The 122,362-nt window shown below is 42.2% G+C and overlaps 2 protein-coding genes across 5 annotated transcripts; one reads left to right on the forward strand and one right to left on the reverse strand.

Moving 5' to 3' along the window:
* Window positions 1–3,223: 3,223 nt before the first annotated feature.
* On the reverse strand, window positions 3,224–77,856 carry DCAF5 (DDB1 and CUL4 associated factor 5). The gene is made up of 9 exons (XM_065635799.1): window positions 77,643–77,856; window positions 66,332–66,475; window positions 62,132–62,168; window positions 59,482–59,621; window positions 55,061–55,190; window positions 35,704–35,917; window positions 22,617–22,683; window positions 11,380–11,507; window positions 3,224–5,577 (listed from the first exon to the last, which is right to left on the reverse strand). Exons 1-9 carry the CDS (start codon window positions 77,854–77,856, stop codon window positions 3,769–3,771), a joined length of 2,883 nt encoding a protein of 960 aa, XP_065491871.1. The 3' UTR covers window positions 3,224–3,768.
* Window positions 77,857–85,658: 7,802 nt separating this feature from the next.
* EXD2 (exonuclease 3'-5' domain containing 2) lies at window positions 85,659–109,558 on the forward strand. Of its 4 annotated transcripts, XR_010606333.1 has the most exons (11): window positions 86,125–86,243; window positions 87,048–87,454; window positions 89,227–89,483; window positions 90,559–90,685; window positions 91,481–91,800; window positions 94,042–94,148; window positions 94,357–94,492; window positions 95,251–95,607; window positions 96,760–99,578; window positions 109,094–109,220; window positions 109,510–109,558. XR_010606333.1 is itself a non-coding variant. In XM_065636814.1 (9 exons), the coding sequence occupies exons 2-9, from the start codon at window positions 87,116–87,118 to the stop codon at window positions 96,974–96,976; spliced, it is 1,860 nt and encodes a 619-aa protein (XP_065492886.1). In that variant the 5' UTR covers window positions 85,659–85,748; window positions 87,048–87,115; the 3' UTR covers window positions 96,977–100,830. The 4 variants fall into 4 exon arrangements, 2 of the variants coding, with proteins under 2 accessions (XP_065492886.1, XP_065492884.1); XR_010606334.1 differs by lacking the exons at window positions 109,094–109,220; window positions 109,510–109,558 and adding an exon at window positions 103,690–103,721; XM_065636814.1 differs by lacking the exons at window positions 86,125–86,243; window positions 109,094–109,220; window positions 109,510–109,558 and adding an exon at window positions 85,659–85,748 and having other exon boundaries at window positions 96,760–100,830.
* Window positions 109,559–122,362: the final 12,804 nt, after the last annotated feature.

Consider the following 122,362-nt stretch of genomic DNA (forward strand, 5'->3'; position numbering starts at 1 on the left):
GTGGGTGAAAATGAGAGAAAGCATCAGGTGTAAAGGGTCCCTCTCTCCACAGCACTGACTGTAAAAAGAGATGAAAGCTCATTAACATCGAGCATTTTAACTCAATGAAGAAATAACAAAGATCCTGCCTTGCTCTTGTCCACTAACAGCAAAATAAATTATAACTGCAAATGAAAGCATCCAAGGCCGTAGTAATATCAAGCCACATCCATTTCTGATGGCTGCAGTAAGAGATCTGTCAGTTCACTAGGATGTGACAACGCAGGAAAGTACAAGACCTGAGAAGCAGACCTAGCTGCATTTATTTCATTGAAATTTCACTTTTCCAGCTACCAGGTGACATGGCTTTATAAACAGAAATTAGGTCCAGGTTTCAACCACTAAGAGAGTGGTTCTATTATGACACTTAGGGAAAAAAAAATCCACTGCAATTTTTTGAGAAGATTCTGAAATAAGTTGTTCTCAATTATTCCTCCAGCTGGGACAGGCTGGATTTCAGAACACATTGCAATCGACTGGTGCACCCATGGTCAAAACCCCGTGCTCTTCCCAAGGCAGCTGTATCTTCCTGTATGCGCTTTGTCTGCGAGAGCCACTCAACAGCAAAGCGTCATCTCCACTGGCTGACTCACCTCAGGGAAGACTCACCAGCTTTGGTAAGAGGATCACTTGAGAGCTGAGAAACCCCAGCAGTACTTTGGGTGATAGATCTCTTATCCTCCTGCGTCTTTGAAAGTAGTTAACATCCCAGCCCAGAGAAGCTTGCCTGCTTCAGAGGAAAAGTCTCAGTTTAGTTAAGATGCCAAATATATTGGTTTGGTGTTAATGCTTTAAACAGAGAAAGCTGAAATACTCAAATATGTAGCTTGTGAGCTTATAGGAACATCAAAAAGTATTTCTTTAAAGATCAGTCTGTCTCTGTCCAAAGTGTTACGAAGACACATCAGGGAGAGTTTTTCTTTCGCACTGCTAAGGTTTGCTGGAGACGAACTGTACAACCTGGCCCAGCAAAGGCCTGGCCAGCGACGATCCCAAACACACAGCAACACTGGGATCGCGCAGCCCAGGGCGCTGCCGGCACATGGCGGGGGCAGGAGCCCCATGCAGGGGAGCGCCGGTGGATGAGCGGGATCGATGACAAGCAAAGCAACCCACAAAGAGCAGCTCCTGGCATTGCTGGCTGCCTGCAGCAGACACGCTGCTGCTTGCTTGCTTTTTTTATTTTGGTCTTTTCCAGATAATGTAGCTGCCTGGTGCTGGAAACATTTATTTACGTGAGAAGGTGAACTCACTGATTCAGAAGCTATGGTTCTGTGCAGGGAAATTTCCTGTGAACAAAAGGTTAAGATCACAGCCCACCTTCCTCCTCCTCCTGCTTGACAGACACTAGAAATCACAAGCATACAGACAGCACGGGAGCAAACCTTTCTGCCTAGAGCCTGCAGAGAGCATTAACACCAAGCCCAGGATCTTTTATTCTGCCTTTGGAAACAAACAAAAGAACCAGAAAGTGAGACCACAAGGCATTTGAGGAAATACTGAGAAAAGATGGCCATGTCAAAGGAGAGTGGAGATGCTCATTCACCAGCAATCCAGGCTTTCTTCAGAGGAGGGCAGAAGTCACAGCTGAGAAAATATTTCCAATGTAAAGAACTCTTAAAAAATAAAATTAAAAAAAATATAAAAAATTAAAATAAAATAAAGTAGTTTTGACTCAGCAACCTCATGATTTTGGCTAAAAATCAGCATTTACAATAAGATGTTTACACAACCAAGGAGAACACTCCTATAGTGATCTTGATTGCAGTGGTCTAAAATCAGATCAGTACAGAACAATTTTTTCAATAAGGTAACAATATATCAGCTTGTTCTTATGCCCCTTTTGCTTGTGTTCGAAAACATCCCTTTCCATTTTAGCCATCTTATATGCTTCTGAATTACAACATCATATCTTATTCCATAAGTTCTCACTTAGCAAAGCTGATCAAGCATGGGCAAATAGCTTATGGAACCAGTAATGGTAAGAAAATTTTTCTGCTTGTGTTCTTCACTTTCCCTTCCATCACCCCTTCCGCAGTGCTCCTTGCTTCTTTTCTTTCATCATGTTTTAACAGGGCATCTTGCTCCTTTCCCCAGGTACCATGTAGCTGTGCGTGTGAGATAATTACTGTGACAGCAGCGCTCTATAGCAGCGTACTGCCAGAGTCACATCGAAAGCAAAAATCTCCTATGGCTTAACATAATCTTACCCTTCCTCAGCACAGGGCTTGAGAGCCCATGACAATTACTGGTGTCAAAAGAACCCTCTTTTTCCGTTGTCAGCACCGCAAGGCACAAACACATAGCCTTCCTGTTCTTTATAGGTGTTTCTTTTCCTTTCACAAACTGACTTCTCCTTTCTTGTTGTGAGGGAAGTCAAGTGCAATTCTGCCAATTCCAGCATGTCAGAACTGAGAGGACTCACTAGATACTCCATTAAAACCAGAGCCAGGCAAGAGAGGCCACCGTCCACCTGAACAGTCACCAGTTCGTGGCAGCCAGAGCCACGTGCCAGCTCGAGTTCCGCCTGCCAGACTCAGAGTCCCAGCATCCCCACACGTGGGGACGTCTCTCTGAAGCTCTCCCATGCACACACAACTCTGGTGAATCCACCTACCCATCTGCAGTTTTAAATATTTGCAGCACTGTGGTAGAAAACCAACCCTGATCGCCAATGACAACCTATTTTGAGCTTTGGGCGAAGAAAACTGCTAAAAATGCAGTTTTCAGACTTTACCAAGTGTTGCTGTTAACATGCATCAGTTACATTATCCATTCTTCAGCTATTTTCTCTTTGGCCTACTGCCTGCCATAAGTAAGTACAAAGGGGAAGGGAAGGGAAGGGCACGGTCAAGATATATCCCAATGCTCAGAGCCATATTCTTAATAAATAATAATAATAACAATACTAATCTCTATGTGTTAAGCTCACAGAAAGGCATGTTTTAATGCCCGATTTTTAATAGCCCTTGGTTAGAGTGAGGTCTACAGCATACTACCTTCCTCCTGCCAAACAATCACATTTTAGTATAGCGATAACAATGTGTTATTCAGTTATTTTCTTTAAAAAAAAAACCCTCAAACTTGAATGTCACCATGGGAACAGTCTAAAGTTGATTTTGGAAGGAGGCTCATTTCCTACAGCTTTTCTGTTGGCATAAAAATAATGTCACTGAATTGTATTAGAAGCAAATGCTTTATGAAGTATCATCTCTAAAGGTACCATTAGTTCTGAAAATATCCTAATAGTTGCATTTCTTTAGTTTCTGAAGCAGAATAAAAGGCCCAAAAAGGTTTTTTTCCCTGTTTTTCTCAACAAAAACACATCCCAAGCTACCACCAGTGTGATCTAATTCAATCATTCTTCAGCCTGAAATGTGTAATAAGTGTCAGTATGGAAAAATTCCTTCTTAGAAGAACAATTAAAACTTAAAGGAGTCATCCTGCTTGACTGGCTGAACAAACGACACATGTTCACACAAGAATAATTCAGTCAACCGTCTTAATAAGGATTTACTTTAAACAGAACCTTGTATGGGTACACTAGACTCAGTCTCATTAAGAAGTTGGATTTTTATACAGCATGAACCACTGGCAATCTAAAACAGACCCACTGAAGAATGGAATGGAAAATCAAACGCAATGTTTCAGACCCAAGCTCTATGTGCCTTTAATACCTTTCTTTTTTTTTTTTTTGAGAGTGCACGCTATGACAGACATTTGCATTTATCATGTTTTTAACTTCTTTTCTAAGGATGAACTCTCTGAATCTGCATCTTCCAACTCGGCTCTGTGTCTTTTTAGTCCTCCAAGAGATTGAGTACTCTCAGTGCCTGCACGATACAAGTCGGCCGTATCCTCCCTTGTGCTCACATCGTAGCTGTTGGAGTCCATTTCCGACAGGCAGCAGTCTTTGTGCAAGGTCACGCCCATCTGTACAAGGTTGCCTTTATCGGCATTCGAGTGCACCTGTAGTCCTTGTGTCACAGTCTCCTGCTCTCCGAAACTCTGTCCATTGTTGAAGCATGAAGGGCGAAGATGCAAGTGGCCGTTATTGTGGTTGACGCAGGCGGTGTCGAGGCTCCTCTCCTCACTGTCATCAGTCTGGTTTTTGGAGCAGTGACCTGACATGCTACGGATGGCAACAGTGGAGAACGGAGGGACCAGTGAGTGATGGCTTGAGGCTGGTTGACAGTTCTGACTATTTTTCTGTTCCACAAGTCCTGCAGTCTGAATGCATGGTTCTTCAGTACAATTATTTAGCCCTTTGCAGTTAGCTTTTCCATTGAGCTTTTTAGCCTCAAAGGAATGCTCTATACCTCCACTGCTAGTGTCTTCAGATGTGTTTTCTTGACCCTCCATCCGCCGCTGATTGTCGCATTCATGAACTTGACCATTACTAGAATTTTCTATTGAGCCACATTCTTTCAAAGTTTCTTTGTTGTGGCTTTCGGTAGAAAGAGCTGGGGAACCCTGAGGAACTACTGAACTCAAGCTCCTAGCATCTTCCTTATTTAGCAAGTGTGCTGTACTGTGCCTTCCACTAGTTCCTGGTTTCCCTTCATCATTCTCCCCATCTCCTCTTGAGGACTCACCATCTTTATTAGCTGAATATGATACGTAAGAATAATGAAGCCATTTGTATGCTTTGTAAATCTTTCTCTCCACTGATTCACTGTCGGAACAAGGAGACGTCCTTTCTTTGAGAACTTCTTTGTTGGCTGAACTCCTTTCTGGTGAAGAAGCTGGAGAAGAAGACAGATCATCTACTTTGATCTGGGGGTAGTCATAGATATCCTCACCTATGTAGGGAGTGACATTCTCTGTGTTAGTACTAGTCCTTTCCTCCTTTTGCACCTTCTGTCGGCGCCTCAGTGCATTGCGCTGCCTCATAGATGTCCGTCGTTCATTCAACTCCTCTTCATCTTCTGTACTGCTGCTGCTGCTGGAACTGCTGGATTCGTTCTCCTCAGGACTTGGGGATCGTGGCCGTGGGAACAGGTCTGTTTCTAGTTCTGCCTCGCAGGTATTGTCATCAGAATCAGACTCATTGGAAAGGGCCAGGAGACGTTTATCCTGATACTTTCTCAGTGCAGAGAGCCTCTGCTGACGGGAAGCCACATCTTCTCTGGCTGAGGGGGATTCGGTTGATCTTAAGGCCCTTAAATTATAGGCAGTTTCATCAGACTCTTCAGCCACATGTAGTGGAGAGTGATGCAAAGAGGCAGAGGACTCGGACTCGCTGTAAGCAGAGCGTTCACTGACGCCTGCGTGGAGCTGCAGGATCGTACTCTCACTGAGGTCACTGTCCGAGTCAGAACTCCAGCCCTCAATCTCCCGGCGCACCAGGGAGTCAAAAAAGGCCATCATCCGTGGATCTTCCTGGACCGACTGGTTGGCATAATCGTGGGACAAACCACTACCACTGTTCAACACAAGACTGATGTACTCTTCATGAGTGTAGAGGCAACGCGAATCATCCTCAATCCTACCATCCAGATCCCCCGTGCAATCAGGCTGTTTGTAAGGACTCCAGATCTGTAACGAAAAAATAATACGTATGTCTTTGAATTCATAAATAATTACAAGTGTTTGAAATAGAACAGTAGTGCATATACCCAGCCACAACTGCAAGTTGCAGATTGTTTTTATTAATTGTCACCGCTCAGACCCATACTTACAAGTATTCCAGAGATGTGGGGTATTTTCCTCCCCCTTTGCAAGTTTTTTTTTTTTCCTGCATCTATTTCACCTATCCAGAATTTAAAAGCTCTCACACTGCAGATTACCCCTCATTTCAATATTTCAGTGTGTAATAATTTCTCCCAAATTGCAGGGCTCTATTTTTATGTAATAGGGGATGCTTACTCACTAATGGTAAGAATAGTTTGTTGCCTACAATACAGCCTTAGCACTAATGAAGGCACTTGTTTCCCAGGAAACTGGAGTTGCTTGTGCCAGCGATGGAGAGTAACATTTCATCCGGCCACACAGTCACAGCTGATCAGCAGGCAGGAAGCTGAAGGTATGGAGGGGAGCAGCAGGCCTGCACTACTCCCTTCAGAAAACAGTCCTGAAGGAAAGAAAGCATCCAACATCCACTCAAGACAGCAGCAGTTTTAGTTAGTGGGGAAAGGCAAAGAAGAGTTCTATTGAAAGCTACTTTTGACATGGAGAGACACATTGTAAAGTGTAATGGTTTAACCAATAGCAACAGCCTTGACTGTGCTGTCCATCTGGCCTTCCCTCAGCTTCCTTGGTGTGGAAGGGAAAAAAAAAAGCCCCAAAGAAGACCCATCAATGTCCCTAAGAAACTGGTAATCCATAGCAAACATAATAGTCGGATGTCCTCACCTTTCTCAGTTATACTCGCAGATTCAGGGGCAATATGATTATAGCACTCATTGGACAACCACTACCACTTTATTCTAGATTGATGGTTAATGGGATGCACACCACTTACTGTAAGCAGAGCCAGTATGTAGCTTATCCACGATACTGCCTTAACTTTCTGCTTATAAAATGTCTCATTTCAGTCATGCTTTGGTTTTACCATGCTAATGAACTCAGGGAAGAAAATTCTATGCCAGCTGTCTATACAAGGATGGCTTTTTGGCACAGACTTCAGCAAACAAATCTAACTCTTCTCCCAATAGAATTTAGTCAAGTTTTGTTCCAAGTAGACAAAACCACTATCAAAACGAGTGTTTTGCCTGTGTAAATGGGATAATCAGCACTCATCTCACAGATGCGTAGTTAACACATGCAACATAATCTGATACTACTATGACAAGCACTATAAAAAAAATTCCACAAAAATGCCAGCAATTCTGTATTCACAGAGATTTTCAACAGTGTGCAGTAAGAGCTTACACCTCTAATATTGGAAATAAACCAAAATAAATTATTTGAAGTGAAACAAAATAAATTATTTACTAGTACTTGTTCAGCACAGCCAAATTTAAGATGTACAGGTAACCTTTATTCTGGGATTCTCCCAAACTTGAAGGCCTTTACTTTGCATCCTCTGTATTTTATGGTTCGTATTTAAGGAGCACAAACCTTATTGTAATGCTTCATACTCTACACCCGGACAGGCAGGCTGGCATGCCCCTTCCTCAAACAGTCTTAACAGTGTTAGATTGATCACTAGATTTTATAATTTTTTTAAGCAAGAGAATTAGAAAACTCTTAGATTCTGTATGAACCAATATAAATGGAGGAGAGGCAGTCTGCTCTGAAGTTCCTCCAGGAAGGTCTGTCTTATAAAAAAAAGTCATCTAAAAAGGTAGAAAAAGTGTGTACAGAGAGATTTCACGTCCTCATTTGTGCTACCAGGTCTTTCTGCTCTGCAGGCATCAGAGAAAATACAGCAATGTTAAACAAAGAGTCTATAGTGAGGCTTTCCCCTTCCAAGACAGGCTTGTTCACAGAGAAAGAGTAAATAATCAAGAGAAGTCAAGGGAATTCAGGATGAATACCTGTTTGTGCAGGATCAAATATCCCTGGAGATTGATAGCCCTACTTAGACATTTGCTATGAGGGAGTGTGAGGGCCTATCAGAGTCCCAGAAAGAAATCAGACTAAGAATGGCAGAACTGGGAACTCTTTAAATTGGCAGCAACTGGTCCAGTGCTCTCTGTGGCATCTGAAATGGGCTTCTGTGTAAATGGAATGCCTTTGCCTTTTTCTCATCCTCTGACTGATGTCATGTCGAGGAAGAACATGAGCAAACTGGAGAAATCATCCCACTGAAGTAACAATCTATGAAGAAGTTCTTTCTCTGTCAGAGCATTAAGGAGCTGAACATTACTCACTGATGCCCCAAGTACAGATATAAAAACTGGAACGATAACAGAAAAGAGGGGTACAAAACTGGCTCTCCACTTCAGCAGAGATGCTTCAGAGAGCATCATTAAATTGCTTGCATTCCATGGTGGCAACCCCCAAATTTTAAAACAAAAAGGTAGTTATGCTCATAGTGTGAGAATAATTAAAACCAGCTCTATTAGATTATCTGATTAGGCAGAGGCAGCTATCCACAATGACATTAATCTGTCACCATAGCAACATGGGCAAATAGACTTTGCTATCTTTGATATGCTGATGATTTTTAAACAAATGGGCCTTACAACAGTTGTGCTCAGTTACACAGCATTCCATTTCCAATACAAAACAGTATTTATTTCTGTAAATCTTTATGCACTTTATCTATTTTATCTTTTCTGGAAATATCTTCTAACTGCATAACTCTTGGTGGCCCTCCTCTAAGCCCCACACATCAGAGGGAATGCCTCATTTATTTCTCCTGCAACGTAATTAATTTTCCTGCCAGCACATCCCAATGTCTCACACACTTAACTGAGGAGAAAGTGGTATTTTTCTATTTTATATTGCTTCAACCCTCATGGTGAATGCTTGCTGCAAATGATAATTTTAGTTCACAGCCGTGCTTTTCCATACAATTTTATTGGGGTTCAGATTTCTGAAATGGAGAGCAATGAGCAGTTCATCCAGACTGATGCATCCAGCATGCGCTGTCTGGGGTAAAGGCTTCCAGTGTCCTTTATTAATCAGCTTGTTGAGACTTATTTTAGGTTTCAGAAACCTCCTCACCTGAATATCCACACTCCCTTCCCCATCTTGGCCATTGTATTCTCAGTCCTAGCAGAAATCAAACCCTAAACCACTGAGCTACTGAATTACATTCTTGCAGGTGCTTTGCAACAAAGTAAAACTAAAGCAAAAAAACATAACCACAAAGGTCAAAATCATTCTTGTGAACACTATTCATTTCAGCAGGATTAGGTCTGAGATTAATTTGTATCTCATTTGCAATCTGCATTAAAATAGCAAGTGTGTTGGCAGAAGCACGCGGAATTATTGAATGGTTTGTCTGTATCATGCCTTGATGCTGGTGCTATCAGTTCCTCACTTCTCAAGTACTAAATTTAGGCCAGCTAGTCTAAAAATTAAGAGCTCAGACAACTACTTGCATCCACATCTTTAATTCATCACAGAGTTTCTACAATTGAGGGAATGGAATAGCAGCCAACCACAGTGAAGTTTTCTTCTGTGATTTAATTCCAGAAAGATTTTTGGAAGACACTTGAAGGACAGTAAAAGGAAGGACCCTTCCTAAGGAACTGATTGAAACAAACAAATAAAACCCAACAAAACCACCAAGTACAATTTTTATTTATGGCTCTTCCTCTTGTAATCTCAACTTCGAACAAGTACATCAAGCATTTATATGGGGGAAAGAAAGCCAGCCATGTAAGGGAAGGACATGTATTCCCAGCTGGTTTTAATGCAGTAAGCAGCCCCTCAGAACTGCTGTTGTTTTTAGTGCTTTGCCCTTCTGCTAGTGGCAGTTACAACCTCCAGCCTATCTGCAGAAGTAGCTGGAATGAAGAAGAAACCACCATTGTATGGTTACCTGCAAAACGCTAAGACAGTACCCTTAAAGAGTGAAGTCATGCAGATCAGACAAGCTATGAGCCTTTAACCAATCTGATCCCCAAACCACGCGCATTACAAGCTGAGACAAAATGACACACAATAAAAGGGTAAGAAGTTTTGGCTCGCTAATAAACTTAATACATTAAACACCTTTCCCTTAATTTGTTTCTGGCTTGCAATGTTTGGGGAATTCAGTTCTATCAACGCAGTGACACGAGCTCCACTGCACATACTGCAACACAACAGGTGTTCTCTTCTAAGGAAGCATTCAAGCAAAGGCGTCTTCGAAAGAGTTACACAACCTGTGACTGGGGCCTTAATTGAACTAACCTTTTAATCACTAGGAAAAAAAAAAACAACCCAAAAAATGCCAAAACCTCAGCAGAAGTACACAAAAGCAACACAGGGGATTGTTTATACCAATTCTAATCCAACAGTCTAAGTACACTCATGCAGGAAGGATTCATAGGGTGAAAGGTCAGCAGATCTAAAACCCAAAAGGGAGAATTCAAGCTGCGTGAATCAAGATCTCAAAGGAAAAATATGCCTCTGGCAAAACTGTTGTTAAATCAGTGGCAGTTTGACTGCTTGGAAATGGAAAAATTGGTGAGCTGCTAAGACTGTTTAGTGCATTTTTGTCCAAAATCTGTATTTGACAGATTTGTGATCAAAACTGTTAGAGTGGCACGCACGAACAAAAAAAGTAGAAAAGCAAAGTAAAGTACCAGTGCAAGATGAAAGGAAAGCTGAACTACAGTCAGAACCCAAATGCTGATAGTAGCTGTAATGCAAGTGATGCAGCTGGGCACTGGGCCGGTCCACAGGTTTTGGGCCAGTTCTGGTCCATAAGTTGCAGACTACTAAAACATGATTTTGCAGGACAAGTTAATTCAGTCAACTTGTAGCTGACCAAAGCATTTACTAATACTCAAACAATGTCATTTATAGCCACGCGCAAGGAAGACTTTTAAGAAGTCATTCAGCAAATAGTTAGAAGCAGCATCAGTTCTCATTATCCTCCTTAAAAATTAAATTGTTCTGTTTTCTTTCATCTTGTTGACAGACCTAAATTATAGCAAAATTTCTATGGCAGCAGATTGTGAAGTGCATTAGTGTAGCATAATCCTCCGCCTCCCCACCCTCAACCTCTGCTATTAGAAATGACAAAAAAGTTTCTGCCTTGCTCCCACAATACTAGCTATTTTTCCTTAAGGAAAGAAAGTTTCAGAACCTAACAAAGTTCGTTACCTCTTTCCATGCCACATAAAAAGGCACAAACTTTCTAAAAATACTGTACATTGTTAGGAGATTCAGAAAAGACATTTATGGAAGGTATTAAGAGTCCTGTTTCCTCTGGAAACAGGAAGGTATGTGGAATTGATTCGATGCAGAAGTATGTACAAAAATTATAGAAGGGCTCCTGAGGCAGGATTTAGGCCAAAGTCAGCTAAGTCAGGCTATGCTAAGGCTCAGCAATACTCTTTTTTGAGAGATTTTTATTACATTTCTGCCCAAAGTATCAGAAGTCTTAAGAGATCATGTTACAGCTGTGGCCCAACCCACCCGAGAAGGACTATTTGCATGATACTTTGGTTATGTACAGAATGGAACTGGAAAAGAAAAAATTTTTTCTAGGTACAGATCCAGGAATTTCTGATCTTGTCCCTTTTCTCTAAAACCTTAAAAATTGAAATGACATTTAAAGTTGAAATAGTCAATTCAAAATTTTTGTCAGTTTAGCCAGCAAATGAGACATACCTCTTCACTGAAGAATAAGATGAGAAGACAGGATGGGTATGGAAAAGAATGATGCTGAGCAAAACAAAGCACTTCTTCCTGAAACACTGAAAGAATACATTTTCTGATAATTAGTCTTACCTTTATAATCTTTTCAACGCCAGAAGAACAGATCATGTAAGTGTGAGGATTAAACCGGACTTGGTTTACGATTGACCGATGACCTTTCAATACCATAAAAGCACCATTGACGACCCTGCCAATGCCACCTAGGGGAAGAACAAGCACACACTGAAATGAATAATTAAATCTTCACATTGCTTTGATCATAATCATTTAAAGTCATGTTATATTTGACAATGCGCTTCAGCTTTATTTTGCAATATTTTAAGGCCTGTGTTGGCTAGAGAATTCCAATTTTATGAGCAATGCCCCTATGAAAAGCTGCAAGTTTGATGAAAAGCATCCTTCCTGCAAATTAGGACTTGGTAGGGCAGCTTTAGTTCAACTGTCTAAACAAACAATGAAGGTTTTTGACTTAATATGACAAGTATGTGAATAAGAACAACATACATAACCAATGAAATCACCAGTGAAACCCGAGTGCTAAGGCATGACACTACTCACAGTTTGTAAACTTGAAGCAGAGACAAATAAAGAGGTTGACTTTCTAAATAGCTATACTATTTTTTAAATTTATTTTTTAAATCAGCAATCCATTACTATCACAATGGGTAACAATTTAAAGGAGGCAATCTTCAAGGCTCCTAACCTGAGTTACTACACTACAGTTTGACAGTATAGCCTTCCCTAGACTGGGATCTGTAACAACTCATATTTCTGTTAATCAGGCTCAAAAAGGGACCTGAAATAACACATTTAACCAGTGGGTTTTATCATTCTTTTTCACAAGGTAGGGAACTAGCTGATGTGGAATGCTTTTGTGCTAATGGTAAAACTCAAAACAGAATCCAGACAACTTTTCTGCATTATTGTTGACTCTTAATAGGTCTATACACCAAAGCACAAAAACTGTCACACAGCAATTTTTTATATTCGTAGATTCACATAATTAAAACCATAAATTTGTTAGAAAGCACATCCATGTATCTGAATAAACGAGTGTCAATCAACATGCTTTGATAACATCTTCAGTGAAAGAAATCAAAACTCTTGAAAGAGAGGAAGTAAAAACTGGAAACCTGTTCAGAGGAAAACAATCTTGCTATTTAAAATTTCAAAAGTTGCAACCGCACCTTACAGAAAGTTAAAATAATTTCATTAGCTTCTGTGCTACTTATAGTTGTGTTAACACTGAACAAGTAAACGTTATGTTCTTGCTGAAGATGTTTTGTGTTCAACAGGAGCTCTTTAAGATGAAATAGCTGCTGGTTTAAACCTTAAGCCCAATGTTGAAAAACTTGTCTTCTAAAGCAGAGAGTCAGAGTTCTTCTGCAATACATGTTTCCTAAAGAAAAACTTGCATTAACATGCAAGAGCAGCAAGACAGAAGGGTCAAGGAAAAAAAAAAAGGCATTCCTGTCTCACCTTTCATTTGTTAGGTTACATGACTGCTAAAGGACTGCAGCTAGTGAGCTTGTGTTCAGCCCCTCTCTTCCTCAAAAAAGTACTCTATCCATTCCAGTCATTATAACCACACTCCGAAGATCAGACTGATGTGTACATGGTGGACAAACCATGATAAGGATTTAGAAATGAGGAGTCATCCAACTCCTAAAAATTGCAGACAGATCTTTTTATGGGAAACTGTTCTGTTAGCAGAAATCAATTTTTGCAGACCAAACTGCAGTCTCATGGCACTGTGGGATAGAAGATAGCCTGCCTGAAGAAGGGAAAAGATGGCAAGTAACTCCAAGGACCAGAATGGATGGCCATTATAAAGACTTCGTATATTGAATGAAGGCTCGATTAAAATTAAGAAAACTTGAAGGGGAGACTATCTAAATATGTCCATTGAAACTGCACTGAGACTGAGCTACCTGGAATGGCTCTCTTATTTGGGTACACTTGTATTTTCTGTAAAGGTTTAGAGATAAATCCTGCCTTCAGCCATTGAAGCAAGATTTCACCAGTGTAAGCAAAGATGACTGAGAAGTACCTGACTGGAAAGCAAGTACATTAAATTCCAAATTGGGCTCTTTTGATTTCCTTTGCCATTTTATGAGATTCCTCATGTCTTTTCATCCTGCTCACCCTACTAGACATTCATGACCACATTCAGGGCTGATGGCAACTTGCCCTACTCCCACAGCATTCCTTCCAGCCAAATCACACTTGTCAATCCAATTGCATATATGAAGTCAGCAGTAGAAGGTTACATCAAGTCCAGTTCTCAATGTATTTATCTTGACCTAGCAGACAAATGTTCCAGGAAAGAGGGCCTCAGGAATGAAGGGACAATTTGCTTAGGAAATGTTTCCAAGTCTGTAAGTAACGCCTAAAACAAGCCTTAACTATCCATGGACTCTAGCTGCCTGGATTCAGTTCAAAACAATAAATATGCCCTATGAAATACTTACAGAAGAGTCAGAAGTTAGAGAGACAATGAGCAAAGAAAGAATTATAATGGACATGAAATACAAATTTAGGGCACCAACATCATGGGCTGCATTCCCAAGGTAGTCATTGGCCTTTTGTGGCACTGTCAGCAGTGTGAATTAACCCGTGATTATCTTCCTAGTAAAACAGTGAAAACAGTTATTTAATGCCAGAACTGTCTTCTGACATTAAACTTTAAGTGTTTATCAATACACTAAGAGCACGGGATGAAAAATGCACAGCATGCCACGTCTGGAACACAGCTCTCCCTAGGCCATAGTCAGATTCAGACAGTGTCTGAAGCCCAGAAAGTCAACTGTGCCCTGGGCTGCATCAAAAGGAGCATGGCCAGCAGGTCGAGGGAGGTGATTCTGCCCCTCTGCTCTGGTGAGACCCCACCTGGAGTCCTGTGTCCAGCTCTGAAGCCCTCAGCACAGGAAAGACATGGATCTGATGGAGAGGGGCCAGAGGAGGCCACAGAAATGATCAGAGGGCTGGAACAGCTCTGCTATGAGGACAGGCTGAGAGAGTGGGTGCTGTTCAGCCTGGAGAAGAGACGTTTCCGAGGAGACCTTATTGCAGCCTTTCAATTGAGTAGACTTACAAGAAAGACAGAGACGTTTTACCAAGGCCTGTAATGACAGGAGAAGGGGCAACAGTTTTTAGCTGAAAGAGCATAGATTTATATTGGATATAAGAAAGACATCTTTTACAATGAGGGTGGTGAGGCACTAGAATAGGTTGGCCAGAGATGCTGTGGATGCCCCATCCCTGGAAGTCTCCAACGTCAGGCTGGGCAGGGCTTTGAGCAACCTGATCTAACTGAAGATGTCCCTGCCCTTGGCAGGGGGGTTGGACTAGATGAACTTTAAAGGTCCCTTCCAACCCAAACTATTCTGTGATTCTATGATTCTATGAAGGAACTCCAAAGCTTTCTGCTTTAATATTGAAGTTCTCTAAATCTCTTTTAAGCTGTTAACAGTAAAATCAGAGGAAGCATAGCACTAGAACATACTTCACTCCTCTTAAAGTGAACTTCCCTACAAAGCCCCTTAAAACAACTGACTGCCCAATTAGAGGAAAAGTCCCCAAGGAGCAGATTATTGCAATCACAAACCCTAGCAGTCAGCTTCTACCTCGGTAGTACCATACGTTTTAATAATTTAAACCAGAAAGTGTTGACTTCAGCAATACTCTGATAATCTTTGTGTCAAATACAATAGACTGCCCCAGAACCTCATGTTTGGACAATCCCTTGCCTGATGCAATTTTAGTCTACCAACTCCTATGTGCTTAAGCGATGCCTCTAAGTAAGTGCTTAATGCACTCTTATCTTGACAGCGGTCCCTTCACTTCATAGTGGCCCAGGAGAGTTGGTATCATATATGATGAGTATCTGCAGGTCAGACATACGCCTGTGTCCAGACTTGTCTGGAATCCCCCTGGTCTCTCAGCAGAGGTTCAGCTGCAGCCACACAGCTTCCAGCCATCTCACAGTGTGAGTTAAGTTTGGTCATGTCTGCTGGCAAAATAAAGTGTATCTGTACATTAAGTGGAGGTTGGCCATAAACTGCTGAAATTCCTGAGGCCATCTTCCTTTTTTGCATGTAATAATTTCTATTTCTTTTTGCTGTCTTCACCCGAACTGGTATTTTTATTTGTATCATTACACCAGAATCAACCTCTGCTATCCCAACAAAACTCAAATTTTGCTTCTGAGGTTTGAAGGATTTTTTTGGAGGAAAGGGGTGTTGTTTATTTGCTTTTGAATTTAGTAGCATGCACAGGTCCTGCAACTGGTTTAGCATGGCAACTTTTATATTCTTAGTTACCATATGTATAAGTAGTCTTTGTACAGAAGCCATTAGCTTACAAACATGTTATTAATAATATATATACATATATAAAGAGTCCTAAAATCTTCAGAGGCTGATTATGCTGCTTTCAGAAGGTTTTTAACTTTCTAACCTCTAACTAGTGGAGGGAGAGGATGGCGATATACTAGTTGGTTTTGCAATAGTTTCCAAAAATTGCTATGCTTAATGACAGTTCTGAGTAGTGGTTTTGTGTTCTAGCTGTGCAGGTTGACTTTTTTTGGTCTGCTTTTATTTGATACACAAAGTGAAATGTAAAGAAAATCTTTCTTGCTCTACACTCTGCAAATAAGTGATCCAAAGAGGAACAATACAAAGTCTCAGAAAATTCTTTAAATAATATCCTACTACAGTTATCTGACCAGCTAGAAGAAATAAACTTATAAAAAGCTGAATCTGAAGTGTACATTTTAAAACAGATTTCCTCTACAAATGTTTGACAAGAATGCCATGGCAGCACAAGGCACATCTACAGGCTCCGATACAGACAGAAGGAAGGAATAATACAATGCTTTGAAGTAGTAGATGTCTCCTAAGTTGCCAAAGTAATTACTTCTTGGTTTGCTTTATTATTTTATGTTTTAAATATTATACTAATGAAATTCTTGTTAATTATGGAGTTTTGTAAATATTTATGCAAACGACTTGACATTTCACATATTGAGAAGCTGCTGAATGGTACATATCAACACATTTAAAAAAACACTAGTAAATCATAATGAAGGAGAGTGAGATATTTGGACAGCAATCTGACTTCCCATGTACAAGTTCCACAAAACATAGCAGTGTTTAAAAAATAAACCAAACAAAAACCACACAACAAAAAAACCTAAGAAGAATGAATTATTTGAAGGACAAAGAAAAAAGGGAAGTGATAGATTATTAGGAAAAGTGCCCTAGTGCAGAAATCCTGTAAGAATGTAGAACCGTCTCCAAACTAATGGAAGCTGCATTGTTCCAAACATTTAAAAAACTGTCAAAGCGCCAGAGAACTTGCTGGGATAAGGAACAATCCTCCACTGCCTCTGTAAAAGAAGAATTAGATGACCTCATTAAGAAGTTGTCCCTTCTATCTAGGACACTGAAAAAGAAGTCCTGCTGGTTGTTCATATAAGGTAGAAAGATGTTCCACAGACTAAAGCATAACTTCATACAAGCCTTGTGAATTACTCAAAGTGCTGAAAACTCCTGAGAAGAACCAGATATTTGCAGCTGCTGCCAGTGTGCGATGGCATACCATTCCACTGGAGAACTTGGCACTACAGCAGAAAGCTACTTTAAAATTAATTTAGTTTTCATTAATAATAATCCCAGACACATTTAAACCATAGGCCACCACCCTGCATTTGAATCCTATGAGGTCATGATGTGCAAAAGGAAGAGAGATAGCATAGTTTGAAAAGCAAATGCACAGCACAATGAAAGCAAATACGCATAGCGTATAGGGCCTCTGCCTTCAGTGCAGCAGATTATATTTAGACTCCTTAAAAAGTCTCTCTCTGGTCACTCACACACCTGTATTTGTTTCATACAGTGCACGTCAGCAGATGGCTTTGCTCCTCAGAGACCCCTCTCCAGAGAAGCGAGATTCAAACACAAGTGCTTTGTCCCGAGGGCACATGGCCATGCAGCATCCCTGCCAGTGGGATCAGGAATCTGATCAGCTTTGAGGTTTCTCAGCAGCACAGGCAAAACTGACTTGGGTCACATCAAATATGGGGTGAGAACAGCAAGGCCAAGCTCCTTTCTCCTCCTGGTGTGGTTAAGAGAACACAGTTTGGAGGAAGCACCAGGGGACCACAGCTTAGCACTTCTGCCACTACAAGAGAAAGCAAAAGGCAGTGTCTCCCCCTAAGAAAGCAGCTCCAACTCCATCTGCAGTCTGCTTCCTTCATCGTCTTCAAACCCTCCCTCTACCTCCCTGGCCAGGTGAAAGGATCAGTGTGGCCTTGCAGAGCTTTAGGTGAGCATAGGGAGCAGTGGGCTGGTGTCAGCACCTCCCTCAGGCAGCCTGCTCATCCAGGCCATCACCCACTTTGCAGAGCTTATGTCTAGAACTGGCCCCATGGTGGTCTTACACTTCCGCAGAGGTTCCAAAAGCTGAAGTAAAATTCATATTTAAACATCTAAAGAAAATGCAGAAAACTGTAGTGGTAGTGGCTATTTTTGGATGTCTGTTTTCTTCCTTCTTTTGTTGGTGCTAAATATCTGCCACATCTATCTATGCCTTATCTATACCGACCCTCCCACTGTTATCACCAGTAGAGCTGAACAACAATATGAAAGCTAAGAAAAAATTACTATAGAAATAAACTTTGGCACACCTTTTCCATTCTGTCTCCTCTCCCAGTCTGAGAGAGATTGCTGCTTCAATGTGTTTAACGGCATAGGTCCAATGGTTTTTACAACGTTGTTGGAACCATGCAAATTACCACCACCAACTATGCTTTCTGAACATAAAGGGCATAAGATAAGTTAAACGATCACACAACTGATAGCTTTTATTTATTTTTTTTTAATGGAGGTGTGAAAACTGCTTGACTGTGCATTTATTTTGTACTGGTAGCTGCAAACATGTTCAATACAATAAAGAGGAGGGAGCTTTGGTACAATTAGATGTTGCTGGGGGCTAAGGCTTCTCCACCCTCGGTGCTGTCTTCAGATTTCTAGTGCTAAATGAGATATTACACACGCTAAGGGCAGTGAGAGAAACACTCATGGATGCTGAATCTTCTTCCACTTGGATACTGCACTACAAAACACCCAACATTGCCTCGTTTTCTGATAGATGTCATCTACCCGGGACCTTTCAATGGGTTTCTCGTATTATAACCCACATGACATAGAAACCAGTCTAAATTCCACTCAATACAAGAACCTCTTCTACACTGCCCCACCACTCACTTGCTCTGATAAACAAACAACTGTTCTATAGCACACTACGGTCAACGCCGAAGGAAGACACAAACTAAAGTGCTAAGAGTAAAACAGTTTAGATCCCAAGACCCCACCTCAGAAAAAAATAAATTAAAAAAAAATTACAAACCTTCCAGAGCGTGCTCCCCATTGGGCCAGATGACTTCCCCTCCCCACCACATCACCCCCCGCCTCAATTGGTATGTATATATTAGTATGTGCATGTATATAAAAATCTCAAAAATTAGGTAAAGACATAAAGAAAAACTTAATCTTCTATTATTCATCTTCACTTATCAGCCTGGAACTTTGAGAGCTTAAACCACAAGCTGTCTCCAATGAGATAACCCTGTTCAAATGTTGTGAAAAGATCTGTTGCTGAACTCTTCAAGCCTAAAGAGGTGTCTACATTTACAATGGCCAATGAGGAGAAAAAAGGGGAAGAAAAATTGCATCAGTTCCACTGGAAATTGGTGCAATTGGGTTAAGTAACTGGACCACAGCAACAGGGACTTTCTCGCTAGCAGTTACAAAGACGGAATTAAACAGAGATTTTGAAATGCAGTTTGCTGTTCTGATTTAGTGAAAATTTTCAGAAGTCTGGTGACAGTCTGCTCACGTAAACTGAAGGACCTGTGTCTTCTCAATTGCAAATAAAGATGATATGTGAGGGTTATGATATTTGAGCAGTATTTCAAGAGACAAGCTCCGAGTTGCAAAGATGATTCAGAGTAGTGGGTGAGGAATGTAAATTCCATTTTGCAAAGCATTTGGTCTGCTAAGCCCTTTATTACCCCACAAGACATGTCCGGTTCTGTCTTGAACAGGAATTCTTTACCAGCTAAGAGACCATGTTTATAGGAGTTAGGTTTAAATACTGCCTGCAGTACTTATATGTTAACAGTCTTGCTGGGCAGGTCATGTAGGGCTGATGTGTCTTCTCACTTCTAGCTTGCCTTGGAGTCAAGTAAAAGCTGTGGAAACTTGGGACTGCTTTTCTTCTGCCAGGCTAATGTTCTAATTTTGCTAGAAACTCCGCCTCTGAAGAAAACTGGGATATGCACTTTAAAGAGGAAATTGGCTAACAAATTTGCCAAACAATCGGCAATTACTTCTGAAGCACAGTGGAAAGCTGGGGAGTACTTGCATGGAGAAGAAAGTGGAAAAGCAAGAAAACTATTCCAGCTTCAAGAAAGGACAAAAGGTGGTAAAAAAGCAACCAACCTTCTGGCATAGGAAATCCTGGCCTATTCAGAATAATCTAAGATTGTGGAGAGAGACAGCCAATAAAACTCTTCAACAGAATAGCTTTCTAAGCAATTTAGGAAATAGCTTTTTTCACAGATCTCCCCACCCTGAAGTAAATCCTGTCTAATAACTGGACTGAACAAAACAGTTTCCAGCTGAGGGGGGATGACTCAATGCAGCCTACTGGGAGGATACCTCTAAATGATCATTATTTGCAAGAGACAGCAGAATTTGTTCCATTTTCCTGGCAAAATACCAACACAGGTAACCGCATTCTTCCAGCTTGAAATACGTTTGCAATTGTCTGACTGGTGTGCTCCTGCCTATTTTTCCTCATCTTTTGTGTAGTAATGTTGCTAACCATTCAATAGCTAGTACTTGCTGCACCTGTACTTGAAAAAAATAATCTGTTTCAGAGTTATTGTTAAGGATGCAGCTCTGTAAAAAGATCTATGCTTGCAAAAAAGTTGCTATTTACGAATAGCTGATATAATTGAAGGGAGTAATATCATAAATATTTATAGCAACACGATGTCTGAATTCGATCAGAAGGTAGAAATTGGTTAGAGACATTTTTATTTAAAATACCAACCAACAGTGCAGGACATTACATCATCCTGTCCACTTCATACAACATTTTAAATCAAAGACCACATTCCACCCACTCAGATCACAGACCCAGACATTACTATTTTAAGCTAGGACATGAGAACAAGGAGTTTTCCATTGAAGCTGAAGCTTTCCAAGGTCTCCACATCCCTACACCAAGACTTTCTCCAAGAAAGACGCACAGGAACCTCTCTAGCAGAACAATTATTCTGAATCACATGGTAAGATCTAAGAAAGGATGTTTCATCACATTCAAAACAGGCACCACCCTTCATGAAGAGCTAAATGAGTACGAGTTTCAATAAGCCCATTACCACAGGTGATTTGGATGGCCAATGAGTCATCAGCCACAGGAGCTGAATCTTTAGGTCTAACAAAACAAAGCTGGTGGGTTCCATTACAATGTTTCAATAAGAGAACTGCTCAAGTTACAAGAGGCTAAGACATACACAGTCCTACTACAGCATCTTCTGATGCCATTAAGCAACCACTGAGGGCAATTGACATGAAGTAATTGGTTTTGTAACTGAAATGTTGCAAGTTTACTGACACCCTCAAGTTACAAGAACCAGAAACAAGCAAGCTGACCAAAACATATATGACACTGTTTTGTGGTAATTCTAGCTATCACTCTTTGTGTAAAGGTCCCAGATAAAAAGTTTGTCATCTGCGGCTGTCTGAGAAAAAAGCTGTCAAGAGCATCACAGCCAGATAAACATAAAATCCCAAATCCAGAATTTACAAATGGAGTCAGGACAAGTACCATGACATGCATAAAATGTAATTCTACAGTCCACATGGAAAAACTTACAGATGAATAACTAATTTAAATGTACGTAACCTTTGTTTTAACTAAGAGGAAATTCCGTAAGTAGTGGTAAACCAGTGTCAAATGTAAAAGGAAATCATACCAATTAAAAGGAGAGCAGGGAGAAGTCGCTATAAACCCTACACAAGGATAGAAGGCTGAGGTACTGGTGTATTTAGCAGGATCATCTTCAGGACTTCTGGACTGCAGCATCAAATGTTGGCTAAATAAGCAATCCAAAATTAGAATGGCATGTTCCTCAAAACCCTGCCATTAACCAAATCTTTCAGAGGCTAGTCATCCTCTCAGCTGTGGATTACACAGCTGTGATTAACAGCCTCTGAAAATGAAACAAAATATTTTCATTTTACCTCTAACGCAGCTTCTAATTTGCTCTCACTATTGCTAAAGCACCTGAGACCACAGGATAGCACTCAGTTGTACTTATTACCACTAAAATGTACAGTTTAAGCTGTCAGAGCCATTAAAAACACAAACGATAGTACATTCCCTGAAGTCTTGAGTCTTTCAATCAAGTTTCAACACCCTTCTGCACAGCCATTGGTTTCAACAGAAGAGATATGCTGATGCTGTGTGGCTTAGTGCCCTGTTGCCAAACCTACACAGTACTAGATGATCAAATTAGGCACTGACCAACTGTGGCATCTACACCACTACTGTTAGATCCCACGCACATTGCTGCTTTTCTTTAACACCCCTCTCCTATACTTCCACACAGAGTTGAGCTAGTGCTACTTGCTTGGCATGCCTTCCCCACCATGGGAAAGGGTCAGAAATGAGCCAAAAGTGGTCATTTCCATCAGCTGATAGTGCTCCTCCACCCAGAAATGAGAATAACTGCTCTGCATTAGAAACCAGCAGGAGGGTTTTGGTCTAAAAGGAAATAAGGAGGGGAAGAGAGGCAAATGCACTGGAGCTGTAAGGAACAGCCTGTGAACCCAGCACCATATTATGCTGCAAGCTTCATTATGAGATGAAATTCCTCAGCAACAGATCCTAAGTTCTTCAGTGAACTTAGAAGCAGCAGAGCTGGTAGACAAGAGGGAGGAAAGACACACCCTGCTCCAGTCACCGCTCTCTCTTCATCAGCTCATCTAGAAGATTTAAATGATCATTATATGAGAAGAGAAAGACAATCAGTATGATAAAAGATTCAAATGGCCTTGTCCATTGTTATCCAGAGACAGTATTAGGCATTTGTAAACTCTCCCCATCCAGCTTTCATCGGATTTACTCTAGATTCAAAGGCTGAATAAGAAGAGCAATTTCTCAAAAAAAACAAACAAGCATTTGTCAGAGACCTACCTTCCCCCTCCCCCACATTCCAAAACAACACCACTTACCGGCTTCTGGATCTGGAGGAATCCTCCACATATACAAATTGAAGTCATCAGAGCCCGAAAGGATATACTGTTAGGAATAAAAAGAAAAGCAGTTTACCACGAAGTGTCACCTGAATTATCTTATTTTATTGTTGATCTAGTTTCTCCAAACCAAAACTGAGAAAAGATTTGTATTAATTCTTTACACCTTGCTAATCAGCTTGCCCTTAAATGGGCGTGAGGTATGAGCACAAAAATGTTGCATGCATATAAATGGAACAAAATTCAAAAGCATGCTCCATGTACCTAAAGTTTTCTGACCAAAGGGTATGTTTGCTTTGCTAAATACAGCTATGGATTTTGGTTGGCTTTAATACAAGCATGTCTAGATCAAACTCTCATATCTTGCAGCCTGCAACTCTGGTCTTTTTTTAATGGCAAAGTCTCTCATCCTTTTTTCTCATCTCCTGAACTACTAAGGAAAACTCCATCAAACACATACCTAAGAAGAGAGCTAGCATGTCCATTAACACAAGCACCACATGGCTGGCTCCTCAGTCTACTAAAACCATCAAAGGTCAGTCACTGAGGATAATCTTGAACACTGAACAAAACCAAAGCTGAACAGTCACTGTCAGCAAGTCTCAAGTGGTTTAAAAAACCACATTTATCAGACCATTCATTTTTTTCCTCATTATACTTACTCTGAAGAGATGGAAGGCTGCCCTTTTTCAACAGTGCATAAACAACAAGCAATCCCTTTATTGCACAGAAGTTTAGGCAATATGCAATTCAAAATAGCTTAATATACTACAAACATGCACTGGAATGACAGGTGACATTTGACATTGCAAAAAGCTTATGAGAGGCCACAAACTCTGCCTTGTCTCCAAATATCTCTTCTCCAATAAACTGTACTCCCTGTCATTTATTTCTCTCCTGAATTAGAGACGAGATGGCACGTAGCGGAACCAAAGGCAGATTCCAATTCCAGTTATACTGGTGTAGACAGTGTAGATCTCTAGCCCTCATGTAACTTAAGGCTTGTTCTTCATCAATACAGTCCAGAAGTTGGGGTTTGCATTTTAGTGTAGAGAAAAGGGAGAAAAGGAAAGAAATTGAGCAAGTTTGTCCCTTTTATAACCTTTGATAAGAGACAAATTCTGTTTTGTTTGGCTCAAATATAACTGGTTGCTGTCTTTCATTCTCCAGGGATACATAAACTCATCAGGCAAAGTAACACCAACCAATGAGGAGACAAGTACTGGAATAACACAGGACTGAGAAGCAAATAAACAAAAAAATATACTCTAACAAAGAGAAAACTGCCATAAATTTGCATACATTCTGTTTCCAATACTAATTACATCTGTGCAGTGTTTGGATGTTTCCAGCCACAAATATGCAATAACCAACCACTAAAATCCCTTCTCTGGTTTCCTACCATCACAATCCAAACATTCTTTTTTCTCTTATTTTTAAGGATGCAGGATGTGAGTAAGCACTTATGAATGCAACTCTGCTCATTTTGACAGATAAGCAGCACTGATCAAACAAGAGTTCCTTTAAAAACTTGTGTATGCTAGTTCTGCAGCACTCACAGACCTAACCTTTCCAAGCCAGAAAGTTATTTCTACAAGCCAACATGTTCCAGCACTTAGGCAGCTCACCTCTGCCAAAGTGACCTGTCAGTGCCAGGAATATGTACTTCCCTTTCATTTGGCTGCTCATAAATGTGAGCCCACAGCAGGCTGAGCCACTGTGCCAAAACTACACAAATTAGGGCTCATATAGGCAACCTCCCAGCAATCAGAAAGAAAACACCTCTAATGCGTTTTGTTACACAAGAAATGCTACGTGAAAAAAAACCTCTTGTTTAAAGTCATAAAGATGTTGCTAAGTGTTAGTATTTATCACCAAATTGTGTGGTTGAAGCAGCAACTAGTTTGCCTAGGACATGGGGAAAAACGGAGACTTCTGAAACAGGTAAAAAGCTCGATATCTTTAATTTATTACAATAATGTGACCCCTTCTTCTCCCGTCTCCTTTTTTTTTTTTAAACCAAACAAGTTGTAACAACTCATCAATATGAGAGTCATTTACCACTTTACATCATAAATCAAACAAACCTGCCAACAATGACAGGCCCAAAGTGGCAGACTTCAGATATCCTGCACCAGGCACACAACACAGAAAAAATACATTACATACATGCAGAGAACGAAGTGTCTGTGAGACTCTTCAAACCAGCAAACTTATTTGCAGAGGAACACACTGCTCCTGTAAGACTCAATGGCCTGTTGTTGAGGAAATCTGACATATCATTGCCCACCAAACAAGAACATACTACCCGCCAAGAATGCTGATCTGAGTATGTTCCGCCTTGCTTTGGTGATAGCAAAATTTAGAGTGCCCTTGCAGTGATGTGGACTAATGGCAATCTGACTGTACTTTCAAAAGTGTAACCAGGAGATGAAGGCAAGTGATTATTTTCCTTACCTGGCACTTTTGAGGCCACATCTGGAGTATTGTGTCTGGTTTGGGTCCCCCGAAACAAGAGTGACACTAATGGATCAGAGAGAGAGTGGAGGAGGGCTGGTGAGGCTGAAGGGTCGTGACCTGAGAGGAAAAGCGAAGGGAACTGGCCTTGTTTAGCCAGAAGAAGAGAAAGTGAAGGGACAGAGTGGACCTCAACAGTCTCCCACAGTCTGAAGGTCGTCACAATTTAGGGAATTTAAAGAAAGAAATTGGCAAAGCATCTTAAAAATGTTCACCGAATCACAGAACGGCTGAGGCTGGAAGGGACCTCCGGAGATGATCAGGTCCAACCACTTAGAGCCGACTGCCAAGGACCACGTCCCAGTGGCTTTTAAATATCTCCAGTGGTAGAGATACTAAGTCCAGCTACCTCCAGCTGAGATAGTTCCAACCTACTTAAAAGTGCCATGAAGTCATTCGTGTCATTACTGTTTTCTAGCCCAATGACATCTGCACTAAAGACACTTGGCCAAAGTATTCTGGAGCAAATTAAGAGAAGATAGGCAGGAATGAATAAAGCATCTGCTTTACAATTTATGTCTACTCACGGAGCAAAGTTCTGAAGAACTGCTTACGGGTTTAATCTTGCAACTGAGACAGCCATCAGTAAGTGCCAAAGCCATTAACTGATACGGTCACATACACAAGTTTGATTGTTGTAAGCAATGGGCTATGAGTTGTGAACTTTTTATGTAAATTTAAATCTTCTTTTGACCACTAGCTCTGCGAGTAATTATCAGCAATAGATCACATTCCACAAAATATCCAACTATTTGGTATCTCTGCTATTCCACTGCCGCTACTGTACCAGCCAGCATTGTTTTCTGGGCTACATGCTTCCCTGCTGTTCTCACAATATAGGACTGAATCCCCAAATGCATTCCTTTTGTCCTTTTCTGTAAGACCAGGTGATAGAGGTCTGAGAAGTAGAACATGGCTTTTCAGACAGAGACCAAGAGACTGCCAGAAGCACTTCAGGACTGCAGCTATTGCAAGAAAGAGATGCCAGCTGAAGCTTCAAGAGCAGACAGCCAAGCTGCTGAAGCCAGAAACACATCTCTTCCATGACATTTGAAAAAGAAACTCAGTTCCAACTAGTACCCTCCGCACCAGACAGTGGGAACCCAAGGCCTCTGGAGAGCACAGCTGAACTGACGTTACTAGGACATTTGCATGACCATCTGTGAAAATCTCTCTTTGATGTGTCCATTATTAGTATAGCAATAAGCCAATAGTTTTCCACACTAGTTGAATAAGTTGGAGAATAAGGATTGAGAAAACACAAAAGTCAGTCCATATTACCAGAAAACTAAAATAAATAATTGCTATGAAGTGCACCAAGCCCTAGTCAATAAGGCTGAAATCCTGAGGGAATGGAGTAGACTTTTTAAAAGGAAGGAACATAAAGGAAAGAAAAATAAGGGGTTGGAGTGCGGTAGATGAAAGAATGTCATGCTGCATATGCTTAGACTCTAACTGTGGCCAAGGATTTTTGGTCGTGAGGGGATGTGCAAAAAACAGTAATTCCTAGCAGAATATCTTCTACTCGCTCACTTCAAGAAGAAAAGCCCAGATAATCGAATCACAGAGGCAAGTCAGTGAGAGGCAAAACCATTCACAGAGACAAGTAAATGTCTCAGACAGTACCCACTCTCCCTCCCCCTGCCCTCCCCCGAAAGACAAACTCCAAGCAGAGCTCAGCCCCAAGAAACAGTGCAGTGCTGCATTCTGAATCAGACCAGACACTGCACGAGGAGCTCAGATGCTCAGATGTCTGGGGGGAAGCGACCAATATTAAAACCACCTGTTTCATTGTCTGCATTTTTGCTGCTGTATCTGACCAGAACTTCGGAAATCAACATTCATAATATTCACATGAACATGAGATTACACAGAAAAACAGTTGCTAATAATTAATATTGGACTTTTTTTAGAACGGAGGAATCAGCTTCTATGTCTAGCTGTTAGTAACAATGACAGGAAAAGGCTTCCAGATGACTACAAGCTGCTGATTCAGAAGTTCGCCTTAGAAGGAAAAAAACTCTCAGGCGTGGTTAGAGTCTGCTGCTGGAAAAAACACAAATCCAGTCTGAGCTTTGAGTATGCATAAAATGCTCAAAATGAACTACCATCAGGAATCTGGCAGAATCATTTCGGACTAGTGCTCCCCACTCATTCCACTGTAACTCTTCTCATCTTCTCTCTCCCCAAGGAAATTACAGCAGTTGATATAAATAAATGGAGATCTAATCTGCTGCTGCTATGGTCTCGTAACAGTAGCATTAGCATTGCATTTTGCAGAGTACTACCACTCTGGGGAATTTATTTTTGTTCTTATCACTGCCAGTTTGAAAGCTTTCAAAATCCCACAAGCTACATTTCCTCAGGTGCTACTGAATATGGAATATTTCAATACAATCGTATCTAAATCAAACCTTATTTTATAGTATCCAACATCCAAATTTCCTGTTTCCATAAAATTTCCTCTTACTACATTTTTAAGCTTTTGGCCCTAGAAAAGGGACCAGCAGACACGGATCATATTTCAAAAAGTATCAGCAAGTCTTTTGAAAGGCCTTACTAATGTAGTGGATAACAAGAGAATGTACAAGAATTTGTCTTAAAAGCACAAACCAAAAAGTGCCATAACCATGTAATTGTACATGGACAAATGAGACCATGGGTAATTGTACAGAGATGAGAACCATTTGAAAAGTAATTGCTATGAAGTTATTAATAGGAAAATGCTTTTCAGAGAGACTCAAGTTCCATGCTGCTGCTTACAGCTTTACAAACAAGTCAGCTCTGAAAGAGACTAAACTTCCTAAATCTCAGTTCCCGCTCAAGCATGTCTGTCCTTTCCTCAGAAGGGCCAATGAAACTTGAGGCAGAAAAGATCAGAGTAGACGGAATTTTTCTCAGGCTTTTAGCTAGCTGTCCCTTAGCTTCTTGAAGTAATGCAAAATCCACATACTGGGGAAGAAGCACAGGGGCATCCAAATTTGAAACAGCTCTGCTGCTTCCTCGCACAGTTCCTTTAAGAGGCAGGATGTACAGTCCCTTCATATATTGCCTGTAATACAATATAACTCACGGGTGGGGAGTAGGCTTTTGCTCTTCTCCTATAACAACAGATAAAGAATCTGGACTAGTGGCCGTGTGCTAGGCTCAAGTCTGAACTCCTCTTGGGGATATGAGAAGAGCTGCCTTGCACATCTTCTCTGTGGTGGGATACGCATGAGGAAACCACAGTTTGACATGAAACATCACTGAAGTCTGAAAAACTTTGATTATTTCTCCAAAAGAGATCGAAATTCATAGCAATCAGCACTTTGGAGAAGGAATCCACTTACACGAAGAACATAAAAACTGTGTATTTTTCCAAGGAGGAAAGGTTTCCTAAGGAAACAGGGCTTATGCTATTTTGTTCTTTATGGCATCTCTTCATCTCCAAGGACTTTTAAGCATAGTGGCCAATTTCAACTTTGATAGAGGACCTACGGGTTCCAGAATTATGGGCTGCCTAGAAACATTCTTTTACAAACAGGCAGCCAAACAGAGGAGAGAGAGAGACCCTGTAAGTAGTCACTGAGAGCAAAGCAGTACCATAATTACAACCCCCTACTAAACATGAGGAAACCCATACAAGAACTCAACCTTGAACCCAACATCACAACCTGCTTCTCATGGAACTATTTCAAAGGGTCTAAGAGAGCAAGCTATAAATAAAAGCAAAAAGAAAGGTCACCTTATATACACAGATACATTTGCGTGTGTGCTTATATGTGTGTATATATATTTTACATATATATATATAATATCAAAGCCATGAACACAGGTCTTGCTATACATTACATATTTTGTGTGAAAAATGTTTGACAGAATACAACTGGAATTTTTTTATAGCTGCTTCCAGGCCTTTTGTGATGCCAAGACTGCTCTACACATCTTCCTTATAAGGCTTCCCCTGCTATTTTCTCAATTTTAAAAATATGACTGATGCTTAATTTACCATTGGAACAGAACTTAGTGTTAAGTCTGCATTTCCCACAGGTAGAAAACCCACAGATTTGTTTTCAAATCATTTTTCTATTGTTAGAGTAGCAACTGACCAGAGGGGAAACAAGGTAAGGACACACCTATGGAGGAGGAAAAGACTAATTATTATTCAAAAAGCAGCAAGAAGCAAGCAAACAAGGAATCAGCAAGATAATACACCTTGTTTGAGATGGGCAACACCAGAGGAATAAAAGAAAAAACCAGGATCTCCCTCAGAGCACAGCACTCCTTTCCTTAAACAATTAAAAAATAAACAACAGTCAATTGGTGGAGTAATTCCATCTCTGCAATTCCTGACCTTTCTGTTGGCTTTTACCTTTCTGCTGCTGAATCTAGGCTTTTACTATAGAGTTCCCACTGAGTACAGCTTGAAAAGCTGCTCTAATGAACATCTGCTGACCTCCTCAGCAGGTATGTTCCTACCCACATCCCTTGTGCCAACATCAGTGCTCCTGACACAGCAGTGGTCCGGTTCAGTAGCTAGAACGGTAAAATCCCATACAAATCACAACCAGTCATTCAATACATTTCTCCGCCTTTATGTATTTGAACCAGCTTCTACAGGGGTCAGGTGGGTGCCAGTACAGCCCAAGTAAAGCCTAGGACCTCCCCTCTCAAAGGCATACTGTCATGTTTTCACCCTCAGACTGCAACCGTGGTGGCTGCCTCTTCTTTTAGAAGCTCTCACTGTTACCAGCCAAGAAGTTCCTCTCCCCAAGGCAGGTGTGTAAGGTCAAGGTGTAAGGGTGTAAGGTCAGGGTGTAAGGTCAAGAAGATGTGAAGAGCAGTCACTTGTGCAGGCTGTTAACCTCTTGTTGCTGTCTCTCAATGACAAAGCCTAAAGAAGAGACATACCTGGGAAAGCTATTTCTGAAATGTGTTTTGGAAAGCTTATGGTTAAGAAAACAATTTACCTATAAGAAAGGACACCTATAAATTCTTTAATCTTCTGCTTTTTAATAAATTCTGGGGTGCAAATAATATATTTTGTGCAATATTTAAAAAATTTAAAGAGTAATCTCCAACTAGGGCTCACAGCACCATGGTATCAAGAAACACGTTTGTTTTGGAAACGTCATTTTTTTACATTAGCGGGCACAGCAGCTTGCAACCTGCGCTATTTGAGACTGTTTTTCAGGAAGGTTGAAACTGGCACAAAAAAGAGCTTAAAAGTTTTCCATCTTGGCCTGAGAATCGAGCAGGTACATCCAAAAGGTTTTTTTACAACAGAAACTTTGGTCCTCAGTTAAGAAGCATGCCTATCTCATGAACTGGAAAAAGAAAAGCTGTGACACAGCAGACTGGAGAAACACAAATTGCTTCTAGTACATTAAATTCAAAGCCAAAAATCTGTATTTCCATTCCTTAAATCCTGAATCTTGTAAGCAGCCAACTCTGTGTGGGGCAGTTTTAAATGCTTACAGAAGCATCATCAGGAACACTCCATCAACATTTTTACAGCTGCCTTTTTGCCATGCAGAAAGGCCATAACAGTAATTTTATACATGAACAAATGCAACTTAGAAACCCTTACTGCAGATTTCTATGGCAGGGAAAATATTCCTATTACATTCCAAAGAAAGCAACAACCAGTTTATCTGAGCATATGAAGGGCACTCTTCTGTACGTGGCTGAAACTGCATGTATCCCAATTGCTCTCTTTTGTTTTCTTCAGCCATCTGTTACTTTACTTTTTCAAATACACATTAAATCAAATATTGTATTAGTCAACATCCTCTAGAATTCATAGTCGCTTTTTCAGTATCTAGACAAGGCCTAGTTTAAACAGCTTAACAAGAAACACTGTCAGTGTAGCACCCATTGCGTGTTGTTTTTCGCAGCACATTCCTGCTCTCCCTTCCCTTCCCTCATGCACCTATGAAGAGCATAAAGCCTGCAAACTTCAAAGTCTCCTGAGCCAGGACTCCACTCCACCAGCATTTAGCTTCAGGATAAGTCACTTTGGGCTAGTGCGTCACTGTTCCAGGGGCTTACAGAATGTGGGAGAGAAGGGAGATGGGAAATGGAGCAGGCAGGACACCTCAGGCATCGGGAAAGAGGATAAGAAGGGTTAAAGAATACTCCCAGCCCCCTCTGCCAAGAGCCTGACTCTGAAGAGCCATTTTCAGTAGGACCTTCCCACATCAATTACCAAAAGAGATAGGGAGTAAATAAATAAATAAAACATTTCATAGCCAGATAAATTACTCATGTGTTTTATATGTGTGTAAAGCTATGCATACAGCTAGGATTTAAAATGTCATTTAGCTAAAGTAAAAAACAAACTACAATCCCATCAGTAATTTTTGGAAGAGGCCAATTTAAGGCAGAGAAAGACATTTTCTTTTCATCCAAGCACAATGTATTTGCACACTGAGTGCTTTTCATATATTAAGAAATACTGACTGCGGTAAGCTACTATTCATTGAGAAAACTTCTACGCACAGGAAACTCTCCATATATTCTTTAGAAGAATAAATCCCTTTCTTCTTTTTAGTTTTTAAAGCTAGGCATTGATAAGTATTACTTTGTGAGATAAATGTCCTTTACATTAGATGACACAAAGAAGAACAGTTCTGTTTCTTTACAAAGGCAATGCACAACCACATCAGACCCTAGTACCTATACAGCTAATCCTGTTCTTGGAAGGGTTACATTCATGTAATAAGTTTGTCCTGCTAAAAACTGGGCTACCCCTAACCGGGGCTATTTAGCACACAGACTCCAACATTAGGAAGGCTGTAACTTTATAGGGAGTTGGAGCAGTCGGCAGTACCGTGAGTGGTGCATTCCTGAAACCCTCCTATACCAGTGTAATGTCAACAGAAAAGGCTGAGCGGTGATGTAATGTCTGAGGGCATGCCAGAGTCAAGACACTTTTTGTTCGATTCACAGGGTACAAGTTATTTCTCCCTACCCCCACCTTTTTTAAAGCAGGCAATAAGCAATTGATTTTACAGCTACAAGCATCACAGAACCGCACATTATCTGCACAGTGAAAAAAAAAAGGAATGAGCTGATAGCATTCATCATTATGACACAGGCAACAATTTTTAAACAAGAAAAGCTTTTGGTCTATTTTAGTTTGAGAGTTTTTTTGTGTTCAGTGTTTCTTGTGGGGCTTTTTTTGCTGCTGCCCATCACCATGGCCTCTGAGGCTCCTACACTTAAAAATGCATTTGGTTACCTGAAGCCCTTTAATAGTTCCCATATCCTCAGATCCAAGAAGATACTTTCCATATTAGTCCAGCAACTAAAAATCTTTGTATTTAAACAACATTTCTCAAATTCTAATGCTGACAAGAAGAATGGAAACTCCTCCAGTACCCTGACACAACTTGAGATTCTCACATATTTTAAGATTCGTATGTAAACAAACACTTGTGCACAATAAAGCCAGTGGGAGTTAGGTGCATAAATAAACTGCCTTTAAAATTCTGGACCTGGATGTCTGTACCATAAGGATGGGTAGATTATGCTCTTACATAAATATAGCCAACAGAGGGAGTGGCAGCTGAGAGTCATGCTTGATCCATCTTGCCTATCTTATCCTTCCTCCCTTCCACAGCTGTATGACTCAAGCCAGCTCCTGGATAATGCAAATGGCATACAATTTTGAAAGTGTTTATCTACCAACATCAGCGCTCTCCTACGAAGAAAAGAAAAATCGGTGGCTTGTGTATGAGGTCATTACACTCATGACATGGAGAAAAGACAGAGTTCTGAGAGGAGCAAATAAAGGCAATTATAAATGGGTGCAAATAAAACACCAGCTAAACACTGCCTCTCAAGCTTTGGTAGACGTAAGAAACATGAAGAGTCTGACTGTGGCATTTCTAGGAAAAATGCCTGCATATACCATTCAATGATTTTCAAATCAGGTTCCCAAGGACCAGGGCAATAATGCCTTTGCAGAAAAACAACAGTTTGCAAAGACACAAAAAGAAGCAAAGCTGTTCATCCCCCAAGATCCCTGTCGTTTAGCTTGTGCTACAACCCACATGCCCAAAATATCTGCAGCAACTCAAAACAATCTAAGCGCTTCAGAATGTTTTCTTTTAAACTTAGGAAAAAAAATTTCATTTGGGTTAACAGGTAAATCTTTCTGAGTTTTGTTCCTTAAAGCATTAATAGTATTTCATTCTTTGTTACGAGGTTTCAATTTACTTGTACCACAGATGCTCCAATAAAAGGAGCTGGTGTGCAGATAACTGCACACCAGCCGGTAGCAGGCTTCCCTCTAGAGTGACAACTCAGGAGCTGTAGATTCAAGACATGATGAGTACCTGTCACAATCTGTGGGCACTAAAAAGACAATACTGAGACAAGATTAGTACACACAGCCTAACTGCCATCAACAGACAAACCAATAAAACTGTTCCCCGGCTAGTAGTCTGTCTTTATTTGTACGAAGAAATTGTATTAATTTAACACACATCCCTTGTCAAAGTAAGAATAACACATCTGATCATTACGGGAACTTAATTATTTAATTTCTTAAAACATAAGGGTGATCTCTAAGAGGATTAAGTTGTGTGCCTGCAGCTTGGAATCTGTTCATTTTTGCCATATTAGAATCCAACAGCTCCATATAGAACATGGCGTTATTTACCTTTTCTGTAAATTTTCACGACTGCGTTACAGCAAACTTCCAAAAGCAAGTACTAAGGTACTAACAGTTATGGGTCTTTTAACCCTGATGGTCATGATTTAGAGGAAAACTTTCTGTCAGCAAACCATTTCTATGAAGTTTGTACATGGAAAAGATCAGCAAAGGCTGTAGTGGGAGAAGTTTTGTATACATTTCATACTCAAAAAACTCACTAAAAAGCAAAAGCATACCAGCTACATAAAAGGGCAAAATTCAAAAAACACTGTAAATTTTTTTATTCATCTTGTGTATCTCACAATAGGTTCCAACTCTAATCTTCTTTTCTAGATATACTTGGAACTGGAAGTGGGTTCTCTGTAAAAGGCAGTCCCTAAGTCCCCATAGCATTGACAATCTCAGTCAGCTGAATTTGAGCATTACTGGATAGTGTCAGACATATACAGTTGGACCACATGTTGGCCTTTTCTGTGACTCCCTTATCTTTTTTTCCTTCCAGTTAGAGGATGGGTATGAGCAGCTATCTAAATGTCAAATTCCACATCTCTCTAATATTCCATACTAAACTTCATGTTCCTATTAACTTCTTATAGCATTTATGAGGGAATAAAAATGTCTTTTGTTCTGATTTCCAACTGGTTAGTGGCATTAAGTGCTGCTACTTATCTGAACAGAAAGTCCATCAAGCCAAAAGAAAATAAAGTTTTAAAAAAGTGCAGGCTTCTGAAGTACCGCATCAACCTGAGACAGAACAGCCATGTTCTTCCCATTAAAATAACACCACACGCATAAGAAAGTGGCTTAGAAAGCACAACAACTAACACTAAGGCTTTTACTGTATCTACAGTAACAGATGAGAAGCTAAACTATTTGTCAGAATGTACACAGGTCTACTCTGACTTCCAGAGAAGAGTGTCATCTTTAGGCTAAATAACAGACCAAAAATCATCAGCAGTTTTCTTCTTAAAGAATATGTTTGCCCATTCTTTAGAGTAAAATGCAATTTCATTATTGCATTTTCACATTCTTTCTGCCAAAAACTACGTAAAACTCAGAAACACTGCTCAAGTTCAGTGACATAAATGTATTTCCTACTTGCACTCTGAAAGAAGCTCAACTCTGCCTCCTGCAGCAGCAACAATAGAATTAATGACCAAAGTCTGACTGCAGCACTTTTAAGATGACAGCAAAGAAATGTTCACACCTTAGTTCTATACTATCATGGTTTGAAAACACATTTTTTTGTCCTTAAACACTACTAGTAGTTATCAAATACAGCTGTCCAAAGAGAATATCCAGCTCTAGAAACATACAAACCGCTGTTAGTCACTTCATGTGTTTCCTATTGCTTTGTGATTAGTAGTAGGGACAAAGTCCTGCTTCAGTCAAGTAACAAACTATTCCTCCCTAACCACCCACCATCATAACTTACAGAACACTGTAAAGACCTATCATCTGATCCAGTAGTATAGCATTAAAGGAGAAATACTATAATTTGAAATAAGAATCAATAACTATAAATCCACAATATTTACATTGTGTGGGATTACTCTACTGCACTCAGTAGCAATATTGAAATGAAAGGAAGATGCTTCCTTATCATATGTAGATAACAGAGTCTACTCATGGTTCTAAAATCATTTAAATTTGACCTAAAAAGCCTCTGCAAATATTTTTCTTGTGAATATCACCTTCTAAGTAAGTATTATATCACATCGAAAAAGAGGTAAAATTTATCATGTGCTTTGGTACACATTTTTCTTCTTTCAGAGCCTATGTTGCAAAACAGTTCTGAGGTAAGCCTACATGTGTCATGTCGCCTGTTATATCTCCTGAATCAGAAAAAAAACCCAACTTTAGAGAGCTGTTTTCAAACTCAAGACAGTATTGCTTGCTTATTACCTGATCACGATCACCTGCAAAACAGCAGCTCTTCATAGTACATGAGTTGAAGTACCCTTGGTTGTCAAACTGGAAGACGGGCAGCCGGCAGTGGATGTCATAGAGGACGGGGGGAAGGCGCCGACGCAGTGCCAGCAGCTGAGTTCCATTGCTGTTGAACCGGACACTCATGGCACTCTGAAGGGAGAGGTTTCCACCATAGCGGAGCAGCGAACTGGGAAAAGACAGAGGAAACGAGTGAGATGGGCCACACACATGAACGGAACTACTTGAAGACAGAACTCTCTCTTTAATCTTACCGAGTCATTTCCAACAAATTAGCCCAGTAAAGCATAATCTTATTTAGTTTCTGCTTCAAAGCAACAATTCCTGAACAAACTTGATTGAAAACCTGAATGACAAACTATCAAAATGCTAAGACTACGAAGTCTTCAGAAGAGTAAAGACTGTGAGTAGTTTTGTTCACAACAAATAAATTTCCTGCATAGGAGCAAAGTCTCATGGAGTGGCCTTAACCTTAAAAAGGCTGTTCTTGTACTTCTAGGATATCTATGTTACCGAACGACCCTCCCACCACTCAGCTTTTTTTTTTTTTTTCTTCTCCAGCTGGTGACTACATTCAGCCAGCCCAAATTTTGTTTTTCCTCTGCCCTGGCACCAGATGGCATTTTTTCCAATTGTGGATATTTTGACCATTATCTCACTTCTGCTTCTATTTACATTTCCACAGGGCATCAGAGGATGTTTGAACTCTACAATCAGTTCCAGCTGTCTTAAATAAAAGGCCATCTTACTAACAAGTTATTGCAAGAAATGCTAAAATAAGTCATTTAGCTAATCTCAAATCTGAAAATATTGTCAAGTAGGCAAGACTATTAGACAATTATGCTACCACATGACACTATTACCTAAAACTCTCACATGGTTGAATCAGCTAGTTTCCTTGCCCCTTATAAGGCTGTATGATCAGAGCTGGAGTATTTGTATCAGTTCTTATTGACATGTACAAGACAAAAACAAGGGGTCACAAGTTTCCAATTCTATCATTAAAAGAATAACAGAATATGGAATTTGTTCCATCCAGCAACTAAAAGATAATCAAAGCATACCTGAAATTTGACCTGCATTGTATAGGTTTTCTGCTGTGTTTTTTTTTGTTTTGTTTCAAAGACTTAATTCAATCCCTGTACTTGAAATGATTGCGTGCATGGAAAGGGAGATAAAGAAGGATGACATTTTATCCCTTTTTTGTTCAGCGATCACTGAAACCTCCTTAAGCAGTATCAGAGCTCGACCTTCTTGTTAACAGGTTTTGAGCAATCCCCAGACCAGACAAGGCATGCCAGCACAGAATTTGCAGATGCTAGATGGAAGTTTATTCACAGATTTTAATGTATTATACTTTCTGATGTAGCCCTCTGCCCCAACATTTGTGAAAAATGAGTCATTCTGTATGGATAAGAAGGCACATTCCATGCAGGTTGAAGCATGCATCATTGCATGAGATATTGTAAAGTTAAAAATCTATTGTTCCTAAGCCACAGTTAAACAAAGCAAAACAAAAAAGAAGACTCCACATAATAAATGCACTAGAAATACACTGCTCTTACACACATGCACTTCGTGAACTGAACGGTCAAAGCCACAGTTCGACAAAGGAACCCAAAGTCACATTTTCAAAGCCAACAAGTAGAGCTTCGAGCTGGGCACCAAGACTCCTGAACACCTGTATCACCATGAAGAGTCCTGCTCTCCCATGTGTGCACATTCTCCTCCTCTCATGCAAAGCTGCTGAGCTTCTCTTAATAGTGTTTATGGATTTTAATAAAAACATGCAAGTTTAATATTAGAAACTGTAACCTTAGAGACAAGGATTTAGGATCCCCCATCAGCCTTAGTTTCTGTTCAAGATCAATAAAATACTCAGGTAGCTCAAAATACTTGGGCATAAAACAAACAAACAAACATAAACAAAAAAAAACCCCAAACCACCACACCAACAAAAAAACTCCATAACCCCAAGCATATGCAACATTTTTTGCCCTCCCCCTCTAGCAATAGGTTTGTGTAAGCCAAAAACTTTTTCTATGGAAGTTCCCACTTCCTTAAATAAAATCCACAAAAATTAAAACCAACCAAACTCCCAACAACCCAAAAAACACATAAAAGAAACAACCCGATTTTTTTTGGCTAAGAAATGTCCATTTTTCCATAAAAATACAGGAGTTCTCCACCATGGATAAGAATAACACAACACATATGCGCCAACTAGACTTAATGTTAAGGTGCAGCCACCGCTGCACCAAGACTATGCCCCCCTCCTCATTACCAGTTTTCCTTCCTACTCTAAACCACGACCCAGAATTCCCTCCTGCCTACAAGTGAGCAAGCCCAGCAGATGCCCCATCCTTTCAAATCTTCAAGCAAAGCTTCCATGGTTACTATTATTACACCCTGTCTGAAATATTTTGAGATTATATTTTGTAGTAATAGTAGTGTCACATTAAACTAGCTTCCATTCTGCTTACAGATGTTTTCATTAAGCTTCTATAGCAGTCAAAGCTATCAAAGAAAACACCCCTCAGAGTTGAATTCTGTATTGTGTTTCAGTAACTTTAGTATAACAAAGCTCTAGAAGAATATTTTACTTCAGACACTAAATGAAGTAAGAAAGACTAGAACTTCAGAAATTATGATCACATACACACATAAGAAGTCTAGAATTAAGGAGCTGCACAGTTAAGAGCCCTCAAAAGATCAATAGCTTTTCCTGCCTCACACCCTCACTCCACACAATTCAGCCACATGTGCAATGGAAATACAGTTTGTGCTGCAGTTCCTTGAACACGACATTTGGCTCAAAGGAAAAAAAAAATTAAAAGAACAAAAAACACAACAAAAAACCCCCACAACAAACCAATAAAACCAAACCCCACACTAATAAAAAAGGCAGTGGATTAAGTCTGGCTGAATCGAGAAAGAAATGCTAAAATAGCCATTTGCCATCCATAGAAGAGCGATGTGCCAACGACTTTCCCCACTCGCCTCAATGCTCTCCCCAAAAATCAGATTCTGTAGTTCCAAGTGCAGCATTTTGCTACACTAATCACAGAATGGTGGTTTCCAATTTCCCCACCCAGGTGCGTCTTGCTTGCTTCTGTCTGCTCTTGGAAAGGCTTTGTTAAATTAGCTGCACAGTGTTTTCCTTTAACAAGCTATGAATAGAGACAACAGGTAGTCAGGTGGGGATGAGGAGACAAACTGACACCAAAAGCCCTCAACCATCCATCTCCTGACCCAAACAGGGTTCTCTCCTAAGAGAGAACATCTGAGAGATACGGTCAAAAATATGATGGAGGGGACAGGTGGACGGAGGGGGTACAGCTCATGGCTCCGTGTTGGTGGCAAAGCTAGGAACAAACAGAGCACATAAAGGATCTGACAAATCTCTCCTCCTCTGCCTCCTCCTGCAGTCACTGCATATGTTAGCGGTGTTTAGAACTGAGGAACTGCAGGACTTCAGTATCTTCCTTTATAAAAGTTGATTACAGAACAACTATGCTGGCTTTAGGGAAAAAAATAATTGCCCAAGATGGCTTTTAGAGTATTCCATCTCCATCAAAATTGCAGGAAAAAAAACTAGTCAGCCATCTCCAAGAAAAGAGCAGGAGAAAGTTATGTTACAGTATTAAACCACTACAAACACTCGGTACTAAAGAGGATACCTGAATCAAGAAGCTTAAAAAAAAAAAAAAAAAAAATCTTCAAACAAATTGGACCCAGAGCTTTTGCTCTTCTTTTTTGGGAGTAGGGAGAGAAGAGAAAGAGGGGAGAGCTGTGTTTAAGCATGTTCAGTGTTCAAATGACTGTGTCCACTTTCCCAGTTGCATCACAGTGCTGCTCTGTACCTTTTATCAGTGCTACTTTTGTATTTTTTTCACACAGAATTATGTGGGGCAGTGGAGACATGCTTGGATATGTTGCTCATGTTAGAACTGCCACTTCTGCCTACTCCTTATTTCATGCTGCAGCAAAGGAATTCAGTTCATTCTTGCAGTTACTAAAAATGTTTAGTGATGCATCAGACTAAAAGCAATACCCCGTCTCAAAGACCCAGACCATGACGGCTAGTGAGAAATCGGAAGATAACCCTAAAAGGGCACCTCAGATCAAGATGGGGGCCCCTTCTGCCAGAGGCACTGTCTTTATGAATCCAGACCCAGACTACTCTGGGATTTAGTGTGCTTCCAAATTTGGCTCACCCAGCCAGCCACAGAATGCTGATGTTGCCTACCAGCTCTGGAAGCAATACAGAGAGAGACACATGCACTTCTGAGTTTTTTAAAAAGTCATCTTGTGTGATTAAGAGAAATATTTAGTCCACAGATGGAACATTACAAGCCAAAAACACATGCTGGAGCTGGAGGGAGCCTGAGGAGGGGGAGAACGGACAGTTATGTGCAATATGGTCATTTCCGTAGCTGGATACGCTGCACACAGGCAGCACACAAGTGTTAACTAAATACCAGCTCAGCCAAACAATGGAAGGCTTTCAATCCAAGAGCAGCACCACTAACATAAATAAATCCGTTTCTACTGGCAGCTAGTGGGGTGAGGGAAGAAGCAGTCTCATTGCACTCAGAATTTGCAGGAAAAGTCTATACGTGAAACAAGCATTTCTCTCTCTCCTCCTCTCCCCTTTTCTAAACACAGAAGTTGTTTCATCTTTTTTTGAAGAGTCAACTGCCTGAGCAATAACATAAGCTTAACCCAGGCTATTCAAAAGTTAGCTTGGCAACAGACAGTGGACATTAAAACTGAGAGAAGAACAGTGCCTTGGCAGAAATAAAATATAAAAGCAGCATGCATGACAGCATTAAATAGAACCATTAAATAAAATAATTGAATAGCTTCTCTTGATAAGCTACGAATCTGACAATAAACTGCAATATAGACACTGTCCTTGGGAAATGAGTGTCATTTAAGAGGGACAAGGAAGGAAGGAAGGAAGTGAGAAAGCGTTGATATCATAAACAGCAGTGTGTGAAACTAACTTAATGGAAGAATGACCTTAAAAGGAAAAAAATTAACTGAATGCTTGTAACCAATACACACCATTGCATGTAACTGTGTTTATCAGCATTTCTGTAACCACAAAACTGAGGAACTTCTACTGTGCAAAAAGAACTGGAATGAAACCTGGCAAATAGAATCTTGGCCTGGAAAACTGCAGAAAGTTTTGGGTTTTTATTTGGAAGAAAGTTATTCTGTGTCTGTAAAACCGCACACAAATCTTATTTAGACTGGAACAAACACTCAGCAAGAGCCAAATTAACCACTAATAGAAAATCAAGCATAAGATCAATTAACATGCATACTTTATTTTTCAAAGTGGATTACAAAGTTCATAGACATCTCAATATAGTTTCTTTGAAAAACAGGTAAGTCGCGTCAAAGTGTACAGAGTTTCAGAAGTGTCAACAAGTATGAAGGAGTCCCTCAGTGCCTTAAGATTTTAGAAGTACACAAGCCATACTCAGGATTTTATTATTTCTCAGTAACGAGCTCATTTTTTCTCGATTCCATCATCACTATTTCTGAGTATCTCACTACCTTTATAAGAACTATCTTCAAGAACTACATCCCCCTGAATCCTTAACAGGAAGGAAGGGGGATTTGCTTGGACTTTAAAGAGTAACCAAGTAAAATAAAGGCTGTGTGTTGTTAGCAAAACCAAATAGCTTTGCTTTCCTTCAAAAAGAACATGCAAGTAAGATCAACTGCATGCACCACGACTGGAAAAGCAGGGAACTTAGTGTGAAGATTCTGCATGTTCAAAAACATGTCATCCCTTTACAGTTAGGGTCAGGAACATGTAAATTAGTATAAAAATGAACATCCCATCATTACTAAACTTTCATGCATGGCAAGCTGTAAGGTGAACAGCAGCATCACCTTTCCATCCAAAACAAAATGGAAACAATGTTTTTGTTTCGTTTTTTTTTTTTTAAATATATTCTTATCAGATACCTGACTTCAGAATGTGGAGCCTTAAGAACATCAACCACCACCAGATTTACATACCCAGAGCAGCCACACCTCCTAACAGCAAAGGCTTGGGTCCTTTGGCCCTTATGATCTAATTGAGTCACTTAGTGCTAAAGGTGCTTCACCAGTGATCTCAGGCAGTTCTCCAGAAAGCATTATGTGTTCCTTTACTCTGCCTTTATTCACAGGAAAAACGTACGGAATTTCAGTATTTTCAGGAAGATGACAAGAGTGGAGGCATAACGTATACTAAACTTTCCCCCTCATCCGTATTACTTTTATCCTTTCAGGCCTTATGGCTTACCTTTGCCATTACAGTGATTAAACAGTAGCAAATGACAACAACAACAACGACAAAGCCCTATTTGTTTGAATGTTTCACATCCTCCTCCAGCTTTATTCAAGATTTGTTTCTGTTCACAAACATTGTCCCTGTCCTAGGCTTGCCCTCTCTACAGATCTGAGAGTCGGCAGGCACAAAACTGTCCTATTCTCACTCTCTGCTTGAATCATCTAGGTGTTGCTGTAATGTAAGTAATAAAGGAGGTCTAGTAGTCAGTAAAATAGAGCAAAACAAACAAAAAACCCAAAACATTTAGCCAGATTAAAAAAGAAAGTAGACAATAAAAAGTAAAGAGCAACTATCCAACAACCACAAGCAAACTAGCTAAATCACCTCATCATTTTCCTCCTTTTCTAATCCCTAAATTTTACAGTCAGAGTCCATTATTCAGCCTGTTCAGAAATAGTATCTTGTAGGATGGAGTACAGACTGTGAGAAAGAAAACTGCTCAGCTGAATCCAGCCAAACACAAAGGAGTAGGTTCCACCAGATAACCAGACAGAGAAGATGCAAATAAAGCCAGACATGGCATGGGAAGATGACCTTTAGGCCAAAGGAAAGAACAGGAGCTGTTTCCAAAACAAAGCACACGCCAAAGTCAGTCTAACACAAAGAATGCAGATACCAGAGAATGTTACCTCAGAAAAATAATCTGAGTGTAAAAGCTGGTAATTCCTCCTGAAAAGTACATCCATGTTCATGACTTGGTGTCTATGCAAAAGCAGACATGTATCAATACTGCAAGTCTTACGAAGCATTTTTCTTACATGTTTCTGTGCTTTGAGTGTTGTATTGCATTAGGAAAGCTGAGTAACATCAGCCACAGATTTGTTCTCACATCTAGTAATATATATATATATATATATACATACTCACCCCCGCTTCTTTTCTCTAGCAAATTTGCATGAATTTTTAATTTACCCAATCTACAAAAGCTGAAATTAAAGAGCAGCAACAAGAAAATAGGCCTTTCTTTTGGGAAGGCAGCAAGATCCAAGATGCTCCTGTAGAAGCACGGTCCAGTCTTCAATAAGTAAAGCTTTTGCCTCTAATAGGTACAAGATGAATAAAAATTATCATGTAAAGCTAACTGATCGCAACTGCACGCATACTTTTGGTCTCACCAAGTTGGTTCTACCACAGGTTCCCATGGATTGATGTTTCAAAGACTAATTCCCTTGTCTTTAAAAAGGGTTGAACTAACATTTCAGATGTTCTCCCAGTAAATGCATTACGACTATCTCTCCCTTGTATTCAGTCACCATTAAAAAAAAATATATTTTCCTTGTTTTAGACAAAAAAACCTGTATCTCTTTTAGTTCCTTTCCCCATTTTGATTCCTGTCTCATTGAAATGAGGCATAAAGGTGATAAGGGCAAAGCTTATATGATCACAGACCAATTTCCTTAAGAAAGTAAACTACAAAACCACATTAAATCAGAGCTTCTTTTGAACAACTGATTACTACACTTTCAAAATTTCTACTGCAAGGACAATACTTTGCACTTGAAATTCTTGCTTTAGAAAGATCTGTGTCTTAGAAAATTTCAAAGCTAACAAAAAGATTAAGCATCCTGAGGTTTTTGAAGTAGGCAGTATTCCCACTTCTTGATCCAGGAAAAAATGAGGGCAAGAGAGGTCAATCAACAGGCCTGCCCAACACTGTGAAACAAACCCAGGTTTCCTGACTTCTTGGTTACTGCATGAAGCTACATATATTCTAGAAAATTATAAACCTGAATACCATCGCTGCTTCTGGGAGCAGGCTGGATCCCACAGAGCAGAGGAACAGCACCGAGCTTAAAGTGCCCGGTCAGAACCAAACCAGGCCTAGTGTGGGGATGCTGGTAAGTGTGAAAAAGCTTCATCTTCGAATCAGAAATTCCCCATGAATATGACGGAGGGCTAACTATCTGCAACAGATAGAGTGATTTTAACTAATGAAGGTTTGAGAAAGCTACTAAATCAAGACAGGAAAAACTGAACAGAAAAAGAGTCACTGAGAACAATAAAGAATTAAAAGCTGAGCTACTAACAATACACATTTTTATGATACAATTTGAACCTCAGTACTTCAAAACTCAGTTATGTGTCTGATCAACGAATCTAGGGATGCCAGAGGAAAGTAAGAAAATCTTTCCTTCTGTTATTGAAAAAAAACCTTAAAAGATCTTCAGTTTGCACATCAGTGGACTAACCTGAATACACTCCACTACAGGAAAGATACCAGCCTAAATGCAAAAAAAGCTAAGGTAAATCCTCTATTCCAAGAGGGGCTGACAAGGTCAGGCATAAAGCAGAACTGCAGATGAGATAAGGAATGCGTACATCTGAAACAGAAGCTAAGTGAGACAGCCCTTCCTGTGGTACTGTTCTAGTTAATTATGCAATAAGGACAAGACATAAAAGTGGGAAAGAGAGACTACAGCACCTGCTTCACACACTTGAATACCAGGCAGTATTCACCAGACTGGCATGCACACTTATTTAAGTATTTCTAGACTATCTATTGGTTGGTGCTCACACCAGCAATAGAAAAGACCACTTGCTCCAGAGTAAAAATACCTAGCAATAAATTCACTGATTTACGTCTTTTGCAACTTTAGCACAGCAGTTCTGTCGTCAAAAAAAAGTAAAAAAGAAAAAAAAAAAAAAGGAAAAAAAAATCATCAACTGGTTGAAAGTGGCAACCACAAAAAAAGGACTCCATATGCAGGACAGTGCTCTTTCCAGCAGAAATACCACTTAAGCCATCAGCATGACTAAAGCCTTAATGATTGTCACCATCTCTCTTTGCCCAGTCAAAAAGGCTTATTTACAAGTACTCCCTTTTTCCTTCAGTGGCCCCCTACCAGAAAGGCAGAGGAAACTACCTTAGATATTTCTAATACTAAAAACTCAGTTTGATTTTGGCTAAACCTGTGGCAAGCAGTTTGGAGATTAATGGTTACAATGAGGAAAATAAGCCCAAAGAACATCTCAAAAAATACCACCCCCAGATGCCATTACCATTCAAAAGCTCCTTCAACACATCCCAGAGATTTCCAAAAAAGCAAAATTCAATCCCCATGAACTCTGGCAACAATCAGCTCACCTTCTATGACATTAAAATGAACTTTTAAGAAATAATGGAAAATAAAGGGGGGCGCACGGAGAATAGGGGTGGGAGGGGGGAAAAAAAAAAAAATCTAAGTTTAGGTTCTGTGTTATTTGAGTCAAATATGCCAAGTTGGACCTGGTCAGGAGAGCTTCAAATTCTAAGTTGAGACAAACAGAGCAGTTGAGCTGCCTCAGTAGTAAACAAGCAAAACAGATGAGGATGATACATGTGTGGGATGAGTTGTATTTCATGAACTGCAGGGGAGGACAAATAGTTATTTGAACTACTTGAGGTAGTGTGGTTGACCCATACTGGTGAGCACCTAAACAGGACTTCAATTTTGTTATACTGTAACCTACCAAAATAAATAATTTTAAGCAGCATAAAGTTAGTCAAAATTCACAACAAATGGTTCAACTGGGAAGGGAAAGAAATTAGCTGATAAGCTTGACAATGAAAAAGTGGTTGCCAAGATGCACACATTTTTCCTGCACTCATTAATATAGTGCTCTGCTCAGAGCGGGACTGACAAAGGTCTCCAAACAGAAACATACAGCATACTTTCATTGCACTGAAATAATTTAAACATGTAGTTATTTCAGTTATGTAGAGGGACTCCTCCATCTGCAGGGGCTTTGGCAATCCCAAAGCACACGCATTAGAAGTGATTAGAATCACAAGCTTCTTCTCTTCACATGCAGGGTCAAAATACAAAACAGTCAAAGAAAAAACTTAAAACTCCACATGCTATTCCTGCAATGCCACTCCTGTAGCCATCATGTACCATCTTATCAAAAACCTGTATGGAAAAAACAATTAAAACCTAAGATACTGATTTGAAAGAAAATTCCCAAACTATCAGTTCTAGCCTCTAAAGAGCCCTGAACCTCACTAAATTCATTGTCAGAAGCGAACCCTCTGGTTACCCCCGGATTAATATTCTCTGCAACACAACTATCAACAATACTGGATCCCACACTTGCACTTCTAGAAGCTCAGTATATTTCAGCCAACATACCAGACTCCTTGGTAACATACAGATAAAATGAGGCAACGGCTACTTTTTGGAGTGAGCTCAGAAAGGTAAGGTAAAAAGGATAACACTCGGCATGTGCATGGACGTTTTGCAGAAAATAACTGCTGTATCTGTTCCTCTGGTACGATTTTAAGGATCAAATTCCTTGAAGGTAAGAGCCTAGAAACTAAAATTGGCAACTGCTGGAGACCTATATCTTTGGACTTGGACTCGGTTACAATGCTGGTTTTATGACCTTAGAATACCTTCTGCATCACCACACAGGTTGTTTTAAAGTCCTCCTGTGCAACAGGCTATAAATATCAGCTGTGGTACAGACCTGCAAATACTCATCATCTCCCTTTCCTCCTCTCTCCTTGTACTCCCAACCCATCAACAAAAAACCCCCAACAAAACAAACCATGCCTCTATTCACAGGTAATACTTATCCTTCTTTTGCAAAGATGGTCTATTTGACATGCGTCAAACTAAACTCTGAAGAACTGTTCTCAAACTGACTGTAGTTCTGGCAGCTACCATTTCTATTTCAGAACTGACAAAGGACTTGTGAACCTGAAACCTAGCTCTTCCAACTACATGTCGGCATGTCGATCTAACATAAACCACCTGCAAGACTCCTACATCCTTAGATTATAATGAGTACAGATATATTCCATACCCCTCCATAGAAAGAACTCACATAGCACATACAGTGTTTTCCTCTTGTCATCAGAGACCATTACACCGATCCAGAAACAAGAAGATAATACTCATCAGGTCTTTAAAAGACTGTGAACTAAATGAAACAAGTGAAACTAAGGCAAAGCAACCAGGAGCCAAGAACTGGATTTTTCAGAAGTACCGAGTACCTACGATTTCCAATAAATTTGGATCAGAAGTTATGCATTCAGTACATAGTTTTAAGAGCTGGATTGTATTTTCTTGCAGCACAAGGACTTAAGCCTAACACCTACTAATTAGCACTTGGCAGAAAATGCTCTGTTCAAGACAAAGACTTCAGAGAACACACTGTCAGTTGGAGACAAGCAGCACAGTACAGTCGCATCCTTCACAGTCCTCCATACATTGGCAATATCAACATGCCCTGACATTCATAAACATGCTAAGAAGAGTCCTCCCTCAAGATCCTCCTGAACCTAAGTAGTCTATTACAGGGAAGAAATTTCCATCTTTATATTACGCTTACTATTTAGTGGCCTTCTTTCAGAAGAATCTTAAAAAGGTTTATCGCATATAAGCATTTCTACCTCAGTCAGAGCTTGAAACCAGCACTTGAGTTCTGGGAACAAAAGTGTTCCCAGAACTCAACACTCAAGACCAGTGTCCTGGAACACTATGTTGTATTGCAGGGATATTAAACAGACAAGTGCCAAGCAGAAACACTCTCTCTCTGCTTATAGTTTATTCTTATGAAACAGGCAGCCTTTGAAAGTAAATCACCTCCAACTTTGGTTATTTTTTACCTCTTCTGCTATCTAAAAAGCCACCAGGAATGCTTGTGAGGAACATGCTGATGAGACAAGAAAGGGGAAGGTTAGTGTAGCAAAAGAAAATCAGTAATGCCACAAATAGCTCAATATATCTAATAGTTCACTGCTCCTCAAATGAGGAAGGTCTTGTTTCCTTCTTATTTCCTGTTCTCAGCCCTACAGGCCTTCCTCTCTCTTCTCTATCACCTGTGCTGTTTACTGGGTCCTCCCTGAACCCAGTTCAACTTGCTAGGCCATAAGAAAGCGACAAAGCTTCTCCAGAAGTTTTCTAACTTCTGAGCACGATGAGTTGGCTCAAAAAATATCAAATGCAGAATTAGTGCACTGGACATAGCAGGAATAAGGGCCTGGAAGCTTTTGGATAAACCCTCCCAGGCTGACAAAAATGCCCTGAGACACACATTTCTGATAGTGACCCAAGGTTTATCATTTTAACCCTTGAACTGGACACACAAATGGATCACACTGTGTAAAAAGCACAGGCGCAACACTCCCATCATACACAAAACACACTCCTGTGAACAGCCTTTTTGTAGTAGGAAAACCAGTTCAAAAGTATGAGATGCTCATTAATAGGACAAGCCAATAACCATTTCCATCTCAAAATCTTCCAGATTAGTTGACAGAAGGGGGGATCATAGGAACAGAAAGAAGTAAGGGGATAACTATAATATTTTCTTAGGGGAAAAAAGCAGCCTTTTGATTCCAGTAAAAAGGAGCAAATAGGCAGGGGGCTGCACAGAAAAAGCAAAGAAGGGAGAATATGAGTACCTATGTGTAAACTGAGTTGCCCCCAGCAATTCTGCAACAGTACATACTTGCAATACCTATTTAAGTTGCACAGACTTGACTTTTTCGATTTTCTTAAAAAAGGCACAGCTTCCAGACCCCATCTAGTGGTGGGAGTATCTTACAACAGCCTCATTAATCAAGACCACATTTAAGATTTCCAGAGCAGTTTTTACAAAAGAAACAATATAGTTGGTTTCAGTTTAACAGTCGCCTGAAAGAATGGCAATGCTCACACCTTCTAAAAATAGAAAAATAAGATTTCCAGAATCACTAGTCAACTTGTAATCATGCTGGACTTATACTGGTTCTGTTTTAACAGTAATTCATTAGCTCTTTTGAGGAGCCAGCCCATCACATTCAGATCTTATTAGTATACCAGGGGAGAAGGGGGGAATCTCAATTGCTGCACTAAATCTGAGACAGAAGAGGCATCAAGCTGCGAATGAACTTTGGGAAAAAGCAGAATGAATCTGCCTCTGTATCCTGAATCAGTCAGCAAGACTAATCAAATTATGACTATTTGAAGTGAGCTAAACTTTTCACAACTCAGAGCTGTGCAACTGTCTCTAAATTTCACTACGCATGCCAAGAAATTCTGGCCTTTCAATTACTTTTTTCACTGTAATAGCCAAGCACAAAGCACTCCCAGCTTCCCATCAGAAAGTCAACCAATTTCACAACATATTAATAAACTCTACTCATAATCAGAAATTTCTTTCTAAGCCCAAAAATATCTTTTTTTTTTAATTTGTAGAGGTGTTTAGTGTTGCCTGATTAAGAAGCAGATAAAACCAATTCTCCTGGCTGAAGGTATGTAACAGCAAGCTAGAAGACAGATTTCCCTATAACCCAATTGGAGAAGAGCCGTATACTTTGGAGAAAAATACTCTGGTGTAAAAGTCCTCAGATTTTCTGTATAAATAAGTAGATGCAGCTCATTTGTTTCTGACAAACAGTGGAATCTACATCTGAATTCTCTAATCTATTAATCATTCAAGATTTTGAAAACTTAGAGCTATTAGTTTAAAACTGCACGATTAGCCATATCCCACTGACTGCCACACAAGTTTAGAAGTTAAAAGCAAATCACCCCTTCTCTGACAGTGCATCATCAAGCTGAAAAAAGTTAAAGAAAAAAACTATACCTCACCTGAGGAGCCTCTGCTGATTAAAACCAGGAATTCAGCATTAAGCCTGATCCCCTTCAAATGAGTGAAGGCCAGCTGAATCCTGTGGGCTTATCAAACCTCACCTACATCTGTAAGGAGAATTAGCACACCAGTGCTGTCGGCCATAACACATGTTATGTGAGGGTATCGCTAGCTACAGTACTGCCGGTGACCACAAACAGCTAGCCTTCGGAATTCCAGGGTTTTCATTTGCTTTCTGGATTTCGCAGGGGAGCAGCAGCAGGATTCCCAAGAACAGTCTCCAGTTATGAAGCAAACCAAGCAGTGGCTGCATCAGTTTAACTCTGCTTCCATCTGAGAACTGACAGAGAAGAAGGACAGTAGCTGGGGCAATGAGTTTTACATGAAGTGTTATATTAGAAGCAAATTATTAACTACATATAACCATTTCACCTTTCCTGTATTTGCAGGAGTGCTGCAGCCCTGCTTAACCCACCGGAAGTTACTATTTTGGCAATCCACAGCAAACATCTGAAAGTATCTACACGTCTTCCCCTTCTTTCTACCCGTTCAATGCCTAATCAAAACCTCACTACCACGCATTGTGACAAAACAGCTAAAGTTTACCTGATCTAGTAATTTCTGCTAGCACCACAGGTGGAACTATAGGGCTGAATAACTCCCATAATGGCCACAGCATTGTGAAGGATAACATCAATACTGAAGGAAAGGAGGAAGTTCCCTTGACAGCTTAGGCCATAAAATGAAGTCCCTCACATGTGAATTTCATGTGAAGCAATGGAAATTAAAAGGTAGGCTAGGGAAGGAATAGACAGATCTAGCAATTTCTGCCAGAGTTATATATTCTGCTATTTAACAATCCCAGCAAGTTAATACTTTTACATCATGTTCCCCAACAGCCTCTACTCCCTCATCCTTCCTACACCTCAGGCAGTGTTATATTTTCTTGGATACTGATGACAACATATAAGAGAGCTATAACCTGTAGGGAAGCAAGGATTTCCACCATTAGCAGACTTTTTTGACAAAGAGAAAAGCAGCTGATGGAGTAGCCCTTCTTTGCAGTACTAGTGTTCTGGCACACAAGTTAACACAGGCAGCTTCCTGTTTATCCCTAGATTACAGCAAGCTTCCTGGCTATTTAACCCATCCTGTCTATAAAATTCATCATCCAAAACACTTCTGGTACACATCTTACCTGAAACTATGCTTTGTGTCCTTTAATAAGAACACGGAAAATATACAAAAACTCTCTCACATACCAACTTCAGTTCTATGTTAAGTCTACCACAAGTACTTATAGCATTATATGGATTACTTTATCCTTAACAAAAAAGAGGTTTTTTTCCTCATAATTAAGTTCAGAGTGTATTTTCCCCAGAAGAGACTGTAACAAACATTCCGCAGATTAAAGTCTAAATTCTGGCTTCCATTTCCACACAGAAGCGAGGATTCCATTTTAACTGACCTACGAATCAATAAAATTGTTTCCTCATAAAGCAAAGTGAATTGGCCCCAAATATTTGTCCCAGTTTCAGCTCGGATGGAGTTAATTTTCTGCCTAGCAGCTGATACAGTGCTGTGTTTTGGATTTATTATGAGAATACTGTTGATAAAACACTGATGTTTTGGTTGTTGTTGAGTAGTCAAGGCCTTTCAAGCTTCTCATCCTGGCCTGCCAACAAGAAGGCTGGGGATGCACAACAGGTTGGAAGGAGAGACAGCCAGGAGAGCTGACCTCAATTGACCAAAGTGATACCCCACACCATATGACATCATGCTCAGTATATAAAGCTGGGGGGAGAAGGAAGGAGGAGATGTTTGCAGCGATGGTGTTTCTCTTCCCAAGTAACCATTAGGCGTGACAGAGCCCGACTTTCCTGGAGATGGCTGAACACCTGCCTGCTGATGGGAAGTAGGGAATGAATTCCTTGTTTTGCTTTGCTTGTGTGCATGGCTTTTGCTTTACTTATTAAACTGTCTTTATCTCAGCCCACAAGTTGTTTCACTTTTACTTTTCTGATTCTCCCATCCCACCGGGAAGGAGTGAGCAAGCAGCTGTGTCATGCTTAGCTGCTGGCTAGTGTTAGACAACGCGTTATAAATCAAGTTCTATATTTCTAGATTAGCAAAATAGATCTGCAGAGACCAGTGGGAGTTTTGACAAATGCTCTGTTACTTCAATAAAAACTAAAAATCCACTCTAATGTATTTATATATGAGGGACTCTGGCTTTGGCAACCCACTAGCAGGACAAAACTTACTCTGAAGAGTTCCCTCCTCTGAGAGTTTCCTGGGAACAAACTGCAGTGGCAGTCAAATGCTTTAGGCCATTTTCTTTCCTTCAGCCAAGCACACATTTCTCACCATGTTTTGGGCACATCACTGATCAAGCAAAAGAGGAAGCTGACGGCTGTCCCAGAAAAATGGCAGCTGAAAGTAGACACCACCTGCATTCCTTTAAGTTATAGTTTGCTGTCCAAGTCCAAGTCTGAGGCTGTAATATCAGCCAGCAGCATTTACTCTGTGAGGAGCAGCCTGTCTCTTACTATTCACTTTCCTGGTTCTGAGTCATCTGGGAGGAGTAGGCTGCATGTAGGAAACACGTGCCTATTTTACACAATGCACCACACTGAGTAGGTGCAAATAGTTTAAATTCAGTGCTTAAGGGAACAGCTGCATGGTATAAACAATGTATGTCCAGTTGTACAAAAAGGATGTTGCACACGCTCCCCTATGCAGGAAAAAGTGGTGTGACTTACCCACCTCAGAATTTCAGCACTGTAGTTGCAAGGTATGATGTTTAACCATCACCATTTAGCTTTTTAATTGGAAAGATTTACTTTGTTCAGATTATCACTAGAAAAGGGTATCTCTTGTCCACCAGACATAAGCATACAAGCTTCTACCAATTTAATTTATTCAAGTCCCTCAGGGCAACCCAGAGGTTACAACATAAGGCACCCTTTCCCCCCTCATCATTCAAAAAAAGACTGTAGAATTCAGCTTTGTCAAAGGTTATTGAGTCTTTCACACTGGTGCTAAACCTGGAGAAATACAATTACTTGCCAAGAAACATTAACAATTAAATTCTATTATAGCTATTTTATATTTGGCATTATAAAGTACAACGCCACAATACAGACAAAACTGCGTGTCCTTAAATGTGTGAGCACAGACTATTATCCCATACACACAGGGCAGCCCCCAACAAGCACTTTGCCTTGTGGTTAAGACTGAGGAAGAAGGCAGGAGGTCACCTACATGGTAGATCTTCTGAGTTGCCATGACTTGATAGCTACTACCACCCCAAGCAATAGCTCATCAACACTTTTATGTAGACTGAGAAACTATTGGAGATCAAAGTCTTAATAAGAATATCCAGAAATAATAAAAATGCACTATTTCTGCTATTAAAAGGCAGCTGTTAAAATTTGTGAGAGGAGAATTCCTTACTCAAGTAAACTGCTCCTGCATTTATCAGGATCAATGCTCGAATCCTTAGTGATATTTCCTCTTGTTCCTGTTAGGCTTGTACAACCTTTAGAGGGCTGAACCCATTTCACTTTGCTACCCAAGTGAAAGACTTCATGTAAATTTTGCATTTATATAGAATTTCTGTTGATATAAGCTATACCACTTACCAACATAATTCCTTCTATATTCACACTCTGAGAAAAAATGCCTAAAGAGAGAAATGTTTTTGTGTAACTTCCTTTCGAAAACAAGACCAACTCAGCCTGTGGAAGTTCTTAAATCACAAAATTGAGGTAGAAGCTGAAAAAAAAAAGAATCCTGCAAAACCAAAGTCAGGTCAGCTGGCTTGGCAAGAGGAAGCCAACTTTGTCCATATTAGTTCACAAGGAAAAACTAGGCATGAACTGAAGTTAAAATGACAGAAATATGTGTGTGTGGGGGGGGAACAAAACCCCAAAAAACCAAAAAGCAAAACAACCAACAAGAAACATGATTTGTAAGAGCAAAATAAACTCTAATGTCTTGTATTTCTCTCTATCCAGCAAATGCTTAAGTTAGTTTGATGTTAGAAAATTACTTACTAACACTTAGACATAAAGAGCTTCACAAGGATGAGAGAAGATAGCTTAGGCAACTTCCTAACCCCCTTCCAGTTAAATTTTATCAAACCTAAACTTAATAGCAAACTGTACAACAGCTGCCAACAAGGGCTCTGGCAAACTATACAAGTGTGAGCAAGCTCTAGAGCCACCAAGCATCAGCATGCAAATATGGTTTCAAGCTTTATATATATATATATTCTCAAGCCATTAATGTTTACAATTTAAGAATAACAAACCCTCCTGAAACCATGACTTTGCTGCTATTGTAACAGATCTCTAAACATTTTAGATTTTTTTAAGCCAGTTATAACTAACTTCACGAGGTTGCTTTTTCTCTCTGTACAGTACAAACCCAAGAAGAATTTTTAGTGATATGCACTTCTAGATATTCCAAAAATTTCACCAATAAGGGGAGAGTCAATTGTATGCTATGGAAGATTTTAAATACCTGAGGCTACTGCATGGTAAAACATGTACCACTTATTTCCCTCTCTTTTCAATTTTTTTGACATTATCCTTTCTACATTTACACTTGTAACTGGAAACCCGTAAACATAAAAGTAGGTGGGGTATGGGAGAAGCATTTACTTGAGGTGCTCAAATTGTTTTTCTGATTATGATGATAAAAAAGGAATTACTTTCAAAGTCTGAAAGATTTAAAAAGACTTCAACAGAAGCTTATTCTCTCATGCATGTTAAACTCTGGTATCAGACATCGCATACATCCACTTTAGAACCCAGTCTAACCACACTTCATATTGCAAACTTATTCCCTTCATTTGTTTTAAATCCTCTGCAAATCTGCAAACACATTATGCAACCAAACTGATTATCCAGGTGTCTAGGAAGTCATAAAAAAACTCCTAAGCATTGAGTAACAAGCTGCCTTGACCACAATTCCTAGTCAACCACTGGAAACTGAGCTGGGCAGAAAAAACAAACTGTAAACCACCTAGTTTCCACCATGGCTTCTTGCAGTATTAGCAAGCCAGTGCTAAATATAATGATATGAATTTAACACAACAATCTGAGTTAATCTGCAGGAGGCCAGGCAGGCTTCCAAAAAAATTACTTACCTTAACACTGAAGATCTAGCCCCATTTTAAATCAAATTAGATCATATGTATGAAGAAGAATGGAAATTATGCACAATAATTTAATTCAGCATTACTAACACTGCTGTTAACTTTGCTCTGCATCTTTTCTTACCACAGTATATTCTGACTTAAAAAAGAAAAAAAAAAAAAAAGAGTGGTACGCCATCACCTCTCAAGGGAAAGAAATAGCACGGTGTAAAACAAGGACAGCCAGATCTTACCTCTGAGGTTTACGAATATCCCAGAGTCCTACACCTTCCTTAGAGTTGGCAGTGGCCAGTAATCTGGGTTCTACTGGATTAAACATCACACTGTGAAAGGCTGATGGGTAGTGTGCCAAGCAGAAGGGCTCTGTTGAAAAAGTTGAGATTTCAGACATAAGAACAAACAACGCATACAACTGTTTGATGCAATGAGTTTGGCAGCTTAATATGGAAACAGCATGACAAGATCTGAAGATACGGAGACATGTTCAAACCATTTCTCAAGCTGACACATCCAAAGCAATATAAAAACTGAGGTTTTAAAATCCATCCACGTATACATTAACTTTATCTAAATATGGAAAAGGACACATACTGGATTTCAAGACACCATTTTGCTTACAGAATGTTATCAGAGTTTAAAAACAGCCACTTTTCTTAAGGTTCATGACCAAACGGTCATCTAATAAGGACTACACATCGGGGGCTTCAGAAAGCTTCCTAGCAATATGCACCCAGAAGCTTCCATAGCCGTTAATTATCGCCCAAACTGTAAACGTAGCAGCAATTGCTTATATGAGAGAATGATATTACAAAAGCGAAGTAAGTCTGTATGGAACTCAGCTCAAAGAAAGCTGCCAACCCTGGGGAAAAGAGGCCTGTCACCTCTTAGAGTGCTGTACCAGTAGACAAGAACGGTGTTCCTCTTTCACGCACAGAATTAAAACCAGGCTCATCCAGACTGTCTCCCTCTCATCTTGATCAGCGTAACAAGACTCTGGCCTGCTACTCTGCCCTATTCATGCCATCAAAATGCTGCCTGCATGAAGAATGGGAAAAAGCGTTGACCCTGTCATCCTTCTCTGTATCCTTTTGCTAGCTTTGCGGCTTTAGGCACAGTCTAATTCTCTTTTCCGTGCACACCTTTTGTGGCATGCTGCCACTCTTTCACTCAACTATGAAACCAGAATCAATGCCTATTTTGAGCCAGGGATTATGCTAGACTTTTAGATTAGCTGTTTGATTCGATGCAAGCACTGTGTTGCTCATGTGCTTGGAAAACTCTCTTACTGCCCTTATTAAGAGCCACTGTGTGCAGGCACCTTCAGCCCCCCGAGCACCTCCAAAGGATACTTCACTTTCTTTCCTCATATCCCTCATTAAAGACATATAAAACATAGTTAAACAGATAACCCTCCCAAACTCCCAATATCTTCTGAAACTACTGCCCATCAAGCAATTGAGACAGAATTAGTGTTTACTTGCCCTGCCCCATCTGTGTCCTCCTCTTATGCCCTATTACAAGCTTTGTGACACAGGGACTTTACTTTTTTAGCATTCATTTAGCAATGATAAAAACAAAGGTCTCTGACCATGGCTGAAGCTCCCTGGTGCTATTAAGTGTCATAGGATGCAGAGGAAAAGGGAAGAACAGGAGCAAAGTTTTGTTCTGTCAGCGGCCCCCAAGGCTTTAGAGATTGTTGGGCTGCCAGCAGTTCCAAATAAGGTTAAACACCAAAACTGACCTCCTACATTTGCATCATCACATCGGATTCCTGCTGGGTCAGAAAAGCCTGTGTTTCTAAAATGCCAGCCCTCACTGAGAAGAAATGGCCTGCATTAGCTGAGTGGACAGACAACAACATCAGATTGCCAAATAAAGGACTTGTTTTTTTAAAAAAATATTTTAATTTCTGTAGATTTGTTTAGTCAAATCATTGTCCCTAAATACTGGTGTTTTACTTCACTCCTCTATTATACATAGCCTGGCCTGGTACCACAGTTTTCTTCTAAAATATCGAAAGTTGCCTTTCAGCCTGTCAAATTAAAGAAAGATTGCAGGAGCTAAACTAATGAGGCACTAAGTCACTTTAATGAAAAGCATGAGGATTACTTTTTTATTGTTCTTTATGCTCATTCACAATTGAGCTCTTATACACTGGAACATGAACATGTTTCTCAAGAGAGAAGCTCAACATCATCTCTAACAAAAACTAAAGGCAGGTTTATAAAAGTTACTGCATAAATTGCTCAGCAGTAAATGACAGGGAGAAATAGAAGTGGAATGAAACTCCTTTTCCAGCTTCTTTTAATGCACTCTTTTAAATTAGAAGGTTATTTGCAAGATTTTAATGAGCTGGCCACTCAGGGTAATTAACTATACTTGGTGCTGGCAGGCACAGCACCTATCCCCATGACAATACAATTGCAGACAAGGGGATTACCCCAGTGACAAGTATTACATTGTAGTAACCATTGGCAGAGTTCACATAGAAATGCTGACTCAGGACTCCTATATAAGCATGCAAAAGCCCTTCATTAAAAATTCAGAGAACCTAAGACACTACTCAAAAAAAGCCACAAATGTACCACAGACAACACTCCTTCACTCCATTTTCCCTGGTACAGCTTTCTCATTCAGACTTCCAGCAACAGTAAAAGCAGTAGCAAGGTTCAACTACACCAAAGAAGGACAAACTTCATTTCATATCATTTCAGAAACTCCAACCAGATTGGACTCCATGATACTGAGCAGCTTCATACGGATGCATTTAAGCACCCAGTCCCACCCACTGCTGACATCCACTGTCAGCAACAGGTAGTTCTCCTAACAGAGACAGATCTTTATGGTGTAGAGTTCAGGAGAAGGCAATAAGGAGCATTTCACCATTTCTAATTTGGAAGCCATATTCATTGTCTGGCCCCCTCACTTAGATATTATGAAAACAGAAAAACAGAGATGAAGTGACACTTGGATTTTCCAAAGGTAAATCAGTCACATCAGACTAATTTGATCTCTTTCTTTGATAAAGTAACTGACATTTTATACAGGGGTAAAGTGGTAGATCTAATGAGAACTAAATTCACATGTGGTATAGCACCAAGTTTATCTACAGGCAGTTGCGATTAGCAAAGGGAGTTGCACAGGGTAAGGCTGAAGGGAAGACAACAGTTCACTGTGCTAGTAAGGAACTTCTGAGGAAGAGGGAGGTTGTTAATGAGTTTCTCAAAGACTGATACAGAGAAGAGACATTATTTTTATTAAAGTCTGTGATGTACATATAGTGTGTGCATTGTTTTTCAGAATGTTTTAATAAAATTACCAGATGGGAAAGAGATAAGGGGTATCAGGATTGCATAAGAGAATCAGAATTCACAGTAAGAATCAGACTACTGAAAACTGAATGCTGTGCTAGTATATTTAATTTTTATTTATAAAAAGGCAATATGCCTGCAGAAGGGAGGGCATCAATAAGCAATCTACTCTGAGTATTCTGGTCAGGCTTATCAAGAAAGACCTAATTGTGGTTACTCATGTTCAACAAAGCCCTCATGATACTAATGGCTCTAGAAGATTCCCACATGAGATTATAAAGTACATCTTGTTTCGGCTTTCATTTCCTAGTCAAAAGGGGACAGAATCGCAGTCTAGAAAAATTATCAAATTCACTAGGTATGGAAAAAGGTAATTCAGTTAAACAGCAAGTTTGACCCAACAACACGTACAAATTGCCACAAAATACATAAGCTGGATTTCAGTGCCATAAACAACTTCACTGGGAGACCAGTGGAAATTATGTGTTGAGGCAATTGCACTTAATCAGCTTACAAAAAAAGATGAAAGTTTATTTAACTATGAAGGGAACCAAATTCTGTATTCCTGCAGATTGCCAAGTTTTAAATTCTTAGCTTTTTGTTCTTTAAGATGGGGTAAACTCACAACTTCATTTACTGAAGTATTACTTAAGTATTCATATACTGAAGTATCTCTCTTCAAATTCATATAACTACCATTCTAAACTGAGATTCTTCAGCCTTAAAACTGCATCTGTAGAAATACAGATTGCAGTGTTTTGAGAAGCTGTAGGTTTGTTACATTAATCAACGGTATTCAATTCTGTTCTAGAAAACAAAGATTGAAGGAATAATTCAGCTTTCCTCTTATCAGATAAGGGCTCTAGGTTTCCCTACAAACAGAAAACATGCATAAGAACAATTCTCAGCATCACAGGGAAATATATAAATAGCTTTGGAAAACTATTCAAATCAAAATGACAGCTTTCAAAACATAAAAAAATTTTTTATCCCAGGCAGAAACAGAAAAAAAATCCACATTCCTAATTGATTTCAAGTTCAGCAAGACATTTTTATCCAAGAAACATGTCCTTCACTGCTGCTTCATTCAAATTAAAACCTATTCATACCAAGTTCCATGCCAGCCTGCACTATTCGCTGGTACTTTGTGAAGTTATTTAAGACAACAACACTGAACTGTAGAGATCAGGGCTTGCCTATCACCAGCCACAAGAATTATGCCTCACTTTCACCCTTCTCCAACACTCCTTGTCCCAACAGTCACAGAAAAACATAACTTTCCCCTTCCCTGCCTTGCCCAAATTCTTCCTAAATCAATGATCTTTCCCATCTAGAGACCTCACCTCCATGGGAAGACTCTCGGATGTCCCAGATAAGAACCCGGCCATCATCTGATGAACTGGCAAAGATGTTGTCATTTACTGGGCTCACTGAAAGGCCGTACACTGCATCTTCATGGGCGAACACATCCAAGGTCTCAGTGCTGGGAAAAAGACACACCATATTATCACTCTTCCTTCTTTTGCCATTGTTTTAAAAAGCAAAGTATTTACAGCTTTATCTACCTAGTAATACTTAGCAACAAGGTTTATATAACTTCATAACATACCTGTGTTTAATTAGAGTAAAAAACAAACAAAAAGCCCATGCAGAGTGACCAGGATGTCTTGCTATGAGGGAAAAACCCCCGCAGACCAAAACCCACATATTAAAAACTTCAGAAACTGTAAGATGCTATGGAAATCATATTGTATTAGATTACGCTGGGGAGGAGGTAAGAGGGGAAAGAGGTCTTGGGACGTGTGGACTAAATTTTTCCTACTTAATGTAAAAAGGAAAACAAGATGTAAGTTCATTCTTTAATACAGACATCAGTATCATCTAGAAGTTCAGCTGAAGCTCACGAAAGAGTAACTTTCCAGCTGGCTTTTAAAATAAGTTTTCTTAGATCTCCAGGGTAGACCAGACCTATATTTTTGCCATCTAGAAAAAGCAGTGAAAAATAACAAAATAAAAGTAAGTCACCTGAAAGTACCTAGATTTCAGCCATTCCACAGCTATTAAAAAAAAAAAAAAAAGCCCATTCTCCGTTCTTTTCCCAACTTTTTAGATCATTTAAAAAGGAGGAAACAGTGGCATGGAGAGGCCAAAAGCTAAAATACTAAGACAGAACATCCTGGGGCTGTTTCATTTCTCTGGCAAAATCCCTTTATTGCTTTATATGCTTTGTATATAATCCCTATACCTCATGGAAACTCCACCAAAGAGTTCCCATGTAAAAGTGGCAACAGATGTTCTTAGCAATAGATCTGCTAATTCTGTGTCATGGACCATTAACATAAAGGCCAAAAAACAGTAATAGAAAAAGCCATTTAGAAGTATGAAAAAGCAGTTGATAGATCAAGCATCATCATGCAAGAAGACAGAGCAACTTTCCATAGAAGTCAGAACACAGTATGTCAGATTAGTAAGGCTTCTTTCAGAAGATCACACAGCCTTAGAGAAATGAATTCTATATGCATTACAACTGGACTTAGCATACCTAAAAAAACCCCCCGATAACAAAAGTACATTAAAAATACATACATGTCAAAAAGACCTTTTAAAACATCTAAGCAAGATATAGCAGGAAAAAATGTTTTCCATAGAAAATTGTCAAAAACAAAGATCTTGCCTTGCATGAAAAGTCAAAACACAACACCAGCATCTAAAATTTTGACACTTCCGCATTTAACTAAAAAAAAAAAAATCCAACAAAAACCAAAACACCAAACAAAAAATAACCCTCCCAAAAACAAACACCCTCCCAAACCAAAGAAAAATGCACAAAACCCACATGCTAAAAAGAAAAAAGGGCAAAACAAACAAAACCACAACAAAACAGTCAAACAACATAATACTCCTAAGAAAGCATTTGAAGAGCAAGAGAAAGTTACTTTTGCCCAGCTCTCATGTAAGATTTACACAAAAAATAGATATATGGTATGATGGCAGGCAGATGTACACTGATCAGTTCAATGTAAATGGCTTTGGACAAACTCTGCAAGAAATATGTCCATATTATTTTAATCAGGATTCTGGCAACTCAAAAAGATTTAAGGTTTTATATTTCTCTGTTCTAACATAGATCTGTTTCTGTTTTTTCTTATACTTGATTTTTTGAGTTCATGTTATTTAAACGGTCATTGTTTAAATCTGTAGAAGTTATTAGTACAGATCAAACTTTTAACTTTATAGTTCTTCTACTTCAAGAGCAGTAAGCTCAAAAGATATTATATATTATCTAGAGAAGCCAAACCTAATGTATTACCACTACTGTATTAATTATATTTTTACTAACAGCCTAATCTTTACGCAGAACAACAAAGCCTAATTCCCAACTTCTTTGCAGTTTCGGTATAAAGTATCAAAATAAACATTCTTCACATTAGTGTGAAGAATCAGGCAGCTGCAACTAAAGTTTTAAAAGGCAGTTAGGTAGGCGAAGCACTAGCTATCTTAAATACAAGTCAGGTGAGCATTTTGGAAAAAAACAAAACAAAACAAAACAACAACACCCCCCCACACACACACACCAAACAAACAGAAAAAAACACAAACAAACAAAACCCCAACAAAACAAAAACCTCAGACAAACAAACAAAAACCAAACAAACACCAAAAAGCCCGTATGTGCCACAATACTTGTATATGTGCCACAATAATCTGGCCCTGAATCTACTCAGAACCTACTATGCTTCCTGTAGGACAGCATATGTATTTAATAACCAATCTCTTCCCCAAGGTCGAAACGATGCAGAACCCAAGTGCTTAAAAAAAATACAGTGATGGGGAATACTTCACTCCAGATACGAATTTAGATAAATAAAAAGCATGTGTCAGGATTAAAACACTGTGCTCTTCTCTCAGACCATTAATTTAAAACAAAGTGTCTCCAGTTAGTTGACAGTAAGGGAGCGCTTGAAGCAGAGGAAACATAAATTGTGTATTTACCTTTCAACATCATGGAGTATAACTTGCTCATCATTGCCTATAAAGAGAAATATAAACACTTAACATCAGGTTCCAGTGGTTAAAAAGCATAAAACCCAATAATTTTAAAAAATTTATTTTCTATTTTGAAAACAAAACTGGAACAGAGAGATCAGTTCAGTTGCCAAGTGGTCAGCTCAGTTATGTGAAAGGCTCCATGTGACATTTCCAGTCATGATCAAATGCACCAATCCATTCCATCTGTTACTGCTCAAGAAATAATTCTACTTAATTGTGTTACTGATAATTCTTCATTCAGTTTGAACTCAAGTTTTAGGACATTGGCAGTAAGAGAAGTGCATTATATTAAGCTGCAGAACACTTTTAACTCTCAGGCAAGGACACCTTTCTTCCTGCTCAGAGGATTTCAATAAAAAGATAATGGAAGACAAAGAGATACTAGGAGCAAAACACACTGGGCACCCAGCTCAAATGCCACCAGTTCACACTGTCAGCATTCAGGGTTTTGCAACCATTGAAAAGGCATGAACTTGACGGCCAGTATAATTTCTTTTGTATTAACAAAAACCAAACCAAGTAATGAGACAATCATGTCACTTTTCTTTGATCACATCCATTGAATACAATGGAAACTAACCACATGCATGCAGACAAAGAGGGTCACACTGGCTCATGCAGTGTTTTTCAAGCTATAACAACGGAATATTTTTAGTCTCTGCACTGAATATTAGTTTATCTAATCGGACACCTCCACTTTAGAAATATTTAAGGAGACACACTTACATTTAATTCAGAATAAAAAACAAAACAAAAACCAGAAGGCCCACAAAGTCATATTTTTATGCTCAGTATGTCTTTGTAGTTGCAATGTCAAGTTGTGAAGCTTTCCTAATGTACACCAAAGCCAGGGGTTCAGAAGGAGCAAGATTTCATGTTATGATTCTGAAGTGTTCAAATGTCTCAGTTTTCATTTATCCCATGCACATTCTGTCCCAACAGAAGAAAGAGAAGAAAGTTTCTCTTTGACTAATGAGGTGTGAGAATTTTCTACATCCACTTGCTCTTTGCACAGACTCCTAGTTCAATCGTGCCAGCCTTAGATTACTGCAGTAGCTCATTGTTTCCATGCTACAATAAACAAGCCACTTATGTCTACGCATCCTTTGATCATTAATTGCAATGGAAACATTACGGGCAAGGTTTATACCTAGTAAAACTGCTCTAGTGCCTATGTATTTCACCAGTGAAAGATGTAGCCTAGTTTCTCCAGTGACAAAATTTCCTCCAGCAGACACTGCTGCTCTTCACTCTCCATACAGTATGAACACAAGAATCATTCTAGATGCCTGGCTTTAGGCCTCTAATCATCATGGGATCAACCTTTCCTTCCATTGCAAGCTCCAAAATGTGAAAGAATGAACAAAAGAAGAAGGTGTGTGGAAAAACCACTGCTTCTCTCTGATTTGCGTGTAGGAGAAGGTGGTGACAAAAATCTAACCACAAACTGCTTGGTTACTTCTGCTAAGGATTCATCCCTGCACAAAACGTCACTGCTGTTCAGCCCAGTAGGGTTCTCACTTAACAATGTTTAACACAGGAGAATTCATTTTTCATTGAGAATAACTGGGTTGTAATTGTATACACAAGTCTCCCATTTATAATCTCTCATGTGGATAACTGCAGTTACAACAATCAGAAAGACAATAAGTCTTTGCCATTCTCTTCAATTATACCTGTGAGGATGAAATGCTGCAGAGCACATACAGGGCTGCACAGTTAAGGTGGCTTAAACCCCCTATCTGTCACATCAGGCCTCAACGGAAACAAATTCAGTTCCCTGTAGGTTTATTTCAGCTTTTCAACTATGTAACAGTCAATGAAAAAAAAAAAAAAAGAGTCCATACTGTTTACCAAGAGGGGATCTTTCATTTCAAATGCTGCGCTACTCTCAGTGTGTGGACAAAGAATGGCAACAGTATTCTTCAGGGATGGGAACTTCTTTGGTATCTTGAGACAGTTTTTTGTCCAGAGATTACATGTAAAACACTGTCCACTCAGTTCCTTCCTTCTGTTTTTGTAATGGCTACATGTGGTGCAAAGAGCTTTGAAGTTCCTTGGATGCAATTCGGTTTCTACTGACATGGAAAATCCTTTTTCCTCTGCTATCAAGAGCTGCTTTAGGGAAAGGTCATCAGATTCTAAGTCATCAGTTACTGGCAGCTTTATTTACAGAATGAATTGAGTTCTGTGTGCCTTGTGCTTGTTTCCATCCTCTAATGCTTAGGGGTTTTTTGAGTATTCTGACTTCAGTGATTTGAATACAACTCCAACTTCAGTACTGAGGGGGATGATGACCAATAGATCTCAGGACCCACAATTCTTTCAGACCTTTTAAGAATCTCCCAGAACATTGTTGAGTGAATAAATATAGTTAGTCCCATTTTACCAACGGAGATAAAACAGATGGTACATCTAGGCCATGCAGCAAAATGACTCTTTACAAGGGATCCAAGAGTCAGACTCACAGCCCTTGCAGACGAGCTCTGTGAATCTTGGTGGAGCAGCTGAAAGAGTTCCTGACTCCTCCAATGGAAATAATTTCTGGCAGAGGCACAGCATGTTTATGCAAACTGAAGGAGGAAAAAGAGATGAGAACGGCCAGTTTGTCTGTGCATCAGCTGTCACAGCACATCTAACCTGGCATCTTTGCAAAAGTCCACCATAAACAATGACATAAATCTTTAACTGCAGGTGTTAACTGCAGTGGCAAGGTACAGTCAAACCACTCAGCTGCCCTTCCTGTGAAATCTATGCCTCTGACAGCAGCACCCAATGGGCAGAGGGTTGAGTTGGAAATGTGAAAATCTCATTACAGCTGCTCTGGCAAGATTTGGCACAGTTCATTCCTTGAATATTCATGTAAGGTTCCATTTGTCAGAATTCAAATGAAAATAAAACAGACTCCGGCCCAAAATTTCTTCGGACTCACTCATGCAGATACATTCATTTAAAGACAGTGTGGACTGCTGTCTTTCTCACAGAATAAACAGCAGTCCCCAGAATCAGAAGACAGGCATCACTATTTGACATTTTTAAGGTTTTCTCCACCTAAGAAGTTATCTGTGAATCCTTACATCCTTAAAACTTGACACCATCTTAAGCTTTTTCATGCCTTTTATTCTAAGGGTTGTTATAGTTTTTGACACAAGAGTTGAAGGATGGGAAGCTTCTACCATTCACGTGCACTTAGACTTAATTTATAGCATTGATTTGCAGTTCACAAATCTTGGTTCAAAAAGGTAATGAAGGGCTCTGACCAAGTAGTTTCATAATATCCTAAAACAAGTCTAACTGTATGTTAATGGACATACTGATGAAAGATACAAATTCCTGTCCATTCCATTAGCACATCAGAGAGAGGAAATGAAGTACAGCAGAGAATGACACTGACTGCATTTTGACAGTCTTGTGCCTTTTTCTCCTCAATTCAATTTTCCTCCCTGCCTCAACACTTCAAAAATCAAGTGGTGAAATGAACCTAAATACTAGGGATTATTATCCCATAACAAGTATATGTCCACTTGCCTTATATTAGTTTTAAGACTGAATTAAACTTTGTTAGAAAGTGGATTTATATTAGAAAAAGATGAAGAATATCAAGGCCAGTTAGAGCCCAATGTGCCAATGGTTCTAAAGGGCAGACACTTATCTAGTGAGAACTGAAATGAGGTCTGAGAAGTGATCTATCAATAGATGGCACAGCCCTTCATTAGCCATTTAAGGGTGCATTAAAATCAACCAGTAGTAGCAGAGATTTTCAAGCATCAGGCTTGAGCACCAGAGAGGATGCAGGGTTTGCTCTCACTATAGGTAAGAGTGAATAATAAAAACCATGTTCCACAGTCTGTAGCACAAGTAGTTTCAGATTGGATACAGGATTCTCATGATAGCTCAAGACACAATGCACTTACACCAGGGTTTGGGAAAAGGAGAAGCATGACAAAACTGAAAATGTTGTTCTACCTAAAGAATTCCCTGTTCTCAAAGAACCTTCAGCTGCCGATTGATGACACCTTTCAGATCCTTAGGGGACTATGGAAAAGAGCTTTCATGTGAGGCAGGATCTTGCTCATGGCTTCTACTCTAGGACATTTACAGTTCAAACTCCTGTGAAACCAGGGTGCTCTTTTCCTTCCTTACCTCCAGAGAACACTTTTGTATTGCCACTGTTGAAAGCAAGGCAGAAGATATTAGAGTGATGCTCCCCTTTCAGCTGAACTGGTTTGACTCTTGAGTGGATGGCTTCTTCCATATGCCAAAGTAAGACCCGGCGGTCATCCCCTCCTAGAAGAAAGGAAAGAAACATGCATTACTGTCTGAGCCATGTGTACACTGACGACAGACAAGTTATTCAACTCTGCGGTTATTCATAAAAGGCTTTGCTGAAACCCTAATTAGCATTAAAAAAATTATACCTCACAAGGGTTCGGATATATAGACATGCATTTACATTAAGATGTCATGCAGTCTGGTATTCAATTAATATTAATGGCAACAGAGTAATCAGCAGGAAAAGTACGGATTAAACAGCTGCCATTCTGCTAACACACAGTGACAACCTACAGCAACCTGAAGACTCAGAATTTTACTGGTATGTAAAATACTGTAGCAGGCTGTAGATGAATTATATGCCAAATTAACATATGCATGTTGGCAAAATGCTTCTACATCAGGTCCTTGTTGCCAGCGTCACTTATGTTATTCATGAAACAGGAACTCTTTTTCGTCTTCCACTGACAACTGTATCTCCTCTAGCAGTCTTTGCAAAGCCTTCAAAGCATAGGTTTGCTACAGGACTGACATGTGGCCATAAAAAGATTTTACTGAAGCATTCAAAAGTCTTCAGCTTGTACAGTTATGGAATGCTTCCAGATCTATAAAGGTTAAGACAGACATTTCTGAGGTGAACTCCTGACAAAGAGAATAACTGGGGAAAAGAAATTCAACTCTCTCTTGCTTTACAGCTTGCTGTATTTCCTCTAATTACTTGCCTAGGTGCAGTTCTCAGTTCAGAGCTCTATGCACAAATAGACTGAAGGGCCTTCCTTCTCTGTCTGGTAAACAGTCAGATATAAAACAAATATTAGACTGTTCATGCTTCATTTGCATTAAACTATTGTTTATTAGGAAGAGGAAAAAAATTCAAGATACTATTGTGTTGGACAGCACTCTCAACATCAGGTTTGGATGCCTATAAAAATCTGAATAAAGCATCTTGAAGTCAGACTCAAAATACTTTTGGGATCTGTCTTTAATAACAAACAAAAGAGAATGGCATCACAAGTCAAAAGTACCACTAGGAACATGCTGATTTCAGTTAAAACATTTTACTGCTTCTTTGCACAATCAAAAGTATAAACTCAGCACCTTCTGAGCTGCTATCCAGAAGGAAAAAGGCATGAAACAGAGATAAAAGAAAACTGAAATTAATTGGTCTGTGGTTTACTTCAAGAAGAGGTAAATTCATAAATAGAATGCATGACTACTGTTAATCAGATTTCTTAAAACTTTTCACATCATATGATGCTATTAAGAAGTTTTCCCATGGAACTAAGTTATGTCAAACATCCTTTAAGTTAACAGTCTCTCAGCCTTTAAGTCTCCTAACAGATTTTATGACAATCACTTTGATAGACAGTACAGCTGCATGTTATGCTTAACCATGCTCATGAAACTAATTGCACATTCCTCCTCCTGATTTTATACTTTATGGAGCAAACAAGAATACACGATAAAAAGATTTGTGATGCATTTGATAACTTCTGGGAATAACAGTCAAATGTGATGAGTCCAGAAAAACCCGCAGTAATGTATGGTCAACTAAACTGATAGGAGCTTAGATTCCTTTTTGTCTAGAAATAGGAGAGAAAGTCACATGTGCACCCTAGTGCTTGCTGATGAGCTAGTAACAAGGAGACATAGAAATACGACTGCTGAAGCGTATGACCACGTTAGTCTAAAATCAAGAAGTGATTGTGACACTTAAAGTGGTTACTTTCCGAAGCTGCCAAAAGCCAGGTCTCAATGTTATCACTAGCTAACAAACAATTTAAGTAACACTTAAGTCTGGTGAACACCAACATTGCTCCTATCAGACCACATCTGTTGTCTTTCAAGACCTCTGTAGACACATTTCAGGGCAAAACATGCTATTGTTAATTGTTACCATAGCAAATCAATTTGCAAAACCACTGCAGTAAGTCTATACATCCTCCTGTCTGATAGCACTGGCATCTAGGTGTCTCACTTTTAACAGCAAACTCATATTAATTTCTACTACCCACCTAGTCCAGATACGAACAACAATAATGAAGACAACCCAAGACAACAAACATGACTGTGGTTTCCAGCACACATACAGTATGGTAGGAGCAGGATAAACTGCAATCCGTGCAGAAAAGTCTGTGACAGTGTTAGAAGTTGCTACTACCTTCTTTTTTTATAAGTTCCTATACCTTAATGCCTGCTTCTTCTGTCTCCAGCTTAGAAACAATTCTTCCTACTGAATCCACAGGTCTCTCTCTTCCCAGACACTGAGATCTCCATAAGACAAAGGGCCCCACTATTGTGTATCCAACACTACAGCAACCTGAGAACTATGTTTGCCTTTGTGGTGGCACATGTTCCACAGTTGAGGATGCTCTCCACACTCATACAGTTCTGTCCCTTCTCCATCTATGTATTGTCTTGCACATACTTGGCTTTGAGAACTTCTACACCTGTTTCATGCCTCAGTTTCATTCCTCTCATACCCCACTGAGACAGAAATGTTTTATAAAATGTTAATGTTAACTGGTTTGGAAGTGTGTTCCCTTCTAACTCCAATTCAGCTATTCCAGACATACTTCTGACTGAAGGCCAGTTCCACCAGAAAGAAAAAGCCTTACCAATGTGTCCAGTCACAGAGGAGGATTTCTGGCAGAAAGACACTTTACCAATCTCTACATCCTCATACAAGAAAATAAGAAGGGTTAAGTCACAGGCAAATATATGCAAGAAAAGGCAAGTGTTATATGACTGAAACCAGCAGAGGTGCAGACCAGCAAACGCAATCTCCGCCACCAAAACCTGACTCTTAGAGGGAAGAAAGGATGGAGGCACACATGTATGGACAGATATACAGGGAGAGAGCAAGAAAATGTGAACATACAGAGCTTTTACACTCTGTAGAAAGGAACAATGATTCATCAGACACAAATTGCATACAAATTATGCAACATAAGTTACAAGTCTGAGAATTACAGGAAACTCCAGACCTGTAGTGTTTTTTTCTGTACAGCTGATGAGTGAATACAGATTAAGATGCTTTCAAATTACGGTGGATCTATTGTGCACATACACCAGTTCTACATCATGTGAAACAGAAGCCACTCAACACTTTTCAAAAAGCACTGGACCCACTGCACAAACTTGTGATAACTCCACAGTGCTCCCCAAAAGATAACAACTGTGTATGGCAAGGGTATGTTCTTGACATGACACAGAGCATACAGCAACAGCACCACACATCTGGGAAACCTGGATATATGGCCTCATTTGAAAATACCTTAGCCACCAGGGCTCCACATGTGGATTTTCTAGAAATTAAAGCCCCATATAAAGTCTTTAATCTGTAATTTTTCAGATAGTGTGTCAGAAGTAATAAGTTTAACATCTACAAAGTGGAAATAGCTTCAGTTTCATCTCATTTTGCTGATTCTGTTTAAGACTGCATGACTGACAATTTGAACAGCAAAAGTTTGTGTCACCCAGCTAAGAATCATACAGTGCCATTCTACAGTTTCTTTTCACAAAGGAACCATGTTTTTAAAGATTTAGTTAGTGTCCTGGTTTGGCTGAGACAGAGTTAATTTTCTCCCTAGGACCTGGTATAGCGCTGTGTTTTGGATTTAGTATGAGAAGAATGTTGATAATACACTGGCGGTTTGGTTGTTGCCAAGCAACGTCTATACCAAGTCAAGGACTTTTCAGCAAGAAGGCTACAGATATACAAGTAGTCATGAGGGAGCGCAACCAGGACAGCTGATCCAGACAGACCAAGGGGATGTTCCATACCATATGACGACATGCTCAGTACATAAAATTGGGGGAAGGAGGAGGAAGAAGAGGATGTTTGGAGTGATGATGCTTGTCTTCCCAAGTAACCACTAGGTGTGATGGAGCTCAGCTTTCCTGGGGGTGGCTGAACACCCACCTGCCCATGGGAAGCAGCAAATGAATTCCTTGATTTGCTTCACTTGTGCATGTGGCTTTTGCTTGACCTATTAAACTGTCTTTATCTCAGCCCATGAATTCCCTCACTTTTACTGTTCTGATTCTCTCCCCCACCCCACCAGGGGGGTGAGTGAGCAAACCGTGTGGTGCTTAGTTGCTGGCTGGGGTTAAACCACAACAATTAGTCAAGTACTTCAGGGCTCATTATGGGTCAAACCTGCTTCTACATTCAAAATCAAAGCAAGAGGGGAAAAGAGGTCAGACCAAAGAAGTATTTGTGGTCAGAGGTACTGGAATTGTATTGCCTTCCCATGTTACTCTTGATGTAGAGAAGAGCAATATTCCATTTCTTTTTTTTTTTTTTTTTTAAACAAGGACACATGGACAGAAAATACATAAGACACATGTTTCTTTCCTGCCCTAATTTACTGGAATACTTTGTTAATGCTTTGGGCCTTCTGACTAATGTTGATGAGAGACACAGGCAGGATTAAGGAATTCTATGCAGAAGATAGACAAGAGAAGCTTGCATTTCAACTCTTGAGATAGTTATCCTGAAATAGATTCTTAAGTAGACACGCATTTTGTGTTCACCCTTGACAATCTTCTAGCTCATGTGGACCCAAAGTGGACCTCTCAGAAATATTAAAAGTGCCTTGTCTTCTTCACAGTTTGCCTGCTTCAGAATGGTTTGTGCACACTGCTTACCCCATGATTTAGAAGGCGGGTGGGCAGAGCAGAAAGGGCTCCCCCAAAAAAGTTATTTGTTTTGATTTGGCTTTTTTTTTTTTCCAAGGAGCATAGACAAACACTATAGGTTGAATATGCCTATTCTAGGTAACTGAACAGGTCACAAATGACTCAGCATGGCATATATTTCAGCATAAAGAGTTCACTGCCTCCACAGTTCCTAAACCAAAGCATTCTAGTTTTGCCCTGCTTTTGGACTAGTTCTTACAAAAAACATTTCCTAATCTAGTTATCTTCTAAATAGGTAATCACTAAATTTTTACACAATTAAATTTGGAAGAAGAGTCTACCTCAGAGTAACAGTAGTCTATCTGTAGTCCAGGGCTGCTCTTATTAGTCCTAAAATGGTTCAAAGGGGGCCAGAACATAGCCTTGCCAAAAGCAAATCTAGTCTCAACAGTATCTGCATAGCTCATGAAACACACTTGAGCTCTTGTGTACTAACAGAAGCACTTCAACATCATAGCAGCCAGGACTTAAAAACTGCAGTTTTAAAGTGCATTAACCTTGCTGATTGCGGACAAAGCTCAAGACAACTACTCCTCTTTATCTCCCATATACCAAGGCAACACTTCTAAATCATAACATAAAATATTAATCTCATTGCTTGTATCTATTCAAGAAGTTTCATAAATCACAGAATGTGGGATCAGACGGTATTTCAAGAAGTTGATCACTTAGTTAACCCCAGCCATGGGCAAAGGGACAGACTGTGTCGGAATGACTCCCAATAGATGTGTGTCTCGTTTGTTCTTAAAAAAAAACCACCACCGAGGTAGATTTCACACCCTCCTTTAGGCAGCATATTTCAGTGCTTCATTATCCTTGCCATTAGGCAGATTATCCTAATATCTAGCCTGAGGGTGCAGTTTGACACATATAATCCCACTCTCCCTTGCCATGTGCTCCTGCTATTTTCCCTCCCATTGAATTCAATGGTGATGCAGCCAGAGGGTGACTACCTTAAAGAAGCTGACCTGACAGGAAATCAACCATCAGACAAACAACCTCTCCCTCCCTATTCCTTCCCCCTGTTCACATGCTTCCATCACACCAGTTTATGACTTTAAGCTATAGAAGTGCCATATGATAACCAATGGACAAGAAAAGTAAGCGAATGAACTGCAGGATGAAAGGGAAGTGTAAGATCAAATAACATCTTAAAATATTTCTTCCTATAATTTAAGACCACTTCTTTGTTCTATGGCCAGTGTACAGAGAAGAGTTCACAACTTCATGTAATAATAATTAAAAACACTTTCATGCATCTTAAGACTTGCACCTCTACTTGGCTTTTCTGTCTGTAGACTACGTGGACCCCTTTCAGCCTCATTTTTCTAGACATCTGATCATTCTCATACCCTCTTCTGAACTTTCTCTAGTTTGGCCACGATTTTCTTAAACTACAGAGCCCAAAATTGAGCACAGAGCTCCATCCGATGTTGCAACAGCACCAAATAAAGCAGGATTATTTCACATGCTTTATCAAGTCTGATGATACTTATGTTGTGATCTACTATCACATTTGGATCCTCTTCTACATGACTATGGTCTAGTCTCCATAACGTATTTGTAGATTTGACTATTTTTATTCACATGCTGTAGTTTGCACTTGTCCCTATCAAAGTACATGACATTGTTTTTCCAGGTAATGTCTCTTAATTAACTTTAAATTCAACTCCTATCCTCTCAAATTATTGCTGCCTTTGCTGGTATCATGTTTAAATTTTATAATTTCTCAGCCATTAATGAAAACATCATGTAGTAACTAGACCTAAGATCCCTCCTCACACAGAATTCTGCTTCATACAAGGAGACTAAGATCAAGACCGTCCCTCTTTAAAACATACTTGATACTCAATCCCCTTTCTTCAGAAGTAATATTCCACTACCTTTGCTAAAGTCACCTCATTCTCCTGTATTAGGCTCATATCCTTCAGATTTATATGGCAACCAAGTGACGGATGACTTTCCAGTACTTTCTTGCATCCCTACAAATTTACAATCATAGAAGAGCTACTAATTTTTGCATTATCTGGTAAAGGAAAAAGAAGCTGAGAGAAAAAGAACATATGTATGGATTAAGTAAGCCTGAGATCGCAGTACTTCCCAGAAGTTATCTTGAAAGTGCAGTTTGAAGTAGGGAAAAAAAGTGGGAGGTTCTGATAAAGATACTCATGTTTTTAAGAGATAGCCGGCATGAAAAATGACAGCCAGATAAACAAACAGGAAAACATATCCACCAAACCTGAGGATGGGAGAAAGAAAGCCTATTACATAGACGAAGTAAAGATGATTTTTAAGAAGTTAAATTGCAGAAGGAGATGGTTGGCATATCTGAGGGAAGAAGTTAGTCGCATATCATTGCATGGTTAATTTAATTCTGTCATCTAGGATAAAAAGTGTTCCAAAGACATATTTTGTCCAATGAAATCTTTCAACTCCACCCAGCAACTAGTTTTAACAAATTTCAACCCGCTTACACATTTCTTACATGTTAAGCTTTCCTCTTTCCTTATGTTGTTCTACAGACAGGTCTTTTCTACTTGTCACATTGCATCTTCTCATCAGTATCTACGGCCTCCTTGCATTCTTCTCAATTTCCTTTAATTTTTGTCCTTATGCCTGTCCCTTCTTCTAGTACTCCTGCCCCAACACATTAGCGTCTCTCTCTTCCTTGCTAAAGTGACACTGTTGAGTTCTACACAGGCACAGCAAAATCCTACAGACTGGCCCCCAACCCAACTTGTTGACCTCAACTTTTTTACTTGAAAACGTGGTTAGGAACAAAATTAATTACTATTAAATGTGTAATCTCCAATGCAAGGTTTAAAGAATTTAACACACAAAAATGTTTCAAACATGCTTTAAAATGGCCTGCTGAGGCTTGTCTACACTGAAGTTCTCTCCAAAATCCTAACAGGAAAACTATCTGGAACTGTAATATAAAGCAGTTTGAAATGTTTACTGAAACAGTAATCATTAGCCTTACAGACTTGCTTCTGGGAGATACATTCCCGCCCTCCCCCCAAAAAATAGCGGGACAAATACCCCAGAAAAGCATTCCAGTCAATACTGATGTGAACAGCACTAATTTGGATGCAGGTTATCATTTGAATGGCATCAGTATAGCCACTACAAATGCACTGTCTCAGCTGTACTTAAAACAGCTTTAGCAATGTTTAAGTTGTTAACAAGTCAATTAGCTGAAGCAGAGTTCTCTTGGTTAAGAATATACATATTACTTAAAACTGAACAACTGAGAAGACTGCTTGCACTCTCCCTTTTCACACACTCCAATGTCGCCGTTAACTTTCTTAGCTGCTATATGCACAGATGGAAGCATCTAACATCTCGTCCTTACCTCAGCACACTGACTATTTTGAGAGAGGAGACCCACATGCCATCTATTCTAAGGCTTTATCTGCATTTGGAAGTCTTCTGAAGCAACTCTTCTAGAAAACTTTAGAATAGAGGCGGCTTGTACCCTTCCTTTATCTTTTGTCTGAGCTCTCCTTCTCACTGTTGTTTCCTGCTTTTGCTATTTCTCAGAGTTTCAACATTAGTATGACCTTAAAAGAGGTGTGTTCTGAGTGTAATTTTAATGAAGCCTGGGCTTATAATGGCAGGAAATTAAACAGAGCATACATAAATCTTTTGCCTTTTAATTTCTTATTCTTGACTGAAGAACAAAGCATCTGCTTGCTGTTACTGTGTCACATAAAGCATTCTAGAGCTTATGGTCATAGATAATGCAAAACTTCGTTAAAAACAGTTACCATAATTAGAGCTCTTCATTTTCTGAGGGCATCAATACAAGGTCAGATTTAAGGTAGTCTGCTCCTAATTACCCCAAACTTATGCACCGCTAACACATGTAACTTCAGCATCCTCTTGCCACCTCCACCTTTTTTTTTTTTTAATTATACTTGCTTCCTAGTCATTTCATGACATTTAGGCGAGTAGAAATCTAGTATCATTTATCTCCTACATACAGAGCACAAATTTACCCCCTTTAAATATTCTGGAGCTTTATGACAAGTTAGGAAAATGAAAACTGGACATGGTTTGAAAGTGTTCCTTTTATCTATGTTTTTTTAGACATCCACTTGACAGGAAATCTGTCTCCATTCTCTCACTGCATCTACCTTGACTCAGGCAGTTTGAACAAAATCAATTCTTAAAAAGTCCCTTCCAACCCTCAACTTTCAATGCTTCTACCTAAAGAACAGATGTCAACATAGGTAAGTGCCATTGACGATATGACAAGACCTGAAGTGTCTCCTGAGGCTTTCTTGAGCAAGAATAGAAAATACTGAGACTGTTTCCATCACTTATTATGGAAAATAAACAAGCAACAACAGATGCACCTAAGCTCTCTGTAGCACTTTATAGCTAGAAGTACATAGTTCTCCTTACTGGAGAAGGACCAGTACAAACCGGTATGCTGACATTTGGGAGCTTTAGAACAGATGAATCAGCATTTCCTCCCAACACATATACATGCATATACATACATGTGTGTGCATAAATACATATATATTCAGAAGGTAAATGGGTGCATACCTTAACTGCATGTGCATATAGACAAGAGACAGTAACTTTAGGATCCTTCATGGACACTTATTTCAGAGATCACTGGATTTACGCTTCTAAGTTTCTTCCAATAAGAATGATAAATTTAGATAGGTCTCAGTGTATCAGCTTCTATTTTATGTTTATAAGGTGTTTTTATTCTGCCCTTGCTTAAAGGTAACCAAACAGTCATAATAACTTTCTACTGAGTCCCTGTGTTATGCCCGGAGTTATTACTGATACCTTTGTGCGACAGAGCCCGCCCCTGCCCAGCCAGCCAGCACACCAAGGCAGCAGGCAGCCCGCTCAGCCATGGCCCCCAATCACCTTCCTCAGTAGCCCCTGTCGCTACTTAAAGCCCACCAGAGGGCAGCCAGGCAAAACCGAGACCTCCTCGCCCCTCCTCCACCCCGGCTGGTAACCAGGCCGTTACCCCCCAGACCCCTCTCAACAAAGCTGCTACGGCCTTACGCCAAGGAGCCCTACAATACCCCCGAGGGCCGTTGCCCCACACGACAGGGAACGGGCTCTCCGCGCTGTAGAGCGGCCCCAGAGGAGGGAGTTGTCGGCAGCTCCAGCCCGTGGGAGGGCAGGGGAAGGAAAGGGGAGCCGTTCCCCCCTGCCCGCTTCCCCCAAGGGCGTGGGGCGGCCGGGACACGACGCCCCTCGCCCGCGGCTTGCAATGGACACCGCGCTCAGCGGCCAGGCTGTCCCGGGGGCGGCGCGGCAGGGGCAGCCCCTCCCGGGCTGGCAGCCCCCTCCCCGTCGCCCCGAAGGGCTCTGCCCCCTTGCAGCGAGGCGCAGGGTCCCCCGGCTCGGCGGGAGAGAAGTGCCGCGGCCCCTCAAGGCCCGAGCCCTCGGGGCGCCGCGCCGTGCCGTGCCCCGCCGCGGGCGGGATAGGCCCTCGATTCCCCGGCCTGTCGCTAAGAGCCGCCCGAGGAGAGCGCGGCCTGCAGCGCCCGGTCAGGCCCCGGCCTGAAGTTGCCTCCTTCCCCCGCCGCCCCTCCGAGCCCGGAGGCGGGGAGGGAGGAAGAGGCACCTGCGCCAAGCGCTGCTGGGGTGGGGGGAGGTGGGCAGCCGGCCGCCGAGCTCCGCAGCCCCTCCCCGGTGGGGAGAAAGGGGGTGCAGAGCCTTTCCCCGTACTCGGTGTCGCAGCTAATGTCAAGCCCGCACCTCCCTCCTACCTGACAGCATCCCCCCACCCGCACGGTTCCCTCAGCCCCGGGCAAGCAACAGGGGAGGCCTGAACCCAAAAAACATCTAACACCCCCCCTCCCCAAACGCGCCCTGCAAGGGGAGGAAGGAGGAACGAAACAAAACCCTACTCCGCTCCTCCAAAAAAAAGATGGGAGGGGGTGGTCCCAAAGTGACCAGTCCCTAAATTAAACCCATCCAGTTCCCCGAGCGGGACATCAGTCCCCCCCGCCGCTCCGAACTCCGGCCCGCCGCTCGCCCCCGGCAGCGACCGCTGACCCCCGCCCGTCCCCAGGGGAGCCGGGCCGGGGCACGGCGCTGACAAATGTCACCCGGCGCCCACAATGCACGCCGCGGGTTTGTTTCCCCTCCGTCGTCGTCCCCCCCAAAATAATAAAATCGCCTTTTAAGGAGCAAAACAGGCGAGCCAGCAAATAAAGGGGCACCCCCAGCTTCCACCCCCGGCGCCCTGAAAACACTCTGCTAAAAACTTTTGTCGAGGGCTCTCCCGCCCCTCCCCATAATAGTAGAATTTAAAACCTGTCAACCATTTTAGATCTCTACTTGGGAAACATTATTCCCGGGCACCAGTAGGTTTGAGAAATGACTCTGAGCGCCGCCGCGGCTCCCCTCCCCCCGGGCCGGGGGGGGGAGGCGGCCGAGGAGGAGGAAGATGCCTTTTGGGGAGGGGGCGAGGGACGGGGAGCGTTCGCTTTACCTGAGACCAGCCACTGGCCTCCATTGTTGGAGAATTCGATGGCATTGACACAGCCGAAGTGGCCCAGGAGGTCCTTCTTGTAGAGGTTCCTGCAGCCCCGCAGGCGTCTCCGCTGGAAGTCCTGGGTGAGCAGGGGGTCCCCCTCCAAGCCCCGCTGGGACAGGAACCCCACCACCGACCGCATGCTGTCCCCCCGGCCGCCTCTCCTCTTCATGCTGCCGCCTGCGCCGCTCCCCGCCGCTCCTTCCCCCGCCGCCGCCGCCTCCCCTCCCCCGCTTCCCCCCTTGTTATGGTTATGATGATTTTTCTTTAGCCAGCCATGGCAGAGAGGTGTTAGACACTCCGCCGCTTCCTGATCCCGCTGGCTCCTCCCCGCTCTCCTCAGCAGCTGATCCTCAGCTGCAGCCCGCGCCTCCCCGCCGCTCCCGGCCCGGCTCTAACGTCGCGCCGCCGCTTTTTAACTCGCGCCTGTAACGGCGCGGCGGGGACGGGTGAATCTCCCAACTCCGACGATCTCCGGGAGGACGTTTCCCGCCGCTGCTCGCGGCCGCGGTGCGTCGCTTGAAGGGCCGCCCGGCCCGCCTGAGGGGCTCGCTGCCGCCAACGGCCCGGGCGGGGTGGGCGGGCGGGCAGGTGCTGCCGCGGGCGGGCGTCGCCCCCGATCGAGGGGAAGGGAAGGGAAGGGAATGGGACCTCTCCGGGGCCGCGGCCGGCCCGCTGTGGGATCCTGCGGACAGCCCAACGGCGGGAGGATGAGAAAAAAAATAGCGCCCGCTGTTCACAGCGGCGACGGATGAGCGGTCTTTGTGGGATTTCCAAATGTTGTGTCTTTAGAATATTGATTTTTTTTTTTTTTTCTTTAAGGCAGCTTTTACAGGGCTCTCTGGGGTTTTGTTTGCTCTCTCCTGCTCCTACCTGAGCAGCACAGAAAACAGGAGGGTTGCCTCCTCCACACGGAGTGAGTAGACGTCTCTGGACTTGGCCCCAGAAGATCATCAGAAATACTGTTGGATTTTCTCCACGTACCCTTCAATACCAACAAAATACCAAAAGGCAGCTGGCTAAACAGGTGTAACTGATCTGTGTTGTACTTCACTGTTTTGTGACACCCTAACCTGTGTGTTTGTGGGGAAAAATATTTTTCATCTTCCATGGGCCCCTGTCCCTCACATGTAAAGCCTGATACTGTGTAAGACACAGACGTGTAGTTCAAAGAGCAACAGCCGTCAGCTGCAGCGTGTAGCCCCCAGTCCCACCTTGCAGAGCCTGACCCTGTGCCCCCAGTGCACAAGGTGAGTGGTCCCAGACCGGCAGCTTGAATCTTCCAGGTCTGTATTTCCCCACAGGTGCAGGTGAACTGGCACCAGTACCTACGGCAGATGTAGTTTTCACAAGGCGAGGATTAGCCTGACAGTCCTGGCCTTCTCTGTATGGAACTGCACCTGCTGGGAATTAGGAGTCTCCAAACTTTAAAACAAGCAAACAAAAAAAGCCCTTCCTGACATAAACCGTGGTGTGGCAGCATTACTGGGTACTGTTAGACTGCTGCTATGTTCCAGTGACAGCTTTTCAGTAGAAACTGCAATTATTTTGTTATAGAAAGTCAGTTAATTGCTTCAGGATTCTTCTTGGCTAAGATTATAGAAAGAACATGAAATCCCATGCTTTTTAGCTGACAACACTATAGCCTTACTTTTAACATATAACAAACTCTTCACTTCTAATTAGAATAAAAAGAATGTAAGAAAATGTAAAAAAAGAAAGGTAAGAATATGTCTTACATTTCAACTTTTATATAATTTTTTTCCAGATGTGTTATCAACAGGTAAATATATCAGAACTTAATTAAAGGTATAATAATAATTTGAGAGGAATATTCAGACACAGTCTGTTAACTGTTTTCTGTTAGAATTATAATTAGCAGTGTTAATATTGAAATGAAAACCAAGAATGCTTAATCTCTCCTACATCTGAGCTATATGAAGGTTTTGTTCTACTTACAGCTGTCAATGGCCAGCTATTGCTACCTTGCATGTCTAGCAAACCTCAGTATAGAGATGCAAAGGCCCTGTCAGTCGTGATTTGTGTTTATTACATTAGCTTCAGAGACAGGTAAATTGCACTGGTATAAATCTTATTTTATAGCTCTTTTGCTTGCATACCATGAAATTCTGTGCCATTACAATTATATCAGAAACTGTTGCTCACATCTGAATTCCCAACATAGGTAAGTGGCATTACATTTTTCTACCTATAGACTCTAAGCTGATTGCATCAGTTTGTATTCCATTCTCTCCTCTATAATTTTCATACAGGTTACATCATTGTATTATCTGAGAGCCTTCCAGAAATACATTATGGAATCATAGAATGGTTTGGGTTGGAAGGAACCTTAAAGATCCTCTAGTTCCAACTCCCCTGCCATGGGCAGGGACATCTTCCACTAGATGAAGTTACTCAAAGCCTCATCCAACCTGGCCTTGAACACTGCAGCTGTCACTTTTGGCACATATGGTTCATTTTCTCTTCTTTCTAAAGTATTGTTCAGGTCGCATATCTTTGGTTTCTGTATTGAAATAAATAGGTGTAGGATCCTTCCATTTGAAATGCAACACAATAAAATCGCTGCTGCTTTTTCTCCATATTCTGGATCCAGTCTCTAGGAAAGCTATATCCTTACATGGACAAATGGAAATAAAATTATTTCCTAAACAGAGGATTTTCAGGAAGGATTTAACTGGTTTTCTTTTTAAATCACATTTGTAAGCAGTCAGGAAGAAGAGATCATGTTGTCGGAATTTGAAAGAAAAATAATAGGAGACTGCCAGCCTTTTCTGCTAAATGCGATACTCTCACACATGAACATATAGGTTAAAAAGTGTTTGTAAGCATTCTTTTCACTTTATGATTCCTTTGTTTGAATTAATTTTGAAATATGTAACACCTAAGGAAACTATCATGACCTATACCAGTAACATTTTCATTTGAAAATGCCAGAGTACTGTAATCTCTTCAAAACGCAAACACTAGTGGCCTGAGTCATGCTGAAGTACCATCAAAGAAACATCTTTTTCTACTTCAATGAGAGCCTTCTGCAGCTTGGAATGAAAGTGAGGTATGGACAGTAGTCAAACCAATTGGACTTCATCAAGCTACTGTTCTGTTGGCCGTGTTGGCGTGCAGGGTGCTGGACTGAGACTGAATGGCACAGACCAAACTGGAATGAGCCTGGCCAGACTCACGGGCAACCTAAGTCAGGGTCTATATGCACTGCCTGAGCAACTTTATTCTGTTAATGGCTATTTATTGTCTCCACCATGTCTCAAAAGCAGCATGAAATAAGGCACAAAATGTTTTGATTGGAATTTCAACAATGGGCAATAGAGGGGAGGAGTCAACTGGAAAGGAAATGAGAGATAATGAACAGGGCGGCGACTTTCTGTGGAGGCTCTTGGGAATTAAGATGAGTAAATAATGTTTGATGCAATACAGAAGAAGGAACTAGCAGAATGCTTCAAACAGAAGTGATGTGGTTAGAGTAATGATCTACATAAACTGTGTTGGGTTGTGGTTTCAGAATTGCTAACTCCAGGGCTGTGCAGAGCCCACTCTCCCAGCCTGGATCAGGTGTGGCCTTGCTATTGCACTGCTCTTATGTTAGCTTCTGCCCCCGCTACAGTTTTTGTGCTGCCTCTGGAAGGACTGACAATACCTGATGTGGTTTTAAGGTCTGCTGGTACAAAATTAACCCTTCAACATTTTTTATGAACAAATTTGAATTGGCAGAATGAGTTAAATTGCATTAGTGGTTTCCACTTGATGGCTGTGGCATATTTGATCATTAATAGGAGGCCTGAAGTCAGCTTTAATGTGTTGTCAGATCATGGTGTTTACAGCAGTTATGGCTGTTGTGTTACAAGCAGTGTTGGTTAATGCTGGAGGGAGAGGTACTTGGGCAGTCTCCATATGGAGGCAAGAGACCTAAACAAGGGTCTTTGTTGCATGGATAGATCAAAGGACTGTCTGAGAGATGCTATATAGAGGAACTCTAAAATTTAGATGGACCCTGGGTGCTAGGATCTACAAAGAGGTTTCAGTCAGAGCTGACAGTTGACATACAAGCTCGAGTGGCAGTAGACTGGTGATGTTATCCATAGATGTGCACAAAGAAGTTAATAAGAGGCCTTTCAGGGACAAGAAAGAACCATGTTCTAGCTCTTCGTGCCTACAAGAGCAATGAAAGAGTTGGCAATTAATAAAGAAATATGTTGATGATGATGAATATTAATATAACTCATCCTCATGGGATCAATCTGGCAGCTCACACCTCTGACAGCAGTTTTTTTCAGGTTCTTTGTGAAACCTGCAAACTCTGGCAGATCCCTGCAGTGAATTACCGCTGATTCATGTTTTGACTTGGATGTAGTTTCACTGAGATCTGGCTCATGGTAAGTTAGTTCAAGGTATTTGTTTTTTGCCGTGCTACCTTTCTGCTTGCTTAAATCCTTGAATCAAATGGGCACTGGTGTTTGCAGAAGTGAGGCAGTAGGATAATGCCTACAGGTAGAAGGGGGAAGCAGAATTGCCTTTTCAACAGGAGCTAAACCTTCTATCCGTCTTGTTACAGTGTGAAACTCCACCTCTAGGATGTGGCTTCACAGTTGATAGAAACTGATCTCATTCTGAGTTTTTGATGAAAGAAGTGCTCCTACTGCCTCCCTGGTATCAACCCTGTTAAAACAAACCCTGCTCAAAATGACTTGTTTGAATATGTAGTCATGGGGTTACTAGCATGGACATGAGGAAGATAAAACACATTAGGAGTTGAAACGAGAGTTTGGCTTTCTTCTGTAGCTTGGGATGGGGCCCCAAATAGTGTTAGTAATGAGCTAGTGGGGACTACACGCAGCTCTCTCCTCATTGTCTGCTAACAGCAATTTAAGTCTTGACTAGAACCTCTCTCCTTTGATATTCCACTATCATTGATTTTCCTTTGAACACTGAATCATTTACCCTAGTCTTCTCCCTGTTAAAGGATGAGCTAATGTGATTATATGTGTATATATATATTTTTTTTTTCTGTGATCAGCAGAACAAGTGAAGCCTGGTTTCCTATGGACTTGTCCTGATGTGGCACTGCTGTGTGGATTCTCTTTATGTATATTAAGCAGTGTCTGCACATGCCTGCCATTTTATCAAAGACAGCTTTATTAGGATCTGTTTCATCAATTTGGCTTTGCATTTCACAGAAGTTACCTTTGTACAAATTTAGATGGAATGGGGCAATGGCTTAAACATGCTTTTCTGGCGAAGAAAGGGGACCCACAGGCAGAAACACCAACAGACAGTGTAATTGCATAAGGCTTCTTTTCTTAGGAAATCAGGCTAAAAAATGAGTCTTTTGACAGAGACCTCTGTAGAAATCTCAGATCATGCTACAGAGACAGAAAGAAAACTGAATCTTGCTGTTTACTATGTAAAGGCTTCCAGATACCTGCTGCAACAGATTTCTCATAAGTAAGGCTAAGCCAGCAGTTGGTGTTTACTCACTTGGTTACCTTCTCATCTTCAGCAATGTCCCCATCAGGCTTTAGGAACTTGTTTTTTTGCCAGACTGCACTCATGCATCAGTTGCTTTCATTTATTTTTAATTTAACCTTTATACTTGAATAAATGGCTATGTAGGTAGTAAGACAAGCTGTTAAAGACTTATGGTTTACAGGACTCTGTTTATGTCAGTGATGCCATGAAAAATAACGGCTTTAAATGCAGCCAAGGATACAATCCTGTTATTGTAGAAAAGCTAGACTTGGGGGGTTCCATTATATAGCATCTTCTCTGTGAGACTTTTACTGTGTAATAAATGCTGGGGTATCTTACTGTTTTCCCCTCTCTTTTGTAACTTTACACTTAAGCTTCCATTACCTTAGAAACTAAAATAAACAATTTGTAAAAGGAAGAACTGGCATATTTCAGTTTTCTTGGTGGATGCCAGTTTATTACAAATGGGTCCAGCTACAATCAAACTTAGCAAGATTTGTTCACATTTGGTCACTATCCTGAGCTCATCTTGAGCTCTGAGAGTTCTTTTACAAATGTCTTGCCTACCCCATAACAGGGCAGCAGGATCCTGGAGCCCAGCCACATTGGCTTCCTGGGTCTCCTTCCAGCCACTTGGGCCTTGAAATAAGTCTGTGGTGCCCCCAAATAGTAACTTTTTTCCTTGAACTAGTTTACAGCTGGATCAGTTCCCTGATACTCCGACACTGTCATTACAGAAATGCTGGAACAAGGGAGCAGAGAGGGAGCAGTCAATCAGGTTGAACAGGAAACATGGGACTACCCTTCCAAGGGACTGTCCAGGTTTATACAGCATTACCATGACCCTGTAGAACAAAGCATTATATATTGAGGGGTGTGAAGGGAAGAGGGAGGGAGAGAAGGAGGGAGAACATGTCCATTTGACTGTGGGAACTCAGTTACAGCCAGACCCCCTCTCCAGCTTTTTCTCCTGAGCATGAGTCTCATGATGAGGTTCTGAGCAGTGCTGGCTCCTGCTCGGTGATCTCCCTTTCAGCTGGTCACTGTGTCTGGTGCATCGGATTGTGGGGGATGGACATAGAACTGTGGTGGGATCATGACTGTAAGGGAGATGCAGACCTTCCCTGTGGAGGAAAATGATCCGGAGACAAGGTGTGTGAGTTACTGCAGTGTGTGAGTTACTGCAGTGTGTGAGATGGAACTGCTTTGTAACCCCCTGTGGAGAAACATAAAAATGGATAAAAATTTCTTCACTGTAGAGCAAGACTGAGGGTCTTTGCAGAAAGACTGATTATCCAGAAGCTGTAACTATCGGGCATAAAGCATTTGTACAAAATACAAGTCAATGGAAAACAAACTTTCCTGATGTGACCCCACCACCTGTAAGGCCTGACATGATCGCACCATCCTGGGCTTAGAGCAAGTCCTTGGAATAACCAGCTCTTTAAACTTTAATAGCCTGGTCATCTTATTTCTGACACGGAGGGGGCCTTATTTGCTCAGAGAAGTGTTCTTCTGGAAACCAACTGCGATTCTTGTTTGCTATCAATTGGTCTCTACCTCATTACTGAGTTTAAAAAAAAAAAAAAAAAAAAAAAAAGAGTTTTCACCTCCAGAGAGAAAAAAATTTGCTTCTATAGAGATTTTCCCTGACAACAGCAATTAGCTGCCCGTTTGCCAAATACCGAGTCTCTGGTAAGGAGATCCTCCTACCATGATGATTACAAGTGGTGAAGTAAAACCAAAATGAAATTTGATGCAGACTGCCAAATTGTCAAAGCAATTTAAAGCAGTATTTCCCATGGTTTCAGTGCCCCCTTCAAACAGATGCAACTAGCTGGGTTTCTAACAGCACAAAAATTGGTAAATATTAGGAATAGCAAAGGAATTGGAAGAAACGGGGTGCTCAGATCCCTTTCAGTTGCAGTGGAATTTGGGCTAGGAACTTGGTTTTTTTGACAATCTCGGCCTCGAGACTCGATGATCACCCTGCACACGGCAGCTGGCTGTACAGTCGTCATCCCTGCGTTGTGGGGTCACAGTTCTGATCTCCACACTTGTTCCCCACACGTGAGCTTTGCCATAATAACTCCTCTGTTAAACTCTTCATCCCTTCCACTTGATTTTTCCCTTTTTGTTTTCTTCCAGTTTGCCACTCCAGATATGGCCGCGGTTCGCTTTTGGTTTCCCCCGTCTTGGGGCCGCCACCTCCAGCACAGTGCCCGAGCCCCAGCCGGGTCCTGCCGCCCCGGCAGCGGCGAGACAACCGCACAGCCGCTCCGCGGGTACGGGGCCCGAAGTGATCGAGGTGGCAGCCCCCCCGCCCCTGTGCGGAGGATCCGGGCACAGCAGCCCGGTGCTGCACGCCGGGCCGGTACCGACAGGCGCCGCACGCCCCACCGCAGCTGCCCGGCCAGTGGCTGCCGTACAACATGGCGGCGCCCACCGTCCGCTCGCACGGCCGGGAAAGAGGAAGCGTCCGCCACTCTAAGCCTCCCGGTGTCCGTGACGACTACCCCGCAAGGGGTTCCTGCAGCCGGAGACAACCGTTTCGCGGAGACGCAGGTAGCGGGCCGGTGTGTGGGCCGGGCGGCGGGGGCCGGGACGGGAAAGGTTGCTGCGCGCACCGCGGGGGCGGGCCGCGCCGGCAGGTGTCCCGGCTGCGCGGGCTGCTGGGCTCGCGGTCTCTCTGACCGGGCCCTCGACGCCTCCTACCTGCCCGCTTCCCGCGGGGGCGGCACCCCCCGGGAGAACTACGACCAAGCCTAAAACGGGCAGCGCCTTCGCCCTGCTGCCAAGGGGCGCTGCGGCCCGTCCCCAGCTGCCCCCATCCCGCCGGGCCTGCGGGGAGGCCCAGAGGAGCGCTCGCTTCGGTTTCCGAGGGGGCCGGGCCGGGCCCCGGGCTGACCCCGGGCCGCTGCCGGCCGCGCACCGCCCCATGGCGGGCAGCCTGGGCCTGCTCGGCCCGGCCCGCGGCCCCGCGCTGGGGCTGGGCTGGGGGCGGTTTGGCGCATCGGGGCGGGATGTGCCTGCGTCCCGCGGTTCCCCAAGAGGTTGCCGGTAGGTAGCAATAATTGGGCCTCATCGCTTTCAGTCTTCTCGTTCAGTTTAAGAAGCGAGAGCAAATTACCTGTTGGTTCAGAGCGTTCGGGCAGGTGCCCGAGTCGCCTCCCTAGGTGCTGTTAGCGGTTGTGCTGGGCTGTAGCAGCACCCGCACCACAGCTTCTGCCTGTGTTGAAGAGTGGGTAAGGGCAGACCTTTAAAAAGAGCGTGGTGGGCTGTGGAGATGGGGATGCAGGGGCAGGACTGATTTCTGCCAGGGAGCTCATCTTTTCTTGTGGTAGAGGCAAAGCTATGTTATAAATAGGTGCTGCTTCTTTAGGGGTTTTCAATGCCTGAAGAGCCATTTGACCTTAATATGGATGTGAATGTAATGGGCAATGTCTATTTTTCACTAATGCATTAATAGACATGCTTATTCTGCAGTAATTTAGTCTTGTTTAGGTTGATATCGTTCCAAACTGAGCTAAAAGATGTTAATAATATCCCTGACTATTTTATTTTTTTTAAATACAAGAGTTTGTGGAAGCATCTAGTTGCAGCAGTATAAATCAGTGGATTGCCTTTAAGTTTTCTGATGGTGTGATGAACAGCAGCGTTCAGTCTCCTGTTACTGCCCTGTCGGCTGGTGCAGCAGTCTGTATGCTGAACCCCAGTCTTTCAAAGTGAGACTCGGTCCTTCTTCTGTCAGGATTGTGAGTTGTGGCTAGAACCTTGATGTGATGCCAGTGAGTGTATTTAATACCTCTAAACACGTGTAATTAAGTCGTATTTAATTTCTACCTCTCTCCTTTTTCTTTGCAGGCCATGATAAAATCCTACAATGCCATTTTGAGTGGATGAAGTGAAGGGAGGAAAAGTGGCATAAAAAAATGCCCAAGCAAACAGCAGTGACAATTACTTTGGCAACCCTGCTTGCTGTTGCGGTGGGGGGCCTGGTTTTGTGGAAAGCAGCCCAGCGTCGGAAAGGAAAATCACGCTGTAGTAGTCAGCGAGAGGAAGCAGCTATAAACTCAGGAGAAGAGAAACTGATTAAGACAGAGGATAAGGAGGTGCTTCCCTTCTTCAGATCTCCCACCTCTTCCTGGGTAGCGAGGACCCTTGGTGCAGACGTAGTGATAGTTTCAGAGCAGGAGGAGTGGGATTGTGTTGAACCTTTGCTGAAGAAGGAGCTGGAGCAGTGGCCAGTGCTTGGAATTGATTGTGAGTGGGTGAGTGATAAAGAAGCACCTCTCCTTTCGGTTCCAAATTGCAATGGGAAGTCACCTGGGGAGGAGTGATTCCTTTGCTTGAATGGATACAACAGGACTGACTATTGAAACTGCCTGTGTGCTTATCTATCATGACAGCAGTGAAATAGCCACTAATTTTGATTGTTCTCACATTTAAATGTATTGACTGTAAGTTTTTAAGTCACTAATTGTATTCATTTGCTGAGCTCCTGTGATTAATCGACTATACTGTGGTGCTTTAAGCCCAGCAGGCAACTAGGACCGCGGCAACTACTCCCTCACTCTTACCTCCCCTCTCGCAAGCGGAATGAGGGAGAGAATTGAAAGGGAAGGGAGAAACACTTGGGCTGAGAGAAGAACAGTTTAAGGAGACAGATTAATAATAATAATATATATAAAATAAGTGATGCACAAGGCGGTTGCTCATGTACACTGGTCACGTGCAGCTGATCCCAGAAAAGCAGAGATTCAGACAGCAGTTTGTGCTCAAACATGATCACAGTGAACAGCCAGTCCCAGAAAAGAGAGCGCCCTGAAAAGAGAGCAAAAAGGCAAAAGGACAAAATGCCAAAAACTGGCAAAAGGCTAAACTAACACAGAACTGATGAGCCGGAAAAGTTGGCTCCAGCTATATATAGGCCATGCTGCTAATGACAGGGAATAATCTCATTGGCCAGCCTGGATGTCAGTCTAGGTGCTGTCCTGTCTGTGCCCCCTCCCAGCTTCTATGTGCACCTGCAGCTGGAAAGTTGAAAAAGTCCTTGGTCTCCTTGGCAAGAGCCAAAACATCAGTGAGTCCTCACCTTCTTTCCATACCAACTCCAAAACACAGCCTGGCTACTGGAAAGAAGAGCATGGGAAGTTCCATGTGTTATCACATTCTTTTCATATTTAATCCAAGACAAGAGACTGTGCTAGCTACTAAAAAGAAAAGATTCTAACTACTTTGAAGAAAAATTAACTCCATCCCAGCAGAACCAGCACATGTACTAAACATAGTTATAATTGTATGGCTAAATATAGCGTTATGTGATTTGTATAATATCTCTTTAAAGGTGATTTACTAGAGGTAGCTTGGGTTTATACTGTTTTAAATCCAGCTACATACTTAAAGAAAAAAATTCTTGAGAATAATAAACCCAAAAAGGATAACACTGATACGTAGATATGCATGATGTTTCAAAAAGATGGACCCAGTTTCAAAAATATAGTGATTTCAAATTGGGTCCATCTTTTTTAAATACCCCGTAACTCACCGGGACTACCAGAAAGCAAAGTTCTTCTTCCCGTTGTACATTTGCCTGTGTGGACTCTGAAAACAGGCTTTGAGTCATTTGTAAATCCTGGCTTTGCCATTATTTTAGCTGGAAATTTATTCACCTCAAAGTCATTAGTATAAGCCCCAGTTAAACAATGTGTTTGCCATAAACATTTATGTAGTGGGTGGCTTTGTGCTCATGTGGATTAAGAAATGTGTCTGATTTCTTCCACCAGCTCAGCTATGAGGGGGAAGGGTAAAAGGGGAAAGGTTTCTGTTGTGGGAGTGTGGCAAGAAGTAGCTGGGGGACAGTAACACTGTGAAACAGATGACATAATTTGCTGTACAAATTAGTACAGAGATATGTAACAATACTTGACTGTATGAATTGATAGGTATTTACTGTCTTCAGTGGTCTCTTTTGCAATTTGTTTCAGCTCCAGTATTGCTAATAACACTGTAAACCAGACTCTGCTTTTTGTCTTTATTTCAGGTATCTGTGGAGGGAAAAGCAAATCCTGTATCTCTCCTACAGATGGCTTGTTCCAGTGGCCTCTGCATTCTTGTTCGGTTGTCCAGGCTTGTTGCCAGTGGACAGACTATCCCAAAGACCCTGTTGGACATCATGGCAGATAGTGCTGTGTTGAAAGTTGGAGTAGGATGCTGGGAAGATGCTTGCAAGTTACTTCATGATTATGGTCTTCCAGTCAAAGGGAGCGTGGATCTTCGGTATTTAGCCATGAGACAGCGGTGGGTGTCTGAAGACAGAGGCAGCTCTGTTTGAGGCATCATTTGAGTGGACATATTTTAGAAGTAATTTGCATATGCTGAATGATACCTGGCAGATGCGTCTGCAGTTCTCAGGGTGGTTTTAGAGCATCAGTATTGATAGCTGCAGCCCAAGAACATGTCATGGTTCTGTTCTATGGTCTTAACGGAAATGAAATCTTCACGAAGATTTCATGTGCTAATTGTGTCTGTTAGTCTTCTCAAGCGATATCCATATGGGCTTTGCTGAGTATCATGCTTCGGCTTGTAAGAAGCCCAGGCACAGTGATGTAACGCAGTGAGAGTGATCACCATGTCAACAGATGTTTGAATACACTGCCTAGAAGTGTGGAGTAAACGTGCCAGGGGCACGTAGGTGGAACTGTTGAATTACAGAATTTCTTGAAAAATGACTAAAATAAATCAGCTCTATTTTTTTTCTTTTAATAGCAATGCTTCCATTAAAAGGTTACAATTATGAAGCCATTTTCTCATCCTTCATTTTTCCTAAAATAAAATTATTTACTTGGGAATATTCTTCACATACAGTATATGTGTGCCTGTGTGTGGTGTTAGTGGTCTGGGCATGGATTTGCTGACCTGATGGTGCCTTTTTGGCACTGAGGATGGAATTCTTGTCTCTAGTGGCCAGGATTCCTCGGAGTCATTCCTGGCTCTCATGCTCCTGATGAACCCCTGGGCAGGCAGTCCATCACACTGTGATAAACCTCTGTATTTCAGAAATGGGTAGCTCAGAGCCAAACACTGCAGCCTTGAGTGTTACCAACACCCAGCCTTGAATGTTACCAACTCCCAGCCTTCCTCGTTTTGCATATCGCAGGCACTAGATAATTACTAAATCTAGAAAGGACATTTTAGCAGAGGGGAGGGAAAGGGCCTGTAAAGCTGGCAGGCTGCTGTGTGATGTTTGAGTGGAAGTCATGCATCGTGTGTATTGCGTTCTGGCAGGTTCAGGGTGTATGAGATGATTTGAACTTGCATGGGCATATAGTTTTGTTTTTAATATGTTTGTTTCACTTTCTTTGTTAAACTGAAGGAAGGATCTACTTCACAACTGCCTTAGCCTGAAGTCTTTAGCTGAAAAAGTCCTGAACTGCCCGCTTGACAAGTCTCCTCATGTGCGTTGCAGCAACTGGGAGGCAGAAGAACTGACACCAGATCAGGTGTGTCTTCCACTTCATGTTTTGGGAGAAAAAGCAACCGTTTTAGTAGAGAAGACGCATTACCACAGGGAGATCTGAGCCTGCTTTGAATTCTGCCTCAAAACCTTATGTGTGACTATGGCCTGAAGTTAATTTCAGACTCTGTGCCTGCGTTTCCCTCATTTTCCATGAGGATAATTATCAGCTGTTCTCAGTGCATTCTTGACCCTTGTTTTCCTTTACTCCTGAAAGTTCTACAAGACAAGATCACTTGAAGAAGTGTTTGTGCACCCAAAACCTCACCTTTTTATTATTTTTTTTTCCTCCAATCTATAGAAGTCAGTGCGATATTAGAGAGACGCCCTGGAAACCTTCTTCATTTTTAGACCATTATGGTTTCCTTGATTGCTCACTTTCTTTAGTTATGCTGCAGATATCTACAAAATCAGTGACCAGTAGAGGGAGTGACAGGATAAATAACCACACTGAATATTTGTAGACACTGCCTCAAAAGGCAGCTTTTTATTGGTTAAGGGAGAGCTTGATGGGCCAGGAGAGCATTTGAGGCCTGGCTGACCTGAATTTTTTTCAGTCCCTTGAGGTTCTTGGAGTCACCCGTATTTCAAGTCTGACTGACCTTAAAAATCGTGGGGTGTGGTAATGTTATGAAGGTGTCACTGAACTGCCAGAACTTTGCCAGAACTTCAAAAGGAAATGAATCCAGCTTCTGGCTTTACTGTACCAAGTGTGTAAGACTGATAATGGTTGGGAGTGTTTGCTGTTTGTCAGTGTCTTGATGTCTACGCTTTTCTGCAGGTTCTCTATGCTGCCAGGGATGCCCAGGTCTCAGTGGCTCTGTTCCTTCATTTGCTGGGATTTGCCAGCCTCCCTGCTACATCTGAAGTTGAAAACTCTGCCACTGTGTGGGAGAAAGCACTGGGTAAATGCCGGGGCTTGGTGGATATCCCATTTAGAGGAAGAAGGAGTGGCAGCACAGGAGAGAAGAGCGGAGAGGGACGCTCCCCTCACAAAACAAAGAATCGGAAATCTGTCAACAGCCAGCCCTCTGGCAGTCAGCAAGTGAGAGATCCCCGGAGGCAGAAGCGAAAACCTCTGGGCGTGGGATATTCTGCACGGTAAGACTATGAGCACATTTTACTCTTCGTAGCGCGGAAAGAAATCTTTGAATGGTGCCTCATTCTCTGTTGGTTAAGCAAAGTGGATAACATGAGCTGGGAAAGGAAACACAGGTCCTAACAGTCATGGGAGCCTGATCCTCTTTCTATTTTCCCATTTCCCTCTAGGTGGTATTGAAAGTGGGGGCAGCACTTGGATCTGTACTAGGTCATGAGCAGTTTGGGGAGTTGTCTGTTGGCATTTACTGCCCACACAGCTGTGCCCTGTCTCCTCCAGGGAGAAGGTGGCAACTGCATGGGGCTTGCTCTGTGAGCAGGGTCTGCCTGGTGGGCTGCTGTTTGTACTGTGCTGCCTCAGGTCACTGCAGCCACAGAGGTACCAGGGCACTTAGCAGAGGTGACAGCTAAGGTTAGGAGAGGTGAGACATGGTAGGTGAGGTGCCAGAGGGTGCAGGAACAGGCTGCGGCAGCATCAAAGCACTGCGCTTCTGTGTTGGCCAGGAGGAGGGAGGAGCGAGCAGTACTGCTTTGGCCTTGCAGAGGCACCTCTTGCTGCATTCAGGGTCTCTGTCCCACAGGCGATTTTGTGGAGCAAATCCTGAATTCTTACGGCCTTTTGCTAATGAGAGTTCAGTTGTTTTTAAACTAAAACAAGTTGGAGAAGTCTCTTTAGCCAAATTGCAGTGGAAGATGTGGAGGGCTAGGATGTTTGGTTTTGTTTGGATACAATCTAATAAAATCTATCACATGGATGTAGGAAATAAAATTGTCTGTAATTAGCATTTGTAAAGAAAACCAGTTATTTTAGTATTTGTTTTCTCATTTCCAAGTTTATTGGCTTAGTGACGGAGGCATTTTAATGTAGTCAATAATAATTGATTTCATTAGCAGTCATTAATGATATCGTGTTGTACACACCAAGTCCTTCCAAATTTATCTTTTTTGTTTTAATTGGAGCCTGTGTCATACAAAATAGAAGGATCGCCCCTCAGGGGCGGATTAATATTTAAACAAAATTGCATTCCAAGCTAAATTGAGATCTCCTCGTGTTTGTTTATTTATTGTTTTTAACTGCACTTGACTTCATGAGAAATCTGTAGACTCTCTGTTTTTTACAGTTTCTCAGCAGTGTCTCTCTGATCTGTAATAAGACTGAATGTGATGTCAAGAGTCATTTTCCACTCTTGCTCTCTATAAGCCTGTTTAGTTTTAAGTTTATTCATTTTGAGTTGGGAAGTACTCAAATTATCATGGTGATTGAGCTGAACTGGTGATGCTCAGTGGAAGGAGACCTTCTATATTGTTGTTATTGTTTTATTGGGTTTTTTTCCCACATGGACCTCGGAAGAAATCGTTTTGTCAGATCACATAGACTCTGGATCAGCCTTTTTAGCTGGTAGAGCTCTGCCGAGTCCTTACCTATATGAACTTGCTGGAGAGAAGACAGGAAACTTTTCCACAGTGTATTGTGACATGTTTGTATCCCTGGCCAGTTCCTCCCAGGTACTCCCCAAGACCAGCCTGCTCTGCTCTTCAGTTTTGTTTGAAGGAGATTGGCAGAGTAAGGAAATGTTTTATGTAAAACAGAGCCCTTCCACGCTCTGCCACAAACCCCCAGAGATGGCCCAAGCAGGACTCTTGGCCACTGACACAGGTGAGGTGCCTATGTTTCAGAGGGCCTCAGTCCAGCTTTGTTATTCCCATGGACTTGTGTGTTTGGGGCTACAAGAGCTGGTTTGTCGCATTTCTCTTGGATGAATGAAGTAATAGCTGTTCACACTAAGTTTTAGAAAAGTCATCTTAATAAAACATTAAAATACAGGCTTGGGCAGCTGATCCTTGAAACTGCCTTGTCTGTAAGTTGACACTGCCTTTTAGCTTACTCTTAGTTCATCATCTTTCTTGACTTCAGTTCTCTTTTATTCTCTATGTTTTTTTTTTTTTAATACTGTCATCATTGATGGCATCTCTTTGAAACTGTGATTCAGAGTTAATTTCTATTGGCAGCGGGAGAGCAAAGATACCTTACAGTCAGCTGGTGAACCCCAGGTAAGTTTGTAGATGTTCTGCTTCCGTTAGCAGCAACCTGTGCAGTGCTGAGCACCCTTAAGTGTGTGTTTAGGGGCGCTCCTGTGGTTTGGAGGAGGCTGCATGTATTTCGCTGTGGAACACATGGCTACAGAGAGCTCTGGTTTTTTGGCATGCTGTTATAGTTGCTGTAATGCTGCCCTTGTTTCATAGAAAATCTCCACTGTATGACAACTGCTTCCTGCATGCACCAGATGGACAGCCTCTGTGCACTTGTGATCGGAAGAAGGCTCAGTGGTATGTCGACAAGGGGATTGGAGGTGAGCATACCAATTTTCTTGTTGGTATTTGAAATATAACTTTTTTTTCCTTGTTTCTTAGATAATTGGGCATGAATTTTTTGTATCCTTTCTTATTGAAAACACTATTGGGAATTCACTAGGATGACTCCTGCGTTTTAGCATCTTTATTTTAACTTTCAAATACATTTTTTTCTGGAATATTCTCTATTTTCTTTTACCCTTTCAGAGCTAGTTAGCACAGACCCATTTGTTGTGAAGCTGCGGTTTGAGCCTTCAGGACGTCCTGAGTCTCAAGTTGATTATTATCTGACCGTCAAAGAGAACTTGTGTGTTGTATGTGGCAAGCGAGAATCCTATATCCGGTGAGTTGTTCAGTGGTTTAAGAGAAAAATGTGTCTTTTAAAACAGGACTGGGGTCTGCATCTAGTTTGGCATCCAGAAACTTGGTTAGTGGCCTGAAACATCACACTTGTTCACATCCTGGATAGGTTATCTCTGTTTGAATGCTCTGTAGTCGTATGTGTCTGGGTAAGTTTGACACTGAACAGGCCAGCCTTTCCTCTTCTTACAGAGGCAGGAGGTATCAGTCCTTGAAGAGAACAAAGCGCATGGAAGCTGTATGTGCTGCAGTTTGAATGACAGGGTGCAGCAGTATGCCAGCACACTGTTCTAACGACGTTCCCTTCTGAAAATAGCTGTGCTATTCCTTCTACTACTTAGTCCTTATAGTTTCTTAAGGATTAGGTGAGCCTGAAGCTCATGAGGTCACAAAGGGTGAGATTTTTGTCTTTGCACCTGCTGCTGTTTAGCTGAGAGGTTGCGTCTCTTAGTGCATTGCTTTACTTTTTTTTAATGGTATGAATCACTTTTTTTAATTGAAAGCAAAGAAATTTTGGAAGGAGAAAAAAAAAGAGAAATGCAGAAAGCTTGTGAAGTACAAATATGTATTTTATAAAAAGAAGTTATAGGACCTATTGCTACACTGAGGGCCTGATCATGGAGATCTTTGTTTTTCCTGAACTTTTAGTATTAGTTGACCCTTTGTGGGCCAGGAAGAGGAGAAACTGGGAAGCAGCAGCTCCAGGCAAATGGAATGAGCTGGCTGGTTTGTCTTCCCTAGGAAGAACATTGTCCCTCATGAATACCGAAGACACTTCCCCATCCAGATGAAGGACCACAACTCTCATGATGTGCTGCTACTCTGCACGTCCTGCCATGCCATCTCTAATTACTATGACAACCATCTCAAGCAGCAGCTGGCTGAGGAGTTTGGTGCTCCCATCGGCTCCGAGGAGGGCATGCGCCTGCTGGAGGACCCTCTGCGCAGGCAAGTGCGCTCAGGGGCCCGAGCCCTGCTGAATGCAGACAGCCTGCCTGACCTCCGAAGGGCAGAGCTGCTGCAAAGCATCAAGGACTTCTTTAACACAGAGGCAGTCACCCCAGAGATGCTCCAGGAAGCAGCTGGTCTGGAAACCAGGTATAACAAGCCCATCCACAGATGTAACGTTTTAGTCATTTATGTTAGCACATAAGTTCAACAAAAAGTTGTCTACGCGGAGAGCATCGGGCAAATTCTTCTGCAGCAAAATAAAAGAAAATCCAGTAGGATTTGCAGAGCTGAGGATCACCCATGCTGACTTCCCTCCCCTGCCCTCCCCAAGGCTTTTTACTGAAAATAAGACACACCCCATTGCTGGTCTCTTTGCGATATTGATGTATCTTCCCTAAAATAATGGTGTGTCTGAATTCGAGACTACTAGGAGTTGGTCTGCATAGGAAAAAAGGTCCTCCAAAAGCATAACCTTTTAGCTTGTATAAGGCTGCAGAGTCTGGATTTATAGTATTTTGATGCATTTAAATAGAAAGCAAGGATAGGAAGAAGATAATTATATGTGCTGTAGCCTAAGGCTCTAAGCACACAGCCACACTGCATTTCTTACTGTGTTTTTGTTTTTCACCTTCTCCCCTCAACCCAATAGTGGTCTGTGAACTGCAGCTCTTGTTGCTTCCCCTTTCCCTTTCTCTTCCAGCAATTTCCTTCAGATCTTGCTCTCCATGTTCTCCTCTACTATTTTATACTTCTTTTGAAGGACAGATCAGGGAGGGAGACTGAAAGAGAATATCAGAAGTCTCCTCTCTTTCTCTTTCTCAAAGTCTCACCAAATATCTTTTCTTAACTAGTATCTGGTCCCTGCATAAAGTCAGTGTTTTCTCCTTGTTAAGATCACTATTGTTTTTAATGTGCCAATGTTACAACTCTCAGCCTATCTAGTCAGGGAATTCAGTGGCAGGATCAGGGCTCTGGAGTGTCATATGCGCCTTGCCTTGAGAAATTTGCAGTCTGTCTCCTGAGGAGCTTGTAATGGACCTTGAGAGCCTTGTTAGTGTTGCTATAAAAGAATAACACTTTCTCAGTTGAAATAAACCAGCTTCCCAGTGTAGCCATGTTCCAGAAAGCAGTCTGTCATTGAAGCAAAGCTTAAAACTCTCCCTCCTGGTTAGCTTACCATGTGTCTGTAATTAAATTCCACAGCTGAAAGTATCTTCAGTGTCTTGATGTTCATTGTAGACAAGCCTAGAGTCTGACAGTGGGCTTGTGTGAAAATAAACTCTGTTTGTGTCCTGGCAGGATCTGCAATGAGAGCTACATGCCACATGGACTGAAGGTGGTGCAGTGTTTTGCTAAAGGAGGCCTGCGCTCACTTATGCAGTTGGAGAGACGCTGGCGGCAGCATTTCTTGGACAGCATGCAGCCCAAGCACCTCCCAGAGCAATGGTCAGTGGACCATAACCACATGAAGCTGATCCGAAAGTATGGGGAAGATCTTCAGATTGAGCTGTCATGAAACCAACTTCTTCGACTCTAGATCATAGAATCATAGAATTGTTTTGATTGGAAAAGACGTTTAAGAAAATTGTGTCCAACCATTAACCTAACACTGTCAAGTCTGCCTCTAAACCATGTCCCTAAGAACCTCATCTGTGTGTTTTTTAAACACCTCCGGGGTGGTGACTCAACCGCTTCCCTGGGCAGCCTGTTCCAATGCCTGACAAGCCCTTCCGTGAAGGAATTTTTCCTAATATCCAGTCTAAACCTCCCTGGCGCAATTTGAGGTCATCTCCTCCCATCCTGTTGCTTGCTACTTGGGAGAAGTGACCAACAGCCTCCATGCTACAACCTCCTTTCAGGTAGTTGTAGACAGCGATAAGGTCTCCCCTCAGCCTCCTTTTCTCCAGGCTAAACAACCAGTTTCCTCAGCTGTTGCACATGAGACTTGTTCTCTAGACCCTTTACCAGCCTTGTCACGCTCCTCTGAACTCGCTCCAGCACCTTAGTGTCTTTCCTGTAGTGAGGGGCCCAAAACTGAACACAGGATTCAAGGTGGGGCCTCACCCGTGCCGAGTACAGTGGCACAATCACTTCCCTAGTCCTGCTGACCACACTATTCCTGATACAAGTCAGGATGCTGTTGGCCTTTTTGGCCACCTGGGCATACTGCTGGGTCATGTTCAGCTGGCTGTCAACCAACACCCCCAGATCCTTTTCCGCCAGGCAGCTTTCCAGCCACTCTTCCCTGAGCCTGTTGCGCTGCGTGGGGTTGTTGTGACCCAAATGCAGGACCCAGCACTTGGCCTTGTTCAACCTCATCCAATTTGCCTCAGCCCAATGATCCAGCTGGTCCAGATCCCTCTGTATGGCCTTCCTACCCTCCAGCAGATCAACACTCCTACCCAACCTCGTGTCACCTGCAAACTTACTGAGGGTGCACTCGATTCCCCTCATCTAGACCACTGAAAAAGAGATTAAATAGAACTGGCCCCAACACTGATCCCTGGGGAACACCACTTGTGACCGGCCGCCAACTGGATTTGGCTCTGTTCACCACAACCCTTTGGGCCTGGCCCTCCAGCCCGTTCTTTACCCATCGCAGAGTATACCCATCCAGCCGTGAGCTGCCAGCTTCTCCAGGAGAATGCTGTGGGATACAGTGTCAAAGGCCTTACTGAAATCTAAGTGTACAACATCTACAGCCTTTCCCTCATCCACTAAGCAGGTCACCCCATCATAGAAGGAGATCAGCTTGGTCAACCCACCTGCATTTCATAAACCCGTGCCGACTGGGCTTGATTGCTTGGTTGTCCTGTATGTGCTGTGATGGCACTCAGGATGATCTGTTCCATGACCTTCCACAGCACCAAGGTCAGACTGACCGGCTTGTAATTCCGCAGATCCTCCTTTCAGCCCTTTTGTAGATGGGCATCACATTTACCAAGTTCCAGTCAACTGGGACCTTCCCAGTTAGCCAGGACTACTAGTAAATATTTGAAAGTGGCTTGGTGATCACCTCTGCCAGCTCCCTCAGCACCCTTGGGTGTATCCCATCTAGTCCCGTGGACCTGTGTGTGTCTAAGTGGTGCAGCAGGTCGTCAACCATTTCCCCTTGGATTATTGAGGCTTCATTCTGCTCCCCATCCCTGTCTTCTGGCTCAGGGACTGGGTACCTGGAGAGCAACTGGTCTTGCTATTAAAGACTGAGGCAGAGAAGGCATTTTGTACCTCAGCCTTTCTCTCATCCTGTGTTGAGGACAGCGTGTAGTGGACAAATGTAACTGAAGGTGGAAGGACTTTTTATTTCTACGTCTCCACTAACATCTGGGCCTGCGTTTGCAAACAGGCAGCAATGGATTTGCCAGATTTGATATTTTATTGAGTTAAATCTGTGGACTTGAATTTTCAGGTGGTTTTGAATTTTTAATCCTAGTCTGTCACTGACTACTTCAGTGCAAGTGACATGCTAAGGGAACTTGTCTTCTCAAAGTGACAACAGAGAGTTATTTTCAACCCCTGGGGACGGGTGGTGCCTCCAGACCATCTCTCTTAACACAGAGCACAATATATGAACATTTCCAGGTTTTCTAACAGATACATGTGCACCCTTAGCTGCACCTTGAGAGTCTCCTGATAAAAGTCTTTTCTTTCAGTTCGGTTGTACTCATATGAGTTCTTCTCAGAGAAGACTTCCTGCCAGAGAGAAATTCCTTGTTTGGAAGTGGCAAAGGAACCTTACCTTTTTGGGTTTTTTTCAGATTCTGAGCTGTATCAGCATTGCATATAGGCCTCAGTTAGTTCCCTGGTGGCAGATGCCTGATGAGAAGTGACACACTGTGACTCTGGCAGTATGGAATCTCCCATGTCAAGTCTTTCCTTATACAGTTTCCAGCCACACACAGTCTATAAAAACTGTTATTTCCTGCTTCCATGTGTTTATCCTGAATAGCTCTTGTTGGGTACCTTTTTATATCCAACTGAAATGGGATCAAGTGTCTTAAAAGGGATGAGAGGAAACAAATTTTATTTAAAGACTACCATCTTTTAAGATGTCAGACCATGTGTGGCAGAAGACTGGAAAATCTGATGTTCTGTTCCTGGATTTGACATGTGTGGTGGTGAGCAGGTCATACTCTCTCCATACCTGTTTCCCTGTCTCTAAAATGGGACTAATAATACTTATCTATCTCACAAGGGTGTTGTGAGGCATAATTAATTCATGTGTTTTTTTCTAAATGCTTTGAAAATATAAGCTAGTGTGTGCAAATTATTACTGTTGTTTTTTAAAATGTGCTGCTGTCTGACTTTGTTAAATATTCATGGTTTTTTGCCTGGTGCTAGCCTTTAGTTAAATACAACTTTTAAAAAATACATAACCCTTCCTGTGAAATCACTTCTGATTATTTTGATTGCATGGAATGAGTGTGCTTGTCCTCAATGAGGAAGCTATGCTCAACTTCTATAGGTCTCTGTAAAGAAGTTTCAGTAAAACCATTAATTCATACCTCACACTACTGCATATAGCACATTTGATCCATATTTTATTATAACATTTGGGCACAATTGTGGACCTGTTTGATTGTGGCTGAAACTCTCCCTTATCAGATAATTCAAGAAATTTCTCAGGCCGGGGTGGAAATCCAGTTTGTAGCAGAGACTGTTTGAGTTAAGTAGAAGCCATGGAGAAATGGTACATTAATGCCATCCCAGAGGAACTGCAGTGGCAGCCCAAGGACAAGGAATCAGAGATTAATGACAAATACTACTTAGCACAGAGCTGCAAATAAGACCATTTTCATTATAAGCGCAATTTCTTTCCTTTCCTGTATCACTGACAGGTCTTAACAAAAACTGATCTAGCCAAATGTGTTATGTCTCTGTGCTCATTCACACAGCTGATTGCAATCTCAGCAAGAACCTCCCGTCTACAGCAGCAGTTTGAATGTAACTGTTTCTCTCCAAAGCATTTTAAGCTTGTGTTCAGATAGTGCTATTTCCTATCTGTAGTGTCATCTGATCAGGGTGGCAGACCTCTTTATATGGCTCAGAAGCTCCTTTTCAATAATCAGGAGTACAAGGTGCCCATCTCACTTCTTCATCTTTGTTTTTTCTCCCCTTTTTCTGATACAGGAATTCCTGATAAAGCTGTCCTTGTTTAATGGAACCCATGTGCTGACCACAAGGCTGCTGTCTTTTCTGTTTGTAAAGTTGATAAAATGATGTAGAGACAAGAACTAGACTACAGGTCCTCTAAATTTAAGGAGTCAGTGGTATCACTAAAGAGAGGTTTTTTTCCAAATAATTTGTTCATAAATAGAAATTTGCAAGCAAACTTCCTTCATAAATATATGCTTAACTAAGATTCTTTGTAAGATATCCTTAACCTGCATCATTTTAAAACAACCTGAAAGAGGAGGGGAAATGGTATATTTATTGTGTAGAAAGACTATTTTTATATGATTATGATTTTAAATTTTCTGCCAGTCTATCGATAAAACTTTCATGTATATCTGTCACTAATTGTTAAATTCAGTAAAAATCTGCTCTTTTACCAGACTTACCACTACTGAAGCTCTTTTTTCCTTCTTTGCATGCCTGCTTTTCTCTTCTTTTCTTGTGTCTCACCCTGTCCTTGTGAGTCCGTTATTCTGTACAGTCACACCTGGACCTGAACCTCTGAGTTTGCCTTTGCAGTGCCTTCCCTGACCTGTCTGCCAGAGATCGGCCGTGGAAGAGCCCCTGCTGGCAGCAGCGCTGCCCTTTGAAGCAATGCGGTAGCAAGTTTGCTCCGGTAGACTTCGATTTGTTGTTCTTAGGCTTTCGGTGGATTCAGGTGCTGTCCTGTCGTGTTGGTCAGTTACGATGGCTACAGATCCACCTTTTTAAACCAAAAACTTCGATTTTGCTCAGCCTGAGCATTCATCTAGGTTGGCCCAAGTATCTTACCTATACTAGGACTCTCCTGCGCCAAACCATGCACACCCATTTTGTCTGTAGAGAGAATTGCTATGCCCCTTTGTGTGGGCAGGCTTTCACAACACGGGACTTTTCTTTCCATCACTTGTCACTTTATGTTTCTAAGTTTGCCCAAGGTACGTCGCCAGAGATGGGGGAAAGAAATTTTTGTTTTACCTGGCGCTTGATGCCACCTGCCTCAAACTGCTTCTTGCAGGTTGGTAGGGAGCACGCTCCAGCTGCTGAGGTTCCCAAACCTGTCATAGTTTATGAATTCCCCACAGAACTTGCCTCCATCCTTTTTGTTTCAGGCATTTCACCCATGTGAAATGGATGTGCTTTTCTAAAAATATGAATGGGTACATGTTTCCAGACGCACTCCTCTGGAGCAGGAGCTGCCAACAGCCCCTGTGTTAGGTTAGCTTGCCTTTCCCCGTGGCCTGCAAACTGATTTCTGTCTTCCCAGACACTACAGGTGGCGTTTTTCTTGGCTTTGCAGTAACTTAGACGTTATTGCAAGGTGCAGGAATTACCAGCCGAGCAGCATTTTTGATAGCCTGGCAATTGGAGGTGATCTAAGTGCTGCATTTCTGGGTAGACCATACACGACGTGTTAATTATGCTGCTGACAGGCTTGGCATTCGGACTGCCTTGGTTTCCCTCCTTGACAGTCTTTAAAGGTCCCAGCTGTGACATCCATGACTGACAGGACTGAAGACAACATATGTCCATGGGCTTCTTGCACTTTTCTCTGGAATTCACTAATGGCAGGGGTGGGAAGCTATCTTCCTGTTGCACTTCTATTGCTCTGGCTCCCTAAGGAGTATCTGAACTTCGCACTATCTGTAACATGGTTTGGGCAGGTTTTTTTTTTCAGTCAAGGCGACGTGGTCAGACTTGAGAAGTACCTCATTGCCCTGACCCTGTGCCTAAATGCCTTTGAGGAGCTGGGCCCTTTGCATGTGTGGAGAGAGCTTTGATAATAAGCCGTTGCCAGGAGCCCTTGCCAGTGTGCAGTGTCCTATGCTGATTTAGAGGCGCCTCCAGTCTGAAACAGTAGGTCAGTTCCCATCACTAGTCCTTCATCTCCTTCCTTCAGGCCTCCACGGTAGTCTAGACCTGTTCTGTCTTCTTCACTCCCACAGTCTGACACAAACTGCCATCCCTTTGATGTACTTTGGGAATAAGGACCATTTTAAAGCCCTTTCCCTCATTTCTATGTAGTGCTGTGTTATTGACATAAGAGCTTTCCCCCCGCCTCAGGGGCACATTATTCTGGAGAAGGGAGAGGTAGTTGGAGATAAGTGCAAAGAAGATGCATCCAGCTTTTCTCTGTGAGTTATTCAGGGAGCCACAGTATCCCCTCTTGTGGTAGCCCCACATCAAGGGAGTTCTGTTAAATGCTTTTACAGGAAGAAGGGGTAATGCAAGAAAGCCAAGATGGTTAAGCTTAATAGCGGGAAAAAAGCGCAAAAAGCCAAATAAACATGCTTGGTACGTAGTTTCCCATATTCAAAAGAGATTCCTCTCTCACTGTGAATTCCGCCCTGAACAGCAGACAGCTGTGTCAAGGATCATCTGCACCAAGGTTAGAGCTGAATCCTCTCTTCTCACTTAACTGTCATGGTGCTTGTTTCTGTCATGAATTAGCCAGTGTGATACTACCTGGGGTCTCAGTGGTGTTGGTCACCAGGAAACAGAGCAAACCCATCTTTTATTCTTTTTCTTTGCAAGCTATTGGATACGTTCTGTTTCAGAGATGGGGGAAGTGCAGAGAACTGAAAAAAAAAAAAAAAAAGTATGGAGGCTTTTATTGTAAAATAGAGAAGTCATCTTCAGATAACAAGAAATCATTTCCTTGTACAGGAAAAACTCTAGTTTCAGCTATAGATTATATAAAATATGGCTTCTGTCTTTCTTTGCTTAAAAAATTGAAAGATTGTGCAGTAGTTAAGGAGCAAAAAAGGGAAGACATTGATATATCTCAGCACATATGTGACAAGTCTGGGAAGAAGATACTAGGCAGCTGTCAGAAATGCAGGCTTGGGAGAAAAACTGCCTGTTGAAACTCCCTCCACAAAACACTGGTGCTCTAAGAGGCTGTTTCACATGGTAGTGTGCTCTGTGGGGATCTGACATGCATCTGTTTCACACTGATTAACAGCAAGTCCTTTCCAAATGATTGTCCTTTGAAAAATGCCAAAAAGTACTTTGCGTCAGCTGAAATCTGCCAGTCACTCTCCCCTTTTTCCTCTGTGGCCTGACTCTGACCAGGACTTTCAGCCAAAAATAAAAGCAGAGAGACTGACTGCTGGTGGCAAGTTATGCAAATCAGAGTGGGACCTCCTTGCAATGCACTGTGAGTAAAAAATCATTATCCCTACTTGTCTAGCAGGGGCTATGGAGAGCCCAAATCTGTGCTATGTGTATATAGTTTTATGTCAGATTTTTGCTATTCAGATAATTATTTCCATATGTTTTAAAAGTGTTACACCCTCTTCTTTCCCCTTCTATTTCTCCTGTGATACACATTGGTAGCAATACTAGATGCTGGTCAGCTGCACACCTTAAAGCACTGTGCTGATGTCTGAAAGACCAGTTCCATTTTACAGATATTTTCCCCACACTAGATAATGAATCAGTCCAAGCTGTAAGATTAGAACTTAAGAAATCCTTACAGAGCCCTGGAAGACATCAGACTAGACTGCCTGTCTCTTGACAAATTGGTTATGGGGTAGAAAACTGCCTTCAAGTGCATGTTCCGTGCATGACAGCCATAGGTGACAACTGCCAGACGGTGCTGATTGTTAGACCCTCAGGAATACCCAAGTATCTTTTTTTTCTCTGCTTTGTAAATGAGCATTAGGACTCTTAATGCCGCTGGGCTCTGGCCCCATTAGCTCCTTGTGACCCCCGTTCTGCTCCGCTGCTTTCAAGGTTTCCAGTGTGTAGTGAAATATTGGAGGGTGCTTTTGCTACCTCCAGTGTGGAAGCCCTGCTGCAATTTCGGACAAAGAAATCAGTAGGTGTACTGTACACCTGGAAGTAAGAGCTAAAGAAGTGGGTTAGCTTTGTTTCACTCAGTTGGAATAATCACCAGTTAAAACCAGGAAGACGTGCTGCTAGCCATCATCCTTTAGCTGGCTGTGTTTCACTCCTGGCTGTGGCTAGTCAATGGGTCGATAGCAAAAGCTTATTTCTCATGACAGGCTGCAGTAGGGGATGAGGAGGAGAAATTGCTGTAGCTAGCAGGTTTGTACTTGGGTAATCACCCCAGCTGTCTCAGCCTGCCTTGCCCTAACCTTGGAAGGAAAGAAGCTGAGGGAAGCCTGGAGGGGTCCTTGTCCTCCTCACTGCCTCTTTTGCTCAGGACCTGCCACTCTGGAAGGTGCATCCTGTGCTCTGCAGGGGACACCAGGATGGGAATGTGCCTTATGAGCAAAGCCCAGAAGAACTGAGTTTGTCTAGCTTAGGGGAAAAAAAAGATCTGAGGACAAGGAGATAAATAAGAAAAATGTTGTGGTGCAGAGGAGGGGGATTTTTGAGGTCTGCTTTCTAGTCTAGCTACAACAGGACGTTATGGACTTAAATGTCAACAAAGGAGATTTGGGCTAGTCACAAAGAAAAGCTTCCTTATGGTATGCATTGCTTCATGACATGGATCACATTGCTTCCTCACAAGCACACTGACTGGCTCCCCAGCTGCAAAGCATCTGTGCTGCCCACCGACAAACCTGGAGGTGATAAAAACTAAAATATTTCAGCTAACTCTGTCCATGGCCGTTCTGCTCCCATACATGCTATGTGCCCTTCAGCCACCCGCTGCCAAGACTGACACGCAGCGCTTCTCTCTGAACCGCTTTAATTAATGTGTCCCTGCTCGGGATTTTTATAGCTCTTAAAAACTAGCTGTGAGTGGTATCTTGTATCAGAGAGAGGTTTTATATCACTGCTGTGAAGCGTGCCATTGCTACCGCTGAGGAGGTGACCTTGGCATGTGTTCCCTCCCCTTCGCTCCTCGCACTATGTGTTAGCACCACGCTTTGCTCTTCCAGTCAAATGCCTCAGAAAAGGACAGGAGCCAAATGGGGCTTTTTTTAAAAATGCAACTTCATAGCTTTCCAAAAATCCCTGCTCCCTTAGAGAAGAAATACAAAAAACAGATTTCCAGACCTAAACAAACTTTCTCTTGCCAAATAAGCACTCATTTTTTAAGCCACAGAACTTTACTTAGGGAAGATGATGAAGTCAGTCACCTCACCAGCATTATTCTTCCATAACTGTGAGGAGGTTTTTGGAGAGAGTGTGTTTTTTCTTTTTTGTTTGTTTTTTTTTGTGTGTGTGTGTTTTGGTTTTTTGGTGTTTGTTTGTTTGTTGTTGTTTTTTTAAAAATGTTTGTTTGGGTGTGGGTTTTTTTGTTTGTTAGTTTGTTTTTCCCTCCTGGGAAGTTAGATGGACAAGGAAACAAATTGTACTGGAATCAAGATGGGAAAATCATGCCAGTAGAAACAACACAATTTTCTCACTTCTGACTTTACAGGGCTATGCTTATATCCCAAACAAAGATGAAGGGGCAAGCCCGGAAAACACAATCAACTTGAAGGGGATTCCAAAAGCTATGAGGTGCTGTGTTTTAGGCACATACTGCCAAAAAATACCCCATATGATCCACGAGGGCAGCGATGGATGAGGATGTAGGAGTTGGGGTGCTGGACTGAAGCAAAAATCTAGTTAGTTCAGGATAATTTCTCTGAATTTAGTGGTCAGTCATGAGAGCTTGGTTCTCCCTAAATAGTTTATTTTTCACACTTTGTATTTTCAAGGTGAAAACCAATTGATATTTCTTGTGGTAGTTTGAGGACAGCTAGACAGAATTTTTCTAGCAAGTCTCCTATCACCAAGACATGTGGCAGCACCTGCCTTGCTGGAGATGAGCTGTATGGTCAGCAGGATTTAATTTCACCTTCCCCTCTCTAAACACCAGGCAGTCTGTAGACTCTCAATGAGTCGACTGTCTGAAAAACGTCAGCTAAAGTGACTGCACGTGTTCCTACCAACGCGAATTCCCAAACTGCATTTTAGGGTTTGAAGACAGTGGAGAAAGATACTGATTGATATGACACTGCTTCCGTTTGCATGGCTGAAAGGCTCCTGCATGGAGGGGCTGTTGGTTAGTTAACAGGGCGTTTTACTGGGAAGAACTTGAAAGTCTTCACACGGATTGATCTTTGAAGCACTCTGTTCTCTAGCTGGTTCTCCACTTCTTTTAAGGATGGGAAATGCAGGGAGTAATGGTAAACATAGTAAGGGTGTCTGTGGAATGAAGTGTGCGTGTTCAGGCACATCCTGTGGTAAACTACACAAACTATTTTGCACATTTTAACAGTAAAGACTTCAATGCTCTAGGCGTGCTTGTTTGATAAGGCAAAAAAGGCTTTTCCATCATCCTTCCTATGTTTGTCAGTGGATTGTGGTGATAGTGACATGAAAAGATGTAGAGGAACAGTGTCAGAGACACCTAATCTGGCTTCCCGATTACAATGTGTGGCAGAAGAATATCTGCTGCCCTGCAGATTTGACATAGAGGGAACAAAGAAGGGATTCAAGTTGCCCTTGTTGTCATTGCCTCTGCTGAAGCTGCTTGCCCATCAACAGCTGCACTGTGCTCACCAAGCCCTTGTAAGGTAACTTGATGATGAGCCGCCGGGGAGAGGGACCATAGTGGCAAGGAGACAAATGAGCAGATATCATCTGTTCAGGCTTGAGGAACACTATGGCTGTGTCTTGAGCAGCAAAGTACTGAAATGCCAGTGGTCCTTACTAGTTATGCCTACTAATGCCCACTGAAATGCACCAAATGACCTATTTTCCAAGCTACCACAGATAGCCTGAAGAGGACCCTCTGGATGCATCTCTCTCTGTCATGAGAGCCAGAAAATCACCTCTGGCTTGCATGCCGTTAATTATTATTTTGATTGGGGGTGGATTTTTGGATGGTCTTTTTGTTTATCTAACCAAAATTTGATCTGATGCTGTCAAGGGGGGTGCGAAGGTCTGTTGCGTGGTTATAGCTCATTCCCCTGGCAATGCAATGCTATAAACACCTTGAATCCTGCAGCTGTGTCCATCCTGAGGAAGCTGCACTGGTTTAATACTGTCAGTATGTTAAAGCAGCGCTGTTTATGTACCAACAAGCTCCTCTGTCTTTAACAGTGAAAACACGCAGTAAAAAGACAACATTTTTTCTGCAACAGAGAATAAAAGGTGTTAAATCCATGTGTCCCCACCTCAGGCTCCCAGTGAGGTGCGTTTATGCGCTGCTGGCAGCCTGGACCACTGCTGCGACCCAGCAGACTTGTAGAAAGGAGCTTGCTGAGGAACTAGGCACTGAGGTGCTGCTGGACTGAGGCGGGAGGTTGTCACAGCAGTGGGGCCAGCCTGTCTCGGGAGCAAAGGGGGAAGAGCCAGTCCTGGGGAACGGAGCTCCTCCAGTTCTCACTTCAGTCATTGCAGACCTCATGATTTCGCCTTTTGTTCCTGTTCCCTGTTAAATTCACATCAAGAAGACCCAAAACACACAGGACAAATGTAGGAAATACGTCACTGCTCCTTCAGACAGCTCCTGTGGGAAAGTTTGCTCTTGTCATTTTTATAATCTCAAATCCCTAGAAAGGGCTGATGGTGCCCCAGTAGCTGAGCTTGAGTTCAGCAGTGGGCGGTGGTAGGGCATTGCACCTCAAGTGCAGCATAGCTGGAAATGGTCTAACAGTGCTGGAAAAAATGGTTCCCAAATGCAGCAAAATAGCTTTAGGGGAAAAAAACCACCCCACCAATACAAAAAGTGAGTGAGACTGAGGCATTTTAAGGACACCAAGCTTCTGAACAGGGTTTCAGAGCTGCAGCTGATTGCTCTTCAGAGAGCAGAGGAAAGTACTTTCCTTAAGGTGTGTCTATCTGCCCCGCTTCTTCATTTCTGACCTTCCTGGCATCCATAATCTACCTTCTGAATCTTGCTGTCAAAGCTGTGAACTCCTGACTTCAACAAATCCACAACAAAGCATGACACGTGGGCTGAGGTCAAGAAGTGACAAAATCAGCTGAGGCACAACATCAGAAGTACCTTCAAACTCTTCTAAATCTTGATGCGCTGGCTAAAGGACATTTATTGACTTCTGCTCAGCCCAGGGGCAAAAAATGGGCATCTGAGTGAATGTGCGGAGTCTGCGTCAGTTCAGCCCATGGAAGACAGTGCCAGGTCACTGGTTCTAGAGTTTTATTAGTGAAGGAGCTGCATCTGAGCCAAAAATGAATTGCAAGTTTTGTTATTTATACTGTAGTGGCCAGTGGCCTAACTATGCATGGAAATTTGTGTGAGCCCCAGTTCATGATGAATGGTCAATGACCTAATGGTCCGATGCCAGCACAAATAATTTCTGCTGCAGATGATTTAAAACAACTTCATTTTTAGCTGGATGTGGTGCTAATGGCACCCCAGATAATAGCCAGATCTCCTATCATCCTTATTCCTCTCCCACAGCACCCCAGATTCAGCAAACCTCAGTTTTGTCCTGCTTCATTTGCAGTACGAGCAATCCATCTTCTGTTTTCCTTCTTCTTCCTTACCATACAACTGATTTCACTCACTCTGGTAATTGTGCTCTTTTCTTTCTTCCAGCAGGCTTGTCCTGAAGCATCCAGGGCAGTGCTGAGTGTGCCCATGAGAGGAACAGCCTCCTGGCTTTTCCTTGCAATGCATGGGACATCCAGCCGAGGAATTCCTGGCATTCCCCGAAATCACTCCTCTGGTGAGCAGTTTCTTGTTGTGGCTCCCTCTGAGACTCTAGGAGGTTGGACTTCAATTTCCAGATCCGTCAGACATTTTTCATTGTGATTCCCATTTGTCAGTCTCAGCTTTACTGGCTCAGACCTTTAATTTCCCACTTCCTCACATCACAGAAGGCTGTCAATCTCTGTTATTTAATGACAGGGCTAGTTTTCTGCTAGTGAGCAGAAAACGCTTCTCTTCCTGCACTATTGATTACACTTTCCCATTGCTTATTCTTGTGTCTTTTTTTTTTTTTTTTTTGGATCCAGGTGCTACAAAGAACCTGAAGGAGGAGAAGGCAGGAAGAGGGAGATGGGAAGAAGTGGAGCATTTGCTTCTCCTTGCCCATTAAGGACTGGGGATTTTCTTTCCCTGAGTGTGGTTGTCATCCTCCGTCTTGTTGTGCAAATCTCCTTTCTCCATTTTTTTTTTTAAACTCGGTCCATCTTCCCTTGTCATGTTGCAGTCCTTCCTCTCTGCTCTCCCATGCCTGGTGCGCATACAACCTGCTGAAGAAAACCCTTGTGTTTCTGACAGTGTCTCACCTCTGCTCTGCAGGGGGATGCACAAGATGGATTTGTCACATATAATTTTGTGTTTCGTCACTGTGTGAGCTGGTCATAGATCAGCGAAGGCCACCTCCAGGTTCAGGCGAATGCTAAGGCTGCAAGGGCAGTGGTGAGATTGTGGCCACACAAATCTGTACTCGTTTCAGTCAGGGGGCAGTGTTTAAGCTGGTTTCTTCTGATGCTTTCAAATAAGTTTTAGACATAGATCAAAGCAAGAGGCTCGAGCTCACTTAAATTATCCTTTAAGCTGCTGTGGGGAAAATGGCATTCAGGCCAGGTCTGGAGGAACAAAGTAAGCTGCACAGAAGCTGAGACGGCCGCACTGGAGAATGTCGCTGGCTGCGTGTAAAGGTGTCCAACAGCTGCCACCAGCCTGCCCGCGCTGTCCTGCTAGCTCCAGCTTTCTACCCAGCGGGCCATTTGCACTGGTGTGTGCTCAGAGACAGGCAGCTACAGCCAGGGCAATTCTTGGTGCACCACGCAGGGTCCATCTCCTGAAGTGCCACTGGAACAGCAAAAAAACATTTGAGGATGCTCCTGCCAGAGGATCTGGCTGAGAGCTGCTGAGAAGGGGTCCTGGCCTAGGCCAGGCTGAGAACTGCTGCCCCTGTGTTCAGAGCGATCCTCTGCCCCATGCTGTGGGGTCACCCTGCTCCACTCTGAGGATGTGGGCTTCCCCTCCAAGAGGAGATAGCACTTGGTGATGATGACAGACCCTCCTGGGCTGCTGCTGAGGGCCTACCTGTGTTAAGGAGATAGCCTTCATCTGTACATGGCTGGCAGCACCCTTTCAAATAAATCCTTTTTATTTATTTACACATTTTTAAAGGGAATGTTTGCCAATTTGAAGGCTGATCTCTCTCAGCAAGAAGAGAGACTGGGGAGTCTGAGGCTGGCCAGGGGCCAAGCCCAATATTGCAAGCTGGCTCTTGCGTGTTGTATTGCAGTAATGCACAGTCCTTCTCTGATTTGTCACCCCTTTGGATATGTAAAGCACCCTGCCTGGCAGGGTTCACAATAAACTTGTGCATGGGATGTGATGACTGGACTAAAATATAGGGATAGGTCCGCCTTGGATGAAATGTAACCCATCCTGGATACAGTTGACTGATCTATTCTCCAGCAAGTTAATGTCCATGGAAAAGGTGCAGGTATGTTCCTAAACCAGAGGGACTCATGGGTGCTGAGACCTCAGGTTTAATCGTCTCTTCACATCCCTAACATGCAGGAAATTTTCACAATTCTACCTTTGTATCTGACCCCTGACCCTGTACTGAGTGAAACCATACCCTCTTCAGTCCCAGATCCAAGCCCCTGCAATGCTCTGATAAATTTATACCTGGCAGGCCCAGCTTTAGTGTATCAGTTCCTCTGCAAGAAAAAGAAGAGCTGGCAAAGGAGGGGAGAGCAACTGGTTTTCTGATTTACAGATGTTTCTTTCATAAAGCACCTCAAAAATGACAATTTACTAGGGCAGCTTCTGAGAAACAGAATGAACCTCCTTTCCGATACATTGGAAATGTCCATTTGTTTCTCCATCTCTTCCTGTGTTTCATTTTATTTTTTTTTAATTTAGATGCTCTAAGAATGACAAGCATATTTTTCCTTGGAAATACCAGAAAGGTTTAGTCTCAGGCCAATATCTCAGGAAAATAATTACCTGCAGCACGCTCTTCCCCAGCAGAGGGGTATGAAATGTGGCTCTTCTCTTTGGCACCCCTGCTCAGAGCAGAGTCTGATGACATTGGATCGTTGCTCTTGAACAACAAGCCATCTTAAATCTGGATCTTGCTCTCACTGCAAACACTTGGAAGAGAAAGAAATGCCCGGGAGGTGCCATAAGGCCTAGGAGTGGGAACTGGATTTTTAAGTTAGGCCTCAAAGCTGACTTTCAGGGGTGGTGAAAGTGGCCTTTGGTGTGCCAGAGCTTGGAGGGCACAGTCGTCACCACTGAGGTTGAAGCGGCCACCCATCTTCGGGCAGAGCAAATCTAAAACACAGTGAGGCTTCTTGTGATGTTTGGAGAGCAGAAGAGAGAAAATAATTTTTTAAAAAAATAGATAAAACCTAGTTAAAATCTATTTTATCCTGGATTTTCCTGCGGCAATTGCAAAGTCCCTGAGGGCTGGAAACCTGCCAAAGCAAACTCATCCCTCAGAACTTGGCAAAGACCAAACAGCCCTACGAGACACAGGTGCTCTCCAGGTGAGTTCCTCCCTGCACCTGATGATAACAGGAACCTGGTGCTTCTTTTCCCCTTTTGCAGTTTGCCTGTTGCCCTCAGGAGCTGTCTCCAGCCTCTGGAGATGTGGCTGCAGGGGCTGCTGCTGCCCAGCTGGGGTGGGAATGTGGCATGTGAGAGGCTGGTGTGTGTTTGAGGTGCTGTGATAGCGGGGCCTGAACTTGCTGGAGCTGCGACAGAGTCTGAGTGGCTGCTTGGAGCAGGAGGGAGCCAGGCGATGCAGCACAAAAGGCCAGTATTGTGCTGATGCGCAGTAGCATAATCATCTGCAGGCTGAGATGGCACCCAACTGTATGCAGGGCTTTAAAACTTCGGGCTATCGATATGGTCATTTTTGTCTATATAGATTCTACTGCACTAAAATAACCTGTAAGTGTTCTTCAGTATGCCATTAAGCAATATGATTATAATTGTTGTACATAAGCTTTTTCATCTCCTCTCTGTGGAGAAAAGTATGTTGCAGCAGAGATGTTTGCAGAGGAATTGCATGCACAGGCAGTGATGTATTTGCTAGAGATGGCATATTTCTTTGATCTTGCTGTGACCTTCAAACAGTAGTGGTCAGGCTTGTGACAGTTCTTAGCTCCAGTGGGAGATATTTTCCTTGTATTCAGCCAGCACCAGAGAAAGTAGCATCTGCTGCAAACTTGAGTTAGACTTGAAACTAAGCTAAGCGTGTGAAACACATGCGCACACATGTATAATATATGTGCACAGTGATATAGCTCAGCATCTGGAAAAGCTGCAGCAGTGTACTCTGCAGCCATGCAATTGTTTAGATGAAAGAGTGCCACTTCTACTCGCAGTAGCTTAAGCAGTTTCTCCCATTTCTCACTCCTTTTTCCGGCGGATGTGCTCCTGCAGTGACAGCTCTTCACTGCCAAGGCTTGCATTCAGGTATTGGAGACAATTATGAGCAAAAACGAGGGGTCATTTTTTAAATAGTGGAATTTCTTGCTTCATAATTCCCATCTCCTATGTGCAACTGGTGAAGGTCATTTTGTTCAGCACTTCTAAAGCATTCACCTTCAGCAGAGAAAAAAATGTTTGTCTTAAAGTGTGAATATTTAAAGAATATGAATCTGACCTTCCCTATTACTATGACAAAGTAATCTCTATTACATGCCCTTATTATACTGTGCACATTATAAAAATGGCTTCCTAATGGTGAGGCACCTTGCCTTTCAAGGGGAGATAAAAAGCCTGAGACTCCTCTATTTGGGGAAGGGAAGGCTGGCTGAGAGGGCAAAAATCATGGAGGCAGTGGATAGGGCGGTTGGAGAACTGCCAAGCACTGAATCCCACTGCTCGAGGACTGGGGCCCTTGGAGCATGTAGGAGGTTCTTTTGCAACACATAAGACATAAAATGTTGTTGTGCAGCGTGTAGTGAAGTGCTGGACCTTGCTGTCACAGGAGGCGGTGGAAGAAGATGCTATTAAGAGATTAAGAAGGCAATTGTCTAAATGTATAGGCTCTATTCCCATAAACAGATCCTATAGGGAATAGCAGGACTGTACCCTCCAGCATCCTGTACAAGATCTCTGGAGAATGTGAGGGGCCAGGTTTATGAGCTTTCCCTAGACAGCATCTCTTGCAGCCACTGCTGGAGACAGGGTAATAAATCACTGGTTTCATTCAGCAAAGCATAGCTTATGTTCTTGCTATGTCTCAAGTGCTACATTTTCTAGCAGTACTTTGGGCTGTCTTGTGATAGTAGCCCCTGATGTCCGGTGTGTTTATGGTGGGACTGTCAGCTCGAGCACCAGCACTGCAGGACTTGGGAGGAGAACTCTGCCCTCAGGCTTGTACCTCCAAATCTCCTTTCACTTTGTGGGATCTGATCTGCAGATCAGGGGGCCCAATGTGTGTGCTACAGGACTTGCAGGGAGGATTTGGAAGGGGCTTGTAAGCACAGAGATACCAAACAGGGATGATATGAGCTCAGTTTCCTAAAGAAAATACTCTCAAAACCTTATCACCTTCAGCTGGAACCAAGTGCTCCCAGCACCTTGCAGCATCAATCTGGTCAGGCAGCTGCCAAGAAGGTTACGTGTACCTGCCTCGAGATCCCAGCTGCCTTCAGGGAGGCGTTTCCTACCAGCACTTCTCTCCACCACAACTGTCGTCGTGCTTTTTGTGCTTCATTAATTTGGGGCTGCAATATGGTGCAGGTCAGCCTGGCTTTCTCATCCTCCTGCGCTGCCTCGGTGCTTAACCACAATGCAGGACAGAAACACTGAATGCTCATACTGAAACCTTGACAAAATGAATGAGACAGGCTGAGCGAGGAGGGGTTGGTATGTCACACGTGGGCTACTGACCTGTCCCACCACCAGCAGAGGCCGAGGGGCTGGAGCTGTGCAGGGGTTTGGTCACAAAGTCTTGCCAGGCAGAGCTGTCACTGCTGAGGGTTTCTCTTCCAAAACAACTGGATCTGCACGATCCCAGGGCAAGGGGTTTCCATGCTGGATGACTTTATAAAGTCAGGAGAGGACAGCAGCTCCATTTCTGCAAGAGCTTCAAAAGAAGTTAGTGGTGCATTTGTGGAAGCTTAGCAATACCTGGATTTTTGTTTAAAGCAGTCACAATGGAAAGAGGTGCTGCCAGACTCAGTCTATGTACCTCATTCTTAAATCAGAAATGGTATTATATTGATGGGGTTGTCTGTGAGTTGCCCCTTAGAGTGCCCTGGTGTCTTCCAGACTGATGTAACCACTTGCTGGCCTGCTGCAGGTCATCGGTTTTTATTGGTTGCAGTTCCACCGGGGCTATCATTTCAATAAATATTCTTGCCATCCTTGAAGTCCCCTTCTCCCACCTCCCCAGGAGTAAAGATGTTCCAATATAACATAGAAAGAAAAGGCAGAAACTGATCAATTTTTAGCATCATGTTGATCTGCCTGGATCTTGCTCCTGACATCACAGGGATGCCCGATGTCCTCCGGACTCCAACAGCTTCCCTGGCTTTTTTATACTTTCCACTTGCCACCTGGAGACAGAGTTCCATCCCAGCCGGCAGGGATTAGGGGGTCAACAGGGGCACAGCAGCGCCTCTGGAGTTGACAGATCCATGGCTCCTATTTCTGGGCTCCCCTCAGGCTGGAGTTTCTCACGCTTAGGGCCAGGGCTGGAATGCTTTGGAAAGTTTTCCAGTAATTGTCTAGGCTATTTTGAGTGGTAGAGCTTCAAAAATAAATTCTTTGCTGTGACTTTTAGGGAAGTTAAGCATTTTTTATTGCATTCAACTCGAACTCAGTCTGCTGTGAGGGTGCAAACCCCTTTTATGGGATGTGTGAGAAACTGAGTAGGATATTTTTCACAGGTTATTTCCCAGATTGTTGTGTTTGCTCAGGGAATTCCTCTGTAGTGGGAGACAGGAGTTTTATCATTTTGCCAGATGAGCATTTCAAGCTGCTTCTGCTTTGCAGCCAAGAGAACTGTTACGAGCACTAACCTGGTAGATACATTGAGCTGTAAAAGCTTTGAATTTCTATGAGGATTAAATTGCAGTTCAGGTCACAGTCGGCACTGTGCTGGGCTGCCAATAAAGGAGAGCAAATTGTTGTCAGATTGTAATAAAAAGATTTTATTGTTAATTAATTCTGAGCGCCAGAAAAAGTACTACGTGATTTACCATAAAGGTGGGAAATAAATCCATGTCCAAGAAAAGATGCAGCAAGGAAGAGAAGCAAATGATTTGGTGTGAGAAAAGGAAATAAGTGGTAGAAGGGAGAGCAAAAATTTGTATCAGGCTCATAAAGTGAATCAGGTTGATTATAAGTGGGTCTTCTAGTTAATACATTGTATTAATATGTAATTATTACTACTTAAATATTTCCTCTGTTTCTACACCTTTAAAAGATTGCACGATGGGTGCATGAATCCGGAGCATTTTTTTGGTGCTGTTGATAGCTCCTGCCTGGTTCTGCTGTAACTTGGCTCCTCATTAAGGCTGCACCAAGTCTTGTGGTGGCAGACAGGTGGGTCACCTGGCTCAGAGAGGGTTAATGGGACCACCTCACAGGGGAAGAAGGGGATGTCCTAAATCCTGCTAACCATCTCTGAAGATTTTCCTGGCTCCTCCATGATGTTAGAAGACATTAATCTTGCTCCTCTTTGCCTTTCAGCAGACGTTTTTCTCTTTGTACTTGAAGAGCACAAGTGCAACATGGAACTGTTAATTACAGCTGATTGGGAATTCTTCTCCATGCTCTCATTTTCATTAAGAAACATGCTCATGAAAATAAGGTTAAGGTTACAGTGACCTTAAATAGCACTTAAGACAATGTTTATCTGTACAATTTAAAGCAACTTGTATCCTAATTTCCAGTTAACTATGTGCTATTTGTCTTTACTTGGCCCTGAGTTACCCCCCTCCACCACCTCACTGTTTGTACCCTGGGCAGAAACAATGAACCAGAAGGTATTTCTGTTCTGGTTGACATATATGCCTCCCTAGGCAGCTTATCTTCTGTTAAATGCAGAAATAATTGTCATCTGCCCTCTGTGCCTATTCTGATTGGGCATCAGGATAAATTAAGGATGGAGCTGCTCCAAGGGACACGATTTTTCTGTCTATGCTTTTTACAGTGCCCATGGCCATGGCGTTGGTGGCAAAGGGCTTGAGATTGGTTGAGCAGCATCCAGCTCTAGGCAGGGCATGATCAGGATGAGCTGTTGAACTTCTGGCACACCTTGTAGTTCCCCAGTGGTGACTGAAGCCAAGGATTTGGAGGGTGATATATGGCCTGAGGTACAGCAACATGGATTTTCAGAAACCCACACACATACCCACACCCTCTGACTAGCATGAGAAAGCTTTTTCAGAAAAGGATAGTATTTCAGGCAGTTTAGAAATATGACCAATGTAGATGAGTGATGCAGAGATTTTATTTATTTTCAACAACCGCTCGGTGGAGGATGGTGGCACACACTTTGCCATCTTGGCATTATGGTATGGGTAAACATGTCTCGGAGGGTTACAGGGGAATGATTTGGATCTGGATGAAGAGCATAGTGAGATGCTCTGGTCATCAGAGGCATCTCTCTTCCATTATGGGGAACGAACTTCAGTTCTTTCTGCCCATTGTGACAAACATTCCTCCTTCCTTTTCCTGAAGTTTTCCTGAATTGAAACCAGGGGTGAGCTCTGGGTCCTCTCCCTTCAATACGAAAACTACTTTCACTCACTCCTACCCACCTACTCCTGAGCTGGCAGCAGATCATTGACCCTGCTTGGGAAAAGACCAGGAGCTTCATCAGGGAGGGTGAGTGTTCAGCCCAGGGGTGGGCCAGAGGAGGAGGAAGGAGCCACTTGGCGGCAGCAAGTTCAGAGAAAACCATCCTGAGATGTCTCACCTGCTTCTCTAAGGCACCCTGCTCTGGTCCTGAAGAAGGAGCTCTCTGAGGAGTTGTCTCTTGTGAAAAAACCCTGCACTGAGGCTGCTCTTCCCTTGCATAGCTTAGCTAGGAGCCATGACAGAGGCTTAGCTAAGAAAAGCACCAGAGCTGCCTCAGCTGTGTGTGTGGATGGGCTTTGGAGTGAGAATTAAAAGGAGGAACTCCTGCAGCTGGAGGGCTATAAAGAGTTAAGTTGTGTTTATGTCCTTGTTCCTTGTGGCTTTAAAAAACATGACTTTCTGGATCTTTCATTCATAGCACATGCAGTGAGCAGGCAGGAGACCAGCTGGGTGCACAGGACTTTCACGCAAGGTGGAGCTCAGCTCCTGGCCAACTATGGGCAAGCAGAGCTGCCCTTCCCTGAGCAAATCCTCTTATCCCAACAGGACAACATGCCGCTCCCATTTCTCTCTGAGGCATGACCTGCTCCAGTCCCTGAACCCTAATGCTAATTTTCTTTAAATGTTCTTAGCTAAACTCTGGATGACTTGGTTCAAACTGTTTCCAGAGTTTAGACATACCTTATGTTCATGTTTCAGATGGCACTTCCATGCTTGGAGGCCACAAATACAGCGGACCTGATTTCTCAGGCCAGAGTAGTGCCATGAAAAAAACTTTTGGCATTCTCCAGATGTTTCATAGTCGAAAGCCTAAGCTCCATTTTATGTCAGATGACTGTAAAAGCATGTGCTTTCTCTCACTATGACTACAGAGCAGCCATACTTCCATTCTTTTAAGATATCTGGATGATGCTTGTCTTTTCTTCCCCAGCAACAAGGATCATCCTAACTTTATCTGGGCAATTTGGGACACCAGATCTGTTCTCCTGGATGTTGTTATCAAGGCTGTCAGCCAAAGACACAAAACTGGCTTCTTGAATACTCATGGTTCTAGGAAATCTCTTTCCTTCGAAGATGATGCAGATTAAAGCTTTGTTGATTATAAAGAAAATAAGATCCTTAACCCTCTACATAAACTTCTTCCATGTAGCTGGTCATATTTCTCCCTCTCATTTCTGTATCTAGATTACTTACCAAAACTTTAGCCTACATTTATGTTAAAGAATCATCCACCTGGATTGTGAAGTGGTTTCTTATACTATTCAACTATCCAAAACTGTACAAACGTTTTCACAAAAGAGAAGAGTTAATATCTCTAACATTGAAGTAACAGGTATAGAGGAAACTGAAAAAGAACAAGTGTGGTGGCAAGACCACATAATTCTGCTGTGAGGTTTGTATAATCTTGATTTGTTTAGTTTATTATATTTCTCAGGTCACTTAGGGCATTTATTGAATTAGCTGATGCTTTTGCGAAGATCAGCAGTGAATTATCACTGTTAACATTCATTGTATGTCTACATTGCAGGCTTCTGGTATTCTTGTTATCTCTGATGGGGCTGGCTCTAATATCTGTACACAACATTGCAGCTTACAGTACAGCTATACTTTGAACAATGTATATTGTCAGAGATCCCTGTAGATACATAAGGTTAGAAACGTGCTGTCTTTTAAAAGGAAGATGAGATTCTGGAGCAAAGCCCTGCAGTCAGAGGTGAAATCATTGCAAATTCTGGCTGTGGAACACAGGACCTTGGGGACGATTAGCTTGGACTTGGGAGCTAGTCATCCCACAGTGAAGTATTTGGGCCCTGAAGATGAAACATCATTGTGGAGACACTTTCAAAGCATGTGGAAGCCTGGAGCTGCAAAAGTGCTTGTCTTTTCTGCTGGAGCTGTGCTGAAGGTCCTGTCTCCTTCAGGTCAGCCAGCTCTAGTCCCTAACACTTTCCAGATCAAACAGATCCCAAAGCATAAGCGATGTAAATAATGGGTCTCTGCAAATCTGGCTTTATCTGTGCTCAATGGGGAACCTGCGGGTAAGTGTGAGCTGCTCTTCCAGCAGCTATGAGAGTGGGTAATTCAGTGCTTTTGCTGGGGTCGTGGGCTGGAGCAGAGCTTCGCTACCCCACACTCTGGCTGCATTGCTGCATGAACAACATATGTGCCCAGGAGCTGACTCCTGGCAGGAGGGAGGAGGAACAGTGACTTTCTCCTGCAATAAAGACCCCTTGAACTTCAGCTTGTCCTTGCTACATCAGAGCTGACTTCTGTTTGGGGCTCTGCTGAAGCTTGCCTACAGAGCTCTCTGCTTGTTTCTGACACCTACCTACAAGTCATCCAGAGAAAAGGATTTGGGGTCTTCAAATGAAAGGGTTAAATTATCTGGATTGCAGTTTTCTTATAATTAATGAATTGACTTAATGAAGGAAAGTAGTCATTCTGCACAGGAGGGTTCCTGTCACTCGTAAGTTGTCAGCAGGTCATATTACCCATGTAGTACAAGTAAACTCTTGAGTTTTCGATTTTTCTGTGCTGTTTTCTGACCTGCTGGCAACGCTTTGGGAGTTACAGGATGTGATGGGGCAGAATAGCAGAGGAGGGCTCAGCAGTGTGCTTTGCTGGCATGAGAAAGTGCTGCTGAGAGCTCAAGAGCTTCCACTCCAGGAGCATGAGCTCATCAATGACTGGGAGCACCCACCAGCACACAATCAGGTTTCAGGCTTGTGTGTAAAGTGCTTCCCAGAGACAGAGGGCCAGCTGGGTGCAGGCAGCTGCGTGCTGAACCCTGCCCTGCCTGGCTCCCCGCGCACAGGCACGGAAGTTAAGTGCTGGCACAGTCAGAGCTCTCTGCTGACGTATCCCCATGGGCAGTGACTGCAGCTCTGAAAAACAGTGGGCCCAAGTTACTCTGGTCCCTTGCTCACCTGGCAGTGCTTTGCACCTGCTTAGCACAGGGGTCGATGGCTGCTCCAGGCAGGAGGAGGCTTGGGGTCAACCCTAAGAGTGGGAGCCTGTGCTGCAGTATGAACAAGGTGCTGGGATTTGTTAACAGAGGGCAAATGTTAGGCTGCACTTGCAAAAGTGAAGTGGCAATGCTGTGAAAATATAGGGCTACTCCAGGCCTTGTCCTGCATAGAGAATAAAGAGTGAGGTGTCTTTGTCCAAAAGGTGGTGTCTGCTCTGGAAAGGGAAGGGCGCTCAAATGATGTCAGGAGAACCTGAAGAGTCAAGGAGCTGGGTTTCTGCTCAGCAGAAAAGGGGAAAAGCTGGGCTGGCCTTACAGGGGACTTTTCAACTGCTAGAGGCTTGGCGGAGGCTGAGGTGCTCGTGGGGATCACCATCAGGATGATTTGAAATGGTGAAATGTGGTGTGGGGAGGCAATGGAGGGCTAGCAGGGAGGGCGATGGAAGAAATGAATGGCCACGGTAGAAGGGGGAAGCAACATGCTTGGAAAGGCAGGAGAAGGCGGTCTGTTTAATTCAAGTGTTGATGCAGAGGATTTTCTAATGGTTCATACACATTTCTCCATCAGTGTTTGAGTGACTTGCTTTTCTGTAATGAATCTCACAAGATAGCGGGAAAAGACTATGAAGGAAACAAACAAAGGCTGGTATGATCTGCACAGTGGTGAAAGGAGGCAGTGTATGGGGCTGGCTCTGCTGTCACAAGGTCATGAACATGTCCTTCTCCTGTGTCTTTCCCTTTTCTGAATCCTGGATACATCTCCTCTGCTTCTCCTCATGTCCCTCTGCAATCCAGGCAGCTGCTGGATCCAGACCCACGCAGGAGAGCAGCTGCCCTTCTTTTTGTAGGACTGTAAGAGAGAAGGAGACCGAAAACAGTGGGAGTCAAGCTTCCACAGGTTTCTCGTGCCACTGGGACAGATGTGGACTAATTATGTTTTTGCTGATCCCTTGGAGTACTTCGTTTCTGCCTTGAGTGTCTCAGACTTCCCCTTGCTGCTGGCTATGATCAGCTGGCCTAGGAAGCTACAGGGTGGTTGATGGGTTATTGGAAAACGTACCTAGTAGGGTGCAAGATGCTTTCTGGCACCTACCTGCATCAGGAGTGCAGTGTGCTTTGCAGGGAGGTTGATGTGGAGCCGTGCTGCAGCCCTGGGAGGTGGTGGTCCTAGCAATAGCTTTCTGTCTCGAGTGCTAGCACAGTACAGACCTGATGGATGAATTTCATACTGTGCTGTGCTTCAGGAAACAAGCAGCGCACAGGTAAACCTGAAATGGCACTTTAGCAGGGCAGGTTGTAATTACATTTAGAGGGACTTGGCCAGGAGGGAGGTGAGCAAAAAGTCATTTAGAAGCCTTGCTGCCATTTTCTATACTGTAATTTAAATCCTCTAATCCCTTCATCAGGTGCCTTGGAGGCACTACTATTTTCTAAACGTGCGTATTCACTAGTAGAGTTTTCTTGGTACTTCCTCCTGCTCTCCCAAACCTTGAAGCCCTACTTGCACAGCAGCTACACTGTGCCTAAATGTAGCTTGGTTTCACAAGCTGGATGATCTGTCACCTAAGCTGACCACAGGGCTGGATTTGGTGAGCTTTTCACCACTACAGCTTTGGCAATGCCCTGTAACATGGAATTGTATTATTCGTTGCCCCTCTGTGGCCATGTTTCCTCCCTCCCGCAGGGCTGGAAAGGCTTCATGGCTGCAGTGCTCTCCCAGGCGTCCAGCCACTGCGTGACCGTGTGTGATGGCTGGGTGGATGTGTGTGGCAGCAATGGGAGTGGGTGCTTGGGCAGCTCCACTGTCAGCCCAAGACCCCCGCTTCTGTGAGCTCCCACAGCTTCTGTGTGAGATGCCTCTGGGGACGCACCCATCTCCATGGGGTGGGTGCCTGGATGCCGTGTGCCGCTGGCCACCTGCCTTATGGCAACGAGTACCCTGTAGCACCGGGGCCAACCAAGGGCAGGGAGCGGGGCTAGTGGTGCAGAAGGGCGGGGAGCTGGGCACCCCCGGTCCTGGAGCTGCCGAACGGGGCAGAGCCCATGTCACCCCTCCCCGCCACAGCGGAGCACCCTCCTTCCCGGGGCTGCCGCCCGCTCCA

Source organism: Caloenas nicobarica, chromosome 5, assembly GCF_036013445.1.
Source record: "Caloenas nicobarica isolate bCalNic1 chromosome 5, bCalNic1.hap1, whole genome shotgun sequence".
Classification (NCBI taxonomy): domain Eukaryota; kingdom Metazoa; phylum Chordata; class Aves; order Columbiformes; family Columbidae; genus Caloenas; species Caloenas nicobarica.

Coding starts and splice junctions, on each gene's coding strand:
- DCAF5 (XM_065635799.1), bottom strand. CDS start 77,856: ATGAAGAGGAGAGGCGGCCGGGGGGACAGCATGCGGTCGGTGGTGGGG. Junction 59,622..62,131: donor ATACTCCATGATGTTGAAAG/GTAAATACACAA, acceptor TCTTTTTCCCAG/CACTGAGACCTTGGATGTGT. Junction 55,191..59,481: donor CCGAGAGTCTTCCCATGGAG/GTGAGGTCTCTA, acceptor CTTTTTCAACAG/AGCCCTTCTGCTTGGCACAC.
- EXD2 (XM_065636814.1), top strand. CDS start 87,116: ATGCCCAAGCAAACAGCAGTGACAATTACTTTGGCAACCCTGCTTGCT. Junction 89,484..90,558: donor TATTTAGCCATGAGACAGCG/GTGGGTGTCTGA, acceptor GTTAAACTGAAG/GAAGGATCTACTTCACAACT. Junction 95,608..96,759: donor GCAGCTGGTCTGGAAACCAG/GTATAACAAGCC, acceptor GTGTCCTGGCAG/GATCTGCAATGAGAGCTACA.